This window comes from Saimiri boliviensis, chromosome 10, assembly GCF_048565385.1.
Source record: "Saimiri boliviensis isolate mSaiBol1 chromosome 10, mSaiBol1.pri, whole genome shotgun sequence".
NCBI classification, from domain to species: Eukaryota; Metazoa; Chordata; class Mammalia; order Primates; family Cebidae; genus Saimiri; species Saimiri boliviensis.
The window spans coordinates 50,299,000-50,443,178 of record NC_133458.1 but is presented as its reverse complement, the minus strand read 5'-3'; the positions used below and the strand labels follow the sequence as shown (position 1 = coordinate 50,443,178).

Here is a 144,179-nt window from a genome sequence, read left to right as displayed (position 1 = left end):
CTACAGCCTGGGCAGCAGAGTGAGACGCTGTTTCTAATAAATAGATAAGCAACCCTCCCCATTGTTGGGCAATGAGGTGCTAAGTCTTAAGGATCTGGGGAGGTACCACGACATCCACTGCCGGATACACCCACCTGGAAGATGGCAAGAGAAACAGCCATGGCTTCAGCCTGAGTCTCTCGTCATCTTCCAGGTGAGTGTGTCTGTCTGGCAGTGGATGTCATGGAGATGGCAAGAGAAACAGCCACGGGCTGAAGCCATGCGGAGAAGCAGCAACAACAGGAGAAACAATGGTTCTGACTGGCAGAATCACCACTTAGCAGCAGCACCTCCTGGGAACTTGTTAGAAATGCACATTCTCAGCCCTATGTCAGATCTGGTCAGCAACCCTGGGGAAGGGGCCCAGGAATCTGTATCTTAACAAGCCCTGGAGAGGATTCTGGTGCACATGAAAGTTTGAGAACCACAGTTCTAGACTATCCCATTGGCAGGACTGATTGAAGACTTTTTTTTTTTTTTTTTTTTGAGACGGAGTTTCGCTCTTGTTACCCAGGCTGGAGTGCAATGGTGCGATCTCGGCTCACCGCAACCTCCGCCTCCTGGGCTCAGGCAATTCTCCTGCCTCAGCCTCCTGAGTAGCTGGGATTACAGGCTCGTGCCACCATGCCCAGCTAATTTTTTGTATCTTTAGTAGAGACGGGGTTTCACCATGTTGACCAGGATGGTCTCGATCTCTCGACCTCGTGATCCACCCGCCTCAGCCTCCCAAAGTGCTGGGATTACAGGCTTGAGCCACCGCGCCCGGCTGATTGAAGACTTTAAAGAGTGTTTATTGAGTTCACATATTTTGTAGAAGGTGGCATTCAAGGCACGTTGCAGATTGAATACAACCCTTGTCTCCTTCTTCCTTACCCTGATGGAAACTCTGGACCATGTACGAGAACCTTAAAGAGCAGCAAAGTACATGGAGCCAATCATTGCTTTGGCCCAAATCCTACATCTACAGGAAAAGGGAACAGAAGATATATTTTTATCCAGGATTTGACACGTCTGTTGGCCTCCAATTATCAGCAAAATAAGACATTAAACTAGTACTCTTCAATCTTTTTCTAAGTTATAATATGCTAATAACTGATGGGTTAAATTACAAATCATGATCTGTCCCCAAAGACTCTAAATACACATAATTATTTAGAAGCAACAATTAGCCTTGGGAATTAATGATTAAAACCAACACAATGTATCACTAAACTATGTCCTTGAAGCAAGTAGTGGTGTTTGAAGAACCTCCCATTGGGACAAAACACTTATGAAAACTTCATTTAGGTAGGCTAATTTAAAAACCAGCGTAGGCCCTCTTTTGGATCACCATTTATATCAAACCATGTTAGTAAGTATGTTAAGTTTTAACTCCTGTCGATTCAAGACAAATGGTTAATTGACTAGATTTTAATTTTTCGGAATCAGAACCTGACACTTAGATCGTCTTTTCTGGTTGTTTTAATTAGCATGCTTCCACTTTCCCTTTCTTTGTGACGGCATGGTATCAGGAGCCCACTCCTTTATTTTCAAAGTCTTAAAATCGCTTTTTTTTATGTTTCTTTTTTTGAATATAGTACATAGCTGAATTTGTTTTTCAGCCAACCTGACAGTCTGTTTTTTAATGGGTTAATTCAGTTTATATTTAGTGGCAACTGATAATACAGTTGACCCTTGAACAACATGGGTATGAACTGGGAGAGTCTACTAATATGCAGAGTTTTTTCAACCAAACTTGGGTTGAAAATACAGTACCGTCTGGATGTGAAACCCACTTTAACAGAGGGCTGACTTTTCACAGAGGCAGGTTCTACAGGGCCAACTTCAGGACTTGGGAATGAGTGGATTTGGGCATCTGTGGGGGTCCTGGAACCAAACCCCCAAATGTAACAAATGATGACTTTACTTATTTTCCTTCCGCCAATTTGAGTATGTTTGTTGTTTTTAATTTTATTTATTTATTTATTTTGAGACAGTCTTGCTCTGTCACCCAGGCTGGAGTGCAGTGGTGCCATCTCGGCTCACTGCAACCTCTGCCTCCCGGGTTCAAGCAATACTCCTGCCTCAGCCTCCCGAGTGCTGAAACTACAGGCATCTGTCACCATGCCTGGCTAATTTTCGTATTTTTAGTAGAGACGGGGTTTTGCCATGTTGGATAGGCTGGTCTTGAACTCCTGACCTCAGGTGATCCATTCGCGTTGGCCTCCCAACATGTTGGGATTACAGGCGTGAGCCCCTGTACTCGTTCTATTGTTCATTTGATTTTTGCTGCTTCCTCTTCATCCCTTTTCTTATGGTTTGGTGATCATTTGTTCCCTTTTTCCCACTGTTAATTTTTAACACCTTCATTGAGGTATAATTGACATACACGATAAACTGTGCATTTTAGAGTATGCAAGTTGATAAGTTTTGACATATGTACAGGTCCTGAAATGATCACCAAAATGCAGATGATGAACATATTTATCATCCTTAAAAGTTTCCTGGCGCCCTTTTGTAGTGCCTTCCTCCCATTCTCTCCCCACCTCAATCCCTAGGCAACCACGCATCAACTTTCTGTTATAGTTTGTACTTGAAAGAATTTTATGTAAATGAAATCATGCAGTATGAACTTTTTTTTTTTTTTTTGGCTTCTTTCAGTCAGCGTTCTTTGATTTTTGAGATTATAAATTGTGTGCCAGTAGCTTCTTTGTTTTTATTGCTGAGTAGTATTCCATTGTGTGGATATGCCATAGCTGGCGTTCACCTGTTGGATCCATGGTAGGGATAGGCCATAGTTGGAGTTCATTTACCTGTTGATGAGCATTGAAGTGGTTTCCAGTTTGGTGTTACTGCAAATAATGCTGCTATGAACACTCATGTGCAGATCTTTGTGTGGATGTACATTTTCATGTCTCTCTGCTAAATACCTAGAGTTGGAATGGCCGGATCAAATAGTAGGAGTTTAACATTTTACAAAAGGTTATTACTGTCTTTAAAGTCATCATTGCACAGATAGTGGGTTTGTAAAATGACCCACCATCAGTGTATGATAATTCCAGTTTATTCACGTGACTCCTACCTTAGTATGTTAAGTCTTCTTAATTTAAGCTTTCTAATAGGTGTGTCAAACCTGAATAACAGAGAGGGAGACTCTGAAAGAAGGATTTATTCAGGAATGGGCATTGAAATGGGAATATGTGTGGGTGTATTCAGGAAGATGAAGGAAGGCAAGAGTTTTTAAAGATAAAATAAAGAGGATTATGTAAGTTGTTTTCAGACAATTATCCTTAACTACTAGGACCAATAACAAGGTTGGCATTGATTCAAAAGTGGACAGGCAGGTGTTGGGCAGACGTCCTTGTAGAAGTAGTTTTTTAAAGGTTGTGGCAACCTTTGTGCAAGGTTGTGGTTTTTGCAGAGTGTTTTGTGATAGTTCCTGTTATCAGGCATACATCCATGAAATCTCCTCCTTCATGGCCTTCCCCAGCTCCATTTGTTGGGGTTTTGACACAAGTGACTCCATTTTGATTCTGACAACTTTTGCCGATATGATGGTATCTGATTGTGGTTTGAATTTGCATTTCTCTAACGACTGATGATGTTGAGAATGTTTTAAAGGTTTATTTGCCATTTGTATATCTTATTTGGTGACATGTGTGTTAAAATCCACCGATTTTTAATGGTTGTATCTTTTTTTTTCATTGTTTGTCTCTTATTACTGGGTTTGAGAGTTCATTATATATTTTCGATAAGAATCTGTTATCAGACATATAATGTGTAAATATTTTCTCCCAATTTCTGGCATTTCATTCTTAATAGTATCTTTCAAAGGGCAGAAATTTTTGTCTTCAGTGAACTCAAATTGTCAACTTTTCCATTTATAGATTGCACATTGAATACTATAGCTATGAAATCTTCACCTAACATAAGGTCACAAGATATTTCCCTGGGTTTCCTTGTAGAAGTTTTGTAGTTTTAGGTTTTACATTTGAATCTATGATCAATTTTAAGGTAATTCTTGATATGACATATGTGGATCAAAGTGCATTTTTTTTTTTGCATTTGGATATATAATTGTGTCAATATCATTTATTAGGAAGAACATTCTTTCTCCTCTAAATTTCTTTTGCACCTTTATAAAAAATCAATTGTCCATTTATATGTGGGTTTATTTCTAGACTATGCTGTTCCATTGAACTATTTTTCTGTATTTATACTAATACCACACTGTCTTGATATTTGTAGATTTATAATAAACACTGAAATCAGATGGTGTTAATCCTTCAATTTTATTCTTCCTTTTCAAAGTTATTTGTCAATTCTGTGCCCTGCATTTCCATTAAATTTAATCTTTCACCACTACATATGATATTAGCTGTGGATTTTTCATAGATGTGCTTTAGCTGATTGAGAAAGTTTCTGTTTCGATTTGTTGAGAGTTTTTATCTAGAATTGGATGTGGGGTTTTTTTCAAATGCTTTTTCCGTATCCATTGAAATGATTATGTTTTTCTTTTTAGTTTGTTCATATGCTAAATTATAGTGAAAAAAATTGATTTGTTTATTTACTTACTTATTTTTGAGATAGGGTCTTACTCTGTCACCCAGGCTGGAGTGAAGTGGCACAATCGCAGCTCACTGAACTCCGCCTCCTGAGTGCAAGTGATTCTTGTGCCTCAGCTCCCTAGTAGCTGAGATTACAGGCACTCGTCACCATGCCTGGCTAATTTTTGTATTTTTAGTAGAGATGGGGTTTCATCATGTTGTCCGGGCTGGTCTTGAACACCTGACCTCAGGTGGTCTGCACAGGTTGGCCTCCCAAAGTGTTGGGATTACAGGCATGAGCCACTGTGCCTGGTCTATTTTTGAATATTAAGCAAATTTTGCATTCTTGGATTAAACTCCTCTTGGTCATCACTAACTGACAGCTTAAACAGGATAATACATCATGTTATCTTGGTCAGATAACATGTCAGTCAAACAGTTGTCTTTTAAGGTATTAAACTATAAGAAAAAATCTTGTGCGTTTACCACTGTAGTTATCATTTCCAGTGATCTTCAGTCTCAAGTCCACACTTACATCTGACATCGTTTGACTTGCCTTCCCTTACCCACTCTTTGTTTTTCTCTCTCCCTCTTACCTTTCTGAAAGACTTTATTACTTTTTATAATGTGAATCTGCTGCTGATAAATTCTTTCAATTTTGTATGTCTCAAAATCTAATTAATTCACCTCACTTTTGAAAGATGTTTTTTTTTTTTTTTTTTTTTACCAGGTATAGATATTTTTTTTTTCTCCCAGTCCTTCAAAGATTTTGCTTCCTTGCCGTCTCACTTGCACTGCTTCCAACAAAGTCTGCCAAAATGCTTATCTTTGTTCCCCTGTATGTAAAGTATCTTTTCTTTGGCTGGTTTTAAGACTTGATCTTTTCTTTTTTTTTTTTAAAGACAGAGTCTTCCTCTGTCACCTAGGCTGCAGTGCTGTGGTATGATCTCAGCTCATTGCAGCCTCTGCCTTGGATACTCAAGCAATTCTCCTGCCTCAGCCTCCTGAATAGCTGGGACTACAGGTGCCTGCCACCACACCTGTCTAATTTTTGTATTTTTGTATTTTTTTTTTTTTTTTTTTGGTAGAGATGGGCTTTTGCTGTGTTTCCCAGGCCGGTCTTAAACCCCTGGGCTCAAGTGATCCTCCCGTCTCGGCCTCCCAAAGTACTGGGATTATATGTGTGAGCCACCGTGGCTGATAAGACTTTATCTTAACACTTCTTTTCAAAAATTTGATTATCATATGCCTCGGTATGGTTGTTTCATGTTTCTTGTGCTTGGGGTTTGTTGAACTTGTTAGATCTGTTTATAATTTTAGTTAAATTTTAAAACATTTCAGATATATTCACTTATTTTTTCTGTTCCTTTCTTTTCTCCTCTGGAGACAAATGGCACATATATTAGCAAACACCTGATGTTTCCTGCAGATCAATAATGCTCTGTTAGTTTATTTTGAATATTTTTTCTTCTCTGGAAGTTCAGTCTGGGTCTTTACAAAATATTGCCCATGTTTCTACTTAACACATTCACAATTTTTTCTAGTTTTCTGAACATGTAGAATATAGCTGTAAATTTTAATGTCCTTTTCTGCTAAGTCTAGCATCTGTGTTCAATCTGGGTTGGCTTCAATTGATTGATTTTTTTTCCCTTATAATGAATTATAGTTTTCCACTTCTTTGTGTGTCCTGTGAATTTTGATTGGATGACAGATATTTTGTTTACCTCATTAATACCAGAAGATCCACAGGGAGTCTCTTCCAAGACTCCTAGTGGATACATGAAACCAAGGATAATACAAAACCCTATAAATACTATACACAAATTTCTTTTTCCTTGTTCACAGTTCCACAGATTGAAGATTTGTTCCTACCATAGGTCTTAGCAACATCAGCATATATATTTTTTGCCTATCCAAGGAAAACTTGCACCTTTTCACTTAAAGGAAGCACTGAGTGTCTTCTCCTTTGCATATCTGAATTGCCTGCCTTACTACTCTTGGGCTTTTTAGCCATTATTAAGTGCAGTCAGGGTTGCTTAAACATAAGCACTGCAGTGCTGCAGCAGTCAGTCTGCTGACCCAGATGGCTACTGACTAATGTGATCATAGGGTATACAGCGGTGTGGGTACGCTGGGCAAAGGGGTGATTCATGTCCTGGGCAGGACAGAGCAGGACAGCCTGAGACGTTAATCATGCAACTCAGAAAGGTGTGCAATTTAAAACTTAGGAATCTTCCACTTAATGTTTTTAGGTCACAGTTGGGAGCTGTACCTAGGGTATGGGATTGGAAAGCCCAACTCTTTCTGTGGGGGTGAAAAAGTAAAAGTGAAAGTGCTGTCCTTATCTTAGATAAGAGAGAATGAGAGAGTACAGACAAATCTTTTCTTCAAAACAGCGTTTCCTATATTCTCCTGTTTCCCAGGCTGGAATGCAGTGGTGTGATCATGGCTCACTGCATCCTCCACCTTCCATGTTCAAGTGATTCTCCTGCCTCAGCCTCCTGCGTAGCTGAGCCTGCAGGTGCGGTGAACCAAGCCTGGCTAATTTTTGTATTTGTAGTGGAGATGGGGTTTTGCCATGTTGCCCAGGCTAGTCTTGAACCCCTGAGCTCAGGCAGTCCTCCCACCGTGGCCTCCCAAAGTGCTGGGTTTACAGGCATGAGCCCCTATACATGGCCGGCTCTGGCCTTTTTATTCCGTTCTGACAAGTGAAATCATCTCACGTAGGAGATCTGGCACATCAGGAAATCTGAAGAGCCTGAGGCTTAGGATGCAGAGGCAGAGGGATGGCATGCTGAACAGGGAGGGCGGCTGGAGGACACGTTTTGGATAAACTTGAAAACAGAAAACTATCAGAAGGAAAGGCCATCTGTATTTTAAAAATTGTCACACATCTTTGTAAGGCTGTGTATGAAAAACCTGTTTGAAAGGCCAGTTCCATCCCACACATTTGTCTCTTGTATAACAGAGCCTTTAAAAACCTCCAAAGGCCCTTTTCTGCTAATTGGTCTTCCAAGGTAGTAGTATTCAATTTGAGAATGGCTACTTCAAATGTTATATACATGGTCATTTTTTTTTTTTTTTGTCAGACAGAAAATTCTTAGACTCCAGGTTTGTGTCTTTTCCCTCTTCCTCAAGAGAAACACAGCGATAAATGTGCTGAATCCCTGGCCTTCTAGAATGTTACCAGAGGTTTACTGTTGACAGGAACAAAAATGGGTCTGAAGAATCAAATTCCATAATGCAAGTCTGCACAGAACAAACAAAACAGAGCAAGTGGATTTGGGTGACGGGACTCAGAGAGGTTTGTTAGGTTTCTGGAATGGAAAGGTCGAAGGTGCGTGGCAGAATGTCGGAGAGGCTGGAAGACGCAGGATGAATACATCCTGTTTTGGAACATCAATTTTACACATGGGTGAACTTTTAAAATACGGTGTAAAAGCAAACTGATATATTATGATAGAAAAGAAAAATTTTACAGAATGTTAAGATAAAATGATGAGACTTACAAGAAATATTGAGCCTTGGGTGACCTTCGACCCTGCCTCAGACTCCGGAGGTCAGAGGGGGTTCTGGTCATTCTCCTGCATGGACAGGGATACTTCAGTAGGAAACTTGCTCTAAAACTACAGTGCCCCTGAAAAGGGAAAGAGAGAGGGAGCCCCTCATGGAAGGCCAACAGCTCTGTCTAGTGGGCTTGGAGGGAGATGTTGATGGGCCATGCCCATGCAGAAGGGCTTGAGAGCTACCCAATGTGGACAGGACCTTTGCATTCATTCATCCATCCACCACATACGTGTTTATGAGATGCTTCCTATGTGTCTAGGATAAAAATTGGCAATGAAGACAAACATGGATAAGAAAAACTGTATTTTCAAGGAATTCAGTGTCTAGTGCAAGAGTCTCAAAGATCTTCCTGCCCCAACATATATAATTACAAAAAGATTTGTTGAATCTCTTGTCTAATGTCAGGTACAGTTCCAAGTGATTTACATAAAGTGGCTCATTTAATCTTTACAATAAGTCTGTAATTCACATACTATTATCATCTCCATTACACAGCTGAGGGGCAGTGGACTTTGTTTTCCAGGCCAAGTCATTGTTCAGAAGGCGTACATGTTTATAAATAATCATAATACTGGGATATCAGTTCAAATAGAATGAGAGTATGAGACTATTTCTAAGGAAGTAGAAACCCCTGATTCTACACGAATGACCAACAGGGCATGCAAACTCTGACATGGAAATCTGTTTTTGTTGTTTTTTTTGTTTGGTTTTGTTTGTTTTGAGATGGAATTCTGCTCATGTTGCCCAGGCTGGAGTGCAGTGATGCAATCTCAGCTCACCGCAGCCTCCACCTTCCGGGTTCAAGCAATTTTCTTACCTCGGCCTCTTGAGTAGCTGGGATTACAGGTGCTCGCCACCTTGCCCAGCTAATTTTTTGTATTTTTGGTAGAGACGGGGTTTCTCCTTGTTGGTCAGGCTGGTCTCGAACTCCCGACCTCAGGTGATCTGCCCGCCTCGACCTCTCAAAGTGCTGGAATTACAGGCATGAGCCACTGTGCCTGGCCTGAAATCCATTCTTTGTCCTGCTAATTATCACAGAATCTCAAGCTTACAATGTGACTTTTTACAGCATTTGATGTATAGTGAACAACTTCAGAAGCCCGGCATTCCTGATCTCACAGGCAGCCCATTCTGTCTTTGGCTAACTTGAGTGTTGGGATATATTATACTGTATATTGTAATAGAATTCATCTCCTGATGCTTTCTGAAAACCTGCCCTAGTTCTGTTACTCTTTCCCTGGCTTTACAGAGTTATAATTGACAACTAACAAGTGTAAGTATTTATAATGTACAATGCAATGCTTTGCCTAATTCTGCTTTTTAGAACAGCTTTTTCTAATGTCCTACATATGACGCTACTAAGCATTACATGGGGAAATAAGAGATGATATTGTGGTTCAGTAAGTTTGGTAAATAAATTTGAACAAACGTTTCTTTATTAGAGGATTTTCTCAGAATCTTTGGTAGGCCCATGTGCTTTGTGAACTTCAGAGGGCCTTGCCTTTGTGACAGTTTTCAATTTTATTTACCTCCCCAACTCTTTTCTTGAATGCCGTATACTAATGCTCCACTGGAAATGGCTGGGGAGGTAAGGCTGGGGTGTCTCACAGTTTTAAGGAGCCTGGTCCTCTTTTTCTCAGACCAGCTTTTCAAAGGGTTGTGCATGTGCTGCAAATATAATCTCCAAACTAAGCATCCTTGCGTCTTTCAGCCTTCTTCATAGTAAGGTTTTCAGACCTTTCTTTCTCTGGTCATCCTTCTCTGGGCAGCTCCAGTTTGCCCACGTATGTTCCTCCTAATACACGGGGCTCAGAACTGAGTATAGTAACCCAAAGGTGGATTTTCGGTTGATTGCAATGGGCATGTCTGGAACACTTGGGACATTCTCATTCTGCTTCTTTATTTACAACCTCGTAGGGCGGATTAAACAACTCTCAGCACAGAAATGATGGACTCTAGAAGCAAGAGAAACTGGTGGAATTTGGAGCAGTTCCGAGAACAAATAGAATGACTTTCAGTTTTGAAAGTTTGAGGTGTCTTAAATAATCAAACATTTGGGAGCCTACTATGTGCAAGGCCCTACAGAGGATAGAGAAGTTGTGAGACTAATGAGTCTTTCCCTCAGAGAGCTGAACATTGAGCTAAGGAGATGGTTAACAGAGCAGGCCAAAAATAGAAGACAGCGTTACTAATGCCGAATTATGCAGATTAACTAGGGTTTTAGGAATTCAAGGAAGATTGGCTACTAGCTGTTTATGTATTTCCACTGTAGAATCTCATCCATACCCTGAGGATGAATAAACATCACCAGTGGACTGAAAGATGAGTCTTGCTTTGAAGAATGTGTGTGTGCCCAAGCAGCTTAGCAGTGAAGTGAACTTTTGATCATGGAATACTTTTTCCCAGTGTTACTTTATAAAATTATTAATGTGTTTTCTGGAAGAAGGTAATATATACTTCAAATCAAAAATCATGTTCTGAACTGGAGTCAGCTTCTAAAAAGTCACACACTTAAATGCCAAAACGGAGAGTAAGTTTTTTAGGGTACAAAGTATTATTCCGAATAAGTTTAGAAATGCAAGTACTTTCTTCTCAAAGTAACTCCCACACTTGAGGTGGAGCATTATAGTGGCTAAGAGCACAGATGTTGGAGCCAGACCATCTTCTTTATGTCCCTGTTCTTCTACTTGTTAAATCAGTGACCCTGGCTGTGTACTTAACTTCTCACTATCTTGTTTTGCCTTCTTTCTTTCTTTTTTTTTAAACCCAGATATTAAATAATCCTTATCTCATCGGACTGGTATGAGTGTCAGTCTGTTCTAAGTGCTTTGTAGATAGAAATATAGAGTATCTCTTTTTATTATTTGTTACTATGTAACAAATCACTCTAACACTTAGTAACTTGAAACAAGAATCATCATTTATTATCCTTCATATTTTCTTGGGGTATGGAATTCAGGAGCAGCTTAGCCGCATGATTCTGCTGAGATCTCTAAAGTTGCAGTCAGTTGTCTGCTGGAGCTGAGGTCATCCGAACATTTTTGGGGCGGGAAGATCCACTTCCAAGGTGGATCCTACACCCATGCACTTCCGGTCTATGCTTGCACTCATGTACTTCTGGTCTATGCTTGCACCCATGCACTTCCGGTCTATGCTTGCACCCATGCACTTCTGGTCTATGCTTGCACCCATGCACTTCCGATCTATGCTTGCACCCAGGCTGAGGAGCCCCATGCGATTGGAGAAGACTCAGACAAAAAGTGGAACTGTTCACTCTTGCCTGAGGGAGGGTCTTGTCAGCACAGGTGGTTCTGGGCTCACACAGCTGTGGCAGAAATCAGAGGTAGGCTGAGGGATGTGATGTAGACACCAGAAGCATTCCTTACATCAGGTTTATAGGAGTTGGGGATTAGGTGGCTGTGTTAATTCAGCTCCTCCTAGAAGCAGATGTTAAGACAGGAGTAGTTGTGCAAGAACTGTTTTAGGGAATTGCCTTGAGCCAGGAGGCTGGGAGAGCTGTCAGACTGTGATGCAAGTCTGCCCGCTGCCGGGGAGAGAGGGAAGGAAGTTGGGTAGAAAGTCAGAGGTTGTGGCTGGCTGTGGTGGCTCATGCTTGCAATCCCAGCCCTTTGGGAGGCTGAGGCGGGTGGATCACGAGGTCAGGAGATTGAGATCATCCTGGCTAACACAGTGTAACCCTGTTTCTACCGAAAATACAAAAAATTAGCCAGGTGTGGTGGCACGTGCCCGTAATCCCAGCTACTCAGGAGCCTGAGGCAGCAGAATTGCTTGAACCTGAGAAGCTGAGGTTGCAGAGAGCCAAGATCGCACCACTGCACTCTAGCCTGGGCAACAGAGCAAGTCTCCATCTCAAAAAAGAAGAAAGTAAGTCAGGTTGTGGTACAGGTCTAGGAAAGGTCCAGCCAGGCTAATGGGGAGGCCTCAAGCCAGAGTCCTCATTGAAAGAGTTCTGGTTTCATAGGTTGGGACCTGCCTTGGTGTCCCAGCCTGCATGAAGCATGGCGTCTGTGCAAACAAACACAGTGGTGGATTCCGAGCCCCTCAGCTCAGCGGGCAGGCGATTACTTTCCCTGCATTAATTGTTCTGAGAGATCTGTTTTTGTGGCTGCTGCAGGTAGTGTCATGTGTCGACAGCATGTCCACGCGTGTCCTTTCACCCCAGATCAACCCAATCAATAAGTGTCAATGGGGACGATCACAGGTAGTTGCAACAAGGCTTTTGTATGCGGGGAAAACCAGAGGGCATGCACCCGGAGATACGAAGATAGCTCCGTCCTCCTTCTGCTTGCCACATTGTCTGACATTCCACCGTAAGGGAACAAGACTTTGTTTAATTGTTGCCCTCCCTTCTGGATCAATTCCGAAAGAAGTAGCAGATTGAGTCGGTAACACTTCCGGATAAACACATCATCCAAATTCTTTATTTCTATGACAGATGGAAGGGCTTTGGGACAGCACAGGGCATGTGGAATTCGGGTGAGTAGCCCGTAAGGCAAAGGGCACAGATCTGAAGGACTGAGGGCCACACTGGTCACTCTTTCCAGTTGTGCCCCGGCCTGCCTGCTGGAAGGGGAGCAAAACCAGCATTCAGACTCTGTAGTACGATAGCAAGTGAAAGGCCCTTCAAATAAATGGGCTGTCCAGCACCACTTTTTTCTAAATCTGGAATATTTTGAGGGAGGTGTATTTTTCTGAGTGGTTTGAGAAATTAAATGAATATTGCCTAGGTGGCTGGAATATTCGAGTGGGGATGTGGGGTTGGGGGAGGAAAAGATACCAAGATTTTTCAGGTGGTGATCCATGAGCCACTTGGACAAGAATCCCAGAAGCTTAAAAATATTAATCTCCTGTTCTCCCCGACCCAGATCAGCTGATTCAGATCAGCCCAGATTCACCCCCAGATCAGCCGATTCAGAACTTCTGGGGCTGAGACCCAGGAATCAGTAATTTGACAAGTGTTTCTGGTGTTTTTGTGAACACTAAAATTGGAGAACCACGGGTTCCAGGCTAATTATAGTAGGACAAAGGACATAAAGATCGTAGCGAGGGGAGTTTTGCTCCTAACACATAATTGAGGTCTTTCTATATCTTCTCTCCTGAATTGTAGAAACCAACTGCCTTAACTTCCAGCTATGACCTTGATATCCCAAACTCAATGTGTACGTAGCCAAATACCTAATCACTGACCTGGCCCTTGCTAACAGGCTTCTCCACCAGCCTTCCCCATTACAGTTATTGACAGCTGTGTCCTTTCCCATGTGCTCAGACCAGGCTCATCTGCCCCCATCCATGCTTCATAGCATCCAGTGAGCTCCACTGCACAACATAGCCAGAATCATCGTAACACTTCTCTCTTCCTCCACTGCTCCCTTCCTGTTCTGATTGCCATAATCACTCATCTGACCTTCAAGAAGAGCCTTCAGACAAGTCTCCCTGCCTCAGTCTTTGCAATCCACCCTACCCCCTACCTCTCTACTCCCACCGCCAGGCTACCCTAAACAGTCACGGTGACCCTTGGCTCAGAACCTCTCAATGGCCCCCTACTTCTCTTCAAGTAGAAATCAAAGTCCTTACAATGGCTTAATTAGGACTCTGACTATCTCCGACGTCATCTTCTTTTCTGTCTCTGATTTCCTCTGTTCCAGCCATGCTCGCCTCCCTACTATCCTGGAGTACATGAAGCATGGCCGTGCCCTAGGACCTTCGCATTGACTGCCCTTTCTGCCTGGACCCCTCTTCCCTCAGATCTCTGGGTAGCTCTCTCCCTCACCTCCTTTGCTTAATTGTTACCTTCTCAGCGAGGCCTGCCATGACTCCTGCTATTTAAAACTGCAACCCTTCCCGTTCTGATTCCCTTTACCTGTCTTGATTTCTTTTCTTTTCTTTTCTTTCTTTTTTTTTTTTTTTTTTTTTTGAGATGGAGTCTCACTCTGTAGCCAGGCTGGAGTGTATTGCATGATCCTAGCTCACCATAACCTCTGCCTCCTGGATTCAAGCAATTCTCCTGCTTCAGCCTCCCGAGTAGCTGGGATTACAGGCACGCACCACCACACCCAGCTAATTTTTGTATTTTTAGTAGAGACAGGTTTCACCATGTTGGCCAGGATGGTCTTGATCTCTTGACCTCATGATCTGCCTTCCTTGGCCTCCCAAAGTGCTGGGATTACGGGTGTGAGTCACTGCTCCTGACTACCTGTCTTGATTTCTTTTGCATAGCACAGTGTATTCTAATATGCTGTAACTTACTTATTATGCTTATTTCATACTCTCTCCAACAGAAAGTGGGTTCTACATAGGCAGGGATTTTTGTTAGTTTTGTTCACTGCTGGACCCCAGGGTCCACAGCAGTGCCTGGCACTTGGAAGATAATCAGTAAGTGTTTGCTAAATGAGTGACTAAATTGGATAGAGTGGAATGAGAGTAAGCACATGTTTCTGTGAAAGGATTTCCTGGAGAGAATTTGCCATGTCCAGATCAAAAAACTGTGAGTTTAGGTCATCCACAGGAAAGTGCAAATCACATCAGAAGAGTGAGCTATACACTTTCATTCCGTGTTTACTGTGTGCTACAAACCACGCTAACCATTTTTGCCGGCATTATCTCTTTAAATCATTCCAACAAGCAACTGTATGATGGGTGTCTACTATTACTCTTATTTTACAAATGGGAAAGTTGAGGCCCAGAGAGGTAAAGGAACTTGCCCAAGGTTGCACAGCTATTAAGTTTCAGACTCAGAATGTGACCTAATGCTGTGAGTTCAGTCTTTGAGTAGACTGCTGCTTCAGAGTGTGGCTCTACCTAGTGATACTTAACTTCTGTTTAAGTATCTGTTTACTTAACCTCTGTTTGTCCCTTTAAAAAATCAAAGTTTACAAGCTTAAATCTGTGGCTCATACACTTTGTGCTTAAAAACGTTTATTTGGATTATGCTTATATGGCTTCATTGTTTATTTAGCTGAGTTTCTGTAGCACATGCTCCTACAAGTGCCAGTGTGCTCTCTCCTCTGTGCGCTTTGTGTTTTGTTTTTTTTTGTTTTTGTTTTTGTTTTTGTTTTTTTTGAGACAGGATCTGGCTCTGTCACTCAGGCTGGGTTGCAGTGGCATGATCACAGCTCAGTGCAACTAGGCTCAAGTGATCCTCCCACCTCAGCCTCCCAAGTAGCTGGGACTATAGGTATATGCCACCATGCCTAGCTAATGTTTTGTATTTTTCTGTAGAGACGGTGTTTCACCATGTTGCCAAGGCTGGTCTTGAACTCCCGAGCTCAAGTGATCTGCCCAGCTTGGCCTCTCAGAGTGCTGGGATTACAAGCATGAGCCACCATCCCCAACCCTGTGCATTTCTGAGCTTTTAGAATCTGTTGCTCTGCTGGCTTAGCAAGTTCTTAAGGCTGGTGGAAGGAGTCTGTAACTTCAGAGACTCCCTTTCTCCTTCCAGTGGACTTTTAGAAGTCTTTAGGGGTTCCTCTGAAGACGTATTCAGCACAGGCTGTCTTATAGTACTATTGTATTTCATTCAAGTCAGCAGATTTCCTGAGCATCTCAAGAAGCTAGGCTGCTAGACTCTGAGGACACGAGACGATAAATGCGTGGTCCTTGCCTACCCAGGCTCTCAGTGGAGCTAGGGAGAAAGACAGAGAGTGCTGTATAGCATGAAGGACCAGAGATAGCATCTCCATGGTGTAGGATCAAAGCTGGCTGCAGCGGGCAGTGGGATGAGTTTGCCCAGATTGAGGGGACAGGGGATAGATTGCCAGGAGGAGGTGAAGTTCAGGCAGGCTTCAGGCAGTGCTGCTAGAAGGGAAAGGCCATTCTAGCCGCGAAGAGGGCCCCAACAATGGGCAAGGTACAGTAACATGGTATGTTTGGGGGCTCTACTTGGATGTGATGTGGGGTGGGCAGGACTCATGGCCCGCTGTGTCATATAATCCTTTTCTGGAGGGAAATCTCTGCCCAGAGTAGACCATTTCTTACATACTTTCCTGTGCCCTGCACTGCTTTGCTTAGAGGAGATACTCAGTATGTACACAGTGAGCAAATGTGTGTTGACTCCCTCCCGGTTTATTTCTGTAGTTGTATTTTCCTGACCGAGATTTTCTTTTAAGAGCAGCTGGGGATAGATTCAGATATCAAGAGATCTGCTCTCACACTGACTGCAGGTTGGCTGGTCGTTGTGGGCAGCATTCTCTTCAGTTTTTTTGCACATTAGTTTGCTCATTGTCAGATGGAAAGTTTCCTCCTCTTTCTCTTTCCTGGATTAAAAAAGAATTTTTTTTTTTTTTTAGACAGGATCTCGCTTTGTTACCCAGGCTGGAGTGCAGTGGCTCTGTCACAGCTCACTGTAGCCCTAACCTCCTGGCCCCACGTGATCTTCCCACCTCAGCCTCTCAAGTAGCTGGGACTGTAGGTGTTTGCCACTGTACCTGGCTAATGTTTCAGATTTTTGTAGAGACGGAGTCTTGCTGTGTTGCCCAGGCTGATCTTGAACTGCTGGGCTCAAGTCATCTTCCCGACTCAGCCTCCAAAATGCTGAGATTATAGGTGTGAGCCACTGCACCCAGACCCTCTTTCATGGGTTTTATCAAAATGTTCGACGACTATGGGCATATTCCTTGTCAGAACAAATGCATTTGGTATGGGACTAAATGATGGGACGTGGTGGGAGTGGATTCACACAGGCCGAAGGGACCAGATGTTTGGGTTACCAGTGTTACTGTTTGCACAGAGGCAAAGGAAATAAGGCAACAGATGGATGTCCCTGCATCCTGGAGCTCTTAATTTTCTCAGCCATAAATCAATTCATACATTCAAATAGAAAAAAATAGATGGTCTCCAAAGAACCATGGGGGAAAAAAAAACAAAAAAATCCTCCAACAACAATTTTGAGTTATGGAAATAACTAGGATTTTTTTTTTTTTTTTTGGCCTAACTGCAATTTTCAGTAGAAATGTGAATACTTGCCTGCCACATTCTGTTGATATATTTACGGGCTTATTTTCAGAGAGGAAAAGTGAGAGAGAAAGAGAAAAATAGAGAGAGAAAGAGGAGAACGGGAGAGAGGGAGGAGAGAAAGCCCTTCAGATACTTAGCTACTTGTCTGCATTAGAGAATCCCTTGAGACACAGAACTAAAATTAGTGAGAAGCAAATACCCACTAAATGCCAAAGCATACTCCATGGCCCAGAAGACTTGCCTGGTGCTTAGCGGTAAAGTCTGGCTCATTTGTTCTGTACTGAAGGCCAGTCTCTGTCCCTGTTCTCCTGACATCATGTTCCCGTAGCATGTACATGAATTCACTAATGATAGTGATGGAATTCTGTCCTTCTATGTCCAGCTTCAATCTGAGAGATACTTAAAGATTCTTACCTTAAACTTACTCCAAAATAAAAATCCACTCTAGTCAATGGAGAAATGACTTTATAGGTCTACGTTATTCTCCATTTATATTTCTTCTATTAAGTCCTCATTTTTCTTCTGGGAAAATGATGAAGTTTTACATATTTGTATTGCTTTATAATTTAAGTGCTTATCATCCATGACTCTGTGGAAATCTTACTATTCTGTGAGGAAGGATATTTTTATCCCGTGTCAGAGTTAAGAAACTCGAGCTTCTGATACTTTCCTCAAGTCTCTTGGCTAGCACTTGACAGAGCTGCGTCCGGTATCTTTACATGCAAACTCCTAGACCAGGATTGCGCCATAAAATGTACCGACTATGAAACTGCAGTAAAGCTGCAGATCTTCGTAGGGAAATCAATTGTGTTCTAATTTCTAACAACCTGATTTCAAGCAGAAATAAAAATAAAAAGTACACATTCAAATAAAAAAGCAGCTGATTATTGAACACTTTCCATGTGTTAGGACTAGGAATTTAAAAGGTTTCTTATCTCTGATTCTCCTGATGACTCGAGGAGGTAGGGCACTGGGGTCACTTCTGTTTTTCTAGATAAGGAAAGGGCTTATGAAAGTTAAGAAAATGTCAGAGGTCACACAGCTAGTAAACAGCAGAACTGTGAAACCAAGTCAGCTAGCTGCGAAAGCTAAGGGCTTAACCGCTCTTGTGATCATCAAGGAAAGTCCATCAAAGTTTGTTTTTTTACATGACAGAACAACAGCAACTAAAAACAATATTTATAGAGTGCTTCCTCCATGCAGACATAGTGCTATATGTTTTACATGCGATTTTTCATTTGCTCGTTACAACAAATCTATAAAGGAGGAATAATGAATTGCTCCCATTTTACAGATGGTACCACTGAGGCACAGAGGGGTGAAATACCATGCCCAAGTTCACATGACTAGTAAGGAGCAGAGCTGGGGCCTGAACCCAAATAACGGTTCTCTCAGGATTTGAGTGTTTCCTGTTTATCCAATGCCTCAACACAGTCTTGCTCTGTTGGGGTCAAAGTGTTGGAGGATGTGGGATCTCTCATTATGCTTAGGGCTCCTTGGGCATGTCAGGGGAGCATCATCCTGCCTTCTTGGATAAGCTGGTAATAAGCAAACTTTTCCTATGTGGACAGGAAGAATTTAATAGGAACTTTCTGCAAGGACTTTGTCATGGAGAGTCTGTCTGGAAATACCCGCATTTTTGGAGACTGAGCTGTAAATCTGCTTCAAACAATTGCACTCTAAGGCAGGAGTTTGGACAAGTTAGAAGTTTACTCCTGAGTCTAAAGAAAGAACAAGGTTAGGTTAAGTAGCTATTAATAACAGTTGACAGTACAAAATCTCTGGGACTGAGCATCACAGTCTCTTAAACCAGATTATCAGGCTGCCACTTGCTACTGATTTATTTTATGATATTACTGGATTCAAGTTCACAGAATTGGATGGCTCATAATAACCCTTGGCTTGTAATACATTGTCTACATTGGTCTTTGCAACTCGTTTATGGTGATTATTGTTTTACATCTTATTTTAAGCATAGTTGAGAACCTATTCTAATATATGCTCCTGGGGATTCTGGACCCACAGCTAGCATGAGCATGTGGTTTGTCTGTGGAATATTGACCCACATGCTCGACATAAACCCTAGGAGGAATGGCTGTAGTCAGTCAACCCAGAACATGGTGGCAAATGGCCCTGCCCCAGATGTGAAGTTTCTCTCCTTTCCACCAGGGGTTAAGGTTTCAGGGCAGAGTCAGCTATGGGCTTGGCGAGGACATAGTATTTATGACATACTCTCCAAATTCCAAGGAGATAAAACAAACCAGCGGCATTTTCCAGGAAAACTGAAGCAATGTTTCCAGTGCCCTGAAAATACTCAGAATCATTCCTCTGCCATTTAAAAATGTTGCTCATGCCCTCAACCCCTTTTCTTGAGAGGCCAGTTGGGGCGAGGGCAGCAGAGCTGCTTCTCGTGGGAAGTCTTGTGGGACCTGCATCTTGCCCATGGTCTGGCTAGAGCTTTTGCCTCCAGTCCTTAAGAGTCATTCATAGGGAGAACGTGAGGTTGCCTTGGAGAAAAATCTCTTCCCAAACCACCCATCTGGCAAAAACTGTCGTACTAGTCTCTTTCTTCCTCATCACAACTTCTGCTGCTATGGAAAACATTTGTTGCAACTTTCCTACCCCCTGTCAAAGTGGATTTACTTCTGAAACCAAAGTGAGACCAGGCATTTTGATGCTAACCGTTTGAGGTCATTGTGATCACTCCTTTTCTAAGGGCGTCTGGCTTAGTTTTCTTTTTTGGTTATTTGCCTCTAATTTAGCGGCATGTTACAGTGCCTGCTGTCACACTGAGCAGTTTCAAGTTCCAACTTTTGAGCAGATACTGGGCATATAAATTGCATTTACCACTGCAATTCTTAAAACCTCGGACGACGTATTTAAGTTGGGTAAATTTTAGTCTTCATCTGTGGCATAATGGCCACTATCTCATAAAGTCGTTATGGTAATTAATTCAGATATCCTTCGTAAGGCATTTAGCACAGCACTGGGCACACAGTGTATGTTCAGTAAATGTCTGTTACTGATATTACTGTGAAACATGTCTTAATATACTTGTACTTTTATTTCTTCTCTGTGGATGCCCTGAAAGTAGGACTTCTGGGTCCAAGAGTATGTGTTATATACTTTAATATATGGTGCCAGATTATTATCAAAAATGTCTGCAACAATTTAGAGTCTTACTATTAGTCAACGAGTGTAGCCATCTCCCTCAAAGCATACCAGCCTTATGGGGACATTAAGAATCATCTCAATTTTGGCTAATATGATGGGCAGAAATGATTTCTCCTCATTTTAAATTTGCCTTTTCCTGGCATCTAATAAGATTCAGCATCAATACATAGAATTGTTTGCCATTTTCAGATTCTTTTCTACGTGTGAACAGGCCAGGCCTCTTCATAGTCTTTGTCTATGGGATTTTATAAATATTGCTATTTTAGGTATTACTAATTTATAATAGCTATTTGTGAGTTAAGGATATAATATGTATTGAAAATATATTTTCTCTCATTTTCCTTTTATGCTTTGCTGCCATTTATAATTTTCATATAGACTGATAATAACCATTTTTCTTTAAAGTATTCTGTTTTTCATTGAACGCTATTATATGCCCAGTATCTGCTGAAAACTGTGGAAGACAAAGGTGTTGTGGTTTTTTGGTTCTGAAAGTGGTTTGCCATTTTTATAGCATATTTTTCTTTATATATCAGCTTTTCCCTAATTAATTATTTTGAAGAATTAACCTGAGAGTAAACTTAGGTGTAAAGTTTTGTTCTCATTTGTATCCTCTCTTTTTTTTTTCAAAGAAAAAGAAAAAAAAGAACTCTTTAAAACATATTGTGGCTTCTGATTTTGATTACCCAATCATCCAAGGATTAGTATCGAGAAACTTCAACTTATGGATATTAAGAAGCATAAACTAAAAAATGCTTGCTACCTCCGGTCTCACAGCCTGATATTTTTGTAATCTATTTGAATAATTTCTTAAAAACTAATAGCTCTTGTTTTGAAGAAATACATTTATAAAATTCAGCAGTTCTTTCAGTTTCATTTCATTTTTTTTGCCTGTCAAATCCAAGTTAAATTAAGTAGAATAATTTTTAAAAGAGTAGTTACCGACGCTGCCTCTGGGTAGTAGAACTGGAATGATCTCAATGTGTTTGTATGTGTGTGTACCGTATATGAGGTTGACCCTTGAACGATGCAGGGGTTAGGATTGCTGATCCCCTGCACAGTCAGAAATCTGTGTATAACGTTTGACTCTCCAAAAACATGGCTACTAATAGACTATTGTTGATTGGAAGCCTTACATAAACAGTTGCTTAACATATATTTTGTATGCTATATGTGCTATATACTATATTCTTTCAATAAAGTAAAGAAAAATATTAAGAAAATCCTAAAGAAGAGGAAGTGGATTCACTATTCATAAAGTAGAAGTGGATCATTATAAAGGTCTTCGTCCTTCTTGTCGTCTCATTGAGTAGGCTGAGGAGGAAGAGGAGGGCTGTTTTTGCTGTCTCAGGGGCAGCAGAGGCGTAAGAGGTGGAGAAGGCGCGGGGGGAGGCAGGAGAGGCAAGCACACTTGGTGTAATTTAATGGGAATACGTGGTAATTTCTGTCTGACTTTTTTGCTTTCTCATTTCTCTAAAAACGTTTCTATATGGTGCCAATTCTTCCACTGTTTGCTTTAGTTTCGATGCCCGTATTACAGAAGGCTCCATGTTATAAAAGAAGTTAAAAGCAGTCTTGAATAACTGGAACCCTTCTGCTGTATTGTCTGATGTCAGTATGTTTCCTGGCTTAACTTCTACGTCATCTTCCTCATTGTCTGGCATTGGTTCAGAGATACTCACCTCCATCAGCTTGCCTTCTGTTAATGCCTGTGGTATGGCGTCTATTAGCTCTTAAATTTCTCCAAGATCCGGATCTTGAAACCCTTCAGCCTCCACCTATTTTTTTTCTTTTGCGCTATCCACAATCTCTTTCCAATTTCCTTGATTGGTGCTTTTGTCACTCTTGTGAAGTCATGCACAACATCTGGACACAGTTTCTTTTCCAGGAGAAATTTGTTTCAGGGTTGATGGCTTTCATGGCTTTTTCTATGACAACAATGGAATCTTCATTGGTGTAAGCCTTCCAGACATTTGTGGTGTTCTCTATCGGGGTTCTCTTCCATTGCACTGACAAATCTTTTCCATAGGGTACTGTGTGTAATAAGCTTTAAGGGTCTGTATGACCCCAGATCTAGAGGCCGAATTGGAGATGTCGTGTTCAGTCACAAGTGGACTACTTCAGTGCTCTTGGTGTTGAACTCATGGGGTTCTGGGTGGTCAGTGGCATTGTCCAACATCAAAACAACGTTAACAGGCAGTTCCTTACAGGCAGGGTACTTCCTGACTTCAGGGACAAAGCATTGATGAAACCAGTCCAGAAAAAGGGATCTCGTCCAGGCTTTCCACATCCAAAAGGCTGGCAGCTGGTGTTTCTCTTTTCCCTCCAAACCTCAGGGTTAGCGGCTTTTAGATAAGATCTGTTTACAAACTCTACTTGTGGATGCAGTTCATCCGCAAGTTTTTTCAAATTGTCATAAACCTCTAAAAATTCTCCAACCGATTTATTGGAAAACAAATCTGTGTCTAAAAGTAGAGCCATGCAGATGAAACTCATGGTGTTCAAAGGTCAACTGCTAATGATTTTCTCATTTTTCCTCCAAGAATATGTACTGCTCTCATAACTGGATAAAAGACCATACAATTTAAAAAGAAAGATAGAGAAAGTCCTTTTGAATGCCCTCGCTTTCCACTAATCATTCTCCTCATACTTGCAAACTCATTTTTAAAGGAACTTACCTTTTCTGGGATAGCATGCATAGCTTTGCATGTTGGGTACACCTGTCTACAAGATCTTTAGTTTCTCTAAGATAGGGCCTGGGTCTCTCCATCATTTCCATTCTTCTGGTCCAACTCAGCTCGGCCTCCAGCTTCCCCTGCTGGAGGGGGTCCTGAGCAGATGCAGAGTCCCTTGCTCCCCGCGCCCTCTCATAGGTGCCCTGCAGGGGGCAAGGGAGAGGGGTAAGTAGCAGGTTCTGGCCTGGGGAAGTGTGCTGATGAGAACCCGCATTGCAGGAGATTAATGTTCTCTAAACCAGCTCTTAGATTTTTGAAGTTGCATTGCGTATAAATGAAAGGCTTGCATGCTTACTTACGTGTTGAATCAGTGCAATAAACAAAATGGTCAAATGGCAGAAATAGACTAACCTCTCCGTCTCTTCCCATGAACAGTATTTGTGGGAACAAAGCCGTTTTTGGAGAGTGGATCAAGTAATTTATTGGTAGAGGTTTGGGACATTGTCTCAAGGGACCGAAAGGATAATGCACATAGGAAATGCTGATATTATCAGGAAAAAAGAAAAAGCCTTTTATTGAAAGGAGAGCTGTTCATCATTTGATTCCTCCCCCATGAACCTCAGACCCTTCTCACAGCACATGTTCTTGCAGAGGAGGAAAGCCCTGAAAGGGCGAATGAGAGCAGAAAGTGGGAAGGGAAGAAATGGGGCCCTAGGAGCTTGAGATGAGGGTGAAACCCCCAGAGGCAGGAAGTGCTTCAATTGTACAATGAGTCGTGCAGAGTAAAATTAGGTCTGGGCTTCCGTTTCCTTTCTTTGCCTCCAAATCCTGGCGTTTGCATGATTTTTGTCTAGGTCGTGCTTGTAGTATCTTTATTCCAAAGAGGCAAGGCTGTTTCTGATATCGTCACAGGCCCTAGCATGCGTACTGTTGGAAGGCTAACACATTAGAGTACGCATGCATCCCCAATTAAATATAACTTTTGTTGATAAATGTTTTGTTGAGATATTATGGTGATTCATGTGAAATCGCCATTTGTAAAGGTGAAAAATGGCCAGATATTAGCAGTTTCATACTGTTCAATGTAATGGCTTTTTGTTTGTTTGTTTTTTGAGGCAGGGTCTCACTCTGTCACCCAGGCTGGGGTGCAGTGGTGCTATCCCGGCTCACTGCAGCCTCAGCCTTCTGGGCTCAAGCAATCCTCCCACCTCAGCCTCTCGAGTAGCTGGGACTACAGGTATGTGCCACCACACCCAGCTAATTTTTAAAAATGCTTTGTGGAGGGTGAGGTCAGAGGTCTCGCTTTTTTTGCCCAGCCTTGTGTTGAACTGGCTTCAAGCAGTCCTTCAGCTTACTGGCCCCCCAAAGTGTTGGGATTACAGGCATGAGCCCCTGTACCCAACCCTAATGACTTTGCCTTTGAAATTATTTGGCTGTAAGTGCTGCATTTAACTTACAATTTGCTATTATTTGTCAGCATCCATTACATATGGGCTGGAATTTATGTAAACTGAGAAATTCTAACCTGCAGATTGTGATTAGAGGTAATGACATCTTCAATGTTCAAGAGTACTAAATCAAACAATTAATGGAGTTCATATAATGTGGCATCTGTAAACATTCCATTAAACATTTATTCACTAGAGGCTCATCATTGTTTTTTTATTCTGGAGCTGTTGCAGGTTGGCTTCCTAAGGAGTTTCTGATGGAGAGATTAATGTGCCGGAGATTTATTAGTGGGGATACCAGGGTTAGCGCCTGTGGGGGAAGGAAAGTCAGTCAGATTGTTCAGGGGGAGGAGCTGGGCCACAGTGTATTCCTGACTGATGACTGGCCTCTGCAGCCCTTTAAAGAGCTTGGAGCTAGGATGGCCCTTCTGTCATAGATCAGGCTGCCCTGGGAAGGGGGCGTAACCCAGGTGGGGCAGCTGTCTTCAGGTAAGGGCAATTCCAGAGCAGGCTGGCAGTTGAGGGCTGCTAGCCAACATTCCCAGCAGCTTGGGGGACAGATCCTGCAGTCCTGCTGGGGAGCTGGGTGGCAAAGTCGAGCTGCCTATTTTTTAAAGGATTTTGTTAATCCCCTAGCACTGGGTCTGAAGGACCCATGGAATCAAATGGCTCTGTTGGGAAAAGCCGACAGTGCTTGAGGCGTGGGTTAGGGGGAGAAAGGCTTTAAAGCAGACGTAAGAGAAAACAGGACCGTGTTGGGCAAGGTGAGGTTTGTGGGTAGATGTCAAGTAGAGAGCTCTGGACAGGAGTCAGGAATCCTAACGGGTTCTCAAGCTCCTATCAGCGCTCAGGTTACATCCCCGACCAGACCCTTGGTGCCTCCCTTGTGAACCCAGGGGATGAGGCAAGACCTGGTGACTCCCATCTCTCCTCCTGTTCCTGGACACAGTAGCACTCTAAGTCTCATCTTTTGTTTTGCTTTGTTTTTTTCAAGACTGAGTCTCGCTCTGTCGCCTAGGCTGGAGTGCAGTGGCGCCATCTAGGCTCACTGTAGCCTTTGCCCCCTGGGTTCAAGTGATTCTCCTGCCTCAGCCTACTGAGTAGGTGGGACTATAGGGGCACACCACCATGCTTGGCTAATTTCTGTATTTTTTTTTAGTAGAGTCGGGGTTTCACTGTGTTGGCAGGCTGGTCTCAAACTCCTGACCTCAAGTGATCCTCCCATCTCTGCCTCCCAAAGTGCTGGGATAACAGGTGTAAGCCACCATGCCCAGCCCCAGTCTCATCTTGATGGCTCCCACATGGAGCAAATTATAGTTCCTAACCCACCCTTTGAAGGGCTAAGAAACTCAGAAATGATTCAGATTTCAGTGAGGGAGTTTGTGAACCTTCTCCTGTCCTTGCTCTGACTCCTGGGTATTGGTGGGGGCAGAAACCAGCGGTAAGATCCAAGCCAGGCCACTTGATGAAGAATCATGCCTATTTCTCCTTCCTCTCTCTCACAGTCCTCAGGAGGCACAGGTATGACTGAGACACTCCAATTGATTCCTGAGCCGCAGGCACAGATCACAGAAGGAAAGGAAGAGAACAGGGAGGGGAGCCAAGAGTTAGAAAACCAGGGACTTCACTACCAGGCCCCCTTATTTTGCGGCACATACACCAACACTGGAATGAGGCCAAGAGATTAGTATGGCCCCTGTGCGAGGAGAACATGAAAATTCACGAAGCGTTTCATATTTTTTTCAGGGGCTGGTAAAAAAAATTCTGGAGATGGATAGTGATGAGGGCTGAACAACAACACTGTGAATGTACTTAATGTCATTTAACTGTACAGTTAAAATGGCTAAAATGGTCAATTTTCTTATATTTTACCACAATTTTAATAAACAAATAAACATGACCCCAAGAGATAAAAGGCTACATATAGATATCATAAAGAGTAGCAAGCTGTGAAGTGAAAGTCACACAATTACATTAATGATGTCAACTATAGCCAGAAGCAAAGCAAATCTTGAAAGCCCTGTGCAAGCCCTCAGTCACTGCATATACCATGATGTAAGTTCAGAGTATTAGAATGAGCAGGCTCAGATGTCCTCTGGGTTCAAAGCCCAGCTCTACCACTTCCAAGCTGTGTGACCTTGGACAAGACACCTAACCTCTCTGAGCCTGTTTCAGTATTCATAAAATAAAAATGACGTCAGACTCACATATCTATTAGGAGAATCAAACAAGGTATTACAGGCAAGGCATTTAGCATAGTACCTGGTACCTAGTAGACATTCATTACATGTACTGTCTTTCTCTTTCTGCAACTGCAGAAATGCAACACACAAATGCAGTGTGGTGTGGAACACAGAAACTAACTTGATACATGGTAAGGATAAACTAAAACAAAAAAATACAGGTAATATTTGGGGAGTAGTTTCTGGCAGAGGCAGACCATATGCAGCAAAAACACTCTACATTGTTGAAAAAGACTTAAAAGCTTCTATGAGGTGTAGGGTACTGGCCTAGCTGTTGTAACTAAGAAACCCCCAAATATAATGACTCCAAGAAGATGGGAGTTTTCTTTCTCCATGTAATAACCCAGAAGTAAACTGCTCACAGCTGACATCATCAACACAGGATTTCCATCTTTGGCTCCAGTGGGCTTGCTTTGGATCCTGACATCATTTAGGTGGCCGGAGGGGGATAAAGGCCAGGGGAGGGGAGGAAAGACATTTCTTTTCAGGACACGACTCAGGAATGACACAGCTTATGCTCACCCATTGTGACCAAATCCACACAGTAAAGATGCCAAGAGAGGTACCCTTGAGCTGGCAGGACATATTCTCAGCTAAAACACAGGAGTGCTGTTGTTAGAGGCGGGATTATGGACGTTGCTGAACAGGTAGCCATCCCAGCCACATACCCGCCTCCTGTTTTCTCTAGTCTACTATTTCAGGCTTGCAAACAAAACAAAACAAAGCAAAACGAAACAAGCTAACACAATCCCCAAAATATAAACTCACTTTCCTGCTTGTTAATTTATTCAATAAATATTTATAGACTGTTTACTATGTGCTAGGCACTATTTGAAACACTGAAAATTCAGCGGGACTGCAAAACAGATCAGGTTCCTGATCCCAGCAAGCTGTATTCAATAGGGAGAGAAAGTAAACAAACGAAAAACAGAAAAAACAGTAGATACGAATAAGTGCAAAGATGAAAATCAAGGCAATGAGGACGTGAGTGACTGGGCGGCTCCTCCCACTGGGCGGTTAGGGAAGCCCCCGCTAAGGAAACGATGGATCAGCCGAGGCCTGGATGATGGAGCAGTGAGCCATTGGAAGAGCTGGTAGCAGAAGATGCCTGCAAGGGAAACTGCCAGGGCAAAGGGCCCGATGTGGGGGAAGATCTTGGAGGGTTTGTGGCATGACAGGCTAGTTTGGCTGGAGTTACTGAAAGAGGGAGAAAGAATATTAAGAGGGAGAGAAGGGACCAGGAAGGCAGCTGGGAGCAGGCTCACAGAAGGCTTCGCTAGCCAGGGGCACTTAGTTCTCTGGCATTTCCCAGCACTGATTGCAGTGTACACAAAAAGTAGGCACCCGGTGAGTGTTTGATGAATGGACAAACTAAAAGATAAAGACCTGGGGCTGTTGACACTCACAGCTTTCCTTTGCTTTCCTTGGCAAAGATTAGGCTTAACTCTTATTGCTCAGAACCTCAAGACCTCTTTCTCCTTGCAAGGTTGTTCTTAGTGTCCTTGGTAGCCCAGTGTCCCCTGTTTAAAATGGCCTTAGGGAAAGAATTTGAGAAAAAGACAGCTAGCTGAAGAAGATGATCACATCTCCTCTTTGGCTTTGTCTACTTCGTTCAATGGCTCCTGTTCTGATTTCTATCCACATGGTTTAACAGGCACCAGCCCGCCACTCTTGGTTAGGGCTAAGGTTGAAGAGGCAGTGGAACAATGGGGGGTAATTAAGACTGCGGCCTTTAGAGCCAGACTGCCCGAGTAAGGTACCTACCCTTCGTGCCCATCAGTTGGCGTCTCTGTGAAATGGGGAACCACAATGGTTCATGACTGCAGTATTGAAAGCTTTGAAACTAAGATTTTTAGTAACTCACTTGAGAGCAACACCTGTCCTGAGTTAATCTGAAACTGTTTGGAAGGAAAACTTGACCTGAAACTACTTATAATCATTACTTATTCCACTTTTTAAATATTAGTACATTTTGTTGATTAAAAGATAGCTGCAGACCCTTCCAGGGGAGTTAATTTATAATATAATTTATAATGGGCCATACTTCTTAAAATCTGAAAAATTTTGAATTCCAAAAACACTGAGCTTCAAGAATTTGGATAAGGGACTGTGAACCATTACTGTGCTTTCTAAAACATGGCAGCTAGAGAGAATATGAGCTGGCAGTTGTGGTCGACGTGCCAGCTCAAAGCTAAATGGGGCGTGAGAAGGTGCCAGGATGTCATAGAGTCATCCCCCAAACTTGCATTTCACCCTGGTGGGTGACATGGTAAAATGTGGCTCAAATGATATAGTTAGGAGGATTTTCTAAGCCTCACAGGAGTGTTTTTGTGGGGAGATCTTACGGTGCTCTGGCTCTGGCCACTCTCCAGCCAATGGTTTCAGAGGTGATTTCTGACACATGGGGGTTCTTTTGAGTCATGGCTCTGCATGGTGAAAACTTGGGCAGGTCACTCACTGCTCCTGAACTTCAGTTTTCATCTCTATAAAACAAGTTAAGACTGAGGACCTCTGTGATGACTTCCTGCTCCAACTTGTTGGATTCTCCTTGCCTTTTGAGCATCACAGTTTCAGAGCACTCCAGGCCTTTACCTGGAAAGTATGGAGCCAGGAAAAGTGAAACTTGAAGAGCCGGTGGGATTGGTGTACTTACGTTGCTGTAGCAAAGTACCCCAGGCTGGGTGGCTTAAACAAGAGAAACGCATTGCCTCACAGTCCTGAAGGCTGGAAGTCCACGATCAAGGTATCAGCAGGGCTTGTTCCTCCTTAGGGCTGCAAGGGAAAACCTGTCCCAGGCCCCTCTTCTAGCTTCTGGTGGTTTTCGGGCAATCTTTGGCCTTCCTTGGCTTGAAGATGCATCACCTAGTGTCTGCCTCCATCTTCATGTGGCGTTCCCCCTGTGCGTGTCCAAATTCCCTGTCTGTGACACCAGTTACATTGGATTAGGGTCCCTCCTAATGACCTCACTTCAACTTTATTACCTCTGTAAATACCTATTTCTGAATGATGTCACATTCTGAGGTACTCGCGATTAGGACCTCAACATATCTTTTCCGGAGGATACAATTCAACCCATAATACCGGTTGTAATGCTTGGCTAAATATCTCTGCATGGAAGAAGTGGAAAAAGTGAACTAAAAATAGGTTTTGGTTTTTTAAAATCAGGTTGTATTTTTATGGAATACTCAAAGGTGAGTTTATCAGCTGTTATGAGATTTGAGATGTGCTCTCCCGACACCTGATTCTCTCAAAGGAAACATAATACATTCCTTTCTTTCGTCTCCTTCTTGTTTGCTTGTTCCCTCCATTCTTTTGGTTTCTAACTCCAGTTGTACTAAATCTTACTGTATTCCTTTCCACTCTTCCTATCTGGGTCTTGCAAAATAAAGAACAATCCGTTCTTTATTCTCTGGTTCACCTTCTAGAGGAAAAATGCAGCCAACATCCTTGCTGAATCATTATTTCTGCTTTCAAAGCCTCCTTTCTTCCTCTCTGCTTTTCCAGGAACCCATAGAAATCTTGGGGCTGAATGAGCCCTGAGGTTTTTCTAAGCCCCTAACTGACTTGGATCTCTTGTACAACAGCCTGCCACGTTTTTGTTTTTGTGTTTTTTTTTTAAAGAAATGGTCTTGCTCTGTCACCCAGGCTGCAGTGCAGCAGCATGATCGTTGCTCACTGCAGCCTTGACCTCCTACCTCAGCCTCTCAAGGAGCTGGGACTATAGGCATGCACTACCACACCCAGCCAATTTTTAAATTTTTTGTAGAGTTAGGGGTATCGCTAGGTTGACTAGGCTGATCTCAAACTCCTGAACTCAAGTAATCCTTTTGCCTCGGCCTCCCAAAGTACTGCAATTACAGGTGTGAGCCACCACACCCAGCTGTCTGCTGCATTTTTAAGCCATCTCTGCATGACCATTTCACCACTTCTGAGGTATACGATTGATGACTATAAGCATTAGGCAGAACTTTGTTAGGTTAAAATCCATGTCCCCATTCCGTCACTTCTGAGCTCCCTGGAGCATGACAGAGCAAAGCCACTGCGTCTTCCGAGAGGCAGCCCCAGGAAGTAACACCAGCTACTTAGCTCCAGGCTCCTTTTAACATTGGAGAGACAGACTTCTCTGGAACTCCTAGTTATTAAGCCAGTCAACTTCAGGGTCTGTAACTAACTAGTAGAGTGATATAGGCTGTTTTACTTGAGTCACAGGTAAAAGGCTTGAATTTCAAGTGCCTGCTCTCTCAATTACTACATTAACTTTTCGGAATCTCAGTCTGTTGATCCACAGAATGAAGACCATAGTACTTGGGCTCATTCTTCATAGGATTGCTATGAGAGCAAATAAGATAATGTTTGTGAAAGTGGTTTGTCACTACTACTGTTACTGCTATTGCTGCCGCACTGGGGACTCCTGTTAAGATAGGACGTGTATAAGAACATTCTCGCTGCAAGTTGCCTTGAGCTTCTAGGAGGTGACTGGGGGCAGGATGTTGTGGGAAAGACCAGTGGGCTTATTCAAAGAATTCCTTTCTTAATCTGTGACCTAAGTTCTGATTTTTCGCTGGTTTATAGAGCTGCCTGGAAAATGGCCACGTTCATTTCTTAGAAGAAAAAAATCTTCTAAGTGCGTGTATGCTTTTGGAATGAGTTAAGCAAAACACAGACTGGCAGCCATCATTTGGATTCTCTCTGTCATCCAAAGCAAGAACTAGGTCCCCTTCCATTTCAGAGACTTTAAGAAAAAAATGAACAAAAGACAGTTATGTAATGAACTCCAAGAAAAGAAAGCGCTAGGGGTTTATTCCCTCCTGGCCTACTCTTTCTCACGTCCCTCCCTCCCAGCATTAAGCAGAACAAAAGCACTGCATGCGGACAAATTACAGGTGAAATTGTCGGTAGACCAAGGATGGGCTTTCCCTTTCAGATGTGGACCGGAGGCCTGGGGGCTCCCCCTTGTATGGCCAGTAGGGCCCTTTCCACAGACCCACAGCCTCCGTTCCACCCCTGTGATTTGCAAAGTGAGTTTCTCACCCTGCCGGGCCTCTAGAGCATTTGGCAGTGCTTTCAGTCATTCTAATGAAGAGAGAAAGGAGGTTGCTTTTAGGTGCCTGAGGGCCTGGCGTCTGAGGGCCTGGCGTCCGCGGTGCTTACACATGAGTGATTTTAATGTCCAGAGAATCACATCAGGAGCTAATGAAAGCCAATCCTAAATTATTTATCTGGGACAGATTTCTGTTCACTCTCTTGTTCAAGATAAAAAGATTGTTGCTTCAATATTTTAATAAAGTATCTTAATAAATCTCAAATGTTTGCTTCTGTGCCTTCCCGATATCCTAGCGATGGTTCCTTGTTGTTTTGGGTATGACCTTGGTCTAACAGAGCCACAGGATTTCCCCAGGTGCTTGCTACCACTAGGTGTAGTCAACTGAAAAATAGTTTTGAGGTATTGGCGAAACCATCTGGTGGTGGTAGGAATATATATATTTAGAGATAACAGGAATAAGGACTTTGAACCTTTATCTAAGAGTATCACAAATTGAGCAAAATATAAAATACACAGTTTTTAACGGTGAAGGAACCATATTGGAGTAGTAATTCTCAAGCTTTCCTGTTTATCCCAGTGGTCCCCAGTGTGGCCTTTTCAAATCTGGTTTTTGAGAAAGCTCCACTGATGTTTCTGGTAAGTTCCACTCCACTATGATAGTAATTTATGTGTTCTAATTCAAACTCTACCAGCCCTGGCCTATCAAAATGTGATGTTATTTATTCGCATGAAACCAAATTATTTTCAATATTATTTATAAACTACAAGCTAAACTTATATTGTGCATACTTTTTTTTTTTTTTTTTAAAGAGTCAGGGTCTCACTCTGTCACCCAGGCTGGAGCTCACTGCGGCCTTGGACTCTCAGGCTCTCAAGGGATCCTCCTGCCTCAGCCTCCTCAGTAGCTAGGACTACAGGAGCGCACCACCACACCCAGCTAATTTATTTTATTTTTTGTAGAAATGGGATCTTGCTACGTTGCCCAGGCTGGTCTTGAACTCCTGACCTCAAGCAATCTTCCTGTCTCAGCCTCCCAAAGCACTGAGGTTACAGGTGTGCACTACCATGCCCAGCCTAGTCATTGCAAGCCTTTTTAAAAATTTAGACTAATTTACCAAGTCTTAGGTAAGGTAATCTCTTGCTCACGGGTAAAGTAATTTCTTCTTCCTCCCTTGTTTTTATTTCTTTTTAAAGTTTTTAATTCTCTTGTAAAAAAAAAAAAAAGCCTTAGTAGGGAATGATTTGAGAAAAAGCATTTCAATGGTCATGCACATGTGATTTCATGTATACAGCTGTGTTAGTCTGGGTTTTTTGGGTTGTGGCATCAGAATCCACCTCACACTAGCTCAAGCAGAAAATGAATGTGTTGGCTCATGTAGCTGCAAAGTCCAAGGATGCAGCTGCTTTAGTTAGAGTCAGAGATTTCATTAATCACTCCAACTGCCTTCACAATCTACACCCTCTTTCTCCCACTGCAAATAGGCTTCCACCACATGGCTAAGAGAAGTGGCTACCAGCAACCTGAGATTTACAATCTGGAACTCAGTGACCCCAATAGAAAAATCTCTCTCCTAATATCTATATATCAGCTGCAGAGAAGGCTCCATTTGTTAACCCCTCCTAGGAACATGTCTCACTGGCGGTGATGGTGCACAGAGATTGTCAGCACCACTTAGACCACACAGAGTGGGGAGGCGCTCTTTAGAGAAAAGATAGAGTCATCTGTGGAACAGGGGTTGGCAAACTTTCCTGGAAAGGGCCAGACAGTAAATATTTTAGGCTTTATAAGCTACATACCATCTCTGCTACAAATTCTTCTCCTACTCAGCTTGCTTAGTACTACACCAAGGAACAAGTACTGGGAGTAGAATAAAAATTGTGCAGAAAAGGACAACAGGGACAAAGGAAAGAAGGAGAGAAGAAAAGCAGGGGAGGGTGCAGAAGCTCATATTTAGAAAGTCTTAAGGCCACATTTCTCATCACAAACAACAAAACAGGAATTTCTAGAGATATGAAGCTGGAAAATCTATCCTTGGCCATCCATCCTTTGCAAAAACAAAAAGAAAAAAATTTATTTCACTTAAACATAGCCACAGAAAAAGACCATGATAAATGTCCATACAAAGTTCTTATTTTAAAAAAATGTAATCAGGAGCAGAATGACATTCCTTTAGACAATGAAAGTATGTAAGAAAGACATGTCCACGGGGGGGCTCCAAGCCGTGCCCACGGCAAGGAAGGCGCGGCACCCTGGGCTCCAGCTGCCACTGTCACCTCCTCCCACTACGCTGTCGCTCCACCCCGCCCCGGAAGTGACTTGAGGCCCGTCCGGTCCGGAAGCTCTGGGCCCCGCGGCTGCAGCGCCACCAGCCGAGCCGATGCAGGGCGGGCAGAGCAGTCGCTGCCCCCGCCAACGAACCGGGAACCGCGCGGGGCCCAGCAGCACGCCGGCCAGGGAAGGGGGCCTAGCGATCGGTCCGAGGACGACGGGGTCGCCCGCGGCCGCAAGACGGCGACGACGCGGAGGAGGCGGATCCCGGAGAGGGAAGGGGATCCTCTACAACAAGCTGCTACCCTACGCCGAGCGCCTAGACGCCGAGTCCGACTTGCAGCTGGCCCAGATCAAATGCAACCTGGGCCGGGCCGTGCAGCTCCGAGAGCTATGGCCCGGGGCCCTCTTCTGGACTAGGAAACTCTCCACGTATATTCGACTTTATGGGAAAAAATTTAGCAAAGAAGATCATGTTCTCTTTATTAAGTTACTGTATGAGCTGGTATCAATTCCAAAACTGGAAATCAGCATGATGCAGGGATTTGCCCGCCTTTTGATCAACTTGTTAAAGAAAAAGGAAGTTCTTTCAAGAGATGATTTGGAGTTACCCTGGAGACCACTTTATGACATGGTAGAAAGAATCTTACATTCCAAGACAGAGCACCTGGGATTAAATTGGTTTCCTAATTCTGTAGAAAATATTCTCAAAACACTCGTGAAAAGCTGCCGACCATACTTTCCAGCAGATGCCACCGCTGAGATGCTAGAAGAATGGCGACCTTTAATGTGCCCTTTTGATGTAACAATGCAAAAGGCCATCACTTATTTTGAAATATTTCTTCCTACCTCCCTTCCTCCAGAACTTCATCATAAAGGTTTCAAACTTTGGTTTGATGAATTAATTGGCCTTTGGGTTTCAGTGCAAAATCTCCCACAGTGGGAGGGGCACCTAGTAAATCTCTTTGCTCGATTGGCTACAGATAATATAGGGTACATAGATTGGGATCCATATGTACCAAAGATATTTACAAGAATTCTGAGAAGCTTGAACCTCCCAGTGGGAAGCAGTCAAGTGTTAGTCCCAAGATTTTTAACAAATGCTTATGATACAGGTCATGCTATCATATGGATCACTGCCATGATGGGTGGACCAAGTAAGCTAGTGCAAAAACACTTAGCTGGTTTGTTTAACAGCATCTCATCTTTTTACCATCCTTCAAATAATGGGTGCTGGCTGAACAAGTTAATGAAACTACTTCAGCGGTTGCCAGACTGTGTTGTTAGAAGATTGCATCATGAAAGATACAAGAAGCCCTCTTGGTTAACTCCTGTGCCTGATAGCCACAAGCTTACTGATCAAGATGTTACAGACTTTGTACAATGCATTATTCAGCCTGTCCTCTTGGCTATGTTTAGCAAAACTGGTAGTCTAGAAGTAGCCCAGGCTTTGCAGAATCTTGCACTCTTGAGACCTGAATTAGTCATACCCCCTGTGCTTGAAAGAACGTATCCTGCGTTAGAGACATTAACAGAACCTCACCAGCTCACAGCTACTTTAAGTTGTGTAATTGGAGTAGCCCGCAGTTTGGTATCAGGGGGCAGATGGTTTCCTGAAGGTCCAACATATATGTTACCTCTGTTGATGAGAGCATTGCCTGGGGTGGATCCAAATGACTTTAGTAAATGCAGGATCACATTCCAGTTCATAGCAACATTTTCGACTCTGGTGCCTTTAGTAGATTGTTCATCTGTACTACAAGAAAGAAATGACCTCACAGAAGTGGAACGAGAACTTTGCTCAGCCACAGCTGAATTTGAGGATTTCGTCTTACAGTTTGTAGACAGATGCTTTGGACTTATAGAAAGTAGCACATTGGAGCAAACAAGAGAAGAGACAGAAACTGAGAAAATGACACACTTGGAGAGTTTGGTCGAATTAGGTCTGTCTTCTACGTTTAGTACAGTCCTCACCCAGTCTTCCAAAGATATATTTATGGTGGCCCTTCAGAAGGTTTTTAATTTTTCTACTTCACATATATTTGAAACAAGAGTAGCAGGTCACATGGTGGCAGACATGTGCCACGCTGCTGTAAAGCGCTGCCCAGAAGAATCTTTGAAGCTCTTTGTTCCTCACTGCTGCAGTGTTATAACTCAGCTTACAATGAATGATGATGTATTAAATGATGAAGAGCTAGACAAGGAATTACTGTGGAATCTTCAACTTTTGTCTGAGATTACTCGAGTGGATGGAAGGAAGTTGCTTCTTTATAGGGAACAGCTTGTAAAGATTCTCCAAAGAACCCTACATTTAACCTGTAAGCAGGGTTACACTCTGTCTTGTAACCTTTTGCATCATCTTCTTCTTTCTACCACACTTATCTACCCTACAGAATACTGCAGTGTGCCAGGTGGCTTTGACAAGCCTCCTTCTGAATACTTTCCTATCAAGGACTGGGGCAAACCCGGGGACTTGTGGAATCTGGGAATCCAGTGGCATGTTCCTTCTTCAGAAGAAGTGTCTTTTGCCTTTTATCTTTTGGACTCCTTTCTTCAGCCTGAGCTCAGCAAACTCCAGCACTGTGGGGACGGCAAACTTGAAATGTCCAGAGGTGATATTCTACAGAGTCTGACTATAGTGCACAACTGTTTAATTGGCTCTGGAAACCTCCTACCTCCGTTGAAAGGAGAGCCAGTTACTAACTTAGTACCAAGTATGGTGTCCTTGGAAGAGACAAAGTTGTATACTGGACTTGAATATGATCTGTCTCGAGAGAACCACCGAGAAGCAATTGCTAGAGTTATAAGGAAACTTCTTAACCACATACTTGATAATTCAGAAGATGATACCAAGTCATTGTTTCTTATTATAAAGATTATTCGAGACCTTTTGCAATTCCAAGGATCTCACAAGCATGAATTTGACTCCCGATGGAAAAGCTTCAACTTAGTAAAGAAAGCAGTGGAAAATCAGCTCCATGGGAAAAAACAACATATCCGAGCACTGTTGATTGATAGAGTAATGTTACAGCATGAGCTACGGACACTAACTGTTGAGGGTTGTGAATATAAAAAGATACATCAAGATATGATCAGAGATCTTCTTCGCTTATGTACAAGTTCATACAGTCAGGTGAGAAATAAGGCTCAGCAAACATTTTTTGCTGCCTTGGGAGCATACAACTTCTGTTCCAGAGATGTAATTCCCTTGGTTTTGGAGTTTTTACGGCCTGATAGACAAGATGTCACACAGCAGCAATTCAAGGGTGCCTTGTATTGTCTCCTTGGAAATCACAGTGGTGTGTGCTTGGCAAACCTTCATGATTGGGACTGTATTGTACAGACTTGGCCAGCGATTGTTTCCTCAGGGCTTAGCCAAGCAATGTCCCCGGAAAAGCCATCAATAGTGAGACTGTTCAATGATCTTGCAGAAAAGATTTGTAGGCAGTATGAAACAATTGGCTTGGACTTCACAATTCCAAAATCATGTGTTGCAATAGCGAAATTACTTCAGCAGTCAAAAAACCCCTCTATCAACCAGATATTGCTTAGCCCAGAAAAAATTAAGGAAGGAATTAAACGCCAACAAGAAAAGAATGCTGATGCCATAAGGACCTATGAAAATTTGGTAGACACCTTGCTAGATGGTGTGGAGCAAAGAAACCTGCCCTGGAAATTTGAACAGATAGGCGTTGGGCTCCTGTCTCTGCTGCTGAGAGATGACCGAGTGTTGCCTCTTCGTGCCATACGGTTTTTTGTTGAGAATCTCAACCATGATGCAATCGTAGTTCGAAAGATGGCTATCTCAGCTGTTGCTGGTATCCTTAAACAGCTAAAAAGAACCCACAAAAAGCTGACCATTAACCCCTGTGAAATCAGTGGATACCCTAAACCCACCCAAATTATTGCTGGTGATAGGCCTGATAATCACTGGTTGCATTATGATAGCAAAACTATACCAAGAACTAAAAAAGAATGGGAGTCAAGTTGCTTTGTGGAAAAAACTCATTGGGGATATTACACCTGGCCGAAGAATATGGTTGTTTATGCTGGTGTGGAAGAGCAGCCTAAGCTTGGCAGAAGCAGGGAGGATATGACAGAGGCAGAACAGATTATATTTGATCATTTTTCTGATCCCAAATTTGTTGAACAGTTAATTACTTTTCTATCATTAGAAGACAGAAAAGGAAAAGAAAAGTTTAATCCACGACGTTTTTGTCTCTTTAAGGGTCTATTCAGGAATTTTGATGATGCCTTCCTGCCAGTTCTGAAGCCCCATTTAGAACGTTTGGTTGCAGATTCACATGAAAGCACCCAGCGCTGTGTTGCAGAAATTATAGCTGGTTTAATCGGAGGTTCTAAGCATTGGACATTTGAAAAGGTAGAGAAGCTTTGGGAGCTTCTGTGCCCTCTGCTTAGAACAGCACTGTCCAACATTACCGTAGAAACTTACGATAACTGGGGAGCTTGTATAGCAACGTCCTGTGAAAGCAGAGATCCCCGGAAACTTCATTGGCTTTTTGAACTTCTGTTGGAATCACCATTGAGTGGAGAAGGAGGATCCTTTGTAGATGCGTGTCGACTCTACATACTACAAGGTGGCCTTGCCCAGCAAGAATGGAGGGTGCCTGAACTGTTGCACAGACTACTGAAGTACTTGGAACCCAAACTCACCCAGGTTTACAAAAACGTCAGAGAAAGAATAGGAAGTGTGCTGACCTACATATTCATGATAGATGTTTCTTTGCCAAATACGGCGCCAACCACGTCGCCTCATGTCCCTGAGTTTACTGCTCGAATTCTGGAGAAATTGAAACCTCTCATGGATGTGGATGAAGAAATTCAGAACCACGTTATGAAGGAAAATGGCATTGGTGAAGAAGATGAACGAACTCAGGGCATTAAACTCTTGAAAACCATCTTGAAATGGCTGATGGCAAGTGCAGGAATATCCTTTTCTACAGCAGTCACAGAACAACTTCAGCTTCTGCCTTTGTTTTTTAAGATTGCCCCAGTGGAAAATGACAATAGCTATGATGAACTGAAAAGAGATGCCAAGTTATGTTTATCATTAATGTCTCAGGGGTTGCTTTACCCTCATCAAGTGCCTTTGGTGCTTCAGGTGCTAAAACAAACAGCAAGAAGCAGTTCTTGGCATGCAAGATACACAGTACTGACCTACCTCCAGACCATGGTATTTTATAACCTCTTTATTTTCCTAAACAATGAAGATGCAGTTAAAGATATCAGGTGGCTGGTTATAAGTCTTTTGGAGGATGAACAACTAGAGGTTCGAGAAATGGCTGCTACCACCTTAAGCGGCCTGCTGCAGTGTAACTTCCTTACCATGGACAGTCCTATGCAGATTCATTTTGAGCAACTTTGCAAAACAAAATTACCTAAGAAAAGAAAGCGAGACCCTGGTTCTGTAGGAGATACCATTCCTTCTGCAGAGTTGGTCCAACGCCATGCTGGGGTGCTAGGACTTGGTGCATGTGTCCTTTCTAGTCCTTACAATGTTCCCACCTGGATGCCCCAGCTCCTCGTGAATCTCAGTGCACATCTAAATGATCCTCAGCCTATTGAGACGACTGTAAAAAAGACCTTATCCAATTTCCGAAGGACTCACCATGACAACTGGCAGGAACACAAACAGCAATTCACTGATGACCAACTGCTTGTTCTCACCGATCTTCTTGTGTCTCCATGCTATTATGCATAGAAAGATGACTAGTCCTCACTTCAGGCTCTTTTCATCAAAAATTCCACACCCTCAGGTACCATCCGTGGTGGCTCTCTGCAAGTTTTAAAACTGCCTCTGCTGAGCTCTCATCATTTTGGTGGTTTCTGTGTCAGATCTCGTTAGTCTGCGTTCCACAACTTCTCAGTTGCTATTTATTTGATTTCCTAACTTGTCCGGAAATGTTTTCAGAATACTGATCACTTTTTTTTTTTTTTCCTTTTTGAGGCATCTGACAAAGTCACAAAGTCTCAGACTAGAAATAATTACCCAGTATGATCATGGCATCCAAGACCAGGATCTAGGAGCTCATTAAGAAACAATTTACTCGGAATGGAGAATACCCATCTGTAATACAGGCCCTGTCATTTCATTCGTCTCAAATTATTTTGAATTATTCCCAAATGGCTGCGGGATTTAGATGGCAGTCAGGCTGTAAATCTGAAGCCTTGAGAGCCTTGGGTCTGGAGAGGCTTGTAGAGGGAAGAAAAAGAGGGCAAGTCTTGAACCTAACCAATGACCTGATGGATTGCTTGACCAAGACACGGGGTGAAGTCTGTGTTTGTGCACCTCCTACAGACTGGAGTTTTGGGTGCTAAATAGAGCCAGTTGCTAAAAATTGGGGATCTGATTTGATGGTTGTGTGTGTTCAATGTGTGATTTTAAAAATAAACAGCAACAACAATAAAAATCCTGACTGGTTGGTTTTTCCCTGTATTCTTTACAACTATTGTTTGACCCTCTTAAAACTGTTACCACCTAAGTGGAAGACTGCTGTGTTTGTGGACATTTTGTAATTTTTTTCTTTTCATTTTGTTCTCTCTCTTTTTTATTTTGCCTGCAGAATTGTCGAGAGACTAATAAGGCTTGATATTTAGTTGACTTGTTTAATATATGTTATATAAATGTAAAAGATGTATAAACTGTAGAGATAGCATTGACAAGACTTTGTGCAGATGCAACCTTTTACACAACGTCATTGTGTAATTTGTAAAGGTCCACATGTAGTTCTTTATTATAGTGATTTTGGGCTTTTCTACCCACTGAATGCCATTTTTTGTGTTTTTAAATTATTTTCTTTATCTTTTCTTGTTACAAAAACTGAGATGTGGGGTTTTTCTTTCCTTTTTTTTTTTTTCCAGTTCATTTATCGTTAGAATGTCTGAACTTTTATGTAACATTTCTGTGTGCATCTCTCTGCTAACATCACGTTTGCCTGTGACAAGTTTATGGAGTGAAAGGTATCTTCTAGGTTGAAATAATTCACAAATTGGTGCATGTCATCTTGCAACACACCCTGTACAGTCTTCCTTAAAGGAACACTACAGTATATTTTTAGTATCTACGTGCTGAATGACTCAATACAGACCTAAGCACAGCAATGGTCCTGGTACAGTATTTAAGTGTCAGCATACACGAGGCATAATCCCTGTATAGAGTGGTGCCAAACTGATTATTTCTATTGTGTGACTAGTTTAAAACCTAATAAATGGATTGTTAAAAAAAAAAAGACATATCCACAAAAGAGATGAAAACCATAACCTAACATTTTAAAACAAGCTAAAATAAGGTATGAAAATGATAAAAAGCTATGGAAAAAACAACATAAATCAAAGGTAGAAGAACTCAGAAATGATGTGTTCGGAAAATAGGAATATTCAAAAGTAGAGGGAACAGAACTATCTTTAGAAAAATAAATTTTAAAAAATCATTTCAGAAATTAAAGATTAAACTTCATGGAATACTAGAATAAATATATTAATTTTTTAAAAGATTAAAAGAAGGAAAATTTTAAAAATCAAAATGACATGAAGAGAGAATTTGAGGGAAAATAAGTTTAAAAGATATCCAAAGTTGTTCAAACATATGTAAAATAGGAGGTCCTAAAAAAGAAAACCAGTCAATGGCAAAGAGCAAATGCTAAAAACTATAATAAAACTGACCTTAAAATATAAACCTCAATGTGACTCTTGAAAGGATATGTTGTGTATCTGGAGGAAAATGACTCAGAACAGAATTCAATGAGAGATAGTCTTGTAAAATTATTGGAATTTAAAGGAAAAAAATTCTTCGGATGTTCATACAAGAGAATCAGACACTTAGAGAAAGAAAAGTCAATTACCATCATACACTTTTTTTTTTTTTGACTGCCCTGGTTTATGACAGGAGAGAAAATAAAATGTGAATCAAAGACTTTAATCACACTGACATTAAATTATAAAGGCTTCAGACAAATTATATTGAAGATGTGAAAATTCAGGAAACAGTATTTCAAAAATCTTCCCTTGGGAATCTGTTGGAGAAGAATTTTCAGATAACAAACTGACTGGAGAGACATTGACATAAAGTCTATTGGTGAGCATTAAATGTCTATTTGTCTATAGAATGAAATCTAAATGAAGATTGTAAAAGCATGTGTATAAGTATGGTGCATGACAGCTGGGTGTTCTGGAAGTATAATGCAACTATCAAAAACTGGGGGAAGAAGAGAGTAAGTATATGAACAACAAATTAAGTTCACTGATTACCTTGTAGATATTAACTGGGAATAAAACATTACTTCAAATTGGATGCTGAGGAATGCTATGGTAGAAACCAGTAGACAACAGGAAAAGATTAGAACTCTAAAAGGTATTAGTATAAAGGTAATCGTTAGAATACAAATAGAAGCCTTTCCAAATACCAAAAGATACAAACATATTTACTTATATTAATGATACAATATAGCAAGGCAGGAAGAAATGATTATACTTAAAAAATGTTTATGCGGGGTTGGGCGCGGTGGCTCACGCCTGTAATCCCAGCACTTTGGGAGGCCAAGGCAGGTGGATCACGAGGTCAAGAGATCGAGAACATCCTGGTCAACATGGTGAAACCCCGTCTCTGCTAAAAATACAAAAAATTAGCTGGGCATGGTGGCGCGTGCCTGTAATCCCAGCTACTCAGGAGGCTGAGGCAGGAGAATTGCCTGAACCCAGGAGGCGGAGGTTGCGGTGAACCGAGATCACGCCACTGCACTCCAGCCTGGGTAACAAGAGCGAAACTCCGTCTCAAAAAAAAAAAAGTGTTTATGCTTGGAAGAGGAATAGGCAAAGGGAATAGGGACAGTAGTTACAATTATTTGAATAAACTTTGTTTGTAGATTTGACCATGGAACTATGCATGTATTTTACCTATTTATAAAACAAAATTAGGGCCGGCTGCAGTGGCTCATGCCTGTCATCCCAGCACTTTGGGAAGCTAAAGTGGGGACATTACTTGAGACCAGGAGTTTGAGACCAGCCTAGTAAACATGGTGAAACCCCATCTCTACTTGAAAAACAAAAATTAGCCAAGTGTGGTGGCAGGTGCCTGTAGTCCTAGCTACTTGGGAGACTGAGGCAGGAGAATCACTTGAATCCAGGAGGCAGAGGATACGGTGAGCTGAGATCGCACCACTGCACTTCAGCCTGGGCTACAGAGCAAGACTCTGTCTTGAAAAAAACAAACAAAAAATTTAAAAACTAAACCAACAAAACATCAAGATTAAATTTTTAAAATCAACTCCTAAAAAACAAAAGTGAAGTTAAACAAATCTCATTGCCTATCCACATGGAGGCAAATCCACATAGAGATTTTTTTTTCTTTTTTTTTTAGCTTCTTTTTTTTTTTAATATTTAGGTTTGGGGGTACATGTGAAGGTTTGTTACATTAGTAAACATATGTCATGGAGGTTTGTTGTACATGTTTCTTCATTAGCCAGGTATGAAGCCCAGTGCCCAATAGTTATCTTTTCTGCTTCTCTCCCTCCTCCCACCCTCCTTCATCAAGTAGACTCAAAGTGTCTGTTGTTTACTTCTTTGTGTTCGTAAGTTCTTATTTAGCTCCCACTTATAAGTGAGAACGTGGTATTTGGTTTTCTGTTCCTGCATTAATTGGTTAAAAGTTAGTTTTTTAAGAGGCCTCTGGCCTCATCTACATTCCTGCAAAAGACATGATCTTGTTCTTTTCTCCGGCTGCATAGTATTCCATGGTGTGTATGTACCACATTTTCTTTATTCAATCTGTCATTGATGGGCAGTTAGGTTGATTTCATGTCTTTGCTATTGTGAACAGTGCGTGATGAACGTTCACATGCATGTATCTTTATGGTAGAATGATCTCTCCTCTTCTGGGTATATACCCAGTAATGGGATTGCTGGGTTGAATGGTAGTTTTGCTTTTAGTTCTTTGAGGAATCACCATACTACTTCCCACAATGGCTGAATGAATTTACATTCCCACCAACAGTGTATAAGTGTTTCCTTTTCTCCACAACCTTGGCAGCATCTGTTGTTTTTTGACTTTTTAACAATAGCCATTTTGACGGGTGTGAGATGGTATCTCCTTGTGGTTTTGATTTGCATTTCTCTAATGATCAGTGATATTAAGCTTTATTTCATATGCCTGTTGGTCACAAGTGTGTCTTCTTTTGAGAAATGTCTGTCTGTTCATATCCTTTGCCCGCTTTTTAATGGGACTGTTTTTCTTTTATAAATTTAAGTTCCTTATAGATGCCGGGTATTAGACCTTTGTCAGATGCATAGTTTGCAAATATTTTCTCCCATTCTGTAGGTTGTATATTTACTCTTGATAGTTTATTTTGCTGTGCAGAAACTTTTAAGTTTAGTTAGATCTTAATTGTCAATTTTTGGTTTTGTCGTGATTGCTTTTAGTGTCTTTGTCATGAAATCTTTGCCTGTTTCTGTGTCCAGGATGGTATTGCCTAGGTTGTCTTCCAATGTTTTTATAGTTTTGGGTTTTACATTTAAGTCTTTAATCTATCTTGGTTGATTTTTGTGTGTGGTGTAAGGCAGGGGTCCGGCTTCAATCTTCTGCATGTAGCTAGCCGGTTATCCCAGTACCACTTTCTGAATAGGGAGTCTTTGCCCCATTGCTTGTTTTTGTCAGCTTTGTCAGAGATCAGATTGTAGATGCGTGGCCTTCTTTCTGGGCTATATGTTCTGTTTCATTGGTGTATGTGCCTGTTTTTGTAGCAGTATCATGCTGGTTTTGTTACTGTAGTCTTCTAGTATAGTTTGAAGTCGGTAACGTGATGCCTCTTGCTTTGTTCTTTTTGCTACGGCTTGCCTGGCTATTTGGACTCTTTTTTGATTCCATATGAATTTTCAAATAGTTTTTTTCTGTTAATAGTTCTGTAAAGAATGGACTGGTATTTTGATAGGAATAGCATTGAATCTGTAAATTGTTTTGGGCAGTATAATCATTTTAATGATAGTGATTCTTTCTATCCGTGAGCGTGGGATATTTTTCCATTTGTGTCTTCTCTGATTTCTTTGAGCAGTGTTTTGTAATTCTCATTGTAGAGGTATTTCACTTCCCTGGTTAGCTGCATTCCTAGGTATTTTACCCCCCCCCCTTTTTTTTTTGGCAGTTATGAATGGGATTGCCTTTCTGATTTGGCTTTCAGTTGGGCTCTTGTTGGGATGTAGGAATGCTAGTGATTTTTGTACATTGATTTTGTATCCTGCAACTTTGCTTAAGTAGTTGTTTATCAGCTACAGGAGCGTTTGGACTGAGACTATGGGGTTATCTTTTTTCTTTTCTGAGAAGGAGCCTCGCTCTGTTGCCCAGGCTGGAGTGCAATGGCATGGTCTTAGCTGATTGCAACCTCTGCCTCTCAGATTCAACCTATTCTCCTGCCTCAGCCTCCCAGGTAGCTGGAATTACAGGTGCCCACCACCATGCCTGGCTACTTTTTTTGTGTGTGTATTTTTAGTAGAGATGGGGTTTCATCATGTTGACCAGGCTAGTTCTCAACTCCTGACCTTAGGTGATCCACCCGCCTCAGCCTCCCAAACTGTTGGGATTACAGGCGTGAGCCCCCACTCTCGGCCTGTGGTTTTCTAGATATAGTATCATGTCATCAGCAAACAGAGTTAGTCTGACTTCCTCTCTTCCTATTTGGATGCCCTTTATTTCTATCTTTTGCCTGATTGTTCTGGCTGGGACTTCCAGTATTACGGTGAGTAAAAGTGATGAGAGAGGGCATCCTTGTCTTGGGCAGGTTTTCAAGGAGAATGCTTCCAGCTTTTGCCTATTCACTATAATGTTGGCTGTGGGTTTGTCAAAGATGGCTCTTACTATTTTGAGGTGTGTTCCCTCAATACCTAGTTTATAATATAAAGGGGTTTTGAAGTTTTAATATAAAGGGGTGTTGAATTTTATTGAAAGCCCTTTCTGTCTATTGAGATAATCATGTGGTTTTTATCTTTAGTTCTGTTTATGTGATGAATCATGTTTATTGATTTGTGTATGTTGAACCAATCTTGCATCTGGGGGGGCCTACTTGATCATGATGCATTAGCTTTTAGATACGCTGTTGGATTCAGTTTGCAATTATTTTGTTGAGGATCCTTACATTGACATTCAAGGATATTGTTTTCTTTTTTTGTAGTGTCTCTGCCAGGGTTTGACATAAAGATGACACTGGTTTTATAGAATGAGTTGGGGAGGAGTCCCTTTTCCTCAATTTTTTGCGATGGTTTCTGTAGGAAAGGTACCAGCTCTTCTTTGTACATCTGGTAGAATTCAGCTGTGAATCCATCAGGTCCTGGGCTTTTCTTTGATTAGTAGGCTATTACTGATTCAGTTTCAGAGCTTGTTATTGGTCTCTTCAGGGAATCAATTTCATCTGGCTTAGTCTTAGGTGTATGTGTTTAGGGATTTAGCCATCTCTTCTGGGTTTTCTAGTTTGTGTGTGTACAGTTGTTTGTAGTAAGTAGTTTCTGATGGTTGTTTTATTTCTGTGGGGTCACTAGTAACATTCCCAACATCATTTCTAATTGTGTCTATTTGGATCTTCTCTCTTTTCTTCTTTGTTAATCTAGCTAGTGGCCTACCTATCTCATTAATTAAAAAAAAAACCAAAAAACACACAATTTCTGGATTTGTTGAACTTTTAAATGGTTTTTCATGCCTCAGTTTTGAGAAAGCCTTTTCAAACTAACTATAAACCCCGGTGCTTTGACTCTATATTCCCTGTAAGATAAACTCTAAGGACAAAAGGAAGTGTAAAATACTGTAAAGCATTTTCAGTGACTGTCTTATTGGCAGCAATATTGGTGTTGTTATTCTAAGTCTGTTGTGTGTGTATGGAAGGATAAAACTATACATATATACATATATATATATATATATATATATATATATATATAATTTTTTTTTTTTGAGACAGGGTCCTGCTCTGTTGCCCAGATTGAAGTACCACCTTTGCTCACTACGGCCTCTGCTTCTCAGAGTCAATTGATCCTGCCACCTGAGCCCCGCAAGTACCTGGGACTACAGGCACACAATAGCACACCTGGTTAATTTTTGTATCTTTTCGTAGAGAAGGGATCTCACCATGTTGCCCAGGCTGGTCTCAAACTCCGGGGCTCAAGTGATCCTCCTGCCTCAGCCCCCAAAACTGCTGAGATAACAGACATGAGCCACTATGCCTGGTTGCAAAATGATAATTTGGATGGTATTACTGAGGATTTTTGACAAGGGAGAAAGGAGATTGGTGAAATCAATGAGGTAGCTATCAATAAGCTTAAGTAAAAATCCAATATTTCAGGCATTAGTATTAATTTAATATATATATTTTTTCACTTAAACAGTGCTCTAATTTCTTAGGTGAAGTAGGGCCCTCCAAGATTCTTTGTCTCTATAAAACAGTGAGAACAATGTCAAAAGCTGCAAAAATAATGTTTTCAGAATTCTGGAAATTGAAAGCATGCAGCAATTTGAGGGGCTTTATTCAAGAAATATGGCTGAACGGCAAGCTTTGTTTTATTTTTTAATATTTTTTGAGACTGTCCAGGCTGGACACAGGTGTGTTCACAGCTTACTGCAGCCTCAATCTCCAAGCCTCAAGTAATCCTCCCACCTCAGCCTCCAGAGTAGCTGGCACTTACAGGCATGTGACACCATGCCTAACTACATGATTTTTCATTTAATGTTTATTTTTAGTAGAGATAAGGTCTTGCTATGTTGCCCAGGCTAGTCTTGAACTCCTGAGCTCAAGTGATTCTCTCACCTTAGATTCTCAAGGTGCTGGGATTGCAGATGTGAGCCACTGTGCCTGGCCCTAAGCTTTAACACCTACCCTGTGGTTACCATATAACAACCTCACAACTATAATAGCTATGAAAACTAGCAGCTTGGTAGGCACTGGAGGAGGCAAAACAGGTTTGGAGCTCCCAAAAAACTTATTCCTGGAGAACTGTCACTATTTGACCTGTCTGAAAACTCTCTGGAAAGATTCACTCTCAGATCATTCCTTATGTGACCTGAGAGAAAGCTTATGCTGTGTGAACAACCCTGGCTTCAGGAGATCTGTTGAAAAATGATCAACAACAATTGTTGAACAATGCAGCTGCCCAAGACAGCATTCAGTTGGAACTAAGAAGAGGGTGACTAAGAAGAAAAAACTGGGGCATGAGCCTTTGAAAATTGGGACTAGATCTTTGCAAAACTTCAACATATTCCATGGAGTCTAGAAGGCCACGTGCTTGTGCAGGTCTGTATATAGGCCCAGGAAAGAAAGAGAGAAGGCTCTAGGTGACCCCGAGGCTTCGCACGGGCAGGAATGAAGGCTAAGGCAATGTTGCAAAATGTCCGCTGGAGCACTGAACGTATGCCCAGACACACAGAGTTCTCAGCAAAGGTTAAGAGGTTAATTAGTTCAGGCAGGAATACATTTCTGTCCAGTCATTAGCTGACCAGTAAGTGAAACAAGCAGACACTTCGGGGGCCACACATGACAAAGAATACAGATTTTACAGAATTAGTCCAGAAGTCACTAAATAAGTACGCAGCAGCAGAAATAAGAATAGACAGCAACAAAAGAAAAAATGCTTGGGCCAGGTGTGGTGGCTCACGCCTGTAATCCCAGCACTTTGGGAGGCTGAGGCAGGCAGATCACGAGGTGAGGAGGGTTTCAACATGGTAAAGCCTGTCTCTACTAAAAATACAAAAAAAATTAGGTTGGCCTCATGATGCATGCCCGTAGTCCTCCCACCTACTCAGGAGGCTGAGGCAGGAGAATCGCTTGAACCTGGGAGGTGGAGGCTGTAGTGAACCAAGATTGTGCCACTGCACTCCAGTCTGGTGACAGAGCAAGACTCCATCTCAAAAAAAGAAAAAAATGTGCTTGATGTGGGGAATCTGATTTTCATATTTGCCACGTATTTTTTTTCAACACATGTTTTTTCAACAAAAAGTTACAAGACATGCAAAGAAACAGAAAAGTTCTAATTTGTCTCCTGAAAAGACATAGAAACAATGATCAATCCAGTAGCAATAAAACAGCCTTACTGCCAAGATTGTGTCTCTAAATGCTATTTCCCACATCAAGAAATAAAAACAAAGGGTTCTTGGAGAAATAGTTGATCACGAGTTTGAGAAAGGAAATATACAAAATGAGACTGAAACATCTTGTAATACCAGAAAAAAGAAAATTATCAAAGCTAAGCAGTGTCATGTCAAAAGGACTTAGAAGCCAGCTGAATGCACTCCAACTGACAAAAGATGGGATGATTCAAGTGGATAAGGGTAATAATTGCAATAGATCAAAAGTCATCAAACATAGTTAAATGTATCCTAATTTGGGTGTATCCCAAAAGAAGACCATGAGACAATGAATTGAATGCGGGTGGTTTACTTAAAAGGCGATCCCAAGAAACAACACATTAGACAGCGAAAGCAAGACAGGGAAGGAAGAGTGGGAAAATGTGCATCAGGGACTTGAGAGACCTCCCTAAATGATGTAGCATGTCTCTGAAAATTGTCCTGCCATGGGAAGGTGAAGCCACACCTCATGGTTAAAGGTTGTCTTTTGACACATTGAATCTCTGTCATTTCTGGGCTCCCAACAGGCGGGCTCAGCAAGTTCCTACAGCTTTGGAGAAAGCCCTCAAAGCAGCAAAAGGAGGGTGATAGGAGAAGCTGCCCATATGCATTGTTACTGTCCAGCACTTTCACTGAGATGAAATCTGAGGTGAGCCTAGGACGTCAGCAGCATCTACTAAAAATCCTTGAGTTCATAATGATGATCCTAAAACAAAAACAAAGAATAAATACACCTCACTGGTTACCTTTGGAGGGTTCTAGAGAACCAGCTCATCGTTTTGAAAAGCAGTAAATGCAAAAAGTCAGGCATTTATTGTGCTTTTCCTATATTATATGTACCTAGAGGAAGTCACATCATTGATGAAAGAATGATTCTTTTATGGATGTATCCCAGATAATGAATGATAGAAGAATAATGGAATTTGAATATCACCATTTTTTTTTGAGACGGAGTCTTGATCTGTTGCTGAATATCACCATTTTTGAACCCCAACAGAATTAATGATCTAGGCAAAGATCGCAAATGTCTCCTGCTGTTAAAGAAATAGACATCACGCATCTCTTTATGGAAGTACACAAATGCTCCAACAAAAAAGTATCACCAAAAATATTAAACCTGAATTTGACCAAGCCCCTAAATTTAATTACCACTTGCAGAAAATATAGAGGTCCAAGGAACATATTAAAAAACAAGGACACAATCAACACACTCTAGATTGCAGGAAGGTCTCCAGGAAGACAGAGACCGTTTACTCAGCAAAAAAGATGCAATGAAAGGGAGAAAATTTTCCCCTCATCTTGTTAGGGATGGCAGTTAGCTGAGTCTCACGGCACCCAATATGTTACCAGTGGAAGATACCCGAGTTACCGGCAGTGAATCTGTATGGGTCTGCAGAAACGTCAGTTCTTGCTTCCTTAGAGGAAAGAATTAAGCTGAGGGGTATGAAGCAGAAAAAGAGACCGAGGCAAGTTTCAGAGCAGGAGTGGAAATGTATTTAAAAAGGTTTTAGAACAGGAAAGAGAGGAAAGTACACTTGGAAGAAATGCATGTGGGCATGTGAAGGTCAAAGGCAGTGTTTAACCTTGATCTTAGGACTTTACAGGCTGGCCCCTTTCCCATAGTTCTTCCCTTGGGGTAGGCTTCCTGCATGTGCAGTGCCCTCCCTACCCTTGGGAGGTGAGCACATGCAATGTGTTTAGGAAGTTGTACGCATGTCCATCGGAGGCTTGCTTCCCTTTTCGGACAGAGTGTACCCAGAAGGTCATACTCTGCCATCTTGTCTCTTAAGGCACATGCCCAGGAAGTTGCATCTCCCTGGAATCTGCATTCAATTAGCACTTTAGTGCAACAGGTGTGGACCATCAGGAAATGGTCTCTTCCTGGTGTGGTTGCCAATTTATCACTCTTAGAGAGGCAATGCTCTTACTTCTGAAGCATTGCCCACATTCCCAGTGGGTGGGGAAGAGCCCTCTCCCGCCCTACTCATGCCTAACTACCTGCAACAATATTACTCTGAAAAAACAGAGAAAGCCAGAGAAACTCATTCCTTTTAGTCTTCTTAAATTGAGGCAAAGTATTGTTTGTTTGAAAACTCAAAATTTGCTCTTTTTGGCTAGAGCTATTTTAAGAACGGTGTGAATCCCTACAAATAGAGGAACTAAAAGATTACTGTGAGTCTTTCAGATGGAAAATGTCGAGTAATCTCTTCATACATCTCTCTAGAAAATTCTACCTATCCATATATATTCATTTATCTCTACATATCTACAATTTTTCTACTTATCGTAAGTCAATCAATACAGGAAAATCTTTAAAAGTGAGATTGGGTCAGGATGAATGCTGATTTAGTACCTGGGCATTTATGACTTACAGTGTTCCAACACACTCCAGCTAAAGGAGTCTGTCTTACGTCTATTAGGCTGCCTTCTTTCCCGGGCTGTGAGTATTGGACTTCTAGCGCATGGCCTAAGCAAGTCCCTCCCAGTTTGCTGTGGTACTATGTACATATAGCAGAAAACCTTCACCCAAAGGTCAAATAGGAGGGTCAAGGAGGGAGGCAGTCTCTGGTTCTTTTTGTGCCTCATAGCTGGTTTTGCTCTTATGAGTTGGCTGCAGACTTGCCCAGGTGCCCCTACCTCCCCCTTTATGTTCTCTGCTCTCTTCTCTCCCACAGCCTCCGATGGCCAAGGTGGCAAGCTCCATTGCTGGTGGGGGTAGCTGTTCGCTCTTTATTTCCCCACCTGGAAAGCTCTGCCCACATGGTTTTTAATTTCCAGCCCTTGCCCCAAAGCTGCAGGCTGTCAGCTGGCTAGAAGTGGTTTGGATGGGGCTGATACAACTCTTCCTTCCCAATTCCTTCTGCCTCCTCAGTGAACAGTCTAGGTCAGTAACTGAGAAAACTAAAAATAGCTGAACATGCTCTAGCTAGTCATTCTCCCGTGGTTGGGTCAGATGAGGCATCAGAAAAGGGAATCATGAAGCCTGATGTACAGCCCCCAGAACTGCAGGTGCCTATTTACTGAAAGCCTGCGTGTGATTTTGGCAACAGAAGGGCAATAGACACATATATATTCTCACACACACACACACACACACTCATGCGCGCTTAATACTGTGGGCATGCTGCACACACAATGACCAAACGCTGCAAAACCTCGTGGGAAAAATAGTGTTACCTGCATATCTAGAGGTTGAAAAACATGGCTTGGAGGGACCTTCTTGGAGGAAGTGACAAGAAAACCAGATCTGGAGTGAGATGCTAAAGGTGGATAGACACAAGGAGAGTCCAGAGGGAAGCACTCTTTCCCACATAGTTGGTGTGACAGTCAGGAGGAGGAGAGTGGTGGGTCTATGGAGTTGGACATCCCTGATGGACATTTTTATTCCTTACTAGCCATGTGGCCTTGGGCATGCTCCTTTACATCTGTGTTCATTCTTTTTTTCATCTGCAGCTTGGGGATGATGCTTACCATAGGTAGTTGTTGAGGGGATTAAGGGAGGCCATTCATAAAAAGACCTCGCATGCCCACCTAGAACATGGTTGGCCCGTATAATTTCTTTTCCTTCTAATCTATTTTTCCTTACCTAGGAAATGGCACAGAGAGCAAGTCAGTTTATTCACCTCTTTCTGAAGCTCATCTGGTAGTAGCTGGAGCCCCTAAGTTTAGCTTAGGCACTAGCTTGACTTGGGGTTTCCTGAAGAGCTATGATCTTGTGAATATGAGACCAGGTGGGTGATGCTATACTAGATCAATTTAGGTCAGGGTTTTTGGACTGCTGGTCATAACCATTAGTGATTCAAGCAAGCAATTTTGTGAGTTGAAACCAGCATTAAGAAAAAAATAGAATAGGTAGAACAGAACTGCACAGATCTAGGAATAGCAGATTGCATGGCACAAGGAGTGTCACTGATATACGTGTGTGTATGTGTGTGTGTCCCGGGTTGCAATGTGAACTGTGTTTCTTACTGAGGTTTGTGGTCAAAAAAGTCAAAACAAACAAAATTTGTGGTCTGGAGGATGAGAGCTTTTGTTGAGGGAGTTCTAAATGCTTGAAATTCAGGTCTTCTAAATGGTAAATTCCCGAAGACAGCTTCTTGCTGCTTGTAGCAGTTTTGAAGGCCTGTCAGGGGAATAATTTATTTGGACCTCTTCTGGGTAAAGCAGATGGAAATGTGAGTCCAGAATTCCTCACAAGGTACAAATGACTGAGAGCTGCTTGAATCATTGGTCAGTTCCCAGTGATCACTTTTGGCCATAAAAACACCAGCATTTGGCTCCATGTAATAAGGAGGTGGAGGTATGGTGTAGAAGTGGGTGGAGAATGATATGTAGCTTGACAGTGGGGGTGGCAAGAGGTAGAAGGGAGACCTGTAGGTTTATGAAACTTCCTCTGCTCAACACATAACTGCTGAGTGTCCACCATGGCCCAGGCCTATGCTCAGGCCCTGGGAATACACAGTTGAATAGGTCAGTCATTCTTCCTGCCCTCACAGTGTTTAGTGGTAGAAAGCAATAAGGGCCTGCCAAATAAATAATTTTATCCAGTGCATTAAAATTTTTGCCTATCAAGGTTTTAGGTCAGGTGCAGTGGCTCACGCCTGTAATCCCAGCACTTTGGGGAGCCAAGACAGGTGCATCACCTGAGGTCAGGAGTTTGAGACCAGCGTGGCCAACATGGTGAAACTCCGTCTCTACTAAAAATACAAAAATTAGCCTGGAGTGGTGGCATGTGCTTGTAATCCCAGCTACCTTGGGAGGCTGAGGCAGGAGAATAGCTGGAACCCAGGAGGTGGAGGTTGCAGTGAGCCGAGATGGCACCACTGTACTCCAGCCTGGGCAATGGAGAGAGATTCCATCTCAAAAAAGAAAAAAGAAAAGATTTTAAGTGTCCTTGGGCATAATATGGAATTACAATATACTTTTAAACTATTTGTGCTATATATCATTGTTTTATTCTCTGCTCCTAGTTTAAAAACTAGTTGAGAAAGAATGAGGCATTTCTCTCTCTTCTACATACACACCTATGGATACACCCATACATGCACAGTCATACATATACATACACATGTTCACACACAAATGCTAAATTCAATTGCTTTTTGGTTCTGGGGCTCTCTGTTTTTTCAATGGGCCAGTGGTCCTCAATAGCAGAAAGCTCTCCTTGCTCACTCCAGGATTGGAAACCCCCCCTCATTTCCGGGAGTCCTGGACACCCCAATGTCTGACTTGCAAGACGAAATTTGTGGTTTTGTTTATAGAAAATGCTTGGTGTCATTTTTTGATAATAAAATACACGCATATTGTAAAGTGTTTGGACAGGTTAATGAACTGCAGAGCCTGGAAATGATTTACACATGTGTCCTTTTCCCAGGGCGAAGTCATTCTCCTTTTTGCTCCTGTAGGAAAAATACAGAGACCTTTCCTTCCCCAGGCAGGCTAGGGTGTTGACAAGTTGTATAAACCTCACAGAGCCATTCTTGGCCATCCATTGTGCCTTGCTAAGCAGAAGGGCGAACACTGCTAATGAAGTTTAGAACGCTGGTCATACGGTTTAGAAAGCACTTAGGGATGAAGTCTTGTATCCATATTTGGGTAGTGGTTTATATACAGCAGTGGTTGTCTATTGGAGATGATATGTGTTTAAAAATTCTCTAGTGGTTTATCTGAACTACACGGGTCCTTTGCACAGTCATATATCCTGGTGTCTATCTGATTTTCAGGAGTAAGTGTATGTGGTTCAGAAAAGCCCCACAGGTAATTGTGATCCCCCCTCCTCCCTCTACTTATTGATACAAAAGATAAAGCACCTAAACCCTGATAAAAGATTCAGAGAATGGGTGTGAAAAATATAAAAACTGGAACACTCCACAGCAGGTGCTATTTCTCAGAATGTATCTTTCCCTGCACTGAACAGTTCTCTGATAGTTCTAAATGTGACATCCTGTGCAGCATTATCATCTGAGGGCAGACAGGGAGCTCTTTGCCCAAGGCACATATTATCCCAAAAGCTTGGTAAATAAAGCCACAGCACGGTGCTGGAATGCTCTGTCCCTTTAGAGTGCCACACGTTGTTGGCACACTGCTCTGGAGCCCAGTGACACAATGCGTTGTTTCGGCCAGCCCTGGTCAGAAACCCTGAGCTAACAAGTCATCTGACTGAAAGGAAAATGGAAGCAATTATTTCTAGTAAATTGCTCATTTAAAAATATTTCCAGCCTTTCTGCATCTTGGTTTAGATGTGTCTCTTGTAAGCAGCAAATAAATTAAAAAAATTTTTTTAACTGATTTTGTGTGTGATATATGGATCATTTACATTAGGTATACAGAATTTGTGTATCATTATATTTTTTTGGTATTTGTCCCAACTGTTTTTTTGTCTCTCATTTTATTATCAAGTATTTTAACCATCCCACCACCTTTTCCTGTTAGAAATGCAGTATGTTACTTTCAAACTATGTCTACTAGTGCCATAGAGTAAAATTAATCACCTTAACTTCCTCCTGACAGTTCATGTCTCAGAACACTTTTAATTCAATTTACCCTGCTTCTAATAAATGCTATCCTTGTATATTTTAAATGTTGTTTAATTTGAATCCCTAAGACATTATTTCACAATGTTTTAGCTTGCTCATACCTACTTAATACTTTGCTCTTTATTTCTTCATCCTTTAGACCTCCCTTTAGTGACTGCATGCTAGTGTCCAACTTTCAGGTTGAGGTGATCTGAAAGTGTCTTTATTCATCCTGTTCATGAGTTTTAGGGAAACAGGCTTCCCTGCTGGCAGTTATTTCTTTTTGGGACATTGCGCTGTCTTCTGGCTCCAGCTGTTGCTGTTGAGAGTTGAGCAGTCAGTCTCCTTCCTTAGATTAGTCTTTTTTTCCCCCATCTCTGGCTGCTTTTAGGATACTTTGTTACTTGTGATTTGCCATTTCACTCTAATGTGTCTGGACTTAATTTATCTTGCTTGGGATTCACTGAGCTTTAATCTTTAGATTGTTGCTTCTCATCAGTTCAGGTAAATCCATAACCCTTCTCTCTTAAAATAATAGCCTCTACTCCATGTTCTCTTTCCTCTTCTTCCATTGCTCTGATTTGACATATGAGGCCTTCTCGCGGTTTCATGTTGCTTAACTTTCATTCCATTTGCTTTGTGTTGCATTCTGAATTTCTTCTGACCTGCCTTTCAGGTCATTGGTGCCCTTTATAGCTGTCTAATCTGGTTGTTAAGTTCAGTTACTGAATTTTTTATTTTCACAAGTTCTGTTAATTCCTGTAGCAAATTTGTAAGGCCTTTAAAAATTTTTCCTCTTAGCTGCAGATAGATATTTAAGTGTACATTTCATTTTTCTTTTTTTTTTTTTTTTTGAGGCAGTGTCTCACTGTGTTCCCCAGGCTGAAGTGCAATGGTGCAATCTCGGTTCATTGCAACCTCTGCCTCCTAGGTTCAAGTGACTCTCCTGCCTCAGCCTCTCGAGTAGCTGGGATTACAGATGTGCACTACCACATCTGGCTAATTTTTATATTTTTAGTAGAGTCAGGGTCTCACCATGTTAGCAGGTTGGCCTTGAACTCCTGACCTCAAGTGATCCTCCCGCCTCGGCCTCCTAAAGTGTTAAGATTACAGGCCACCCAAAGTGTTAAGATCCACAGCACCTGTCCTCACTTAAAAATATATATATTAAGCACAATGATTTAATGTTTCATAATTTCAGTATCTGAACCCTTTGTGAATGATTTTTCTGCCATCCTCATTCATGGTGTCTTGTTGCCTATGTGATTAGTTATTTTGTAAACTCTTCATTTTCCTTAGAACATTATTGGGAATTCTTTGAGGTGTAGGATGAAAGCATCCCTTCAGGGAGAATTTGCATTTTCTTCTGTCATGCAGTTAGGGAACTCTGGACTCTGCCAGTCCAGTCTAAGTTTACAGTTTAAGGTTTCTGTAATATATAGGGGAGGTGAATTTGGACTGCAATGGCCAGCTTGCAAATTTCTTACATTTTTCTTGGTTTGCTCAAGCTAAAGCAACTTTTCTTGGAGTTCCTTAGGGGTGTGGGGATAGAGCACCACTGATTCATCCTCATCCTGAAGTGGAGCCCTTTGGAGACCTGCTTTATGGCAGGAGGGTCTTTGATTTCTGTTTATCATGTCCTTTCAGGCACTAAAAAGTGAAGCTCATAGTCCCCAGGTTTAGTAAATACTCTAGGGCAAAAGCACCTTCAATGCTTGGTTACCTCTTGGGGTCCTATTTTCATCTGGATTTGACCTAGCCTGTTTATATTTCTGGAAACAGAATTTTCTAGTTTTAAGAAAGAGAATCTTCTAGTTATAAAAATACAGAGAAAGTTTTTGTCCAAAGCTTGGTGTTGCTAGTTTGTACAGAAGATTCCTGGGTTTTCTTGTTCATCTTCTCTCATCATATGGCCAGATTTCTTAATTTCACTTCCTAAGCTTGTTTCTCCACCTACCCAAAAAAGGCATTTAAAATAGCTACTAATTTTGGAATCTGCATCAGTGAAGTCTGTAGAATCTTTGAGTGGAATTAAAATTATATTTATGTTGACTTGTTCCAAAAACAATTTAAGGTAATTAAAACCTTAAAATTGTTCCAAAAACAATTTAAGGTAATTAAAACCTTAAAATTACTAAGAGCACTACTAGAAGTTCAAACAGAGGGAGGAACATTTGCTAGAAACAGCCCTGAAATCTAGTCTCTGTTCTGTAATTAACTTAGAGTTCTCAATGTGGTGCCTGTGAAATGAACCTCCTCAAATTTTATGCAAATTTGCTTATTCACAAGTGAGAATTTTTCTAATAGGAGAGTCCATAGCTCTCATCAAATTCTCAGAAACCTAAAACCCAAGAAAAGTTATGAACTACTGAACTACATACAAGTTAACCTGAGGCAAATAATTTCTTTATACCATAGCTTTCTAATATATGTTTTGATGAAACACCTAAACTATACTTCATGAATTTAAGAATTTAAAAAGATAGTAATATGTGAATATACTTAAAAAAAGTCATCCACCTTTTTTAAAAAATTAAAAATGTCAAAAATGTTTCATTTTTAAAAAACACTAATGTTCAGGATACTAGTATTACAGAGAAGTTATCAAAACACCTTAAAAGTGTTTATCTTAAGGACATTAATTTACTCGGCAGACATTTCAATGTCTACTATGTGCTGATGGAGATATAGATGAATGTCTCATATGGGACACTGACCTATGGATTTTAAATGCTAATTTAGAAATATATTCAGCACCTACAGAAGCCAGAGGAAGGGCATGTGAAGTGGGGATGGCAGGCGAGTTGTTCACGGTCTCTTGGAGGTGTTATCACCTAAAATAAGTCCACCTTAAGGCAATGTCACCTAAAATAAGTACCACCTACAAGGAAGGCATTCCTGGCTGAGGGGTCAGAATACACAGAGGCAGAGAAATGTAGAAAATGGTGTAGAGCGCGTGTGCATGTGTGCGTCTTAAGGTAAAGCAAGTCAGTGATGCTGGACAGGAAATGAGGAGTGGACATGATACTGGACATACACGCAGCACAGGCCCGATCAGGGAGGGTCAGGCTGGATTCTGAGCATCCTGCAGGCTAAAGGAACACTGAGGTGCTTTCAGCAGGGGACTCTCACTCTGATTGTGTTAGAATACTCTGGTAGCAGAGTGGAGGGAGGCTGGATTGGAGTTAGAAAAACTAACTGGATAATTTCTGTATTACAAGTTAAGTATCCCTTTCTGAAATGCTTGAGACCAGAAGTGTTTTGGATTTCAGATTTTGGAATATTTGCATTTACTTACTGGCTGAGCATACCTAATTTGAAAATCTGAACTCCAAAAGGCTTCAAAGGACATTTCCTTTGAGTGTCACGTAGGCATTCCAGACTTAATTCCATGTTTTGGAGCATTTCAGATTTTGGATCTGGGATGCTCGGCCTGCACTTCAGGAAGAAATTTGAGAGCCTGAAATAAAAGAGTTGGAGAGAAGATACAGATTATGGTATTTAGTAGGTAAATCAATAGGATTATGTGGCTGATTAAATGCGCAGGGTAACGGAGAGGGAAGTTTCATGTTGGGGGCTGGCTTAGCTGCCAAATTGGCCAAAATCAAAATAAATCAGACTCAAAATAAATACGGTAAGTTCTGGGGGAATATAAGCTTGGACTTGTTGCATCTGAATGGAAATGTATTACTGACAGGTAGAATGATTTCGGTCTGGGCTGGAGACATAAATGCATGGAGGCTGTAGTAAGATAGTTCATAGCTCAGACCACATGAATGCCTGACATCAGCCAAGATGAACATGGAGATAAATGGGATGTGCCAACATTTAAAAGTGTGTGAAGACTAAGAAAGAGAAGGGACAGTCACAGGGATCAGAAGACCCAGAAACATCATAGAAGAAGAAATGATTTAGTAGTAGTGGCAAATGCAGGAGAGCCCTCAGATAATACAATAACTAAATTTATTCATTTGGCAATTAGGAGGTCACTGTTTTGTCGAATAAGGGCTGAGAACCAGATGGGAGATGACTGAATGGGAGGTGAGGCAGTAAATGGAGAGAAGTCTGATGTAAATGAGAGAAGGGAGGCTAGAGCTGGTGTTATCAAGGAAGTTCTTTAAAAGGGGTGTGAGAAAAAGGAACACGTTTGTTAGCTGAAGAGGAAGGGCTAGAAAGTGAGGGGCTCAGAGACCTGGAAGAACTCCTCCAGCTAGTCTTTAATTCTGAAGGACCGCATCAGAATTAAAACGTGTAGCCAATTCTAGAGTTTGTAAGCAGGGTCGTGAATCCATCTTTATAAAAATTACAAAATGTGTTCCCTAGTTTATGTCAAAGAAGTAACAGCTCAGTAGCCAATTACAGAATTTAAAAAAAAATACATGAAGCAGGTCAGGGTAACTGTTCCTAACCGAGTTCTGCTGCTAACCATGAAGCATGGTGCTTCAACATTCATGACTGTGTAATAAACCACCTACAAGTGGGATCTGGTCTCTGACTTCAGAGGAAACCAAAGCACACACCGGCTCCCATCTTCTCCTTTCTTCTTGAATAGAAGGCACCCCTACCACTTAAGGCCAATACCTACCAGTGCTTTGGATCCTATCTTTCGCCACCTTCTCTAGAACCCCAAATCATCACTCTCTTTGCTTTTATTTTCAACTCCTCCCTCTTTCCTGGACCTTTTTCAGAGATAAGGATACAACCAGGAGAAAGTACTATTGCCTCATTCTCTTCTCCCTTTTCACGTCCCACATTCCAAGAGGTATACAGGGGAGCTTCTTTCAGAAATCAGCCTCTTCTACCAGCTGGAAGGGAACGTGTCTAAGGTACTAATTACTTTCAGGTGGCTAAATCCAGTAGCTGTTTTAAATACTTCATCCTATTTGGTCTCTCAGCAGCATTCAACACCTAAGCTGAAAAATGTTTCCTTTGGCTCTTGTGACTACTCCTTCTGGTTGGAACTTTCATCTCTTTAGCTATGCTTGTCATTCTTCTTGGTCTGCTCACGTTCTGTCACTTAACCTTCTAGAGTTACTTACGGTTTAGCCCTAGATTCTCTTTATACTCTGTAGCAGAGATCAGCACACTTCCTGTAAAGGGCCTCACAGTAAATTAGTTTTTGCAGTCATAATTTCTCTGTTGCAACTAATCAGTGTTGCCACCGTGGCATAAAAATAGCCCAATTTTAACTAAATGGGCGTGGCTATGTTCCAATAAAACTATTTACAAAAACTGATGGTGGGCTGGATTTGATCCATGGCCTCCGTTTGTCAACTCCTGCTCTATACTTTTCCTATAAAAGTATCCTTTACTGTGTGCTTCCAATGACCTTGTGCTTCCAATGATGTATATCGTTCAAGGTATACAGCAGTCATACCTTGAGGCGCTTCTGTCCGTAAACCTGTATCATCAACTACCTACTTAATACCTACATTTAGATGTCTCAAAGGCATCTCAAGCCTTCACATAGGAATCATGCTCTTTTCTCCCAAATCTGGTGTCCCTCCAGTGTTCTTCCTCAGTAAGAGGCACTGTCGTCCATATAGTTGCACAAAGCAGAAAAGAGGAGTCAGCTTTGACACTTCCCCTTCTCTTATCTTCTAATTCTTTGAACTGGAGGAATACCTAAAAAAGGTAGGTCTGGAATTGGCATTACTTGAAGCACACAAATTTAACACTTCACTAATAGAGCTAAACTTTATTTCCATGTTTATTAGATGTTTATAACTTGATGTTGAGTACATATTAGAATAGACTTAACATACAACTTGGGAGAAAAGCTGACATTCTCCACTGAGTGAGTTAAAAAGGAATGTAAAACTACAAAATACTTAAGTGTGAGTTCTAAATTATGGCAAACAGAACAATAAATACCTTGCCATTTTTCTAATTTTCCAAGATGGATTTCATTATAAAAACTGTTTGATAACAATTTAAGAAGGGAAAATAAGGGATACTAAAAAAAAAACCAATTCTAATTATAGGGTACAAATCAAAGTCTTAACACAGAAATCCTACCTCCTATTTAAAATATAAATACTTGATGATATAATGAATCAAGGGGGATTAATTAATGTCAATTGAAAATCTAATGACTTAAATCCATAAATACTATTTGCTTTTGTCTGGAAGGGTTAGGTTAATTTAAGGGGTGACATACAGCAGAATTCTATTTGACATTCATGTTAACCATTTGGTGCTCAGAATGGAGATGGCCAAATACCAAGTGCGAAGTGACAGAATTAATCAGTTCCAAGTGACTAAGAGCCAGCAGAATTAATCTCCATCTCCTGATTTATAGTTGTGAACAAATGAATAGCTTTTTTTCACTGCAAGTTTCAAAATTAAACTCAATTCTGAAGCTGCTGAAATTCACAGAATGCAGAGAATAATGTCTGTAGTATAATTTCAATGTTTAAACGGGTTAAATACAAAATTATGGATGATTATTAAAACTATTATTGGTAATAGCTTCTTTTGATTCTTTACACGTCCCTTAGCACGTTTTGTGAAGAAATGTGTGTTCTTTTTAATACTACTCATCTTTACTCAAATACATTAAAGAATCATTTTAAAATTATTTTCTAAAGCCGGGCACGGGTGGCTCAAGCCTGTAATCCCAGCACTTTGGGAGGCTGAGGCGGGTGGATCACGAGGTCAAGAGATCGAGACCATCCTGGTCAACATGGTGAAACCCCGTCTCTACTAAACGTGCAAAAAATTAGCTGGGCATGGTGGCGTGTGCCTGTAATCCCACCTACTCCGGAGGCTGAGGCAGGAGAATTGCCTGAACCCAGGGGGCGGAGGTTGCGGTGAGCCGAGATCGCGCCATTGCACTCCAGCCTAGGTAACAAGAGCGAAACTCCGTCTCAAAAAAAAAAAAAAAAAAAAAAAAAAAAAAAAAAAAAAAAAAAAAAAATTATTTTCTACCATGGATTACAGAAGACTTACTAAAAGTAAGTCTCTCATTAAATGTTTAGGCAATCATCTGGAAAACATATTCTAATACCACTTACAAAAAAATTTAATAAAGATAACTCACTTCTAATTATATTATTCTCGTGATAAAACATTTTCTCGTGTAACTATTTAAAACATTTATGGCTTTTCAATTTTTAAAATTTCACATTTAATGTCATGTTAAAACTTTTCTAAATCAGTCTTCCAGTATCAGATTCTTAAATGAGAAAAAATAAAGGACAAAAGAGGAAAATTTCGTGTAATTATTTAGCTTCCTCCCTTCCCTAGAAACCAACATTTCCCTTTGAATGCAAGGCACACTCCTTTTCTTAGAACAGAGATCAGGAAACTTTTTGTGTGATTTTGTGTAAAGGGAAGATAATGAACATTTTGGATTCTATTGCAGCTGTTTACCTTTGGCTGGTGTAGTGGGAAAGCAACCGTAGACAATATGCATTTAAAAAAAGTGGAATCCAAATTTGGCCTTCGGGCCATAGCTGGCCTACCACTGCCTCAGAAAAACAGATGTACATATATAAAACAATCATTTGAAAGAAACTGGCCTCCAGTCAGATGTGATGTCTGATTCAGAATCTAGTGGCTAATCACTCCAGCATATTTTGATGTTAAGCACTTTTTGAATTTAGCCAGCTTTCTGCTTTTAGTTAAGATTCTGCTATTGAAACACATGTCATGCTTTTCACTGGAGAGAATTTATCTTCATTTAAGAATGTGCTTCAGTATTTATTGAGCGGATTCTGTTTAAAATTAATAAATGATGTCCATACAATTTAATATTCAATTTAATTTTTTAAAAACTTAATAAAAAATATAACAGAATCAAAACATTTAAAATAAGTATACTCACTACCCACTCCAGCAATTCATTTAAGTCATACCAACTATAGAATATGAAAAATAAATTCAGAAGTGTAATTACTTTAAAATACACTACTTCCACCTTTTGTCATTATTTTACATTTAGGCATATATTCTATAGTGGAAGCAGAAATTCTCTCTAAAAACATTATCTCCTTAAAATCTTGAGGTGCATAATAGAGCCACAGGCAATCTCTGACATATAAAATTGCAGTACAGGCCTTTCAAATTTGGCATTTCACTGGTACAATACAACGACCAAGATATATAATAACTGTACAGTGCCTAGACATTCCAGTAAGAACCATTATTTTCTTTAATGTAGAATGAATTAATACATATTCTACAAGGGGCAGTGAGGTTAGTAATTCTATTGGGTATGTATGTCCTGACATAATTTTTAAATCGTACAATAACACAAACAACTTTGTTAAGGCCATGTTTTATTTGCTGATTAATGGACAAAAGGCAATGTAATTTATTTTCAAGTATTTTCTTGAAAGTCTGTGCTCATAAAAATCATGAAAAGTTGGAAAGACTGTTAAATCACTGAAACTTTAAATATATCTTACACAATCTTGTTTGTACAAAAATACAAGTTAAATATAAACATAAAGCAATCATGATAATTTTATGCAAATCTGTTTTATGGGATCATCAGTAATATATAAAAGTTTCTCACTTCTGTTATTTGCGAAAAGATCAATACCAGATTGAATAACTACCTATTGGCAAAGGGCCCTAAAAAGCTTACTTTAGCACTAATCTTTTACATGGTTAAGTGCATTTCCTAATTTGAGATCACCTAAACACTGGAAAAAAAAATGAAAGGGCAGTATGTCCATAAACCAACAAATAATTTGGCTGTAATGTATCACAGAAGACAAAGAAACCCATAAGACAAAGAAACCCATATATCTGTACAATAAACTATGTATTACACACACACACACACACACACACACACACACACACGAAAACACACACCCAGTCATAAAACAAAGACTAATGAGGTGCTGCTTCCAGTTCAATATTCAGCTGTGCATTTTTTCTTACTTCATCAAATGAATAGCTTTTTGTCACCCTGCCATTCTTGAAGACAGTATGGAGAAGATCCTGCATAAATGGAAATTTCATGATTATATTACATTATTAAGCAAAATACCTGAATCCTGGTTTGATGAATTAGACTAACAAACCTGTCAAATACACAGAGATGCCAATGGTGTTCAAATTATGAGTTGACTTGATGCAGAAAAAACACTAGTGGAGCAACGTACTATCTAAAATGGCATATCACTGAGTTGCTTGGTATGTAGAAATGTTTAACTTTTATGAAAAGAAATGACCTATAAATACTCCATTCTTAAACTGGTTTTCTTAAAGGAAAGCCAAACCTGGCTGACCTATCTTTTTTTTGCCTCAGTGGAGGGAAGATGCTTGGGTGCCTAGGAGAAGTGTGACTGTCACTGACAATCATTGTGACTGTGCAGCAAAACAGCCTGGTAAACCTTCCTTTGTTCCTGGCCAACAGACTCAACATTGATGAAACTTAGCAACCTGCAAGTTTAATAAATTTGCTAGTCACTCAATTTGGGTCTTAAAAAAAAAACCAAAAACCAGTCCCCAAAAAGAAACAAACAGGTACTGAGTGCTTGACTAATGCATAGTGAGTGAGTTAAAGACTTCATTTATACTCCAAAAGTCAATGATAAAGGTAATCTACCTCCTCATCCATACCAGAGTAGCAAAGACAGATGAAAGAAATTAAACTGCCTTTGGGTCTCGTAAATGACACTCCTGTCTCATTAAGGAATTACCCGCTTCTGGTTTCTCTCTGAAAAATCCACAGAGGTAATCTCAATTTTCCATGTAGTCTGCGGACTGAGGTGGAGATGGCATCATCTAATACTTTTGTTACTGTGCTGCTTCAAACCACAGTGCTTTAGCTGTAGCATTTTCTTTCATAAATTTAAATATAAGGGCATGCTAGTTTCTACTCTTAAATTGCCTAGATGATTACAAATTGATCACTATTTCAAATGTTCTAGTATCATTCACATACTCTTAAAATCAGTGTCTTTTAAAAATGACACTTAAGTTTTTACTTTTAGTTTGAAGTGACTTCAGCTCATCTGGGATAAACTGAATCTGCCAAAATCTTAGTAGGTACAAAAGTTACACAAAGCTTACTCAAAGAATTGCCGCTTACTCAAAGAATTGCCTAACAGTCTATATAAAGGAATCTAATTCTAAAAGTTTGATTTACAAATATATTTTTCATTAACGGTAATTTCAATTCTGGCTCAAAACCTTAAAAAATATAAAAGTAACATGTAATAAGCAGTAAATGTGATGTAGTATGAAGAATCAAAATAGGAAGTAATAGTGTATTCATGTTTAGTTTCTGTCAAAAGAAACTTTTCAATCCAGTGGCTTGAAAACCAAATATTTTACAACTTGATCAAGTTCATGAACATGAATGTACTTTTGTATGCTAAAGATCGTAAGATCATATTAACTACTTTAGCATGCTGTAGATTTTTCTAGTTTGGTTGACTTAAATCAGAAAACTTGGTTAAATCAAGGTTTCACCATTTATTATGTAATCCAGATCAAGTCACCTTGTTTTCACATTTCACCCTACTAAGATAACATAGTTTGCTTTTGGATAGTATGTATAAACCTGCTATCAATCACGATACTTATGAAATATTTCTCCCTATGTCTACACAGGCCCCATGTTTATGACCTAGAAACTTGTTTTGTACCTTATTTTGGTAAGCCAGGTCAGCAATTGTACATTTTATAATAAAACCACTTTATCTTCCACAAAAAAATATAAAAACCTCTTTTCTCTCTCTCTCTTTTTTTTAAGACGAAGTCTTGCACTTTGGGCCAGGCTAAAGTGCAATGGCGCAATCTTAGCTCACTGCAACCTCCGTCTCCTGGGTTTACATGATTCTCTTGCCTCAGCCTCTCGAGTAGCTGGGATTACAGGTGCACACCACCATACCAGGCTAATTTTTTGTATTTTTAGTAGAGACGGGGTTTTACTATGTTGGGCAGACTGGTCTCAAACTCCTGACCTTGTGATCTGCCTGCCTTGGCTTCCCAAAGTGCTGGGATCACAGGCGTGAGCCACCATGCCCAGCCCCCTTTCTTATTAATTTGGTGAGCCAACCTAGTATTGTTTAAAAAACCAGTCAGCACAGATACGTACATGACCATATTCCTCAAGGTCTCCTTTTCCTTCCTCCAGTGTAACAAAATTCCCTGCTGGTGTCCTATGTAAAGACAGTCGGCCCTTTTTGGACCTTTTGTTGGGATCAGCAACTGGGTCCTTGAAGACATTAATCTGAAATCCAAATTAAGAAAGTTGGGTAAATAAACAGAAGACTAATCATCAGAAATATCTCAACACTGCCTTACAAAAAAGCATATACATAATTTACATTTAAGTTTTAAGCACTTAATAGGTACAACTGAACCAACCCACATCTGGCTTTTAGAAACCTAACACCTTAAGCCTATTTTGAAGGACAGTGATTTGTAATAAAAAGTTTAACATCTAGGATATCCTTTTTGCCACTAAAGAACACCTAATATGCCATTTGTAGGAAGTCTTGTGAGCATTCAAATATGTAACCTTAAGGTAACTCTTTTTACATTACAAACTACCTTCAAACTGATAGTAAGCATAGCACGTACATGCTGTTGAAAAAAGCCCAACTATATACCAACTACATCAAAAATACATAATCTTGGGAGAGGCAACAAGAGTATTAGTAAGGTAAAGGCTTTCCTATTTCATAATGTACCCCTCTTTTGGTACTTCACTGTTACCTTGTTATTGTCAGAAGCAAAAGACTTACAGAACCTGAGGAGAGCAGAGTTTTCTGCATCAGAAAGATAGGCAGAAAAACAACAGAAATAAGTGGCAATGCAAGAAGCAGCAACAAATGAGTCAATCCCAGAACTCTCCAAAGAAAGATGAAAGACTAAAGCAGGGAATTAACTCAGGTGTTCTCAGGAGTTCTTAGCATCCTTCTGTCCTGGTCCCTTGCTCTACAGTCTCCAGCTCTCAAGACATTAAAAAGAAGTGAGGGGGGTGGTTGTTCAGTTGCCTAGCTGTTCTGTGGCTACTGGAACAACTGTGATACAACAATCCAAACCACATATTCCACCTTCCTAAAACAGTCTGGTCAGTGATTACATCCTTGCTTGTCTTTAATATATGATGGCTAGGTGAGCTGACATTCCCACTCAAATATTACTTTTTGATTCAAAGGTAAAAATGAAGGCAGTGAAAAATGACTGACCTATATTATCTCAAATAATCTTTCTCCTTACTGTTCTTGCTTTTTCCAAATCTCTGTCTCCTTAGGTCTTTTATTACCTAATATCGCCCTTCTTTCCTTGTTTCTGAGTTAAGGTCAGTAGTACTCAACAACATATTAACAGTCCAGGGCCACAACAATCTTTGACAATTTGTCAAATTACGTATTCTACCTAGATAATATGAGGAAGGTACTAACACAGAAGTAAAAGGTGACATACCCCAAGGCCATTGGTTACAACGTAACTACACTTGAAGGAACAATTCAAGAGATCTCTTGTTAACTTCTGTAGCAAAGCGCCACCAGAACCGAAGGAAACATTTTCAATACTCCACTTTTTTAGTTTCATGCCTTCTACAATCTAGAAGATTAAAACAAAACCAAACAAAACCTAAGTAATTTGGAAAAGAATGGAGATTATTTTCAAAGGACAATATTGGTGAATGAAGCATCCAAGAGCTGTTTTATAACACAGTCAATAGATAACAATAGCCCGCATTTTGTTTTTAAAAACCCACCCACCTCCCAAAATTTCATTCATAGTTCCTCAATCTGCATTGCTGTCACTGTGGTTCTGGTAGGGTTAGGGGAGTGAAGGAAATGAGAGAAATTAAGAAAAAACTAGTTATAAACATATTATAAACATTATTTGAGTCAACTTCTCTCATTCACCTCCTTGAGTTATTGCCCAGATGTCAGCAACACAAGCAATGGGAGCCAATCTACTCAACTCTAGGAATGACTGTAACCATCATTAAAATGTCACAATACATCATGTAATTACACATAATACATAATGGAACACCTAAGAGTCAAGATATTGGTGGCAAAAGAGTACAAAATACTTCTATATAACAGCTGATATACTGGTAGAGTCATTTTACTATGGCTGGTGCTCCAGTGCCAAAAACAAAATTACAGACAGATGCTCTGGGTGTTTAAGATTTATTACTGTATAATTTTTGGGAGAATGATTAGTTGTTATACACCAGCTAGAGAGACCTATATGAACAGTTCTGGCAGCAGCAAAAAGAGTTCTTTGAAGGGACATAAAACTTGAACACTAAAAATTTGTTTCTTACCAATGTCATTTCTATTTCTTTCACCAAAGTCGTTATTTACCTGGCATCTACTGCCTGATTTAATACGTATATTCAATCACTTTTACGATAGAATGCGGCAAGTGAAGTATGGTAACCATTTATTTCATGAGAACAGTCAAACAGGAAGTAATTGGAAAGACTGGCTGTTTTTATTAAACAAAACTTTCAGAAGTTATTAGAAAATTGTTAAGTTTAACAGCCTTATGTGTATCATTAACACAATGTTAACCACATTCTCACCAAATAGTCTCTCAAATCAACTTTTTCCCCTTATTTTCCACACAGCAAAGGAAAAAAAAAAAAAAAACTCGAAGAAACTTTATTTTTAAACAAACCTACATTTAGAAATGCAACTTTCTTTTTTAAATGCCAACCACCTAATTTGAATCACGATGAATCTAAAAGAATCAAGATAAAAACATACAAAACTTATTTAAAAGTGATTCCTTTAGTATATACACAAATCTGGTTTCATGTCTTTATTGTACATGAACCTAAAGGTTCCCAAGGCCCGAGCTGAAGTTTTTCATTTAAATAATTGTGAACAAAGTAAATTTCACTAGGGAAGAAATACCTAGAGTAGAACAAGAAAGGGAAATAGGTAGATGGAGGGTAAGGTAAAATACAAAATAGTTTCTGACCTGTCACCTCATTTTAGACATGCTTCAGAAGCAAAAACAAAATGAGGAAATAAGAAAGCAACATCTAACATCGTATCACTGTACTTCAGGCCAAGTTTCTTTACCAAAAGTTTTAAAATTTAGACAATTTGGAGTTAAAGTGAATTTTGAGTCTGGGAAGAAATGCATTTAATACATGTGAGACTTCAAAGAAAGCTTCCTCTTGCCAACTATGAGAACACAATACTATTTTAATGTTGTAATAAATCACTCCAATACAGGTTTCAATGATATCCAGAATCCGTAACTGAAACACAATAGAAAAAGACACTTTCTGTTTGGTCCAATCCAAGAGATTTTTATCTTCCTAAATAAGCAGTTTCATTGTGGTACACAGTGCAAAGTCAAAACCTACAGCAGGGTTATACTGTAAACCTCATGGGATGTCACAGTAGCAAAGTCCAAGAGTGAGGCTGACAGTCAAGGACAAAGCAGTTGTTCCAAATAAAGCAGCTTTTTCAGTCTGTCAAAATTACAGCATCTAATTTAGTGTATGTACAGAACAAAAATGCCAATGAATTTTTTACTGCTTCTAAGACCATATTTTGACCTACCGCCAATGTAAAGAAATTACAAGTATAGATGGTTACAGACATACAATGGTTTGACTTAATAATGGTGCAAAAGTAATTTGCATTCCACGGAACACGAATAAATTACGTGAGATACTCAACACTTTACTGTAAAACAGGTTTTGTGTTAGATGACTGCTCAACTGTAGGCTAATAAGTGTTCTGAGCACCTGCAGGGTAAGCAAGGCTAAACTACAGGGTCTGGTAGGTGTATTAACTACATTTTCCACTTAACAATAGTTGGAACTTGAAAATGGGTTTACTGAGATGCAACCCTACCCTAAGTTGAGAGGAACATCTGTATTATCCTTTAGGTACACCAACAGGCCCAGCTTTTTAAAGATATTTTTCTGGCCAGACATGGTGGCTCAGGCCTTTAATCCCAGCACTTTGGGAGACTGAGGCAGGTAGATCACCCGAGGTCAGGAGTTCCAGACCAGCCTGGCTAACACAGTGAAACCCTGTTTCTACTAAAAACACAAAAAATTAAACAGGCATGGTGGTAGGCGCCTGTAATCCCAGCTACTCAGGAGGCTGAGGGAGGAGAATCATTTGAACTTGGGAGGCAGCGATTACGGTAAGCCGAGATTGCGCTATTGCACTCCAGCTTAGGCAAGAGTGAGATTCCATCCCAAAAAAAAAAAAAGGTATTTTTGCTTCCTGAGTACATCTGCATAACACAAAACTATTCAATCCTCTAACTGTTCTGTTTAAGTTTCACTAATGCCAGAGTATTTATCTCAGTATTTAATTATTGTTTATGTACAGTTTTGAGTTGATTCTCCACTATACAGTTTTGAGTTGTACAGTTTTGAGTTGATTACCACATGTACAGTTTTGAGTTGATTCTCTACTATAAAAATGCACATACAGGCTGGGAATGGTGGCTCATGCATACAATCTCAGCACTTTGGGAAGCTGAGGTGTGAAGATCCCTTAAGTCAAGGAGTTTGAGGCTGGCCTGGGAAACAGCGAGACCCCTATCTCTACAAAACATTAAAAAAAAAAAAAAATAGCCAAGTATGGTGACACACACTTGCGGTCCCAGCTACTCAGGAGGCTGAGGTGGGAGGATCACCTGAGCCTGGGAGGTTGAGGCTGCTGTGAGCTGTGATCGCACCACTACACTCAGCCTGGGTAACAGACTGAGACCCTGTCTTAAAAAAAAAAAACAAACTGCACATACATTCCCAAAGTTCATGTAAACAAGGAAAGAAAAAAGAAAAATAAAGGAAAGCCAAAGAGCTCTGATTTTGAAACGGAAGTTTGAATACCTGACTGAAAAACCCAATTTGAACCCAGTTCAACTTGCCTGAACAATTTAAGGGCTGGCTGCTAGAACAAGGAAATGTAGGCACAGCAACGGGCAGGCTAATGCGATTTCTGAAACAGATTCAGTACCCTGCCATGTTCTTTCATCTGCAAGGGGGAGACGGGTATGTGTACCTGCAAAATGCCTCAAAGGCAGGTATGGGGAACAGAACTTAACTGACACCAAGAGACTATCAGTTCAGCTGAGGTAAGAGGACAATGGCAATTAGGTGTGTGCGTGCCAGTTGAGATTTCTTTTCCTTTTTTTTAAATTGCATTTCAGGTTTTGGGGTACATGGGAAGAACATGCAAGATTGTTGCACAGGTACACACACAGCAGTGTGATTTGCTGCCTTCCTCCCCTTCACATATATCTGGCATTTCTCTCCATGCTCTCTCTCCCCAACTCCCCACCCCCCGCTGTCCCTCCCGTATTTCCCCCCAACTGACCCCAGTGTGTATTGCTCCCCTCCCTGTGTCCATGTGTTCTCATTGTTCAACACCCGCCTATAAGTGAGAACATGCAGTGTCTGATTTTCTGCTCCTATGTCAGTTGGCTGAGAGTGATGGTTTCCAGGTTCATCCATGTCCCTACAAAGGACACGAACTCATCGTTTTTGACGGCTGCATAATATTCCATGGTGTATATGTGCCACATTTTCCCTGTCCAGTCTATCATCGATGGGCATTTGGGTTGGTTCCAGGTCTTTGTTATTGTAAACAGTGCTGCAATGAACGTTCGTGTGCATGTGTCCTTACAGTAGAACAATTTATAATTCTTTGGATATATACCCAGTAATGAGATTACTGGGTCAAATGGAATTTCTATTTCTAGGTCCTTAAGGAATCGCCACACTGTCTTCCACAGTGGTTGAACTAATTTACATTCCCACCAACAGTGTAAAAGTGTTCCTATTTCTCCACATCCTCTCCAGCATCTGTTGTCTCTAGATTTTTTAATGATCGCCATTCTAACTGGCGTAAGATGGTATCTCAACGTAGTTTTGATTTGCATTTCTCTAATGACCAGTGATGATGAGCATTTTTTCATGTTTGTTGGCCTCATGTATGTTTTCTTTTGTAAAGTGTCTGTTCATATCCTTTGCCCACTTTTGAATGGGATTGTTGGTTGTTTTCCTGTAAATCTGTTTTAGTTCTTCATAAATTCTGAATATCAGCCCTTTGTCAGATGGGTAGATTGCAAAAATTTTTTCCCATTCTGTTGGATGCCGATTCACTCTAATGACTGTTTCTTTTGCTGTGCAGAAGCTGTGGAGTTTGATTAGGTCCCATTTGTCTATTTTGGCTTTTGTTGCCAATGCTTTTGGTGTTTTGGTCATGAAGTCCTTGCCTACGCCTATGTCCTGAATGGTTTTGCCTAGATTTTCTTCTAGGGTTTTTATGGTGTTAGGTCTTATGTTTTGAGTCTTTAATCCATCTGGAGTTAATTTTAGTGTAAGGTGTCAGGAAGGGGTCCAGTTTCTGCTTTCTGCACATGGCTAGCCAGTTTTTCCAACACCATTTATTAAACAGGGAATCCTTTTCCCATTGCTTGTTTTTTTTCAGGTTTGTCAAAGATCGGACAGTTGTAGATATGTTGTGTTGCCTCCGAGGCCTCTGTTCTGTTCCATTGGTCTATATCTCTGTTTTGGTACCAGTACCATGCTGTTTTGATTACTGTAGCCTTGTAGTGTAGTTTGAAGTCCAGTAGTGTGATGCCTCCCACTTTGTTCTTTTTGCTTAGAATTGACTTGGCTATGTGGGCTCTCTCTTTTGGTTCCATATGAAGTTTAAGGTGTTTTTTAACAGTTCTGTGAAGAAGGTCATTGGTAGGTTGACGGGGATAGCGCTCAATCTGTAAAATTACTTTGGGCAGTATGGCCATTTTCACGATACTGATTCTTCCTAACCATGAACATGGAATGTTTCTCCATCTGTTTGTGTCCCCTCTTATTTTGTTGAGCAGTGGCTTGTAGTTCTCATTGAAGAGGTCCTTTACGCTCCTTGTTAGTTGTATTCCTAGGTATTTTATTCCCTTTGTGGCAACTGTGAATGGCAGTTCATTCTTGATTTGGCTCTCTTTAAGTCTGTTATTGGTGTATAGGAATGCTTGTGATTTTTGCACATTGATTTTGTATCCTGAGACTTTGCTGAAGTTGCTTGTCGTTGGCAAATAAAGACAATTTAACTTCCTCCTTTCCTATTTGAATATCCTTTATTTCTTTTTCTTGCCTGGCTAGAACAAGATTGCTCTGGCTAGAAATTCCAGTACTATATTGAATAGGAGTGGTGAGAGAGGGTATCCTTGTCTAGTGCCAGATTTCAAAGGGAATGCTTCCAGTTTTTGCCCATTCAGTATGATATTGGCTGTTGGTTTGTCATAAATAGCTTTTATTATTTTGAGATACGTTCTGTCAATACCTAGTTTATCGAGGGTTTTTAGCATAAAGGGCTGTTGAATTTCGTCCAAGGCCTTCTCTGCATCAACTGAGATAATCATGTGGTTTTTGTTCTTGGTTCTGTTTATGTGGTGAATTACGTTTATAGACTTGCGTATGTTGAATCAGCCTTGCATCCCTGGGATGAAGTCTACTTGGTCATGGTGGATAAGCTTTTTGATGTGCTGTTGCAATTGATATTGGCCTGAAGTTTTCTTTTCTTGTTGAGTCTCTGCCGGGTTTTGGTATCAAGATGATGTTGGTCTCATAAAATGATTTGGGAAGGATTTCCTCTTTTTGGATTATTTGGAATAGTTTCAGAAGAAATGGTACCAGCTCCTCTCTGTATGTCTGGTAGAATTCGGCTGTGAACCCATCTGGACCTGGGCTTTTTTTGGGTGGTAGGCTCTTAATTGCTGCCTCAACTTCAGACCTTGTTATTGGTCTATTCAAGGTTTCGACTTCTTCCTGGTTTAGGCTTGGGAGGAGGCAAGTGTCCAGGAATTTATCCATTTCTTCCAGGTTTACTAGTTTATGTGCATAGAGTTGTTTGTAATAATCTCTGATGATGGTTTGAATTTCTGTGGAATCTGTGGTGATATCCCCTTTATTGTTTTTTATTGCATCTATTTGGTTATTCTCTCTTTTCTTTTTTATTAATCTGGCTAGTGGTCTATTTTGATCTTTTCAAAAAACCAGGTCCTGTATTTATTGATTTTTTGAAGGGTTTTTTGTGCCTCTGTCTCCTTTCACTTCTGCTCTGATCTTAGTTATTTCTTGTCTTCTGCTAGGTTTTGAGTTTTTTTGATCTTGCTCCTCTAGCTCTTTCAATTTTGATAGGGTGTCAATTTTCGATCTCTCTTTGCTTCTCATGTGGGCACTTATTGCTATATATTTTCCTCTAGACACTGCTTTAAATGTGTCCCAGAGATTCTGGTATGTTGTGTCTTCGTTCTCATTGGTTTCAAAGAATATCTTTATTTCTGCCTTCATTTCATTGTTTATCCAGTCAACATTCAAGAGCCAGTTGTTCAGTTTCCATGAAGCTGTGCAGTTCTGAGTTAGTTTCTGCATTCTGCAGTTCTGAGTTAGTTTCTGCAACTTGATTGCACTGTGGTCTGAGAGACTGTTATGATTTCCATTCTTTTGCATTTGCTGAGGAGTGATTTGCTTCCACTTACGTGGTCAATTTTAGAGTAGGTGTGATGTGGTGCTGCGAAGAATGTATATTCTGTGGATTTGGGGTGGAAAGTTCTGTAAATGTCTATTAGGTTTGCTTGTTCCAGGTCTGAGTTCAAGTCCTGGATATCCTTGTTAATCTTCTGTCTTGTTGATCTGTCTAATGTTGACAATGGGGTGTTAAAGTCTCCCACTATTATTGTGTGGGAGTCTAAGTCTCTTTGTAAGTCATTAAGAACTTGCCTTATGTATCTGGGTGCTCCTGTATTGGTTGCGTATATATTTAGGATCGTTAGCTCTTCTTGTTGCATTGATCCTTTTGCCATTATGTAATGTCCTTCTTTTGTCTCTTTTGATATTTGTTGCTATTATCAGAGACAAGAATTGCAACTCCTGCTTTGTTTTGCTCTCCATTTGCTTGGTAAATCTTCTTCCATCCCTTTATTTTGAGCCTTTGTGTATCCTTGCATGTGAGATGGGTTTCCTGGATGCAGCACACTGATGGGTTTTGACTTTTTATCCAATTTGCCAGTCTGTGTCTTTTGATTGGGGCATTTAGTCCTTTTACATTTAGGGTTAATATTGTTATGTGTGAATTTGATACTGCCATTTTGATGCTAGCTGGCTGTTTTGCCTGTTAGTTGATGCAGATTCTTGATTGTGTTGATGCTCTTTACCATTTGGTATGTTTTTGGAGTGGCTGGTACTGGTTGTTCCTTTCTATGTGTAAAGCCTCTTTCAGGAGCTCTTGTAAAGCAGGCCTGGTGGTGATAAAATCTCTTGAGTACTTGCTTGTTTGCAAAAGATTTTATTTTTCCTTCACTTATGAAGCTTAGTTTGGCTGGATAGGAGATTTTGGGTTGAAAGTTCTTTTCTTTTAGGATGTTGATTATTAGCCCCCACTCTCTTCTGGCTTGTAGGGTTTATGCTGAGAGATCTGCTGTGAGTCTGATGGGCTTCCCTTTGTGGGTAACTCGACCTTTCTCTCTGGCTGCCCTTAGCATTTTCTCCTTCATTTCAACCCTGGTGAATCTGACAATTATGTGCCTTGTGGTTGCTCTTCTTGAGGAATCTTTGTGGTGTTCTCTGTATTTCCTGGACTTGAATATTGGCCTTCCTTGCTAGATTGGGGAAGTTTTCCTGGATCATATCCTGAAGAGTATTTTCCACCTTGGATTCATTCTCTTAGTTACATTCAGGTACACCTATCAAACATAGATTAGGTCTTTTCACAAAGTCCCACATTTCTTGGAGACTTTGTTCATTCCTTTTTACCCTTTTTTCTCTATTCTTGCCTTCTCATTTTATTTCATTGAGTTGATCTTTGACCTATGATATCCCTTCTTCTGCTTGGTCAATTCGGCTGTTGAAACTTGTGCCTGCTTCGCCAAGTTCTCGTGTTGTGTTTTTCAGCTCCATCAATTCACTTATATTCCTCTCCATGTTGTCCATTCTCGTTAGCATTTCGTCAAATCTTTTTTCAAGGTTCTTAGTTTCTTTGCATTGGGTTAGAACATGGTCTTTTAGCTCACTGTAGTTTCTTATTACCACCTTCTCAAGTCTGATTCTGTCATTTCATCACACTCCTTCTCCATCCAGCCTTGTTCCCTTGCTGGTGAGGAGTTGTGATACCTTGTAGGAGGAAAGGTGTTCTGGTTTCGGGTGTTTTCATCCTTTTTGCGCTGGTTTCTTCCCATCTTTGTGGATTTATCCACCTGTTGTCTTTGTAGTTGCTGACTTTCAGACTGGGTCTCTGGGTGAACTTCCAGTTTGTGGATGATGAAGTTATTTCTGTTTCTTAGTTTCCCTTCTAACAGTCTGGCACCTCTGCTGTAGGACTGCTGAGGTCCACTCTAGGCCCTGCTTTTCTGAGGATCACCTGCAGCAGCTGCAGGACAGTAAGGGTTGCTGCCAGTTTCTTCTGCTATCTTTGTCCCAGTAGGATACCTGCCAAATGTCAGTCTGTTCTCTCCTTTATGAGGTGACTCTGGACATATGGGGGTTAGGGAGCTGCTTGAGGAGACAGTCTGTCCTTTATTGGAGCTCAAGTCCTGAGCTGTGAGCTCCACTGTTCATTCACAGTTGCTGGGCAGGTACGTTTAGGTCTGCTGCAGCAGAACTCATAAACTCCTTTATTTATTTTTTTTCCCAGGTGCTCTGTCCCAGGGAGTTAGGGCTTTATTTATGAGTTTCAGTTGTGCTGCTGCCTTTTTTTTTCCAGGGCTGCCTTGCCCAGCAAGGAGGCAGCCTAGTCACTGTCTGCCTGCAGTGGCTTTGTTGAGCTGTTGTGGGATCCCCCCAGCTGCCATGTGATCTTCCCTACAGTCCTGTTTATATGGGTGTAATTAGAACTGCCTCAGCAATGGTGGCCTGCCTCTGTAATGGCGGACTCTCTCTGTAATGGCAGGTTGTCTCGGCAATGGTGGGCTGCCTCAGTGGTGGCAGACTACCTCCGTAGTGGTGGAGTGTCTCAGCAATGGCGGACGCCCCTCCCCCACAGAGCTGGACCGTCCCGGCTGTGCTTACTGTGAAACTCTCAACCTAGCGCATTTTCAAATACTGTTTGTGTGTGTGTGTGGGTGGGTCCAGCTGAGCCTGATCACCTGACTCCCTGACTCAGAGCCTTTTTCTTCAGTTGAACGGTTGACTCTCTTCCAGGTGTTCCAGTCGCCTGTTGAAAAGGCAACGGGATCTGTGTGATTTCCTGTGTGGCGACTCACTGCATTGGCTGAAACAGCGGCGCTGAGATTCGTGGCAGTTTTTTTGCCCAGAAATCTCCTGGCCTGGCTCCGTTTCGGTTCCTTTTTAAATCAGATGAATGGGCGATCTATCTCCTGGGTCTCCAATTGCCAGCTAAAAGGGCACCCGGACCAGTGTATTTTGTACAGAGAACTGCCGCGCCAGGGTGCCGGCAAAGCAGTCACGCTGGCCAAAACAGCCACACTGGCCAAAACAGCCACGCTGGTGACCCGTGGGGCTCCTCTGCCTGGGAATCTCCTGGTCTGTGGGCAATAAAAATCCGTCTGGAAACGTGGCGTCCACTCACCCTCTGCACTTTCACTGGGAGCTGCAATCCTGAGCTGTTCCTAGTCGGCCATTTTGGGTCCTCCTCCTCGTCAGTTGAGATTTCTATGTGCAAGGTCCCCTCCCTTCTCACTGCAGACTTTTCTTCTATTTCTTCTTTCTTTTCCACATGAAAGCCTCTATGTCCCAACACTAAATGTCTTAGAAGAGCTAAAGGAATTCCAAATTCTCTTAAACAAGGCAGTTCTGGAGAGATGGTGGAAGAAACCTCATCCTTGTTAGTATAAGAGATCTATTCCAGACACCCATACACATCACTGCAGAAATACTTTTTGTTGTACACAATACTTCTCCCTTCCAAATCAGTCTTTGGAAAACTACCATAATTTGGGTACCGACCTTATTCAACCACCACCAAACTGTTTCAAAGAGAAAAAAAACTTGTGTTTCATAGCTATAGATACCATCTGAGATTGGTATACATCCAAATGTCACTGGTTTCTGAACACAGATGTCCTACATTGTTAGTGATATTCTGCAGAGCATTTTAGGTGTTAGTTATGATGAAATTATGGCCCTTAGGAAGCTTATTTAGTAAACAAGAGGCAAAAATTTTAAGATAATACAGATATACTTTGAAAATACTATGGGCTTGCTTCCAGACCACTGCAATAAAGCAAGTCACAGGAATTTTTTGGTTTCCCAGTGCATATAAAAGTTTGTTTACACCACATTGTGGTCTATGAAGTGTGCAATAATGGCATTATGTCTTAAAAATACATACCTTAAACATAGCTTGATTAAAAATACTTTACGGCTAAAAAATGCTAATGGCTATATGAGCCTTCAGTGAGTGGAAAGGCTCTTTTTGTTGGTGGAAAGTCCTGACTGGGTGTTGATGGCTGCTGACTCATCAGGGTATTGGCTGCTGAAGGTTGGGGTGGCTGTGGCAGTCTTGAAGTGACAATGTTGTTTGTCACATCAATTGACTCTTCCTATCACGAAAGTTTTATCTGTAGCATGTGATGCTGTTTGGTCTAACAGCATTCACCCACAGAAGAACTTCTTTAAAAAATTGGAGTCCATCCTCTCAAACTCTGCTTTGGTTTTATCAACTAATTCTACGGATATTCCAAGTCCTTTGTTGTCATTTCAACAATGTTCACAGCACTTTCGCCAGAAGTAGATTTCATCTCAAGACTCCACTTTCTTTATCCATCTATATGAGGCAACTCCTCATCTGTTCAAGGTTAATCATGAGACTGCAGCAATTCAGTCATACCTTGGGGCTCCACTTCTAATTCTAGTTACCTAGCTATTTCTATCATGTTTGCAGTTATTTCCTCCACTCAAGTCTTGAAGTCAAATCACGACTCAGTCATTCATGAGGGTTGGAATCAATTTCTTCCAAACTCCTGTTAATGCTGACATTTTAACATCTTGCCATGAAGCATGGATGTTCTTAATGGCATCTAGAATGGTGAATACTTTCCAGAGGTTTTCAACTTACTCTGCCCAGATCTACCAGAAGATCACCATCTATGGCAGCTATATAAATGTATTTCTTAAATAATAACACTTGAAATTACTCTTTCATTGATAGGCCGTTGAATGGGAGTTGTGTTAAGAGGCATGAAAAACATTAACCTCTTTGTACATCTCCATCAGATCTTAGATGCCATCTGCAATAATACTTTGAAAGCATTTTTTTTCCCTGAGCAGCAGGTTCCAACAGTGGGCTTCAAAAATACTTGGTATACTATGAGGTAAACACATCCAGGCCTTGTTGTTCCATTTATGAAACACAGGCAGAGTAAATTCAGCAAATTCTAAGGGCCATAGGATTTTCAGAAAGATAAATGAGCACTGGCTTCCATTTAAAGTGACCAGCTGCATTATCCACTAACAGGAGAGTTAGCCCATCCCTTCAAAGCAGGCATTGACTTCTGTTCTCTAGTTATGAAAGTCCTAGAGGGCATCATCTTCCCATAGAAGGCTATTTTGTCTACACTGACAATCTGTTGCTTGGGATAGCCACCTGCATCAATGATCTTGGCTAGATTTTCTGGGTAACTTGGAGCAGCTTCTACATCAGCACTTGCTGCTTCATCTTGCACTCATGTTATGGAGATGGCTTCTTTCCCTAAACCACAGGAACCAACCTAGGCTAGCTTCCAATTTTTCTTCTGCAGCTTCCTCACTTCTCTCAGCATTTACAAAACTGAAATGAGGGCCGTGCTCTGGATTAGGCTTTGGTCTAAGGAAATGTTGTGGCTAGTTTGATCTTCTACTCAGACCACTCAAACTTTCTCCCTATTAGTAATAAGGTTGTTTCACTTTCTTATTCATATATTTAGTGAAGGAGTACTTTTATTTTTCTTCAAGGACTTTTCCTTTGCATTCACAGCTTGGGCTACTGTTTGGCTTAAAAGGCCTATTATAGCTTTCAACATGCCTTCCTCACTAAACTTAATCATTTCCAGCTTTGATTTAAAATGAGAGGCATATGACTTTTCCATTCACTTTAGCACTCAAGAGGCCACTGTGGGGTTATTAATTGACCTAATTTAAATATTGTTGTCTCAGGGCATAGGGAGACTTGAAGTGAGAGGAGACAAGGAATGCGTAACTGGTGAAGGAGTCAGAACACACACAGTATTCATCAATTAAGTTTCCTGTCATACCTGGGTACGCTTTGTGGTGCCCTAAAACAATTATAGTAACACTAAAGATCACTAATCGTGGATTACCACAACAGATATAATGACAAAGTTTGAAATATTGTGAGAATTTACCAGTATGTGACATAGAGACATGAAGTGAACACAAGTTGGAAAAATGGCACCAACAGATTTGCTCAACACAGGGTTGCTACAACCTTCAATTCATAAAAAATGCAAAGCACAATAAAAGAAGGTATGTCTGCCTAACACTTAAACTATTTGGCTATATCTAACAGTGATGACACTCAATGCATAATTTAGAAGAGGTGACAGCTATTCTATAATTTCTGAAAAAGCACCCATTAATATCATCTGAGTTCTACATTGTTAAGAGTATGTGAAGATCCAGTCTATGAAAACTGGGACCTATGCCAGAGAGTCAAGGCTTTGTTTTATATTCCAAGGAGTATTTCTTGACTGATGTTTTCTTGTTTCACAGTGATACTTGTTTAGATTCAGCATGCAGGGTGGTCAATGACTACTGGAAGAATAAGTATGGCTTGGCTGGCACTTCTATATTGTAAACTAGTATTTCTACACTTTAAGCAATGCAGAGATTTATACCAACATAAACACTTATGAAGACTTAAAATTATATTTAGTAATGTGTTGTTGATCAAACTAATATAAACGAGCTCAATTATGAGAACTGCTTTATTGAAATTTTTACTATAGAACACATACCTCTTGTAAGGTATTAATATCTACTCCATCCCCTTGAATCACTCTGAGATAAGGTGGCAGCAACTTGTAGCCCTTTGAGTTCTCAGTAACAGGAAACTTCTTACCTAAAATCTCCAAAACCTATATGGAAAAACACATGCAACACAAATAACTGAAGCTGAAAACAAGTATAAGAGCTTTCAAAGTTAAATGATTTTGCTTTGCTAGACAATCTTGAGAATATAAAAATTAACTGCTTTATATGCCTTCTAAAATCTGGTCCCAACCCCTTTAAAGTACATTAATAACAAGGATGAAGGATGTTATTTTCTATGAGGTGAATTTATACCATGAAGTGGCTCAAAACAAGTTTTTTTCCCTTAGAAAAAACTAAGTTTTTTCCATATAATCAAATTATATGGATTCAAGAAAAAAAATCCTTAATATTAAGAGACTGAATAATATTTTAAAGTATATAAAGCATTATTCAAATGATATAGATTCAAGAAAAAAATTCTTAATATTACGAGATTAAATAATATTTTAAAGAAGTATATAAAGCATCATTTAACTCATGGTTATACTTCTGATTTGGACTTACTCTGCTCGTGCCCAGTGACTTTGTTTGGTTTTTGCCTGATACAATTCAAACATAAATCCATTTCAATCACAAAGTTCAGAGAAACTGTGATAGGCAGAAACAGCATCTAGAACCCATAGTCTTTAAGTTCTCCTTTGCTCTTAATTAAAGCCAAATTGCACAATACGCAAATGATCCTACTCATTCACTAACTACTAAAAGTTTGGTACATCAACTTAAAATTTCTCAGAAAGCTTGGTCAGAGAAACAAGACCTGGAAGAGACACTTGTCATTGTCTTTCCACAACAATCACTTCCTTTTCCTAAATAAATTGATTAAAGATTCTAATGCAGAGAAAATTCTGTATTAACAAAATCAGTTTCTCTTAACTAGCTGTGTACATTTTTTTATTAGGTAACAGTAAAAACATGAAACTTATCAAGTTTGCTAAAATCAAATACTGCAGGCTAAGACAAGACCTTCAGCTTGGCCTATCATTTAACAGAGTAAGAAAAGACTTCCTTAATTCTGTCCCGTTTCTTAAAGGGTAAGTACTCTATCATCTGCTCATTAAGTGAAAAACAATGTGGTCAAGCAGCAAGGCTTCAGGCAAAAGACCTATATTGGATATTTGACTCCTTATATTTTGTGTGACCTTGATCAAGTTACTTTAACTTTTACAGGCCCTGTTTTTTCTTCTATAACAGAAACAGTAATATTTATCAATGTGGTTTTTTGTAGAGATTAAATGGCACCTCTTATGTAAAGCGCCTAAAATAATACTTTTCTAGTAGTAGGCATCAAATAAGCCTGCTGTTGTTACTACTTTTTGAAGAAGACAAACCAAGTCCTGAACATTAACAACAAAAAGCAACACTGCTACATTATCAATCAATAGTATTTCTAAAGAATCTCCACCTAAATAGTATTTTTGAATTATTTTTATTCCATATCACCTTGTTCGTATTTCTTTTGTGCTAACAACTTCAAAGGTCTAGCAGTGACTTACAATGAAAAAGAAACAAACTGCCAATAAGTTTAGTGCCCAAATCACAGAATTAAAATGGCAATGCTGTTAATTTTGCAGGTAAGCAGAGAAGATTATTTTACTGTCTAACTGACAGTAAGATAATCCATAATTCTTGATGTCCTTCGGTGCTATTAATGTGTGACCTTGGGCAAATCTATTACTCTCTCTGGGCTGCAACTCTAAAATCAGGGACTGGTCCAGACAGCTCTGAAATTGTGTGTGTGTAATTGAAAAGTAGTGTTGATGCAGCTGGGCTACAGGTATTCTAATAATCAAGTTACGTATGAAAATTTACCTTTAACACAGTGTCAAGAGGGTTTCCAGAATCAGGTCTGATTATTAGTGGTGCTTCTGTACTTCTGGATACTATTAAATGTCTTAGATCTTCACCCCATATTTTCTCACACGCATTATAAATGTCATAGCTATCACTGACCACAGATACAGGCACTGATGAAAACTGTGTTACTATATGTTCAAAAGCATCTTTTTCATGGTCTTTCCCCCAGGCTGTTATGGTACTAGAAAACAAAATGAAAATACAGATTTACTTATGCAGACACAGAATCTATTCCTGAATCACCTTTAATCATATCTCATGTTTACTATACCAAACCATCAACATTACAGAGAAGGTGACTGATTTAGTTTAACGAATGTACATCATTAAGGAAAATGAAATATCTGAGTCAACTACACCTTAGCCAATTAGTTTTTAACACTGTAAGTAGCCTTACTCCTTCCTTTTCAACAGTTATTTAAGTTTCCTAGCTCTTGTCATTTTCAACCAATTATAAACTTTTTTTTTTTGGTATTTCTGAATCTACTGATTTAAAATCAGTCAACTAAAAAGCACTTGGTGAGTGCCCTTTTTACATTATGTCAAGATATTAGAAAGAATGCATACACACTTCCATTATTTTGTTAGGCAATGCGAGCACCTGGCTCCCTTCTGTGAATTTCTGAAACTGTATACCAATAATAGTAAAGACATACATTTTGTTTTTTTACCTTTCAAAATCTTATACTTAGAGGCAATTATTTATACTACGCCATACATATATACAGTCAACTACCTGTTATATCTTCAAATGGCTAGTAATAAGTCATGTACTTTGTTTGTAGATTATCTACTACGAATTAATATATGCCAAGGAAACAAAAATTCAAAGTTTAAGTAAAACATAATTAAGATGGAAAATAAGGTATGATAGCTTCTATTGAATAAGAATGGTTATAGTGGTTTTTGCAATGTCCTTAATACCAGTTCTTCTTATTGGATAGACATGATATTTTAGTAAGTCATTACAGATTGTGTATTGCTTATGTTAAATGCTTGGACCAGAAGTATTCTAAATTTCAATTTTTTAAAAATTTATTTTATTGCATTTTAGGTTTGGGGGTACATGTGAAGAACATGCAAGATTGTTGCATAGGTACACATGGCAGTGTGATTTGCTGCCTTCCTCCCTATCACCTGTATCTGGCATTTCTCCCCATGGAGATATCTCCACAACTCCCCACCCTGCACTGTCCCTCCCCTACTTCCCCCTAACAGACCCCAGTGTGTTGTGCTCCCCTCCCTGTGTCCATGTGTTCTCATTGTTCAACACCCGCCTATAAGTGAGAACATGCAGTGTCTGATTTTCTGTTCTTATGTCAGTTTGCTGAGAATGATGGTTTCCAGGTTCATCCATGTCCCTACAAAGGACACGAACTCATCGTTTTTGATGGCTGCATAATATTCCATGGTGTATATGTGCCACATTTTCCCTGTCCAGTCTATCATCGATGGGCATTTGGGTTGGTTCCAGGTTTTTGCTATCGTAAACAGCGCTGCAATTAACATTCGTGTGCATGTGTCCTTATAGAACAATTTATAATCCTTTGGATATATGCCCAGTAATGGGATTGCTGGGTCAAATGGAATTTCTATGTCTAGGTCCTTGAGGAATCACCACACTGTCTTCCACAATGGTTGAACTAATTTACACTCCCACCAACAGTGTAAAACTGTTCCTATTTCTCCACATCCTCTCCAGCATCTGTTGTCTCTAGATTTTTTAATGATCGCCATTCTAACTGGTGTGAGATGGTATCTCAACGTAGTTTTGATTTGCATTTCTCTAATGACCAGTGATGATGAGCATTTTTTTCATATGTTTGTTGGCCTCATGTATGTCTTCCTTTGTAAAGTGTCTGTTCATATCCTTTGCCCACTTTTGAATGGGCTTGTTTTTTCTTGTAAATCTGTTTTAGTTCTTTGTAAATTCTGGATATCAGCCCTTCGACAGATGGGTAGATTGCAAAAATTTTTTCCCATTCTGTTGGATGCCGATTCACTCTAATGACTGTTTCTTTTGCTGTGCAGAAGCTGTGGAGTTTGATTAGGTCCCATTTGTCTGTTTTGGCTTTTGTTGCCATTGCTTTTGGCGTTTTGGTCATGAAGACCTTGCCTCCGCCTATGCCCTGAATGGTTTTGCCTAGATTTTCTTTTAGGGTTTTTAAGGTGTTAGGTCTTATGTTTAAGTCTTTAATCCATCTGGAGTTAATTTTAGTGTAAGGTGTCAGGAAGGGGTCCTGTTTCTGCTTTCTGCACATGGCTAGCCAGTTTTCCCAGCACCATTTATTAAACAGGGAATCCTTTCCCCATTACTTGTTTTTGTCAGGTTTGTCAAAGATCGGACGGTTGTAGATATGTTGTGTTGCCTCCGAGGCCTCTGTTCTGTTCCATTGGTCTATATCTCTGTTTTGTTACCAGTACCATGCTGTTTTGATTACTGTAGCCTTGTAGTATAGTTTGAAGTCCAGTAGTGTGATGCTTCCTGCTTTGTTCTTTTTGCTTAAAATTGACTTGGCTATGTGAGCTCTCTTTTGGTTCCATATGAAGTTTAAGGTGTTTTTTTTACAGTTCTGTGAAGAAGGTCATTGGTAGCTTGATGGGGATAGTGCTGAATCTAAATTACTTTGGCTTGTAGTTCTCCTTGAAGAGGTCCTTTACCTTCCTTGTTAGTTGTATTCCTAGGTATTTTAGTCTCTTTGTGGCAATTGTGAATGGCAGTTCGTTCTTCATTTGGCTCTCTTTAAGTCTGTTATTGGTGTATAGGAATGCTTGTGATTTTTGCACATTGATTTTGTATCCTGAGACTTTGCTGAAGTTGCTTATCAGTTTCAGGAGATTCTGGGCTGAGACGATGGGGTCTTCTAGATATAAAATCATGTCATCTGCAAATACAGACAATATGACTTCCTCCTTTCTTATTTGAATACCCTTTATTTCTTTTTCTTGCCTGATTGCTCTGGCTAGAACTTCCAGTACTATACTGAATATTTTTTCTGAGATTTTGGGATGTATGCATTATACTTATCAGTTAAGCATCCCCAGTTCTGAAATTGAAATGCTTTTGAGCAAAAAGCTTCAGATTTTGGAGCAGTTTGGATTCGGATGCTCAACCTGCATAAATATTTGTTAATATATAACTTAAATAATTTTAAAACATCTTAAACAGAACCTAACAATTCTGAAAATTATCATTTCATTATGCCAAGCAATTTTTCACTTTCCCTAATTTTTCTAGTCTTTGTCTCTAATCTGTTCTCCCCAATAAATAATAAAAAGATAGCACATTCATTTATTATAAAGCCAAAGTAAGTATAAGTTTAATTCATAACTGTTTAAAGAGTCAGACTTTATGTCTGAAATTATCACTTTATACAGTTTTTTTTGTTTTTTTTTTTCTAAAGGACTAGAGTTACATCCTTTTCCCATAGTGTCAATTGTATACTTGGGGTAATGCAGCATGTACATTTCAAGAATATAAAAGATTACAACCTAGAATCCAAAATTGAGAACCTATTTATATTAAACTCATTAGTGAACACTCTTCTCAACAGCTACAGAGGCTGCCAGTAGCTATGATGTCAATTCTCTATGTTATGCATCTGCAGGCTAAAGGAATTAAGATAGGACTGAAAAGAAGCTCCTCTTCATATTCAAAACTGCAACTTCCCTCTAAAAAGGAGAGAATTAACATCAATGAATACCAACAATGGAGAATTTTACAATGTGTGAATGAACTCCTACAGTTAAGAGGACACTGCTTACAATGTTGTAACAGTAAGTCATCTAACCATCTACTTGTATCATGTCTAGCAAACTTCGTTGTTCGATCTTACTTGCTTTCTCCATGACACCTGAATTTTCCTGAAGTGTTCTTTCTTGACTTCAATGACATCTCCCATGTTTCACCTTTATTTTTCTATTTCTATGTTTCCCTTTTCAGTCTTCCCCAGATGCTGAGCTCTCCTTCTTCAATCTAACCTGCCAAATGGCAATATTTCTCATGGCTCTGACTTAGGTACTTGTCTTCTGTAACACCTTATGTGAAACATTCAAAGCTTAAGAAAAAAAAAAAAGTCCCTGCATGAGGGTTTCCAGCATCTGTGTTTTAGCCTCTTTTTTTTCTGGGCTCCAGATCTACTTTGTGAGATAGAAAGTTGAGTATCTTCATGTCAGCATCCCACAGACATTTGCTATAGCACACTCTAGCTAGTCCAATCATAACCTCTATTCTAGTATTTGATATATGAAGATTATAAATGAATTCTAGACATCATAAATGATCATTAATGAATTCTATCAATGCTATTAATCCCAATTTCAAGCACCAAATTAAATCTGATACCTTTCCAAAGTTTGAGAAAAAAAGCTTCTGTAATTAAATATTTCTAGGTACAGATTCATCTATTAAGATACATATAATAATGTAAACTTCTAAATTTATACAGTTCTCTTAAAGTTATTTTAGATGTTAGCTCATTTATCATCAGTGACCTTGTGATGTTGGAGATGTAAAACTTTAGCTCCTCCTTTTGTTTGGTTGGATGGAGGAAATGAACAGAGATAAGTGCCTGAGAGAGACAAGTGACTTGCCCAAGGCCACCCACTATGTCAGCCCGAGGTCACCCAGGTTTCCCAACTTTCAGTCCAAACCTCTTTTTGGTACACTATGCTGTTGTTTAAAAGATGTTTCTATTAAGAACATGTGAAACATCTGTATATATTGAGTCAAATTTTACCAATGCAATGAATAATATGAGACCATAAAAATAATACGGATTTTTATCTCATGCCCACATGTAGCGTCCTTTTCATTTTAACAAGAAAGCCCAAAAGCCACTGTCCTTGTTCTCAGAATAATGTTACTACTTTGAAACAACCAACAGCCAAGAGTCTAATATGTGCATACTACATTAGATTTTTAAAAGATGCACATCTAAGTCCAAAATAAAGTTTTAGAGTATTTTTATCTGTTAAAGACGCTCTTACTTTTCCAGGTTGCTAGTCTTGAAGCTTTTATGTAAAAGTGTTCAACAAGGCCTAACTAATACCACAATGCTCATAAAGATCAGCTGAATCTATTCCCTACTGAGTCCCAACTCAAAACACCAAGTTTTAGCAGTTTTATCTCCCAAACATTGCTCATGTTTACCTATTTCCTTCCATTTAGCATCTTGGTTCTGGACTTCATCACCTTAACACTGTTGGAATAGCTTCCTATAAAGACGATCTTCCGGTTTTTCCAATCCATAGGACAAATATCCTGCTATAAGAAAGTCTCCTACAATATCTACCTGATAACATCACTTCTTTGCTCAAAAATGTCAGTGCCTGCTTCCATTTAAAAATGCCTAATTTAGAATAACCTAGCATGATGTGCACACAGTTAACATTCAATGTCAAAATATGAGGGCCCTTACTAACCCGAACCTGTCTTCTCGGTCTCCCCTATGCTCCCTAAGAAATCTGTTTCAGCCTTTATTCTCTAATCATATTCACTCTCTCTGCTTTTCATCACAATATTTCACACAAGATAAGCATGCAATAAATATTTACTCAGAGAATGAATAACTGCCCAGTGTTAGCCATTAAATTTTACCAATCTTTCAAGAGAAGATTTTGCATATTCTATAAAAGCTTTCTTGATACTGCTAGTGAAATATGATCCTCCTTTCCTAGTAGAATATGATTCTTCCTTTCCTTCCCTTGCAACACTACAGCATTTTAATTGTACCTCCTTACAAGCACTTAACCAACAGAGCAGACTATCACTATGTATTATTTCATCCTGAGGATAGGGTCAGTTTTAAAAAAAAATATCCTTCTATCCCTTGTTGCACCCAGTAGACTGCCTTGCATATGAACACTGGTCAACTAATACGGCTCAAATAGTAGTAACAATAAGGCTTAGCTTGATTCTAAATTCACTGCTGTTTTTAGCATTTTGGAATTTTAAGTATAAGCAGAACTTAAATATTCCCTAATGATCACAGTAAATAATTTTGTTATAAAAACCAGAAATAAGGTTTGACAAACATTTAAAAAACCCCATGTACTTTCAATAAAGTTAGCTCTAGGACCAGAGCAGCTGTGGTTTAGATTATAATTTCTTTCTTGGGTAACTAAAGATGGTTTAGTAAGAGTAGATAAGGAAGTGTAAAAAGGATCTGAACACCCTTTCTTTCCTCAAAAAGTCTTGCTTTCTCATCTACAACTGAAGGTACTGTACAGATGACAATTTCCAGGGCAAATACAGGGAAAGTCATATAGAAGAACAAGAAAAAGGCATAAAGTGGCCAGTACTGTATAAGTGAGTGCTTCTAAATTTAATGAAATAAAATCTATCTACATTTGGCAATACAGTAACTGAAAAAACAATTCCTTAAAAAGAAAATTTCTATGGCAATGCAAGTGTTGGAAAAAAGCTTTAAAGCTGTTTCTTCTAGGATGGATAAAACTTCTCTACCTCTCTGAGTCTAATGTTTATACTTCTGTATAGATACTGAGTTTGTGTTGCTCAAGTTCATGAAGATTTACTGTAGGTACCTGGCTCTGCAGTTAGGTAAAATGTCACTGAGATACAAATACAAGAGTAAAAAAAGTTAGTAGTTTTAGTAAATAAACAGCATTTTTTTACCTGTGTTCTGCTGCTGGAACAGAATAGCCTGGAACAGGATCTTTCGTTCCATAATATTTTTTTATGAGAGCAATTCCTGCTACTGTATCTGTTCCTTTGAAGTTAACCAAATGAGCAGATGCTCCTATGCCAGCAGTCTGGAAAATCAATCATAAACCAAAATCCAAAAAGGAAAAACCCACATAATAATAAGACCAGCAGAGGACCATCCAGTCAACCACATTTAAGGTATATAGCATAGCTCCCATGCGAATTGTCTTTAGCTATTCTTAGGAAAGTATTTATTATCAGAGATAACAGTTCTTAATGACAGAGATTCAATTTTTCCTAAATATTAAAAAATTCAACTATTATCTCCTCAAAGAGATAAGTTATTATGTTTTTAAACTATTTAATTAATAACTATTAATATTAATTACTAAATTAAACAAGTATTTGATATCTTAATATTTAATAAATATTAAATTAAATATTAGCTATTTAATAGTGCTCCACCCCACTTTTCATCACTCTCTCTTCCCTTACCCTGCCTTGTGCTTCTCTATGGCATTATTTCACATCTGATATATTTATTATGTTTGTTTCTATCCATCTGTCCACCTATCTAATGTATCAAGGAGAGGGACCTCTGTTGAAGGACATATCCCATGTACCCCGAACATAGTAGTAGGTACTGAGTATGTATCTGCTGGCTGAATCTTTGGAATTTCAAAATGTGGCCTATTTAGAACCAAGATCAATCCCAATAACATCCCCAAAAGTTTATAGTGGTACTCTAACAATCAATCCACATTATATTAAATGAGGTTGGTTTCAGTCACTTACCTCTTGGGAAGAGACTCCTCTGTAGCCAAAATCATGTAACTTGTATTCCAGACCATCTAAGTTACCGGAAGTTTCTAACAAATATTTGGCCAATATTTTCTTCTGCTCTCTGGAATTTGTGGCCACTGTGATTGGATACCAGGACTGAACAAGAATAGTCTGTAGTAACAAAATTAACCACAAACATTAAGACATAAAATCCTGCATTCTTTCTGAGGAAAATCCTAGCTTTTGTTGGAGGTATGTCCTGGAGCTTCCATACTATTAACTAGACACTCAACTGCACAGTAGGATGCCTGTCGTGGGCATTCCAGATATAGTACTTTGCTCAGCTCTCAATCAGCAACAAAGATAAGCACAGCAGGCCCACACAGCAGAGAACTTCACATTACCAAGTTTCTATCCAAAGCTCCAAAGAAGCAAGTAACATTCTGAAAGACTATCTGTGATAAAAGGACCAATTCTGAAAGTATCATTCTGTCATGGATCAATAGTTTACAAAGTACACTCAAACTGGGATGCTGAGGCAATGTCAAACTGCCCCAAGTTTCTAAATGCTTACTCTTCATTTCTGTACTTAACGTGGACTTGCATCAACTAGGGCATAGACCAGCATGGACCAGCATGCCCTATTTGATGCAAGTTCACATTAAGTACAGAACTGCATTTTGATTAGTACTGGTCTAAAGAAGTTGTTCGTTTACTCCTCTAGGTAGTCTTGAATCTCATTTTCTCTTGGATTAAATAGGACAACTAAGTTATATACTTGAAGCACTTTAGCTTATTACTACAGAAATCTATTTACCGAGTTATGCTTTATGTATGTAGCTTTTATAAAATATATATTTTATCAAATATATAAATATTTGATAAAATACTTACATAAGTAAGTTACAGGAAACATTTCCACATATGTTGCATAATCAAGGTCATGGTCTACTTTATAATTCAGTGATTACTAAGTTCCCAAATGAGAAAACAGAAGAAATGCTGGGTTCCTCTTTCTGATAAGAACACTGTTTTGATTTCCCTTTTTTTCTTGGCTGCCAGGAAGCTCCACAGAAAGTATGTTTAATTATAGCAACTGTAATAATTACCATGGCTTAGAAATTAACTTTTCCATTCTAAGATCATACTTTTCTATTTTTATTTTATAAACCAGATAGTATGTCATTAGAAGCAGCTTCAAATCTGTTAGAGCTGCTAAGATGATGCAATGTCTGTGCTGAACCAAAAAGACATTAATTAACTAAATTATACAAAGCAAGCTTTTACTGAATACAAGTGATAAATAAATAAAACAAGTAAAAACAAATAAAAAGATTAACCTTGAACTTGCCAATCTGGTCATCTTTTTTAAAAATCCTGCAGCATTCATTAGATTCCTGTGACTGAATAAATGTGGCCTTTGCAGCTCTTCTCATCAAGAGATAGAATCTACTTTCTTATCCCTTGATTCTGTGCTGTCTTTATGATTTGCTTTTGACTAACGAGAATGTGGAGAAAGTCCTGTGTGACTCCCAAGCTCCAGTTTCAAGAGGTTTTCCAGCTTCTACTCTCATTCTCTTAGAACCCCAAGACTACCATGCTCTGAAGAAGCCTCTTATGTGAGACCTGGTAGTCCCAGCTATCTAAGCTGAGGCCCCAGACATGGGAATGAGGCCATTATAGAGAGTCCAGCCTTGCTGAACCCTCAGCTAAATGCAGATGTATAAGTCTAAGCAAGACCAGCAGAGGACCATCCAGTCAACCACAGAATCAGGAGAAATAATAGTTGCTTTAAGCCATTAAGTTTTGGGATAGTTTGTTACACAATAGAAAATTGGTACAATTCTTAAACTCTAAGCAGTCACCTCCAACCTCTGGCCATTCTGCTTCTGAAATTACTCTTTCAATTCTACTGCCAGTGCCCACAATTATCCTATCTCTAACCTTTACCCTCTCTAATTATTCCTCATATTGCCACTGGTTCCTCATTCCAAAACTAGTTTTTTAGGCTTTCCTTAAAAGGCTTGAACTGTGATCTGCTGTCCACGGGGTGGGGGTGGAGCTCATTCATACAGGATTTGAGGCCTTCCAGCATCTTGCCTTGTATATCATCACAAGGTTTATCGTCTATGCATTTTTTACTTTTATGCTGCAGTTGCCATAGGACTATTTGTCATTCTAAGAACACAGTAGCATTTCTTAAGCTTTTCCTTCTCCTTATTAAGCTTATTTTCCATTTCATGATTGCTTTAGACAGAATTACCTATTTTCTGCTACCAACTTAGCACTAATTCTTAATGATATTAGTGGTTAGTTAAGAATGAACTGCCACCTCTCCCTCAAAGGCCCTTTGAGTGAGACATCTTACTCTAACTTCTGTGCCCAGCATTGTTTTTGGTACATAGCTGGTACTTAATGAATATTCACTTGTTGAATTTAATTCAATCAACTCTCACATTTTAATTCAACTCAAATATTATCTAGGAGTATAAGATATAAAACATAATGTGAAAAACTCTAGTTGAGTTATAAAGGTAGAAGATTGACCTTACCCCTCGAAAAATGCCAGGGAAGGAGAGAAATAACTATCAGACACAGTGATCCTTCACATCACCGTTTCCTTTCCATAGTCCAACAAAATCAGCTTAAATTATACTCTTAATAAAATCACTCCCCTTTTAAAAAGATCACTGTAGGTGTAAGCAAGGGAAAAAAAGGCAAGTTAGTTTGGGTTAATCCAAGGTCTAATAAAGTAGGCCTTGTTGGAAACTTTTCCAAAATAGCAATTTGCCCATACAAATCAAAGTAAAATTATTAGTTGAAACTAAGACTAAAGGAAGTAAACCTGTAAATTTCCTTTCAGAAGTGTTTATTACAATGCCACTGCATAGGGTAAAGGCTTAAAAGAATGAGAAATGGTGTAGTACAGCAGAAAGGGTGCTGCACCTATTCTGTTCATCAGTTTGTCCATCGCTAAGGGATCAATTTCCCCATCTGTGAAATGAGGACACTTGTTCAGTACAACTATTTTTAAACTCATCTTTCCTTTTCTTCTTAATGGTATAAATTTCCTTTTCTTCTTTTTCTTTTTGGTAGAAGAGAGGGGTAAGTTTAGCCCACTATACTGGTTCCTCAGCTCCCCCGTAAGCGGGAGACAACTTTGCAGAACTCCTAGGTACTCTTAAATTTGTTATGAAATGTGAGAGGACTAAAGTTTCTTCTGCTAGCAATACTGAAATAAAGCAACTCAATAATTTCAGTGTATTTTAAAATTCTGTATACTACTAACAGGCAAATAACAATCAATAGTTACTAATAACTGTGAACGTATACTGGGAAAGAGAATGGAAAGAAAAACTAGTGCTATTATTTAAAATGTTTTAAATCAAGGTCTGTTTAAAGAACATTTTCAAATTTGAAATTACTAAGTTTATTGGGGTTCCTAGCTTTCAAATATAAGCTGGTAAACTTAGGGTTGGGGACTGATAAGAATAGGATGAATTTCCTCTATCCCCACAAGGAATGCAAAGTCTCTATGAAGAAGTCTATCCTGGAAGTCTGATATTCAGATTCACACATTAAAAAAATAGGCTCTATCAGAAACAACAATAAGAAATAGACAGTATCAGACTATAAATTTTTATGCCTTAGATATAAATACCTATTTAGGACTGAAATAATTTGAAATAATATATATTAGTATAAAGAAGATAAATTCAACAGAAATTGTTTCAGGTTTTAAGCGACTAAAAGCAAGGGTCTATGTACTTTTAAAAAAACAGTATCAAACAGTCCCATATTAAATTTATGTTTAACAACTCCTTTTATTAAAAATGATATTTAAATATTTGCTAAACTACTGATTTAAAATAATTTTTTTTTAACTTTATGGTTTCCTAGTAAGAGATACCAAAAATTTTTTAATTAGAAACTGTTTATTAAAATTTATTTTTATTAAGAAACAAAAATTTAATTTTAACACCAATGTTCTTCACTTTCAGAAGAAGAAAAAACTATATAATGAAGCAAGGTGGAATGCTATCTAGTTCTCTCCTTCCATAAATATATGCTTTAGGAAAGTTTAATTAGACATGAGTAAAAGTACTTACTGACTAAATCACCAGTCAGACAACTAAAAAGAACAATACGAAAAAGGTTAATCCACAGGGGATGAATTTTCTAAGTGAGATTTACCTGGTTGGGATCTTTGGTATTTAAGGTAAAAACCTAGTCTAGATGATATGAACACCTCTCCTATTCTTGTGTTTAACACCATCCCCTGAAAACCACGTATTTGCCAATACAAATGCTATTTACAGCTGTATAGAAACAAGTAAGATACATTCTCTTTTACAGTTCACAGTTAATTGATAGTTTTAGTATATGGTATAGACTATTTAAAACCCTTATTTAACTGTACCTTTTTTCTGAGTCTATTATTAATGGCCCATCAAAAGTCTATAAATTTCCTGTCAACTTAGCAAAATGTGTTTCTAACATATTCTTGGACCTCTTATATTTCAATTCTTTTTCCAATTTTTATAAGTGAGCCTCAAATGTACTATTTTACAATATAACAGCAAATTACTTTAATAAACTAATTAGTTCTAAGAACTATGTAAATACTTCCAGATAGTAAGGCGTTATTTCCACCATTACTTTCTAATTTCCTCTTACAGATAAAATCTATTATCAAACTGTTCAGAAGCTAAGTAGAGTATTATTATCAAAGCTCTGACCATGTGAAAACATGACTACTTAGGTATATATACAAGAAAAACAACAACAAAAAAGGCTTGTGTAGAAATCCAAAGCCCATAATGTACCCTTCCTTTTAATATACTCTTCCTGAAAAATTAAACAATATGAATTATTGCTTATATTTAGATGAGAAACTGAAAAGTAACAGGTGGTAGATCCCAGGACCTAAACTGATTAGAGATAAATGAAGACAGTAATGACTAAAAGCTGGAACAAAGTTCTTTTAGTCTAACTTGAACATTTATAATTCATTGAATGTTGTTAAGTTACTAGAAATGTGCTGGTAGAAAAAGTTTGCTCTAAGATAATACACATTTAAAATTGCAGTGAAAGTCAACTAATTTTTAAAAACAATCACTCTCAATAATTTGTTAAAGAAAATCTCAGAACATTCTATTCTACTAGAAGGAAACCTAAAGATTTAGTCTGTCATTTTATAGATGAGGAAATTGAAGCCTGGAAAGGTTAAGTAAATTGTAGGAGATTATATACCTTTATCAGTAAAACAAATTCTAAACTGTAATCTCAGTTCAATGGTCTTTATTCAATTAATGTTAAATAAAAATGAAAATGACAAAAAACAATTCACCTCAATCCAATTTGTAAGCCAGTAACACTCCGGATCTGTGTTTTCCACTGTGAAGAGAACATTTCCTCTGGGAATGACAGAGCCCTCAGGAACAGCTTTTACTTCTATTGGAAGATGCCCATCATATTTCTGGTAGGAGAAAATAAATTTATTCATTCAACAGATGATACTCAACTATATGCTGTTTTACTAAAGGTTCTTTACATTTTATAGAAGCTAAATTTACTGTCATAGAAATTGCAACTGTAAATGTTATTGTAATCTACTCAGAATATCCTTATCCTTCTAAAATAAAATTAGTTAAAACTATTAACAACATAGGTACCAATATTAATTTTTAAGTTTAACGCTGCCATGTGCTTCTGCTAAGAATATTTATCACTAGAAGGGGCAGAAAATTCCAAACTGATCAAAACAAAACTGTTGCTTTTTTCCCTGCTCATTCAGAAAAAGACAAAGGATGAGTTAACTCCAACATATTCTAAAAATATTCCAAGAACATTATCTTTATTCTGAATTGGTCATTTTCACAAAACAAAGGCTGTAGACTGCAAGATAAAGGATTTATATATATATATATTGAGACGGAGTCTCACTCTGTCACCTAGGCTGGAGTGCAGTGGCATGGTCTCAGCTCACTGCAACCTCCGCCTCCCAGGTTCAAACAATTCTCCTGCCTCAGCCTCCTGAGTAGCTGAGACTATAGGTATGTGCCACCACACCCGGCTAATTTTTGTATGTTGTCGAGACGGGGTTTCACTATGTTGGCCAGGCTGTTCTTGAATTCCTGACCTTGTGATCCACTTGCCTTGGCCTCCCGAAGTGCTGGGATTACAGGCGTGAGCCACCGTGCCTGGCCAAGGATTGCTATTAAAGAACAAAAGCAAACAAAATTGAGAGGAGAGCTAGGGAAAAAAAATAAAAATACCTGCAGAAGAACCGAAATAGGTTCCCTCTTTATTCTGGTCATGGACCTCAAACTATGAGATAGGCCAAATACAGAAGCTTGTCAATTAACATTCAGGCCTGACTTAACTGACTTCTTCTTAATGCAATAATTGCCTCCAAAATAAGGCTAAAGGTTATCTGCTACGTGACACTGACCTCCTTGCAACCCTCCCTTTTTTTTTTTTTTTTTTTGAGACGGGGTTTCGCTCTTGTTACCCAGGCTGGAGTGCAATGGCACGATCTCGGCTCACCGCAACCTCCGCCCCCTGGGTTCAAGCAATTCTCCTGCCTCAGCCTCCCTAGTAGCTGGGACTACAGGCGTGCGCCACCATGTCCAGCTAATTTTTGTATCTTTAGTAGAGACGGGGTTTCACCATGTTGACCAGGATGGTCTCGATCTCTTGACCTCGTGATCCACCCGCCTCGGCCTCCCAAAGTGCTGGGATTACAGGCTTGAGCCACCACGCCCGGCCGCAACCCTCCCTTTAAAAGCGAAAAGCTGTCCCTAACTTTTCACTAGGAAGGTAAGTTGTTTCAGAAATCCTAATAATTTATGTGATTTGGGACAAGGTAATTAAATAAAAGAAAAATGTGTTTAACAGAAGCACTGGAGGCAGAATGTATAGCAGTAAGAACATTGCCCTACAGGTCCTAGTTCATACTCAAAAGCACCATGGAGACCTTGGGCAAGTCATTCCTTCTCTGGGTCTCAGATTCTGTTTTTAAAATGGGGTTAGACCAGATTATCTCTAGAGAAGCTTTAGTTCCCAAAGATTTTCTGATTATATCATCAAACAACTTATTGCCCTGTCCGCCTGACAGTATAGTAATAAGCATAGCACCTAACTTATCACTGTATTTATCCTTAGAACAAAACTCACAGAAGAGAAACGGAGCAAGCGCAGGAGTTAGCTCCAGATTCTACTGACCTTACTTAAGATATGGCGAAAATGCAGCACAGAGTGCTTACCTGACTTTTTCCAAGACCCATAATTACCAAATAGTACAAGTTAGCACTGTCATACAGGCATGAAAGTTAAAGTATTTCTATTTATTCTGTGTTTGACAGTCTGCACAATGTAAAAAACTTTTGTTTGTGAGATAAAGTAACATTCAACATCAAGAGATGCCAACAGATTCCATTCCCAAATCATCTTTGTGATATAAAGAAACCACCAGAGTATATTCAACTCTTATAATTCTATTACTGTCTTCGAGGGCCTTGATATTTAAACAATGAATTCAAATATACTAGATATAAACATAATACAATAAAGACTAAAAATTAACTTTGTGGATCAGCACCAAACCACTCCCACTATTCAGTGAGAAACTTCCCAGAATTATGTGTAGTTATAGATTCAAGCATCTATTTTCAGTCAAGAAAACAGACCTCATTTTGAAACTGCCAAATAACCATGCCCTTTCCTACCTAAAGTGTATTTTCAAGAATGAATTTTCTTTCTCAAAAATGTTATTTAAGTTGTAATTCATTTATATTAATTACTTAGATGTGCCGTAAATCCTATATGCTAATGATTTAACGTGGGGGATATGGGGTGAGGGATAAAATGCTACCAGTAACTTTTAAAGGATGTTTAAAATAGCCATTATATGCAGACCACAAACAAAAAAAACTGATGTCTTATACAAATTACTCTAATGTCTTATTCAAATTCTGGCCGGGCGTGGTGGCTCACATCTGTAATCCCAGCACTTTGGGAGGCCAAGGTGGGAAGATCACTTGAAGTCAGGAGTTTGAGACCAGCCTGGCCAACATGGTGAAACCCCATCTCTACTAAAAATACAAAAATTAGCCAGACGTGGTGGCGTGTGCCTGTAGTCCTAGCTATTCGGGGGGCTGAGGCAGGAGAATCGCTTGAACCCAGGAAGCAGAGGTTGCAGTGAATTGAGATCGTGCCAATGCACACCAGCCTGCGTGACAGAGTGAGACTTTATCTCAGAACAACAACAACAACAACAACAACAACAACAACAACAACAACAGCACCAAATTCCTTTTGAAGAAGTTTTGAACGAAAAGAAAAACCAAAACAGATCAAAACATGAAACCATATTTTTACCTCAAGAATGTAGTTCCATCCCTTTTCATTAAAGACATCATCTTGGAAATGTTCTTTGTAGACCTCTTTGGCTTCTTGGATTTTCTCTTTGGTTACTACTTTACCTAAAAGAATATACATGTCCTGTTTACATTGCTAAAGATATTCTGTGAGTCCCTGAATTGTCACAGAATTAATGGCTTTGGCTATTTCACCCATTATATGGATTAAAAATATAACTGACAAATTAAATGACTCACCCAGAGTAAACAGCAGTCAGTAAAGAATTTTTTTGTTTTTTTTTTTTTGAGACAGTCTCGCCTGGTCACCAGGCTGGAGTGCAGTGGTGCAATTTTTCAGCTCACTGCAACCTCTGCCTCGCGGATTCAAGCGATTCTTCTACCTCAGCCTCCCTAGTTGCTGGGATTATGGGCGCGCCACCACGCCCAGCTAATTTTTGTTATTTTTAGGAAAGACGGGGTTTCACCAAGTTGGCGGGGATGGTCTTGATCCCTTGACCTAGTGATCCACCCACCTCAGTCTCCCATAGTGCTGGGATTACAGGTGTGAGCCACCGTGCCCAGCCTCAGAAAAGGAATTTGTACTTCCAATCACTCTAAGTATAAATTTTATTTATTTTAAAAGCAGATGTGTAACAGAAAAAATTAATACTTGCATAGTTTTTAAAAATTAAATTTTTTTTCCTCTAGATTAATTTTGGTACTTTTCAAATTTGAGATGACTCAAAAGCTTCTTACATCCAGATGAAGCTTCTCAGTTTGTTCATAAAGACTGTCTCATCTTTAGGGCTGATAAGCCAGAACTTCCACAATTACTAAACTTTGCCCCATCCAACAACACACTTTTAATTAACTTTTCTTATCTGTAAATGACGATAACAGTTGACTACCCACTTATATGATGGTTGTGAGGGCAAAACGAGTTAAGACATATGAACCACTTACAATAATGCTGGCTTAGAATAGGTAATCAATACATTTTAGTTATAATTAATAATGAATAACATTTTACAAAGTTCCTAAGTTATGTAACTAAATTAAAGTATGCTATCAGTCTCTGGTAACTTTACACATGATAACTAGCAAACTCATGTGGGGCTAGGCATGGTGCCTCATGTCTGTAATCCCAGCATTTTGGGAGGCCATGGAGCGGGGGGAATCACTTGAGAGCTCAAAAGTTCGAGACCACCCTGGCCAACACGGTGAAACCCTGTCTCTACAAAAAATGCAAAAAGCAGCCAGGCATGGTGGTGTGAGTCTGTGGTCCCAGCTACTTCGGAGGCTGAGTGGGGAGGATCGCTTGAGCTTGGGAGGCAGAGGTTACAGTGAGCCAATATTGCGACACTGCACTCCAGCCTGGGTGACTGAGACCCTGTCTTAAAAAACAAAACAAAACAAAACAAAAAACAAAACAAAACTTTGGTATTCTTGCTACTAATAATTACTTCTGATATCCAGCTAGGTTTTCAGTACTATAAGACTATTGTTCTGAACTGCCTAATCTTAAAATAGTCATGATTATAGAAAAGAGTTATCGTTTGCCTAAAATTCAACTTAATCTATATTCAATTCTGAGATTATGTTTATTTCAAAAGGTTAGAGAGAAAATTTTCCAAGATGTATGTGTTTGGGAACTGTTTTCCTCCTAGAAACACCATTAGAAAAATGGATTAGAAATCGCCTTTCAAATAAGAAAACACAGAAATTTGGGGGATTTTTGTTTTAATATGCATTTGCAACTAAGTCCAGGGACACAGGTAGTTTTAAAAAATAAGTATTTAAGGTACAACTGGCTACTATAAAAATATTCTAATTATGATTGCTACCATATTTCAAAAGGAGTTTCCAGTCCAGTAACAAATTCTTTACTCTGAATTAATGATTAATATATAACAAACCAGATTAGCCTCCAAAAATTACTGACTTTTCTAAGCTCCTTTCAAAACTTTTATTTTGGTTGGGCACAGTGGCTCATGTCTGTAATCCCAGCACTTTGGGAGGCCAAGGCGGGCAAATCACCTGAGGTCAGGAGTTCGAGACCAGCCTGATCAACATGGAGAAACCCCGTCTCCACTAAAAATACAAAGTTAGCTGGGTGTGGTGGCACGTGCCTGTGATCTCAGCTACTCGGGAGGCTGAACTGCTTAAACCTGGGAGGCACAGGTCGTGGTGAGCCGAGATCACGTCACTGCACTCCAGCCTGGGCAATAAGAGCAAAACTCTGTCTCAAAAACAAAAACTTTTATTTCAGAAAACTTTTCGTATACTTAGAACATCAAACACACACACAAAATTATAAGAGTTAATGCATTCAAATTAACAGATTTGTTAAAAATTCTAAGAGAACTCCTAGAGTAATAAGCAGTCTTTTAAATATACTAGGAAAAGCGATACCTTTTAAGTACTTATTAAGAATGTACTGCAACCCATAAAATACTGTTTCCTCGTATTTCACCTTCCTTATTTTGGAGTTTTCTGTCTTCTTTTCACGGCATTCAAAGTAGGAATAAACTTTACTTGTGTTGGGTGGATATTGTTTATAGTGAGTAACCTATATAAACAAAAATACTTCCGTTAGAAAACATCAGATGATTAGAACTATAAATCACAACAGAAAAGGCTTTAAGTTATTTCAAAAGCAGAGAAACGATACTTCTTGTTTGCTATTAACCAATTTCTTTCCCTGACTACACCAAATAAATAAGTATCTTACTAAGATATTTTCATAGTTCAGTTTCTTAAAACCACAAAAGAGCATTAAATTTTATATACAAGCACACTAAACCTACTACAAGGCCTCTAGGTTGGAAAAGTATTTCATTTGGTTTTAGGGAACAGGCCAAGAGAGAAGCAGCTGCCTAAGGGGCACACATGACAGAAAAGAATGAACTGAAAGACAGCGAAATTTGGTATTGTTACTACCTAAATGTGGCATATTCCATTAAGTCAACAGTCAGTGACTTAACATGACTACTTTACTTGTATAATGAGGTACTGAGGATGATCACTTTTAGCTTTCATAGTGACACTATGTAAACTTGGATGACAGCAACAGCAGCGGCAGCAAAGGAAACAAAAATTCCTGTTTTGTAATCTTTTTCTCAAATCACCCACCTAATTGGAAAATGAATTCTTATACAATGAAACAACAAATCCTCATGGGGTTTAAAAATATGAAGAGGTCTTTAGCACAAATTGCTTTTCCATGAACTTGGGTAAGAGCCACTATGTAAAAAATTTATGTGCTTTTAAGGAAAAAAAAAGTAAAAAGTGAATGTTCATTATAGCTTGACTTTTATTTCAATGTTTCAACCATATTAAAACATTTTACCAATAAAAAAATAAAGTGGAAGAACAATGTGTCCAATTGAAAAAGTAAAAATAATAATGCCTTAATGTTTTAGATATAGGGCGAATCATGGCAATGGTGGAATAAATCTTTGCAGACCATTTTTCATGAATGATCACTGTGAACATAAAACATTTTTCCTGTTTAGCTTTGATCTCAAGTTTATAAGAATGCCAACATTGTCTTTGGGTGCCCAGTCTCAATTACAGTAAAACTTGGTTCTATCCTAAAGAATCTTCATAGCTTAGCACAAGAATCCTGGGATGAATATATTTCCATTGACGTTTCTGAAAGAACATGCTGTTTCCTTGCCAATGGTAGCATACTTGCAACTCTATAAAAATAGTCTCTAATGCTGCACACAGACAATGTTGGGAGGTAAATCTTTACAGTAACAGGTGATCTGAGAGTTTAAGTCAGGCAGGATACTGGGAGCTTTCTGTTTTCTTTAGGTACAACAGATAGCTATATACCAAAAGGTACAGGGAAGTCTCATCAAAACCTAGAGGTATATGTCAAGGTTAGAATCCAGGGACTGATCCCACTATAAGAAGTAACTAACCAAGATAGCTAGTACAAAATCCACAGCAATGAAATCTGTGTCAGTTCACCAAAATGCAAAAACAAATATACTTATGAATGAGTCTCTAGTAATAAATATATGACTACTACTTCAACTACTTATGAAACTGATTAGAAAAAGGCACCTCTAACTAAAAACATACCCAAGAGGTATGTAAAAATGAAAATGTCCAGTTTACAACGTAAATAACTCCAACTTCTTTAGTGGGACTAAGTAGCGAGGTAGAAGAAAAGTACACAGGATGAAGTCAAACTTGAAAAAAAGGTCTGATCTTACCACACAAGTTTATAAGCCTGATTCATAGTTGTATTTTTCCATAGTTAGTTTGAGTCTTACTTTCAGACACTTAATGGTGCATTTTATATCAGATTTAAAATTACTAGAAGGCAAATTAATTTTTTTTTTTTTTTCTGAGAAGACAAAGAGTCAAAAGTTAAATGGAAATGTCTCTAAGCTATTTCTATACCTTGGTCTACAAGTACACTGAAAATTTTCCGTTGTACAAATACAGCTCCAGTTCTAGACAATTAAATGTTTATAATTTTAAAGTGTACTGCAGCTATGTACTTTAATTATAGTACTTTAAAACCTACCTTTACTCAGAATGCCTTCTCTGAAAACAAATATTTAAAATACCAAACTGTCTAAACTGCTTAATTAGAAACAAAGTATGAACTCTAAAAATCTTTGGAGAACCTTAAGACAAATGTTTTAGAATATAGCTAATGAATCTAAGTTATCTAGGCAAACTTTCAGGTATTCAGCCAAGAAACACAATTTATTAACCATCTACCAACACCCAACAAGTTTACAGAAAATATAAAGCATGTTTAGATCTACTTATAGGGCTGATGTATATGCTGCTTAATGGGAAAATGTTTTTAAAGCAGAGCTTCTTTAGTAATTATTTCTAACAATATAGTCAAAAGGATTTGTGATGATTCTAGTTTTCCTAGTTTACTGTCCTCTTCATTTTACTTTCTACTACATGGGCCATTCTGAACCTTCACCAGAAAAATGGGAAAACATAGCCTATATTCAAATCAACCATTATTTTATAAATACTTCACCCATTCACAAACACATACTCTTTACCTACCTCAGACACTGAGAATGAGAAAGTAAACAGACTGACACAATCTCTATTTTCACTGGACTAGTAAGGGCTGAAGAAGGAAGAAAAAAATACACAAACCAACCAAGTAATTTCAGATCAAGATGGATGCTATGAAAATGTAAGAGAATGATGGGCTAAAGGGGGCCAGAAGACTTCTTTTGAGAAGGTGACGTGATCAAGACCTAAATGACAAGAGGACAGGAAATGCTTTGGCATAAGTGACAGAACAGAAGACAGGCCAGTGTGGTTGGTACTTAAAAGTATGGGGGGCAGGGTGGGAGGAGTAAGAACATGATAAGGTCAGAGGGAGGCAAAAATAAGATCATGTAAGGCTTACAGGCTACCCCAAGGAGCTTGGATTTTATACCAAGTGCTATGGGAAGCCATTATGCTTTAAGCTGGGGTGAATATGACATGATTCACCTTTTAAAAGGATCAGCCTGGTGGTGGATAAGAATGGATTACAGGGTGACCAAAGTGGAAGGAGGAGTTAGGGGCTCTTAGGTTAGATGGGAGAATCTGCCTAGTGTTTTTGGAGGTAAAGCGGAACTAGGCTCATAAATTGGATGTAGAACACAATAAAGCGGAAGAATTAAGAATACCTCCTACGGCGGAGGTTGCGGTGAGCCGAGATCGCGCCATTGCACTCCAGCCTGGGTAACAAGAGCGAAACTCCGTCTCAAAAAAAAAAAAAAAAAAAAAAAAAAAAGAATACCTCCTACATTTTTGGCTTGAGCAACTGAGTTAATAACAGTGCCATTTATAAAAATGGGGAAGGCTATAGAATAGGAGGGAAATGAAGTGCTCAATTTTAAATGTTAAATCATGCTAACAAACAGTTTCATAGTATTCTGAATTAAAGTGAACACAAAAAGGAAGTTCTTAAATCATGTTAACTTTTTAGCACTGACTTGTTACTAAAGAAAATGGTTGTATAATAAATACAAAATTATTCAGTGGATGTAGACAAAACAAAATACCTAGTAAGATCCCAGCAAACCTTACCAGCGAAAATGCTTCCTAAACTCACATGGCCCTCCTGCTGTTAAAAGAACGTCGCCTGAACATCAATACATGTGTAGTAAAGAACACAGACACACATAGAAAAATGCAGTTCTTTGAACAGAACTCTTCAGTTGTGTGATTAATTTACTTCATGAAAAGATAAACTTCTAAAAATTATTACATACTAGATAATAAATGGTATTATTTTAGTGCCTAGAACAAAAAGGGTCTAGCCCTAAGTCTGAAATAATGGACAGCTTTTTTTCATTATGGAGTGCTGGGCAATCAACTCTATCAAAAAACTACATTCGCAAGACTAAATATCCTTGTTCCAAGTATGACAGTTTAAAAAAGTATGAGATGCTTGAACCCGGGAGGCGGAGGTTGCAGTGAGCCAACATCCTGACACTGCACTCCGGCCTGGCACCTGGTGAGGGAGCTAGACTCTGTAGACTCCGTCTCCAAAAAAAAAAAAAGGGGGGATGAGATACGAGACATATATTTCAGTTGAAAAGAATCCTTTTGGAAGAAGAAAGCCTAGTTTTCTCTAGATGCTTCTTTACATGTCCTATAGGGCTGATTTGATGTCTTAGGGTTGATTTGAAGATCTTTCCTCCCGCAATGGGATCACACAAGACCAACTGCGAGTACTACTAACTTCCTTTTTCAGTTATACTTTTAAACTGCTAATAATCACAAGCCAACATTTAAAAAATAGGCTGTATATGTAAGATCACATGAGATAACATAGCTATGGTCACAGAGCAAGTAATCTTAGCTATACAATATCTAAGGATGATATACTCTGCCCAACACTGGCTAAAGCCTGCTGCTGCTTCAAAGCTAATGTGCTAGAAACAGCAAAAACCGTAACTGATTCTTCTTTTTAGTATTATTCAAGATTTCTCAAGCCCTGCAAATCTGCCTGTTGCTCCAGAAAATAATTCACTGCTATTTGGCTTTGAAGCAATGCTTGCACATAAATATAACAAGGATTTTGGGTTATATTATTTTGGGGAAAGAAAGAAATTATAAAACCACCTATAACTATATTGCCTCTTTCCCTTAAACTTCCTGCATGGAATTTCTAATGACTTTTATCTCTTTTGCCACACCTTTAAACCAGATTTCATTAACTCACAACGAAAACACGAGCTTAAATATTAATGACCTAAATTAATTTCTCTACAAAATATATTCATGATTTACATATACTTTATTTATGTTGCTCAAGTTTTTCCTGTAATTTATAACATAAAACATAGTGGAAAAACTGAAATATATGGACAATGTCACATATACCTTCATGAATAGATCTTAAACATGCATAGGTAGTCTCTGGGGTACAAACTGCAACAGTACCCCACTCCCCATGAGGCTCAGGTTGCCTCAGGAGAAACAGTGATAATACAGAAGCATCTGCTCGGAAGCAGTGAAGGACAAGCAACAAAGATTTGTTATCCTGCCATTAGAGGAAGCAAAATTCTCTTTTTTTGAAAAAAGCTGCCTTCGATTCTTAATCACCATATATAAATTGCACAGCTCTTTGAAATTTCTATAAATCAACTTTCCCCCATCCTGGATTTCAAAATAGTACTTATCTTTGTCTTCTTTTATGATATCCAATACCAATATTTATTAAATGAATGGCTAAAACTATGCTGAAATCTAGATAACCAGCTTACAGATGACCTTTGGAGAAGCAATCTACACTGGACAGCACATTTCATAACTAATGTGCAATGTGGTTTAAACTGTGTCCTCCTTATTTTCAACAAGAACGAGGATGAAAGTGGAGTAACCATATTTGTCTGTGTCCTTAATTCCTTATTATATACAATAAAGTATGAGGTTACAGAAGTAGATGTATACAGTTCAAATGCTCCTTTGGTCCACAATGACCTGGACTCTCTTCACAGGATACAAGACAAAACAAAATTCCCATTGTCATGTGCTTAGCTACCATACCATGTACTTGCAAAATAACTTTTGTAGTGCTTAGGAAATCAATTATTCTTCCTTCAGTTTTAGAAAGAATAAATCAACAATATTTTGCTCTCTTCATCAACACATCTAAAACTACCCCTACTTTGACCAATAGTTTGTAAGCACTGATGAGGCTATGTAACATTCTCACATAATTTTTAAGTTAAAGTTTCATTACTTTAACCTAAAGATTATGATGGGCTTCACCACCCTCCCTTGTCCTTTTTCCTAAGATAAAAAGACAGAAATGTAAAATAGGTTATAAGGACCCCTAAAAACGTACGGGAAATGAAACTCAAAGACTTAAATGTGACGTGGAATATACAATCTACTGTCGCATACTGTAGTAAGCCACTGGCATAAAACATATCAACTTGATTGAATCCTCTAGAGGTGACTTTTGGGGAAAAAAAAGAAAATGAAAAATCTAGGATGAAAATCTCCTGAAGTTTCTTATTATAAAAGGGATAAAATAAACTAGCCTGACTTGAAAATCAGTAGAAGTAAACCTTATTAAACAGGTGCAAATTCTAATAGTGCAATTAAATATGGCTCACTAGATTACAAAACTTTAAGGTAATTCCGTATTCTAACTAAAAGCACCCCAGAAAACTGATGTTAAAAGTACATTCCTTATGTATAATGGATAGAGGAACTGCAAACTAAAGGAAATTGCACTCCTCTATTTTTAAAATTTAGACTAATCAACCTTCCTTTACATTTGGCTAACACGTAAAAAAAAAAAAAATCTGAAAATTATTTTAGATTTAGTTAAGAAAAAAAATTCTACAAAACTATCAATGAAACTATTCTAAAATCTATTTAAAATTCTGAAAACACTATGATTGAACCAACAGAACACAAGAGGAGGTTTCAGAGCCAAGTAAAGGACCATACTTAAGGTATACTATCAAGAATCATACTTCATAGTGTTCGGATTTTGCAATACTTTAAAACTGTATCTAAAAGACAACTTGCTGATAAATCTTGGCTCGATTTAAATAACCTATCTAAATATCATAAACAGCATCTTAAACTGATTGGAAAGAAACAGACAAAACAAGTAAAATGGGATTCTCTAAAACACTTTCTTGGAATATTGCAGGAGGGCTAAAAACAAAGGGAAAAAAGACCCAAAACAGAAACAGGAGAGTACTATGTTTTACCACCGTATTCCAAATCACCGTGTTGCTCAAGAAGAAAAATTTACTTTACCTCTTCCCTTTACTACTACTATGTGCTTCCTATCAACAGAATGTGGCAGCCACCCATGCAAGTGTTCAAAGGGCATGTGAACGCAACGGTGTGCTATTTCCCTCTAGACAAGTTCTCCAGGGTTAAAATACAGTTCCTTTAAATCCTCGTGTTTCACTTTCCTTTTCACAGAAACCCTGTAGTGACCCTAAAGCACTAAGAGCAGACGGGCTTCTATACCAAGGGGTAAGAAGCACGAGCAACCACTAGGCGCAAAGGAGTTTGAAACGGAGCCGGCTGGAGTGGAAAGGGGTTTTCAGCACGGCTACAGGGGACAGGCGAGTGTTCTTCGCGCCGGGGTCGCAGACAGAGGACCGCGGCTGCTCCGGCGCCCGCGCCAGGACTTCTCCCACCGAGCCCCCGGGAAGAGGCTCACCTGCACGGCGAGGGGCGAGCTCGCCCGGCTGGCTTGGCGGGGAAAGCCCCGCTCGCTCGCTCTCCACCGCGGGCCCCTGGGGCCGTTACCTAACTGGTCCCAACTCCAGGCCAAAAGGCCGCGCTTCAGGGGAGGGCGTGCGCTCGGCGGAGACGCCCGAGCCTGGAGCCTGGAGCCTGGAGCCTGGAGCCCGGAGCCCCGAGCCCCGGAGCCCCGGAGGCCAGGAGTCCGCAGGGGCCCGCCTCAAACCCAGACGCGCCCCCGCCGCCGCGCGCCCCCAGGCCCCGCCTCCGCCGCCCAGCCCTCCATCCTCCTCCAGCCACCTCCTGCTCACTGCGGTGCCGCCTCACCTGCCCCAGTCGCCGCCGCCGCCGCCGCCGCCCGGGCCTCCCCGCGCCGCGACTCCAGCCACAGCCGCCACAGCCGCCCCCGCCCCCCAGCCCCGCGCTCGTGCCCAGCGCGCCCCGCTCCTCGTCACCTGCCCCCGCCCCGAGCGCTACCTTGTAGGAGTCGGTGGCCAGGAGGATGTTGAACTCGGCTTCTGCCGCAGCATTCATCTCGGGGCGGAGGGCAGGGGCCGCGCGCCGCGAGCTCCCCGGCACGGCTGCGAGGAAGGAGAAAAATGGGCTTCACCGCGCTCCGTTGCTTAAGCCACAGCTCGGTCGGAGGAGGAGGGGGAGAGGAGGGGGAAACGGAGAGAGGGGAGGGGTCAGGGAGGGCGGGCCCGGGAGCCGTGACGCGGCGTGGGTGACGGCGGCCCGCGTGCTCGCAGTCTGGGAGCTCTGGCGGCCTCCCCACCTCGGCTCCCCCGCCCTCACCCCGTCACCCTCTCGGGGCCGAGAAGGGGCGGGACGCGGCCGCGCGTGCGCAGTGCGCAGGGGGCGGGGCGGGGAGGAGGACGTGAGGCACGCGCTTTTCCTCCGAGACGCGGGCCCCGGGAAGCTGGAGGCTGCGGGGCAGTCCCGGCGCGTGACCCGGGCGCCTGCCTAAGTTCCAGTTCCCGGCCCAGCGCGGGAGGGCGGGGCCTGGAGGGGGCGTTCCTAGCCTCGCCCCACCAGCGAGTAGCCGGTTCGCCAGCCCCGGCTGGGACCTTCTGTCCTACCCAGTCCTGGCCGGTTTTGTGAGTGCTCCTGAAGTCACGCCACCCGGCTAGGGGGCGAGGAGCCTCCCGCTGCCCATCTCCCGTTCACCACGAGCAGTTACTCACCTTTGTCTCCGGCCTGGATTAAGGATCCAGCCTTTCGCCTCCATCCCACTTGTCCCTCCTGATCCTCCTGACCCTGTCTTTAAAATCCCAGGAGCTGCCTTGAGGAGTGAGGCTGATGCGGCCCTTTCATCTGACGCAGCAACTCCGCTTTCTTCCGGCGGCTTAGTCTACGGCTGAGCTCTTTGATCCTTTGAGGGATGGTTTGACTTTCCCCGAGCAAAGAGCCCGCGTTGAAAGGCGGGGGTTGAATTCAGTCCTCACAGATAATGTAGGGACAAGACCTAATTGAACCAACCGAGTATTGCCGGGAAGGAAAAGGCAACGGGCCAAGTCTTTGACAGGGTGTGAAACTGACTTTTATCATCGTTTTAGTCTTTAAATCCTGGGAAACGAGTCGGCAGTCCCCAAATAAAGAAGTGTAATGACGTCTGATGACTTCACCCAAATACAGACCATTCCCAGAAAGACAAGCAGTTCTCATGCATGGTTGCGTTTTCGCATAAAGCTAAGATTCTCTTTGTTCTCATGTTTAATAGCTTAAAAATAAATTGAAGTTTTATCGGATACAAGTAGCCAGGAAAAAGTGATATAGTGAAAACGATTACAGGATCTTTATAGATTATCTTTCAAGTTACTACCAGTCTCATTCTCTCTGGGACCAGTGATGGTGGTGGTGGTACTGGAACTCGTGAATTGAAATTCATCTCGAAACTGCAGGCATGGCTGAGACTTCCTCAGATAAAGACAACTTCATCCCACACTATGTCTTGAAGTCAGCACATATTTTTGCAGCCACCTCCATCTACACGTAGATACAATACAGGGCAAATATGAAAGTGGGAGGTATCTCCAGGCACTCACTGATGTAGTAAATAGTAATACAATTAGATTATTTTCAGCAAAAAACCAAGAGGGTTTTTGTGGGGTTTTTTTGTTGTTGTTGTTGTTTTGGTTGATCATCCCTGTGTTTACTGGGGAAAATTATTTTTTAACGCATTTAAACAAATTATTTTTGAATATTTGATTTTGGGAGTTTTTTTTAGTATTAGTTGTAAGAGTACAATTCAAAGAAGGAAGAGATCATTTTTGTCCTTAGTTTGTTGCTTTTTTCTTCATCTAAAATTTATATAACCTACTTTATTTACAGTACAAATCCTTGTTTAGCGTCATGTATCTGTAACTGACCGTCGTTCTATGCTGCTTTATGCAGAAAAGAAAGTAGGATTCTGATCACAATGTGGGCTTTGTTTATGGTAGAATTTTTTTAAGATGCAAAATTTGGTCTTGTAATCTTTGAGTTGAATTCGCAGTTTTAAAATAAAAAGGTCTTCTCTAAGTACAAGTGAAAAATATTATCGTATTGACATCGCTTGTTAAGTTAAAGGGTGAGGCCTGCACAGGTATTAGTGATGTGAATCCTTACAGCAGTCTCCAGAGGAAAATATGACAATAGGACAACCACCATTTGCCCGAGATAGAAGTAGGCACATTCTCTATGTAACTACATGCTTAAGCTGGTCCAATTCAGAATTAACCGGGGTTTAGAACTATGAAATTTTCACTGAAAACAGAGCCAAGATTTCATCTTGAAATGGCCTCTCCTGAAAGACAGTTTAAGAGCTAGCATTTAAAGCTGGGCCTGGTGGCTCATACCTGTAATTCCAGCACTATGGGAGGCAGAGGCGGACTGATTGATTGAGCCCAGCAGGAGTTTGAGACCAGCCTGGACAACATGGTGAAAACTCGTCTCTACAAGAAACACAAGAAGTGTCCAGGCTTGGTGGCATGTGCCTGTAGTCTCAGATTCTCTGGAGTGAGGGTGAGGTGGAAGGATTACCTGAGCCTGGCAATCCTTCGACCAAAGGATCTGAGAAACTGTTTTTCATAGGTCACAACATGACAATAACACATAGACTCAAATGGGCCCCCTCAATTGATTCAAAGCCTTGGATTATTCTACCTTTCCTACCAACAGCCAATCAGGCACTGCCAGTTGGGCATGCAGCTCCTTATCTCTCTCCTTAGAGTGCTGTGAAAGACCTAGGGCTCATACATTTATTCAGGCAAAGTGAGTGTATCTATGCGTCTCCTGTTAACACACACCCTTGAAAAAAGCCTCAGCTGCACCTTTATATTTCAGAGTCGCCTCAGATACTCCAATCTGACCTGATTCGACCTCAATAAAAATCAATGGTGAAGTAAATAGGAGCTCACCTGCCTGCAACCCCTGACAGTGGTCCTATCCATCTCCATTTATAACCTCCTCTAGACCGGCCAATTAGCAACAATTGTTACAAACACAAATGTAAAAAGGGAGCTTTTAAAAATCAAACCTGGACTTTTTAATTTAATCTTCCAAGGCCCTTTGGGAACCTCCCAGAGTTCTAATTTCCTAGGCAAAGTCCTCAACTACAGAAAGACATGGTCTTCATAGATCAGTAATTTATTGATGCTACACTCTATAATGACTCAGTCGGCTAAGCCTGTACAACCACACAGAGAGACGTACAGCAAACTACGGAGTCCTCTTCCAAATGTACAGAAGTGATAGAGCAACTGTCATCCACACACAGTGGCAGTGAGAATGAGTGCACATATATAGACTCTCCACAGACATTCCACTACAAAATGTAATTATACCCTTTCTATGGTGTCTGTGGTTTGACTCTGCTGCACTCTCCTAACCGGGAAGGCTGAGTCGATCATCTATCTGATGTGAAACTGTCTTCAAATCTCACACAGGACGTCTATCGCATCTATGTTTGCTGCATGTCAAGTCTCATTTTTCCTGTCTGTTAGTTGTGTTTTTTGTTTTCCATTTTATTCAAATATACATTTTTCTAATTCTAACCAAATTCAATGGGAAATAAAGATAAGCAAATTAAAAGGTTAAATTCACCTCTAAAAATAAGGTTAATGTGCACATTATGATGCTACATGTGGAGATTCAGAAGTCATCATTACTTATTAATTTTGCTAAAGGCCACTTATTTAACATTCACTAGCCAAATCCATGACTGGGAGAATAAGACCGTTAGAAATATATAAGAATATCAAGAGCTTTGAATTCAGTGTTTTCCTAAGTGAGGTCTGCTTATCACTGATGCACATAAAATAACATCAAAATAAAACAAAATATATTAAATATAATAAAAAATTATAATACATACTATAAATATGTATGATAATACAAATATAATAATAAAATACAAATTTTTAAAATCAAATCATATCAATGGTACCAATATACATCATGTTTTTGTTTTTAATAATTATGTATTTATCTTTTTTATTTTTTAGATGTAGTCTCACTCTCACCCAGGCTGAAGTTCTGTGGCGCGATCTCCGCTCACTGCAACCTCTACCTCCTGGGTTTAAGCGATTCTCATGCCTCAAACTCCTGAGTAGCTGGGACTACAGGCACATACCACTATGCCCAGCTAACTTTTATATTTTTCATAGGGAAGGGTTTTCACCATGTTGGCCAGGCTGGTCTCGAACTCCTGACCTCAAGTGATCTCCCACCTCGGCCTCCCAAATGCTGGGATTACAGGCATGAGCCCCTGCCTCTGGCCTCTAATGAGTATTTAAAAATGTAACTAGCGTATAAAACCTGATTTTTTGGGGGGAGGTGAACTACTTAGGGGGTGAACACTCAGACTGGTGAACTTTACTGTTTCTTTTCCTTACCTTTCCCTAACCTACATGCTATTTGTACATCCTCCATATAAGACTGGTTTTCTTGAAAAAGCTGAACATGAAAGGTTATATACTGTCTGATTCCATCTATTTGAAATTCTGGAAAGGGCAAAGCTATAGTGAAAGAGAGCAGATTAGTGGTTGTCAGAGACGAGTTAAGAGAAGCAGAATAACTGCAAAGAGGTCTGAGGAAATTTTTGGAGTGATAAGAATGATATATGTGGTTACACAACAATATCCATTTGTCAAAACTCATTGAATTCTATACTTAAAATTGGTGAATGGCATATAAATTGGATCTTAATAAAACTGAACTAAAAAACACTGATTTTCTTGTAACCATTTAAAATATTTTCCCTTCTTCTCCCATTTTCTTTCCTTCTGTTTCCATGCTCACCTTCTGTTGTTACCATGTTGCTTCGCATGACAGGGATGAGCACCATTTTTGCCCTCCTCCAAGGAAGGATAATTCTCAAAGTTGCTGAATGTTTTTAGATACCGAAAGGAGTTCTGAAAACTCCTGCTATTGAGTAGAAAGCAGAAAAGGGAACAATTTCAACATGATTCAACTCAAGAGGAAAGCATGAACACCTAGTATCCAGAGAGTACCGTACAAAGAAGCACCGGAGGACTTCAGAAAGAAACGTTCTATTTTCCCCAGCTCTTTTTTCCAATCAGGTATGAAATGACTGGGATCTGGAGTGAGGAGTGGGAGACACAATAGTATAGGGAGTTTGTTCCTTCATCCCGGTAAACTCAACATTTGAATGAATCAATGCAAAGCTGCACGTGGACATAACCCTTGACTACAGGGACAGTGTCTCAGGAACAATTAAGGCTGGGATAATCATAAACCAGTCCCCACCCAGTTTCCACACCCTAAACTCTTCTAGACCAAGAACTGCCCCACCTCTGAAACCTTAAACTGCAGCAATGCATTTCTCGATATTGGTTTATCTGGCCTTTTTAGAGCACTCACTCTCCTCCCAGTACACCTGACCTTAGCTCCCAAGACCTTTATCTCTTGCTCAGCATTTGCCCATGTGACCTTGCTTCTTTTCTTATTACCTAGCCAGACCCTGTTCCTTCATATTTTCGACATCACCTCTGGCTCCCACGTCTCCTAGCCCTCCCAGATCCTTACCATTTTTGCTCTTAGAGTACCCTGGAGACTGCGAACTGATAGGGAACATAGCCGTGAGGTTGCCAACCACGGTGACAGCCATAATGCTGACAGGCAATCCTTTTATTTCTCCCATTCAGCTTTTCTTCTCTTTTTGTTCCGTGGTGGTTTGAAATATTTACCTCTCTCCTCAAACTCCTGACTTTCAAACAACTTCCTCTCTCTCAGCAGATGATGTAGTCCCCTATGCCAGGAAGCAAAACTAAGGCAATCAGGTGGAAATTCTCTAAACTGTAATATCTACAAGAGTGAAGGTCTGTCTTATTTAGAGGTCTACAAGAAAAGTGTAGCACCAGGCACAAAGTAGGGGCTTACTCAGTATTTACTGAATGAATGAAGGAGCAACTTTTTCACTAACAAAAACAGGATGGCTCACTCATAGCTGATATTGCTTGCCATGGTCAAACCCCCTGTTGACTGTTGTTCTCCATATTCACAGCCCCTCTCTATGTCCCTGTTCTGGTGAACTCAGACATGATGGTGGGAGTTGCTCCAGTCATGAAATGTGTACGGAGGTGGTGTGTTTCCCTTCCCAGCAGCAGCTTTAAGAGCTTGTGTGTGGTTTGGCATTCTCTCTTTTCCTTCTGCCACCAAGATTGCAGTATTCCAGATAGGGGCTGATCCTCTCACTTAAATCCTGAAATGTGGACAACATGGAATCAAGTCAGAGTCAACTGGTTCTGGACACAGGTATGAGGGAGAAATAAATCTTTTCTGTTGTAAGCCATAGAGATTGTTTCCCTATAAGATTACTTGTCCCGAGAAGGCAGAGATTTTATCACATCAATTCCTATAGGCCCAACGGAGTCTTGAGCATAGTAAGTGCTCAAGAGACATTAATGAAATTGCTTAAAGGCCTTTGTGAGATGTGCTACCACTTTTAGACCAACCGGAGCTTGGCCTCCCTCTTTGTCAGTTGATAATTGTGAATTCTTAAGTCTATTCATTACCACGTGTACATTTGATATTAAACTGCTAGGGAAAATTTGTTGCATTGCTTTTGTTTATGTTCCAGCCTGAATGGAATTCCACATGGAATTAGATGCCTAATAAATGCTTTCAGATAGTAGTAATGACAAAAAGAGCTCACATTAAGTTCTTAAAATCTAGGCATGATGTGTTAAACAGGATTTAGACTGTACTTAACAACAGTTACTGACAACATGAGAACTGATACTATGTTAGATTCTATATAATGATATAGTGAACACATGATATAAGGTTATAAAGAAATGAGATTAGTTCATTAAGTGTATGTGAGAGTAAGTTGTCTTGTCATTACTCCTCAGAAATATTAATGATTACCCTGGAAAAAAGTACAAACGTTTTTGCTAGCCCATATACATTTTAATGAGCCTGGATAAGGAGTAAACATGGCTTTCTGCTGCTTTAAAGTAGCAAAAATTTGGTGGTGGGAATGGGAGGAGAGAAGAAGGAAGTAGGATATTAATCTACATATCCTGCTCAGGTTGATTCTGGAGTATCATGAAAGTCACTAGGAGTTCTATTTGCATTAAGACTGCCTTGGCAAGTTACTCATTGTAAGTTTATTAAAGTAAATGCTTTGTTTCCAGCCGGAGGTGTAAAATTGGCAGGGAGTATGCAATAATTATTTGTTTGTAATTATTTAATCGTTCCCTTTGTCGATAACCTATGTTGGTCCTATTAACAAAATAAATTTGGCCCATGAAAAAAATAAAAATAAAACTTTGATCATATTTTAAAAAAAAAGCCGAGATCGTGCCATTGCACTCCAGCCTGGGTAACAAGAGCGAAACTCCGTCTCAAAAAAAAAAAAAAAAAAAAAAAAAAAGACTGCCTTGGGCTGTGGAAGGAAATTATTAAGAGGTCTTTGGGAAGGGTGGAACTGTCTGGAATGGTGAGATTATTATTTCTAACAAACGAGACAGAGGAGATCAAGTGTTTTCAGACATAGAATTTACTCTGAGGCAGGAGACACCCAAGGCACCTGGGCTCCTAGTTGGCAGCAATGTGGTGATCACTGTTGTTCTTTACACCATGGGCATTCCTAACTCCCTCCTTCCTTGCTGATAGAGCTTTTCCTCCCACTGTAGAGACTAAATATGCCAACTTTCTCCCTTTTCAGCCTCCTTTGCAGCTACATCATGGGTGCATATCTAATTCTAGCCAGTAGGGCCCCAGAAAAATATGCCAGGGGCTTCTGGGAAAGGTTTTCACATCTAATAAAAAGAGATGCAGATGTACACAAAACGAAACACCACTTTCCCTTCTTGCTTCTGTGTTTTTGTGTGAGGCCACGATGCTTATAGCTATGGTAGGCATCTTGTAACCACATACAGATAAATCTTCAATACATTTAGAGTAACAAAAGGAAAAAAAATGGGAAAGAGCCAAGAATCTTGATATTCTTGAGTTACTGACCCCACCCTAGAAAAGCCTATCTCAAGACTTCCTGTTGTAGAGGAAATTAAATATCTGTTCCGTAAGCCAGCTTTAATGGGCTACTGTGTTACTTGCAACCAAAAGCATCCTAACAGAAAAGTGAGGAGGGACCTTTTTTATTAAAATAGGATGTTGGTACCATTCAAATGTCCTCTAGGTAAACACTTGGAAAGTTGTCTTGAGTACTGAGGTGAGAGATCCATGAAAACCAGAGCAGCCAATTTAGACCACAACATTAAGGCCTGGAGTTCAGAATGGCACAGGAAGAAGACAGAGCATAGATTCCTGAACCATTATGCCACTCTTGTACTGCTTATTCTCAAACAGAGTAAATTAAATTTTGTTGAAGCCACTGTGTTTGGAGGTTTTGTGACAGTCAACTAAGTATATATAACTGCATCTTAAACCATAATTGGTGAGGGGGATGCAGTCTAAGAAAGGGCATGGCTTTAAAAGAAGCAAAGCCTGTCCCATCTTTCCCTGCCTTCCTTGCAAACAAGGACCCGTGGAGGTCCTTGCAAACATGGCACCATCACCTCAAAGGTAGTTACAGCCTGTGCATCATAGGCTGCTTCAAGTGGCAAAGTGAGCAACCGTTCAAGGCAAGATTTCAGCAGAGCAAGGCTGAAGTCTGCCTGAGGGGACATAAACTGTCCTTTAGAATGAGGAGAGCTTATTCTCTGGTAATATGTAATTTCCTCTACAACAGGAAGTCTTGAGATGGGCTTTTCCAGGATGGGGTCAGTAACTCAAGAACATCAAGATTCTTGGCTCTTGCCCATTTTTTTTCTTTTTGTTATTCTAAATGTATTGAAGATTTATCTGTATGTGGTTACAAGATGCCTACCATAGCTATAAGCATCGTGGCCTCACACAAAAACACAGAAGCAAGAAGGGAAAGTGGTGTTTCGTTTTGTGTACATCTCCATCTCTTTTTTATTAGATGTGAAAACCTTTCCCAGAAGCCCCTGGCATATTTTTCTGGGGCCCTACTGGCTAGAATTAGATATGCACCCATGCTGTAGCTGCAAAGGAGGCTGAAAAGGGTATCTGGACATAAAGAGTTCATACAAAATAAATACTTCTTTTTTTAACTACTTTTCAAAATAACAAGTTGGGTTTTTAATATTATTATCCAAATTAAATCAATGTTTATTATAGTATTACTATCTGTTTCAGTTATCCATTGCTTTATTAAAAAATCACCCTAGAACTTAAAAAAAATTGTTTCTCTCAGTTGGTATGGTCAGGAATTCTGGAAGGACTTGGCTGTGTGCTTCTGGCTGAGGTCTCTGTTGTAGTCAGATGGGGGCTAGAGCTGAATGAGTAGGGGCTAGTGCGAGGACTGGCTGGGCAGTTCTCTTTTCTTGTAGTCTCAGGGACTTTTCACGTGGTCACTCTGCATGTGCTACTTTGGGCTTCCTCACAACATGTCAACTTAAAGGTAATCAGGCTGGCTACGTGGTAGTGGAAGGCTTTAAGAGCAAATATTTCAGTGAGCAAGGTAGAATGCTGCCTTGCTTTTTTCTGATTATTTTTTATTGATACATAATTGTATATAGTTATGAGATACATAAGATATTTCATACATGCATGAAATGTATCATGATCAAATCAGGGTACTTGGGCCATCCATTGCATCAATCATTTATCGCTTCTTTGTGTTTGAAACATTTCAAATCGTATCTTCTGGCTATTTTGAAATATTTAATAAATTATTGTTAACTACAGTTACCCCACTATGCTATCAAATAAAAACAGGCACACTGTTAAATAAAAGGTGCAGTGGCTCACATCTGTAATCCCAGCACTTTAGGAGGCTGAGGACAGCAGATCGCTTGAGGCCAGGAGTTTGAGTCAAGCCTGGGCAATATGTTGAAACCCCATATCTACAAAAAATTAGCTGGGTATGGTGGCATGAGTGTGTGCTCCCAGCTGACTTAGAGGCTGAGGTGGGAGGATTGCCTGAGTCTGGGAGATAGAGGCTGCAGTGAGCCATGATCGTGCCACCTAACTTTCCCTCATGAGAGTGATCATTAGTCCTCAGGTTATGAATTACCAAATTTAGCAGCTTTAAATAACACATATCTGTTATCTCATAGTTTTTCTGAGTCAAAAGTCTGGGCTTGGTTTAGCCAGGTCCTCTGCTTCAGGGTCTCACAAAGCTATCACTAAGGTACTGGCCAGGGTTGAGGTCTCAGAGGAGGCAGGATCTACTTTCAAGCTCATGTGGCTATTGGCAGCACTCCATTTTTGTAAGCTGTTGGACTGAGAGTCTCAGTTTCCTGCTGGGTATTAGTGGGAAGCCACCCTTATTCCTCATCATGTGAACTGTCCCAATGTGCTGCTTGCTTCCTTGAAGGCAGCAAGGGAGATAAAGTCTCCTTACACAATGTGTTGCCATCTTAGGTAATGTGATCAAGTACATGTGCTCATGTGTATTACACCACCTCAGATATATTCTGCTAGTTGGAAGCAAGCTCAGTTTCCACCTACATTCAAGGAATGGATCACAAAAGGGCACTTGGGCTTCCTTTCAATTCTTGGGCTGTGCTGCCTTAGGCCACTAGCAAAAATGATTCCTTTTCCCTAAATGCTCCTTTCTTTTGAGTTGACCTGGTTAATTCCTACTCTACCTGCAGATTTCAGCTCCAACCTCACTTTCTCAGGGAAGCAGTCTCAGACTAGGTCAGGACCACCTGTTAGACATTATTGCACCTTTTGTATCTTTCACGCCACTCACCCAAAGCTTATAATTCAATATTTGATCAGTCTCCACCTCCCTCACTAGCAAGCTCCATGAGAGCCGGGAACAGGGTCACTTCTCTCATCACCATTGTAGACCCAGCTCCTAGCATAACACTTGCAGCAAAGCAGAGATTGAATAAATCAACAAGTCAGTAAATGGTGTTTTACTATGCAAGGCGGCCAAGAAAAAGGGAAAAAGGATTAGTTTTATCCCAGTTGTTGTGTTTCTTGAGAGGGATTTGGGGAGGTTGAAACTTATGCTGCCATGGTCCTCTTCCCCCAGAGATTTTTTTTTTTTTTTTTTTTTTTTTGAGATAGTGTCTTGTTCTGTTGACCAGGCTGGAGTGCAGTGGCATGATCTCGGCTCATTGCAAACCCTGCCTCCTGGGTTCAAGCGATTCTCCTGCCTCAGCCTCCCTGGTAGCTGGGACTACAGCATGTGCCACCAGGCCCAGCTAATTTTTTGTATTTTTAGTAGAGATGGCATTTCACCATGTTAGACTGGCTGGTCTCTACTTCCTGACCTCATGATCCGCCCACCTTGGCCTCCCAAAATGCTGGGATTACAGGCATGAGCCATTATGCCTGGCTGCATTTTTTTTTTTTTTTAACAGAGATGTTTGGACACCTTTTAAATTTTTCCTGTAGTTTCTATCTATTCAGATTCTTTCTTTCCCTCTCTAATTTCTTCAAATGTTTTGTTACGTATATTTTCCAGGAAGATCATTCACATCATAGAAATACTGACTTTCAGTATTCTGCAAAAGTTAAAACAAATCTACCTCTCTAATGGAGATGGAGACAAATCTTCCATCCTAACGTGGTTTGTTGTTTCATAATTAGACTTGTCAAAGATATATTTCATTGCTCTTTTCAAGGGAAACACTGTAATATTACCGAACAAATCATATTTTCCATCAAAGGCATTTCACTTTTCATGTTTTATTATTTGCTTTTTTGTTTTTTGTAGTTTCTTAACATGGTTTACAATTTGTTTTAAAATATATTAAAGTCGATATACTATTTCCTGAGTACTCTTTGACTATATTACTTAAATTTTAGATAATTATTTCTCATTTTTAGTTTATTTTAAAAGTTTTTAATTTTAGCTTTAATGTCAGAACACTTTGAATTGTATAGAAACATTTTTTAATGTTTTTATTCTCTTAATTCCTACTTTTACATAATTCTTATCAGAGAATCAAAACTTTATGATTTATACTTTCAAGAATTTCTTGGTTAGAAGTATTTCCCTTTGACTTACATTCAATTTTTGTAGCTATTTCATGAGTGTTGGAAAATAATATGAATTCTCTCTTTTTTTGAAAAGGTATAAATATGTTTTAGATCAAGTTTGTTAATTATATTCTTTAATTCTGTTCACTTGATCATCAATTTCTGGTACATATATATTAATGTCTCCTAGTATGTTTGTGCAATTGTCATTTTTTAAAAAATTGTACTTTAATTTAGGAGGCCGAGGCAGGTGGATCACGAGGTTAATTGATCGAGACCATCCTGGTCAACATGGTGAAACCCCGTCTCTACTAAAAATACAAAAATTAGCTGAGCATGGTGGTGCACGCCTGTAGTCCCAGCTACTCGGGAGGCTGAGGCAGGAGAATTGCTTGAACCCGGGAGGCGGAGGTTGTGGTGAGCCGAGATCGTGCCATTGCACTCTAGCCTGGGTAACAAGAGCGAAACTCTGTCTCAAAAAATATATATATATGTATACACATTTTACGTTCTGGGATTATGTAAGGTTTGTTACATAGGTATACAAGTGCCATAGTGGTTTGCTGCACACATTAACCCGTCATCCACATTAGGTATTTCTCCTAATGCTATCCCTCCCCTAGTCCCCCACCCCCGACAGGCCCCAGTGTGTGATGTTCCCCTCCCTGTGTCCATGTGTTCTTACTGTTCAGCTACCACCTATGAGTGATAACATACAGTGTTTGGTTTTCTGTTCCTGTGTTTGCTGAGAATGATGGTTTCTAGCATCATCCATGTCCCTGGAAAGGACATGAACTCATCCTTTCTTATGGCTGCATAGTATTCCACGGTGTATATGTGCCACATTTTCTTTATCCAGTCTATTATTGATGACCATTTGGGTTTGTTCCAAGTCTTTGCTATTGTGAGTAGTGCCGCAATAAACATAAGTGTGCATGTGTCTTTATAGCAGAATGATTTATAATCCTTTGGGCATGTACCCAGTAATTGGATTGCTGGATCAAATGGTATTTCTGGAAAAATCACCACACTGTCTTCAACAATAGTTGAACTAATTTACACTCCCACCCACAGTGTAAAAGCATTCCTATTTCTCTACATACTCTCTGGCATCTGTTGTTTCCTGACTTTTTAATGATTGCCATCTAACTGGCGTGAGATGGTCTCTCATTGTGGTTTTGATTTTCATTTCTCTAATGATCAGTGATGATGAGCTTTTTTTTTCATATGTTTGTTGGCTGTGTAAGTGTCTTCTTTTGAGATGTGTCTGTTTATATCCTTTGCCCACTTTTTGATGGGGTTGTTTTTTCTCGTAAATTTGTTTAAGTTCCTTGTAGATTCTGTATATTAGCCCTTTGTCAGATGGATAGATTGCAAAAATTTTCTCCCATTCTGTAGGTTGCCTATTCACTCTGATGATAGTTTCTTTTCCTGTGCAGAAGCTCGTTCAGTTAGATCCCATTTGTCAATTTTGGCTTTTGTTGCTATTGCTTTTGGTGTTTTAGTCACGAAGTCTTTGCCCATGCCTATGTCCTGAATGGTACTGCCAAGGTTTTCTTCTAGGGTTTTTACGGTTTTAGGTCATATGTTTAGGTCTTTAATCCATCTTGAGTTAATTTTTGTATAAGGTGTAAGGAAGGGATCCAGTTTCAGTTTTCTGCATATGCCTAGCCTGTTTTCCCAACACCATTTATTAAGTAGGGAATCCCTTCCCCAGAAGCTTGTTTTTGTCAGGTTTGTCAAAAATCAGATGGTTGTGGACGTGTGGCATTATTTCTGAGGTCTCTGTTCTGTTCTATTGGTCTGTATCTCTGTTTTGGTACCAGTACCATGCTGTTTTGGTTACTGTAGCCTTGTAGTATAGTTTGAAGTCAGGTAGCGTGATGCCTCCAGGTTTGTTCTTTTTGCTTAGGATTGTCTTGGCTATATGGGCTCTTTTTCGGTTCTATATGAAATTTAAACTAGTTTTTTCTAATTCTATAAAGAAAGTCAATGGTAGCTTACTGGGGCTAGCATTGAATCTATACATTGCTTCGTGCACTATGGTCATTTTCACGCTATTGGTTCTTCCTCTCCATGAGCTTGGAATGTTTTTCCTTTTGTTTGTGTCCTCTCTTATTTCCTTGAACAGTGGCTTGTAGTTCTCCTTGAAGAGGTCCTTCACATCCCTTGTAAGTTGTATTCCTAGGTATTTTATTCTCTTGGTAGATATTGTGAATAGGAGTTCACTCATGATACAGCTCTCTGTCATTGGTGTATAGGAATGCTTGTGATTTTTGCACATTGTTTTTGCGATGGCTGGTACTGGTTTCTCCTTTCCATATTTAGTGCTTCCTTCAGGACTGCTTGTCTGGTGCTGACAAAATCCCTCAGCATTTGCGTGTCTCTAAAGGATTTTAGTTCTCCTTTGCTTATTAAGCTTAGTTTGGCTGATTATGAAATTCTGGTTTGAAAATTATTTTCTTTAAGAAAGTTGAATATTGGCCTCCATTCTCTTCTGACTCATAGGGTTTTTGCAGAGAGATCCACTGTTAGTCTGACATACTTCCAGTTGTGGGTAACCTGACCTTTCTCTCTGGCTGCCCTTAACATTTTTTCATTTCAACCTTGGCGAATCTGACAATTATGTGTCTTGCTGTTGTTCTTCTCAAGGAGTATCTTTATGGTGTTCTCTGTATTTCCTGAATTTTAATGTTGTCCTGTCTTGCTAGGTTGGGGAAGTTCTCCGGGATAATATCCTGATGAGTGTTTTCCAGCTTGGTTCCATTCTCAGTCACTTTCAGGTACACCAATCAAATACAGGTTTGGTCTTTTCACATAGTCCTGTATTTTGCGGAGGCATTGTTCATTCCTTTTCATTCTTTTTTCACCAATCTGGTCTTCATACTTGTTTTCATTAAGTTGATCTCCAATCTCTGATATCCTTTCTTCCACTTGGTGGATCTGGCCATTGATATTTGTGTATGCTTCATGAAGTTCTCGTGCTGTGTTTTTCAGCTCTATCAGGTCATTTATGCTCTTTTCTAAACAGGTTATTCTAGACAGCAATTTCTCGAACTTTTTTTAAGGTTCTTAACTTCCTTGCATTGGGTTAGGACATGCTTCTTCAGCTCGGAGGAGTTTGTTATTACCCACCTTCTGAATCCTACTTCTGTCAATTCATCAAACTCATTCTCTATCCAGTTTTGTTCCCTTGCTGGCAAGGAGTTATGTTCCTTTGGAGGAGAAGTGGCATTCTGGTTTTTGGAATTTTCAGGCTTTTTGCACTGGTTTTTCCTCATTTTTGTGGATTTATCTATCCTTGGTCCTTGATGTTGGTGGCCTTCGGATGGGGTTTCTGTGTGAACATCTTTTTTGTTGACATTGGTGCTATTCCTTTCTGTTAGTTTTCCTTCTAACAGTCAGGCCCCTCTGCTGCAGGTCTGCTTGAGTTTGCTGGAGGTCCACTCCAGATCTTGTCTGCCTGGGTATCACCAGTGGAAGCCTCAGAACAGCAAAGATTGCTGCCTGTTCTTTCCTCTGGAAGCTTTGTCCCAGAAGGGCACCTGCCAGATGCCAGCCAGAGCTCTCCTATATGAGGTGTCTGTTGACCCCTGCTGGGAGATGTCTCCCAGTCAGGAGGCACTAGGGACCCCTTTGAAGAGGCAGTCCATCCCTTAGCAGAGCTTGAGTGCTGTGCTGGGAGATCTGCTGCTCTCTCTTCAGAGCCAGCAGGCAGGACTGTTTACATCTGCTGAAGCTGTACCCAAAGCCACCCCTTCCCCCAGGTGCCCTCTCCCAGGGAGATGGGAGTTTTATCTATAAGCCCCTGACTGGGGCTGCTGCCTTTCTTTCAGAGATGCCTTGCCCAGAGTGGAGAAATCTAGAGAGGCAGTCTGGCTATAGCGGCTTTGCCGAGCTGTCATGGGCTACACCCAGTTTGAACTTCTCTGCAGTTCCGTTTACACTGTGAGGGGAAAACTGACTACTTAAGCCTCAGCAGTGGTGGACACCCATCCTCCTCCAAGCTCGAGTGTCCCAGGTTGACTTCAGACTGCTGTGCTGGTAGCAACAATTTCAAGCCAGTGGATCTTAGCTTGCTGGGCTTCACGGGGGTAGCATCTGCTGAGTTAGACCACTTGACTCCCTGGCTTCAGCCCCCTTTCCAGGGGAGTGAATGGTTCTGTCTCACTGGTATTCCAGGCACAGGTGGTGTATGAAAAACAACAACAACAACAACAACAAAAACCTCCTGCAGCTAGCTTGGTGTCTGCCCAAATAACCGCTCAGCTTTGGGCTTGAAACCCAGCGCCCTGGTGGTGTAGGCACCTGAGGGATCAGCCAGTCTGTAGGTTGTGAAGACCATGGGAACAGGGTAGTGTCTGGGCTGGAGTGCACCTTTCCTCATGGCACAGTCCCTCATGGCTTCCCTTGGCTATGGGAGGGAGTTCCCCGACCCCTTGTGCTTCCTGGGTGAGATGACGCCCCACCCTGCTTTGGCTCGCCCTCTGTGGGCTGCACCCACTGCATAACCAGGTACAGTTATGAGATTAGCCAGGTACCTCAGTTGGAAATGCAGAAATCACCTACATTCTGTGTTGATCTTGCTGGGAGCTGAAGACCAGAGCTGCTTCCATTCCGCCATCTTGCCCCACAACTCTGTCAATTTCTTTTTGTATTAATAACATTTTCAATTTTATGCTTTAGCTGTCATATTGTCAATTAAAGGTTTTTACTGTTCTACTTTTTTCATAATTTTTTTCATTAATATAAAATATTCCCCTTTTTCCATTTAATGACTTTTCGTCTTGAATTTTATTGCATGCAAAATTAACATCACCATATTTTCTTTTTATTGACATTTACTTTAGCTATTTTCTTTCCAAAACTCTATTTCAATTGTTCTGGGTCATTTCATTTTAGGTATGTGTCTTATAAAATGCATATGACTGGATTTAAAAAAAAATAGAGTTTTTTTTTTCTATCAATAGAAGAACTTCATTCATTCATATTATTGGGGCACATCCTGACATTTTTTCTTATGCTCTCCAGTTACTATTCCCCCTTGTTAATTTTTTTCTTTCCTCTGAAGATCAAGAGAAAATCCTAAAAGTTCCAAGAGGAAAAAGGGTAAGTTTTTACCAAAGAATAAGAAGCAGTATGCTGATGGACTTCGATTCAGCCATGCAGAATGCTGGAGGACAACAAGCAATATTTCCAGTTCTGAAGGAGAATTATTTTTAAACTCGAATTTTTAGTCAGTCACACTTGCATTAAAATATGGGGGGGAGGAATGACATTTTTGAACATGCCAATACTGTCTGCTGCTCAGTATAGAGTCGAGGAAGCCAAGCTAAAAGGGCAGAGGTCTCTTCTGATGTCTCGTTCTTTTTATTGCAGTCTTTCATATTCTTGCCCAAACGCGTCCTTGCATTTGTGGATCTTGAGCTTGGATCTGGGGTCAGCCACTATGGCCTTTGGGCCAAACTCACTCTGCTGTCTATTTTTGTAAAGGATGTTTGGCTGAAACACATCAATATTTGTTCATGTATGCATCATCCGTGCTGCCTTCTCCTCCCTGGAAGAGTTAATTGCTACAGAGACCTCCTGACTCACAGGGCTGGGAGTAGGTGAGGAAAGAGAGGCACCCAGGGTGCAATATGGAAGCAGCTCTTTTTAAGGCTGGCCCTACACTTGTGTGACCCCAAGCATGAGCACTGCCTTAAATTGTACTCACTAGCTTCTTCATACCTAGACCCTACTCTGCCCAAAATACTTTCAATGTGATCCTTAACAGAAAATTGTTTCCAGCACCTGGTTTAAAGTATTTCCACAATTGTTTGTGTTCCTGAGATAGTTTTCTCTTTTGAAAGTATAGACCATGGTTTTCTACCTTCAGCTTTCCCTTTCTGATCACACATGCTTTTTATTTTATGATCCATTATTTTTAAAATACATTTTTTGTAGGTGTTTTGGGTAGGAGGATGGTAGATCTATTTTACAAAGAGATCTAATGAGGATTTAGTCTAAAAGATAGCATTTTAACATAAACTGCTATTCTTTTCTTGTTCCATTCAAACCACCACCCCCCACAACTTTTCTTTTAGAACCTATTATTGGAAGTTTTATCTTTTTAGAACAAATCTGACAGTGCTGCAGAGGACATATGGGTATGGAGTTATATATTCTTTCCCAGCCACCCTCTTGTCCAGTTCCTAAAAGGTGCATAAATATGTCACTAGAAATTTTATTCATATTGATTTTTTTCTTCTTTGAGTCCTTTTGTATTTATTGCTGGAGGCATAGAATTAATAACATTCTGTCCCTTGCACTGGCTGCCTGCCTTCACAGTAAAATGTCATTACTGACTTGTTTATGTATCCAGCATCTACTCTGTGCCAAGTACAAGTGTTGTGCATGGGGCTGGGGCTACAGTGGTGAAGAGAAAACTGACCCTGTTCCTGCTCTCATAGAGCTTACAGTCTAGGGTGCGAGGCAGAGATTGATCAAGTATTAATTACGAGCCACGGTGAGTCGTATGGAAGACTGACGTAAGAGATGCAGCAAAGTCTAAAAGGTGGTCCTGACCTAGTCTGAGACTGCTTCCCTGAGAAAGTCATGTTCGAGCTGAAATCTGCAAGAGGGGTAGGAATCAACCAGATACACTTAAGGGGAAGAAAAAGAGTATTTGGGAAAAAAGAGCACTTAGTGCAAGTGTCCTGAGGCAGAACAGAACTGACGCATTCTGGAAGAAAGATAAAGTGACTAGAGCACTGAAAGGCTGGAAAAATAGTCAGCAGCCACATCATATACGTGATGTAAATTCTGGTCCTAATTTTTAGAGCAATTGAAATTCATCAAAAGCTTTTAAGCTGGGAAATGACTGCTCACATTTAAATAATAATTAAAAATCAGTGTTGTAAATGCCAGAGGAGAAAAGATAGTGGGTGTGGGTAAAATGATGTTAGGAGTTATGGTAGGAAATGGGAAATGGTCCAGATTTAATGGCTTCCTTTCATTTGATGATCTGTGAATCAATGTCATCTGCCAAGAGCAAGGAGGGAACAGATGTGAGGAGAATGGAGATTTGAGGTAGGTTTTGTGGAGCATGGGAGAGGAAGTTGACCAGAGGCCTGTGTTGAATCCTGGGCTGCACTGAAGGCCCAGCAACATTGTTGCTACAAATTGCACCTCTTGTGTTCTTTCACACCAGTCACCAGGCAGCATGATTTCCTTTAGCAGACCTCTTCTGGTTGAGTACAAGCTTTTTGGACAGGAAAAACTGGCTGACTGGTCAGGGAGCCCCTTTAATTTATTATGTGTCTTAAAGCTCCTAGCATAATACTAGGTCTAGAATAGTTGTTAGTGAATATTTGTGTTTTTTTTTTTTTTTTTTTTTTTTTTGAGACGGAGTTTCGCTCTTGTTGCCCAGGCTGGAGTGCAATGGCGCGATCTCGGCTCACCGCAACCTCCGCCTCCTGGGTTCAGGCAATTCTCCTGTCTCAGCCTCCTGAGTAGCTGGGATTATAGGCATGTGCCACCATGCCCAGCTAATTTTTTGTATTTTTAGTAGAGACAGGGTTTCACCATGTTGACCAGGTTGGTCTCGATCTCTCGACCTTGTGATCCACCCGCCTCAGCCTCCCAAAGTGCTGGGATTACAGGCTTGAGCCACCGCGCCCGGCTGTGAATATTTGTTAACTATTTCTTCCTAAATGCTTTTGAAAATGACCAGAACATCTCTACCCACCATTTCTTCTCCATTCTTCCTTGGAGAGCCACTTGACCTCCCATATTCTCAACATCCTGTCCATGCTCAAAAAGTTAGGTGTTCTGGAACCTTGTTCAGTAGATGCATGTTGATGACTTTTTTTGTTTATTGTTTTTGGCTCCGTGAATGAAAATGAAATGGATCAGGACCATTTAGGTCATTTTCTCCTGCTATCATTATTCTAACATCATGTACAAGGCCATTTTCTTTTTAAAATACATTTGTGGCATTTGCTTTTTAGGGGATGGAGTCCTTTAAGTCAAGGACTCTCTGCCAATGTCGTTTTATATCTCCCCTAGCTCTCTTTGTGGGATTCAGTGTTTTGGCTAAAGTCTTGATCACAGCTAATTGGGGAAGATGAGCGACAGGCAGTTCCCATTTTCCGTCATCGCTGCTCGCTTGTTTGGCACTACCAGTACTTCTCTGTTACCCCGAAGACAGTGGTACTTCCAGGTAATTGAAAACATGGTTCTCAGAATACATTACATCTAAAGATGAGCTACTCTGTAACTGAAGATTGGTATCCCATCTTTTATCAGCCAGCAAGAAATACAAGGACCCACTGAACATGAAACAAGGTAAGTCACTTTAGAATTAAGTAGAAAAATGTACACTTCAAAAAAAGATCACTGTTGTATCTTTTTTTGCATGTTGCTTAATAATATTAGTCTGCTAGACAAAGATGAAAAATCTAAGGAAAAGACAATGTGAGATGAAAGACTGAACTAACCCAGTAACACAAGTACTTATAATTTTTATAATCTTTTTTTTTCACAAAAGAAATCTCAGAATGACATTTGTCTCTCAAGCCTAGAAAGCAATTCATCCACATTAAAAGAAAAAGTCAGTGTTCTTCAAGAAGGAAAAATGAAATGAATTTCATGTAATACCTAGCATAAGTAGGAAGCTTGACTCCATTTGTAACAGGGTCTCACTCTGTCACCCAGGCTGGAGTGCAGTGGCACAATCACGGCTCACTGCAGCCCTGACACCCTGGGCTCAAGCAATCCTTTGACCTCAGCCTCCTGAGTAGCTGGGACTACAGGTGTGTACCACACCTGGCTAATTTTTAATTTTTTTTTGTAGATATGGGGTCTTGCTATGTTGCCCAGGCTGGTCTGCAACTCCTGGGCTCAAGTGATTCTCCCATCTTGGCCTCCAAAAGTGCCAGGATTAGAGGCGTGAGCCACCATGCCTGGCGGAAGATATCTCTTCTCTTAAAACAAAACAAAACAAACAACTAGATGCAATCAAAACTACCAGAAAAACCAAAGGCTACTCAAAAAGTCAGAATCCAAATATGTGATTTAAAATGTACAATGGTTTTCAATAATTGAGAGAGAAGAAGAAAGAAGAATCCATTTGACCTCAACTCCAAAACATTCTTCTTTGAGTGGTGCAGGGATTGTGATGCTGGCAGTACACAAAAGAAAGGGCTCTCTTGGCCATGACTGCACTTCTTTACAGAAGGTCACTGCTCCTGAAGAGCAGCTCATCCCTTCCACCACAGCTTACCCTGGAAATTCTGGCAGCTACTCCTTCTGTAGTCACTTCTGGCCTGGGGATTGGCAACCATGGCTGAATCACCATATCCTGCTGGTTTTCCTTAACGCTGCTCACCCTTTTGCAAAACGTCCTTCATGAAACGCTCTTCAATCACCCCGCTTGAGAGTCTCTATCAGTACGCTGATACCATGAGAAAGAAAGTGAGACAACGCTTTAAATTCCGCCCAGTGATGACTGCGGGCCATGAGGTCATGGGAGATGAGAAACATGCACCAGTCCTCCTGTCCTTAGGCCTGTCATAGTGTGCTCATCTTGTGGCACATATGATTCCAATGTGTGTGTTTTGAGGTACAAATGATTCCTAAACACAAACGTACTATTATTACCTTAGACTTAAGTGAATGAACAGAAAGTAATTCTCATAGTCAGATGTATTAGTCGATGTTTACACTGCTATAAAGAACTACCTGAGACTGGATAATATGTAAAGAAAGAGGTTTAATCGACTTTCAGTTCTGCCTGACTGGGAAGGCCTCAGGAAACTTAGCAATCGTGGTGGAAGGGGACAGGGAAGCAAGGCATGTCTTACATGGTGGCAGGAGAGGGAGAGCAAAGGGAAGGGCCACACTTTTAAACCACCTGCTCTTGTGAGAACTTACTGTTAGGAGAACAGCATGGAGAAAACCACCCCCATGATCTAATCACCTCCCACCAGTTCCCTCCTGGATTACAATTTGAGATGAGATTTAGGTGAGGATACAGAGCCAAACCTTATAATCACAATGAAAGCATTTAGTACTGTGGTGCATGTTACTAGAAAGCTCCTTTCCTACATCTTGGCAAACAGAGCAAGCTAAATCCATCCCTGCTTATCCCCAGTCTGGAGCCCTCCTGCAGGCTGGGGACATCCTCCCCCACCACATGCAATGGTCCTGCTTCTCTTTGTGTCAGAGGAAAAGTTGGTAATTTTGGACTTACTGAGAAAAATTCAGTCTTGAGCTTTGTAGGCTGATAAAATAAAATGCTGAACCACAGCCAAACCTTCCAAATCAATCTTCTCACGTTGGGTTATGGGAAGGGACTTGTTAGATGTTTCTATGTGATACCAACACACCTCAGCAAAAGCCCAATCCAGACATCAGGCTCACTGACTGATGACTGAATTATCCATGTTTTATGAAAACACCTGTGTTTGTTCATTTTGCATTGCTATAAAGGAATATTTGAGGCTGGGTAATTTATAAAGAAAAGGGGTTTATTTGGTTCATGGAGCTGTAAGCTGTATGAGCATGGCTCCAGCATCTGCTTGGCTTCTAGATAGACCTCAGGGAAGCTTTTACTCATGATGGAAGGCAGTGGGAGGGCAGGCTTGGTACAGAGTGAGAGAGGGAGCAACAGCAATGCCAGGCTCTTAGACGATCAGATCTCACGGTAACTAAGAAGAATGAGAACACACTCATTACCACATAGCAGCATCAAGCCATGAATGACTCAAACACCTCCGACCAGGTCCTGCCTCCAACACTGGGGATCACATTTCAACATGAGATTTGGAGGGGACAAATATCCAGAACTACATCAACACCTCTCTTGGTGCTGAAGACCACCATTGCCTCTTCCCCTCTCAGATCCCACCTCCATGTTGGCATCCCTTATCTCACTTGGTCAGTGTCAAGGCCTTCCTACGTCTGTCTCCCTCAGTAACCCAGGGGTAGCCACACTGCACACACCGTTTCCTCTCACCCTGCTTTCAAGTGCACATTTAAACTGTGGCTCAGTTGTGAAGCAGGCAACACAGATTTCCAGGCTCCCGTTCTGCGTCATTTTCCCCTTTCTTGCTGGCTTCTCCCCCATATCAAGCTTCCAGTGTCTTTTTGTTTGAAAACATACCAATTCCCCCAAAAGGATTTTTTTTTTCAATTATTTACATTCGATCCGAAGGTCCATTCTAGTAAGGATCAATCCTCACATTAACTGCGTAAGATTTGGCTGTGGGACTTTGGTGTGGTTATGGTGCTATCATATGCCTCCATTCTTAACCCTTTGTGGATGTGCCCAGACTCCACTACTGGTTGCTGATAGAGCACCATTGTCTTTCTCAATTTAAAACAACCAAAAAGCCATTTCTACCCAGCACCGCTCTGGTGTTGTGGCCCGGTCTATGATCCTTAATCCTATTTTCCCAATAGGTAAAACCACAGTGATAGCTAGCATTTTCTCAGTGCTTTGCATTTATTAATTTACATATTACTTATACAAGTTATATGTAACTTAGACTTGATAGTTATATAAGACAGATTCTATTATCCTAATTTTACAGGTGACGAAATTGAGGTACGGAATGACTACATACTTGTTTAAAGTCACTCAGAGGTGGAGGGTTTCAAACCCACTCAATCTGGTTTCAGAGTCCATATACTGGAGCTCCATAAATGCCATATATCATCTGGGCCAAGTTTAAATACCACCTTCTCTGTTCTTCTGCCTTATAGGATGGGACAAATCTGCTCCATCCTCTGCACCCTCATCACTCTGTACATGCCTCTAGAGTAGTCCTCATCTCATTGTGCAGGGTTATTTTACAAAAATGCCTTCTAGTTAGATGTGCCTTGAAGGTGAGACCCTGTTTCCTTTTGGTATCACAATACAGCACGTGGCAGGCTGTATAAATTCTACACATATAGGCTGAATAAATCAAACTTTTCCTGGTTCTATCCCCATCCTTTGAAACCCCTATACAACATTGCAAATAGGTTGCTGTATGATTTGTACATTTTTTTCCTTTAAATCAGTGCATCGGTATCAATGGCTGATTAGAGTTCAAGTTTTGATGGGGAACTTTAATGCCTTAATAAGATGTAATAGCTAAGGGTGGGAAGTTGAGGCACTGTGATACAATGGCAGGGGAGAGATTCGTCAGCAGGTGGTATGAGCCTGAGGCTAAAGTCTTGCCATGTAAGTGGCTACTTGTTCTGTCCATTCTTAGGGCATAACTTGGATAGAATAACTGGAAGTTAGTGACTCCTAAATTTTTCTTTTTTGTAAAATGAGGGATTTGAACTGAGTGATGTTCAGTGTCCCTCTTCAGCTCAAAATTCTTTATTTGTAAGAAATTATAGAAGTAAATAAATATATTTTGAGTAAGACTGATAAAAATAGGTAGAATTAATGGAGGATTTTCTAGAAAATTGTATAAAATGTTAGTGGTTAAAAAAAAGCGTCAGGTGAAACTACTTGGAAAGAAATGTATTTACAGAGGTAGGTATGTGCAAGATTAAATATTTACAAGGTTATGTATAAGGATTAAAGTAAAAACATGGTTCTGAATATGGCAAGGAAGAAGAATTAATTTGATTTCATAATAAACGTTGAATTACTATACTTCCATCTATATTTCTAACACCTGCTAAGGGTCAGAAATTTTAAGGATGAAGCTATTTAAAAAATTATTGCTAGAAAATGTCCGTTTTATAAAAATTATCTAATTTGCTGTTTATACCAAGATAGAGTTTGTGTTTATATGAACAACATAAATTTAAGTCAGAATTTTTAAAAAAGTTCTTAATTGGTGGTGTGAAATTGTTTCTGTTCATCTTCTAAGTGGTTTACATGGAAATATTCTTGAAAAAGCCCAAATAGATGAACAGTTTCCACAGCCTCGTAGTGCTACGCAATTCAAGTTTTAAGAAGATTTGAAAAAAGATGAGAGACGGAAACAGACATTCATTAAGTATGCCGACCAATCGTATTCTAAGCACTGTGCTGGGTACATTACATATGGTGTTCCATTTAACATGTACAATCACTTTGCCGGGGGTTTTATGCCATTTCTACTTAAAAAATCAGAGACTAAATTTGTTCCTTCTTCCTAATGCTACTGTTTATTTTCTTTCTTTTCTTTTGAACACAGGCAGTTTATGTTTTTAGGACAAGTTATTCCACATAAGAAGAAAAACAACTATTATTTATTGGGCATTTTCTATGTACTAGGCATGTAACAAACATTTTACAAAACCTGCCTAATTTACCAATTTTTGAAAGTCTCCTTTGAGGTGGGGATTACTTCACAAGAACAGAGCAATTAGATAGACACCTTGTGCTGAATTATATGTCTAGCAAGCAATGGAGTGAGGTTTGAAGCTGGAACCATAGACTCCAGCCACTTTTGCCTCTCCATGGTTTCCATGTGGGCCACTCAACACCATGATGAGCCAGGAACATCAATAGGAAAGAAATTGATGTTCACAGGAACATCAATAAGAAAGAAAAATAGTGATGTAAGAAACAAAGCATGTCATGAAAACCACTTAATGTTGGCTAATTACATTATACAACATCTGTGGAGCCGGGAAAGAAAAATTTCAGGTTTTACAAGTAGTGCCTAATAAAAACAATTGAAAACACAGTAAGCAGAATTTTATCAGAGTTGAAAGTATACAAAGTGTACACCAAAATTCAGCAGTACCTTTGGTCCATGTTGTACTGTCTTCCTGTTTAGTCACTTCCTTTAGGGAAATATTGACAAAGTCCCTTACAGCCTCCCATTTAAAAACGGTTTATCCAATTTTTGAAAGTCTGAATAGGATCTTCAGAGATTAATTAATTGAATGCTTGGATGCTTGGCATATTTGATTCCTACTCTCTCTGCGAGGCACAGCTCTAATGTTTATAAGCCTAACTTTGTTCAACCCCCAACAAAGATACGTTGGCCTAGTATACACGGAAATAGGATGTCTTATATGGAAAGTGCTTTTGATTCTGTACATTTTATGCTGTTCTTTTCTTTCGATTTCTCTTTCTCCAGCTTTTCTTATACGGTTCCTTAAACTTACTTCTCCATTCTTTCTGATTTTTCTCAAGTCTTTGTTCACTTCCTCAAAATAAAATTGGAGTCATTCTCGAAGGGATTTTTTCCTGGTCCTGTGTAATTCTATCTTAGAGTCAGTAGTCTCTTACCTAAGTTCCCGTATCCTGACTTTAATTTCCTTGAACAAGCTCTTAACTTTCTCCTTTTTTTCTGTCTCCTTTTCTTCTTATTTTTTTAATCAATTGTCTTTGTTAGATATTTGTCTTTTTAAAAAACAGTTTTGTTCTACTTTCCTTGTCCTTTAATTGCTTCTGCCCATTTGGTTGGCAAGACTGAGTAGCCCATTTCTGCTTCTAATTTTCTGTATGCTTCAAATGAAAGAAGGTGTTAATTTTAAACCTGATCCCCTTTCTGTCAATCTCTTCTTCTCCCAAGAATGGAGGCTTGGCTCCTATTGGCTTATGATACCCGTTTCTTCCTGGGTGATTACAGAACAATGGCCATCAGATTGACCTGGAGAATTTTCCCATATAATTATGTCTGATCTTCTCATTTCTTTTATATCTACTATGATATTCTGGGAATAGAGTGGTATAGGGGGTAAAGAGCAGACACAAGGTTTCTGTGACTAGCTCCATGTGATTTGCCTGCTGAGACCTTCTCCCTTACAGCCGATCACTGATCGGGATCCTTTACTCCAGAAGCTCCGACTTTTTGGGTCGGAAATAGATGCATGAGTTTAAGACAGGATTCTACCAAATGATGAATGAGCCGTCAGTTTAGCAAGCAGTGAGAGGAGTACTTCAAGGGGCAAGACGTGAGTGGTATATGAAAGGGATCATACGCCTCTTTTCCATCTGCTACCAGGAAATTCACATAGGGTTGAGCCAAGATTAATTATATTATTAAGTTGGTACAAATATAATTGCAGTTCTTGCTATTAAAAAATGGCAAAAACTGCAATTACTTTTGTGCTAACTGAATACAATCAATAGCAATTCTGCATACTGCATTTCTGCATACTTATTTAAAGTGAAAAACACACATAAAAATGCTGTTCTGAGTTCACATAGCCTTTGGCTCACATACAGAGTCTGCCCTAAATTCTCTAAGAATTGGAAGTTCACTGAGTCCAAAGAAAAATACTGAAACAAATAATCTTCAGCTAATGCCTAGAGACTTGTCTACCTGTTTCCCTGACTTGGACTCAGAGCCTGGATAAAAGTAAAAAAGAGACATTGTCCATTTCCAGTGAAATTGAAGGACTCAACACTAGTACCTGATGATGTATCAAGTCAACTATATCCTCCAGAAGAACAAGAAGAACTTGATGTTTTATTTGATGAAGAGATGTAACAAACACATTTGCTGATTGGTCTGATTATGATTCAGATTATGAAACTGATGAGCAGAATTTAAACAAGATACTGATTTGAACAGATACTACTTTATCTGAGAAAACATCCTGGATAAGATCAAACAGGCAACCACAAGTTTCAGGCAAAAATTACACCAGAACTTGCTGAAGTTACCAGTGATGGCCTATATCACTATGAATAAGACTTGTTAATAGAAGACAAGGAAAACAAATATGCAGGCATAAAGAAATTGATAAGCTGGTCTAAAATTCATAGAGAAATTCAAGGGACCCAGAATATCCAAAATAATCTTGAAAAGATGAACAATGTTTTGAAAGACTTGTACCTCCTGATTTTAAAACTTACTGTAAAGTTAGAGTAATCAAGACAGTGTGGTACTGGCATAAAGACAGCCATATAGGTCAATGGAATAGAACTGAGTCCAGAAACAAACTATGTATAGTCAATTGATTTTTGACACGGATGCTAAGACTATTCAACGGGAAAGACAACTGTAGTCTTTTCAACAAATGGTGCTGGGACAACTGGATAGCCACAGATAAAAGAGAATGAAGTTGGATTCTTACCACACACAATGTACAAAAATTAATTCAAAGTGGATCAAACACTGAACTCACCTAACTCAAAGAGCCTAAAAGTATAAAACTCTTAGAAGAAAACATAGGCCTAAGTCTCTTTGAACTGTGTTAAAAGATGTTTCTTTCATGACACCAAAAGCACAAATGACAAAATAAAAAAAATAGATGAGGTTTCCTAAAAATTTAAAAGTTTCAGCCAGGCATGGTGGTTCACACCTGTAATTCCAACACTTTGGGAGGCTGAGGCAGGGGGATCACTTGAGCCCAGGAGTTCAAGACAAGCCTGGGTGACATGGAGAAACCTCATCTCTACAAAAAATTTAAAAAGTAGCTGAGCATAGTGGTGTGTGCCTATATTCCCAGCTACCCAGGAGGCTGAGGTGGGAGAATCACTTGAGCCCAGGTGGTCAAGGCTGCAGTGAGCCATGATCGTGCCACAACCAATGAATGGGTGATTAAAATGTGGTATATCCATGTAATGGAATATTTTTTGGCAATAAAAATAAATGAAGTACTCATACACACTACATGAAAACCTTACGCTAAGTGAAAGAAGCCAGTCACAGAGGAGCACATATTGTACGATTCCATTTATATGAAATGCACAGGATAAGGCAAGCCACAGAGACATAGAGCTCATTGGGGGAGCAGGCAGAGGGGAAATGGGGAGTCAATGCTAAGGTTTCTTTTTTGTGGTGATGAAAATGTTCAAAATTGATTGCATTGATGGTTGTACAGCCCTGTTTATATACTAAAAACCCCCACAGAATTGAATATTTTGAATAGGTACATTGTATGTGCATTGTATCTTAATAAAGATGCTACTAAAGTTTCAAAAATTGCTCTTATGTTTATATAGCATAAGCCCCATAAAAATGTTCTGAAGATATTTTTATGTGTAGACTATTAAGCCGATACTGGTGACAGCAGGCTGATGCCAAAATATTGGTATATGTTAAACTAGAACGCTGGAGAAAGCTTAAGGAAAAAGGTAAATTAAACAGAGTAAAACTGAAAACGACCTCTTCTCTCTGGTTTCACATAAAGTTTCTATTCTCAGCATGCTATATGAATTATAAAAAATCAGAAGAGTAGAAACGCTATTCCATATGGTTTGGGGTGAAGAAAATAAACTTTTGCATCAGACAAACGTGTTCAAATCCTAACTCAGTTTATTATGGGTTAACAAATGACAAAGTGACTCACATAATTGTAGGGAAATAGTTGAGGAAAACTGTTGAAATGTTTCTCATACATATTCCGGGGATAACTGGGCATTTTGTTTGTTTGTTTTTCATCTAGCTAGTATCCTTTGATCCTTCTTTTGGTACCAGTATCTAGAAATATCTTTGGGAGAAATATCTTTCTCTGTCAGTTCCTGTACTTTGGTGAACTAGAATTCATTCTTGCTTTTCCACGTGTGTACCCCTAACCTGGATGATCACCACATCCCATGGTTCAGGGATGGGGCCAAATCAGATGGAGTGGGTGGGATTAATCTTAAGGGCTTTGTTTGATTGTGAAAGTGGAGTTTCCTCTGCTGCCATGGCTGAGCTCAAATCTGACAGGGTAAATGTCTGGAGCTGCTCGCCCTTCCTGGCCACTACGTGAAGCCTGAGCGTGTGGTCAGTGCTATTGTGAGACAGCAGAAAGATACAAAGGGTCTGGGTCCTGGGAACATCATTACGGCCCTTGTTAAAGGCACATCAGCATGAGTCTGGACTTTCAGTTACATAAGCCGAGACATTTGCTTTCAAGCTTAAGTAAGTTTGGAAATTACCTGCACCCAAGTGAATCCTAAAACATTACCTGCTGTTCCTAACATTACCTGCTGTTCCAGTTACTATGACTTGTAACGAATGAACCCAAAACTTCATGGTTTAAAACAAAAACACATCTATTTTGCTCACAAGTCAGCAATCTAGGTGGGGACTGGAGTGGCTCAACTGCTCTATTCAGCATTAGTTGTGGCTGAAAGTTGGGGCTGGACTCATTTGGAGATTTATTCACATCTGATGCCTGGGCTGGGACAGCTCAGATAGCTGGGACTGGAGAAGTTGGGGTTCTTTGGGTCTCTCTTTCCATAGTTTCCCCACGTGCTCTCTCTGTTCAGCATGGCAGCTTCAGAATGGCTGGATTTCCTACTACATGTCAGCTGAGAGTCCCCAAGGCACACGTCCCACGGGAGGAGAGCAGGGGAGAAGCTCTATCATCTTTTTTGTCTTGCCTTAAGAGGTCACGGAGAATCACATACAACATATCCCAGGCCCACCTGGACTCAAGAGGATCAAACACAGACCCCACCTTTTGATGGAAGAGTGTCAACATCATACTACAGGAATTTATGGATTGAGATGTATTGGCATAGCCATTTTTGAAAATACAATTGGCTACACATTGTGAGGTATCTGTAAAGATTAAATAAAAATTTTGTCAAGAGACTATACTGCAAAAATGTGATATAGAGCTGAAGACCTGAATGGGCTGAAAGACTCTAGGGAGACTGTGTGAACTGGAAATAATTCTCTGGCCAAGCCAGGAAAATGCTAGTGAGGAGAGATCAAAGAGGAATTTGAGTGGAGAAAAGGATTACCCAAGTTTTAACATGTCTACCTTTAACAGCAAAAACCACAGAGGCTTGATGAAGGAAATGTACAAGTAACATTCATTTATAAATCCGTGTTGTTGCTACATATGCTGGCATTTCTGATTAAAGTTGTTTATTTTTGCAGTCATGCTTGCATAACAGGAGAGGATAAATGAACATGGTGCCAGCACCTTCTCTTGGTTCAAACTTTCCTACAACTGAAATTTTATTCTGTCAATCCCATGACTAAAGCAGAATGCAAACATTAATATTCCTAAAACGTACCTTCAATTTTTTTTTTGAGAAATCAATGTAAGGATTTTGGAAGCTAATGCCATAAAATTACAAATAAAGTTACAAAGTGACAGCCAATGTTGTATACGTACATAAAATATGAATCAGAATATTGCTTGAAGGTTAAGATAGAATGATAAAATGGGTAAAGCCAAGACTAAAACAAAATTTACTGGCAAGGCGATTGCAATTAATTGGTTGAGTTATAGTAATAAAAACCCTTTTAGATTGAACATCTAAAGCAGTGCAAAGGAACTAGCTCTCCAACTTTATAAAGTCATTCTGCCACCTCTGAACTTAGTTTTCCTCATAGACAAAATGAAGGTGTCTGATTAGAGCAGGTGTTTTCAACCTTTTGGCTTGTCTCAATCCAAGATATGATTGGAAAAAGAAGAATTGCCTTGGGCCACACATAAAATACACTAACAATAGCCAATGAGCTAACACACACACACACACAGACACACACAGACACACACAATCTATAATGTTTTAAGAAAGTTTACAAATTTGTGTTAGGCCTGATTCAAAGCCATACTTGGGCCACTGGTTGTACGGGAGGTTCTTGACTTTTGCAGGGAGGCTGTCAGACTTTTTTTATAATAAGATGAAAGCTCTGAATCTTCTTCCTTGAGAAAACACATAGACACGAAATATTTTTCATATGGTATCAAAGCTCAAGAAGGGGGACCTAATGGTTTCTGTATCCAGGTTTAAATTCCTGGGCCCATCAATCACTCTATCTTCCTATTCTAAATTCCATGATCCAGGATGGCTGATTTTGGCACAAACTTCATACCTTCTGAGTTTTTAGAAGAAACCCAAGCCATCTCTCAAGTTCAGTCAGTGCTTTGACCCACGGCTGGCTTCACGAGCATGTTTCCTGTGAAATTGCACATGGCCTCATGCTCTTGGTTTACTACTTGGCTTTTACGATCTTGACATTCTGAAAATTTTTTTTTTCCTTTTTTTTAAAGATGGGGTTTCACCATGTTGGCCAGGCTGTTTTTGAACTCCTGACCTCAGGTGATCCACCTACCTCAGCCTCCCAAAGTGCTAGGATTACAGGCGTGAGCCACCGTGCCCAGATGAATAATTTTTTGACATTTTAATTTTTCACTGGGCCCCCGAATGATGCATCTGGTCCTGCTCAGGCAACCCTCTGAGTCTCAACCCTCTCTTCTCATTCATATTCCTGAGAAGTAGTCATCCACTCTCGGTGTAGACTCATAGAGCTAAGAGGAACTCAACACTTTCAAAGCTGCCCATGTCAATCCTAGGCAGACTGAATGGTTCAAAAATTTGTTCTCATGCTTTGCTGGAATCTACCTCTTTATAGCTAAACATTGATCAAAGTCTTCTGTGTCTTGTGTGGTAAATTTGTTTCTATGTAAGAATGTTTTATATATTTGAGGACAGCCACCATTTCCCGGGCCCTAGAAGAAACCTAATAAATGTATGAATTCTTTTGTTTGACTGATTCATGGAAAGAGAAAGGCTCTGGTAAGCCTCCAGGAGATGAAAGATCATATGAAAGAGCCAAATATGAAAAGCAAATAAAATGATTAGGACGGATGCTTTAGAATAAAAGTCAGGAGAAAATTAAAGAGGAACAGGAGGCCTTGTCCTTCTGAAATGGAAACAAGTCTTAGGTTTTCTGAATTGTAAAAAATTCCCAAAGAATGCATTACGCTGATGCAAGTTGCTCTCATTTTGAAATTAGTGGTGTTGAGGAACAGATCTCCTTTATTGCAAGAGACTGATTTTTTGGGCCGGGCGCGGTGGCTCAAGCCTGTAATCCCAGCACTTTGGGAGGCTGAGGTGGGCGGATCACAAGGTCAAGAGATCCAGACCATCCTGGTCAACATGGTGAAACTCCGTCTATACTAAAAATACAAAAAATTAGCTGGGCATGGTGGCGCGTGCCTGTAATCCCAGCTACTCAGGAGGCTGAGGCAGGAGAATTGCCTGAACCCAGGGGGCGGAGGTTGCGGTGAGCCAAGATCGCGCCATTGCACTCCAGCCTGGGTAACAAGAGCGAAACTCCGTCTCAAAAAAAAAAAAAAAAAAAAAAAGACTGACTTTTTAAAGTTACTTCCAAGGCTTTCATTTTTAAGTATCTGAAACAAGGAGACAGCATTAATAAATAGGCTTTAACATCACCATGCCAAATTTGGCATATTTATTATGTGCCCTGACCGAAAGAACATGACCCTTAAGGGTGGGACTTACATTTTATTCCCCTCTATACTCTGGTCTGCAGTGTAATGGTGAGCACACAGAAAGCTGCCAGTAAATGTTTGATTCTGTAGTGTGTTTCTATAGAGAGATTGGCCCTCCTACAGGCACAGATGTGCAAAGATAGTTCCCCATGTTCAGGTAGGAGTAGAGGGACCAATCCCAGCTACTACACATCTAATCCCTTCACTGGACATCAGTGATGATAAGGTGGGTGGCCAAGCAGGGTGGGGAAGCTGGGAGGACATCATGGGACAGCTTTAGGATGACTTTTTCCTTTTTGTACACTTCTCATCATAAAGAGAAAGGTAGAATCTACTGTTAGCCTGCCCATGGAAAGTGTTTCTGGGAATATAAATTTGGACTAGCATTTTAAATTGCACTATCCTTATGTCCAGAAGCTGCATTTTCAAAATAACCTTTATTTTTTGGTGTTGTTGAGACAGGATCTCACACTGTCACCCAGGCTATAGCGCAGTGGCACCATCAGAACTCACTGCAGACTCTAAAACTCCCAGGCTAGAGGAATCCCCTTGCCTCAGCCCCCAAATAAATCCTTCTTTCTATTAGAAAATGTATACATAAAACCCAGCCAGTAACTTGGTCTTCATCCATTCTTTTCTCCGACTATCTATTAATGATCCAATACTTTTAAACTGTTTTAATTATTTTTTAAATTAGCTATCATAAGGATCAAAATGTAAAGAATCTAATAGAGCATATGGTGAAGTTTCTTTCTTACCACTGGCGCCTGCCTATTCCATTTCCCCACAGGCAATGCGCATTGTTAGCTTCTTGTCAATCCTTTGTTAGTCTTCAGAGTAAAGATGAACAATTAAATCTCAAATCTCTTCTTAACTAAAAATGGGGCTGTTACTAAGGTTGTTCGTTTGTTTTGTGTGGGGTTGAGAGTGTAAGGACTTGGCCTTGTCTTTTCTTTTACGGTTTTCTGTTTTGATCTCCCATTTTTCAGACTTGTAAAACTGGCTCTGAGCAGCCAGTGGTCCATTCCCACTGTGCTCTCTGTCCTGCTGTCCCCAAGAGCAGAGTGAGCAATGTCACTAAGTCTTTTCATGAAGCCTCAATAAAGCAAGTATTACTGTACTGGGGCAGGGCCTTTCGAGTTATTTTCCATCCCTCTCTCAACTATTATTAATCTTCAGAGTCAATCTGGCAAAAGGTTTCTCTGGCTTCTTATCTAGAGATGAAAATCTAGGCTTATCCCTCACTCTGGTTAGTGGGATCTGTCTCTTTACCGTTTTCCTTGCTTCTCTGTAATCTGAATGCTGTTTTTTCAAAAGTCCATTACCGAACAATGATTCAGGGCTCCTAAACTGTTTTAATAAAGACAATTTTCTATCTGTCATTTCTCCCATACTTTGTCTGTGAGTGGGTTTGAGGGCAGGTTAGACTTGGAAAAGCATTTTAACACAGAGTTGTTGACTAGATTCCATTATTTTGTGTGCCCACAATTCACACATTTCCTTTTTTGTGTATTCCCTCCTTCTAGGAACCACCCTTTCTTTCGTTTTCTCCACACACTTAATTTGGGAGTTGCTATGTTAGCTCAAATGTAGGTTAGACCCTGGCTATGATTTGTGAACACTGGCTCTAAAATGGGTCCATCGTTCCCT

The 144,179-nt window shown here is 40.0% G+C and overlaps 1 protein-coding gene, 1 non-coding gene and 1 pseudogene across 2 annotated transcripts; 2 read left to right on the top strand and 1 right to left on the bottom strand.

Annotated features, from left to right (window-relative positions):
- Positions 1-26,036: 26,036 nt before the first annotated feature.
- Positions 26,037-26,143, top strand: LOC120365472 (U6 spliceosomal RNA). The gene has a single exon (XR_005580404.1). It is a non-coding gene; the product is annotated as a U6 spliceosomal RNA (small nuclear RNA).
- Positions 26,144-34,280: 8,137 nt separating this feature from the next.
- Positions 34,281-41,385, top strand: LOC101048270 (proteasome activator complex subunit 4 pseudogene; annotated as a pseudogene).
- A 21,891-nt stretch (positions 41,386-63,276) lies between these two features.
- Positions 63,277-109,694, bottom strand: NAMPT (nicotinamide phosphoribosyltransferase). The gene is made up of 11 exons (XM_010344323.3): positions 109,410-109,694; positions 101,634-101,790; positions 99,241-99,344; positions 96,209-96,337; positions 90,871-91,029; positions 90,046-90,182; positions 83,364-83,589; positions 81,479-81,598; positions 67,985-68,125; positions 66,648-66,782; positions 63,277-64,540 (listed from the first exon to the last, which is right to left on the bottom strand). Exons 1-11 carry the CDS (start codon positions 109,464-109,466, stop codon positions 64,430-64,432), a joined length of 1,476 nt encoding a protein of 491 aa, XP_010342625.1. The 5' UTR covers positions 109,467-109,694; the 3' UTR covers positions 63,277-64,429.
- Positions 109,695-144,179: the final 34,485 nt, after the last annotated feature.

Bases quoted from the DNA above. Each gene is read 5' to 3' on its own strand.
- NAMPT (XM_010344323.3), bottom strand. From the start codon at position 109,466: ATGAATGCTGCGGCAGAAGCCGAGTTCAACATCCTCCTGGCCACCGAC. The intron at 91,030-96,208 runs GTGAATTGTTTT...TTGTTACTACAG, and splicing joins GGCTTACAAATTGGATTGAG to ACTATTCTTGTTCAGTCCTG. The intron at 68,126-81,478 runs GTATGTGTTCTA...TTAATCTTCTAG, and splicing joins ATATTAATACCTTACAAGAG to ATTGTAGAAGGCATGAAACT.